We start from the raw sequence: 141,619 nt of genomic DNA on the forward strand, positions 1-141,619 counted from the left end.
GCGACGAGACGGCATACAGAGAGGAGGTCAGAGCCCTGACATCTTGGTGCCGGGACAACAACCTCCATCTCAACGTCAGCAAAACAAAGGAGCTGATTGTGGACTACAGGAAGAGGCAGAGAGAGGCACACACACCCATCACCATCGACGGGACTCCTGTGGAGAGAGTCAGCATCTTCAGAGTTCCTCGGGGTAAACATCAGTGAGGACCTGACAAGGACACATCACACCAGGGTCATATCCAAGACAGCTGGACAGCGGCTCTTCTTCCTCCGCAGGCTGCGGAAGTTCAACATGGATTCCAGGATACTCTGCAACTTCTATAGGGGCACCATTGAGAGTATCCTGACTGGCTGCATCACCGCCTGGTGTGGCAGTTGCACCGCCCTCAACCGTAAGACTACAGAGGGTGGTGAAAACTGCTCAGCACATCACCAGGACGGAGCTGCCATCCATGGAGGACCTCTACACCCAGCGGTGTAGGAAGAAGGCCGGTAGGATATTAAAGGACCCCCATCACCCCAGCAACAATCTGTTCTGTCTGCTGCCGTCTGGCAGACGGTACCGCAGCATCCGGACCATCTTCTCTCTTTTTGCACTATTTTTTAAATCTTATTTGCACCATGTATGTTGAGTTGTTGGAGGAGCATGGGACATAAGATTTTCATTGCCAACATATACGTTGTATATGCTGTGCATATGACCAATAAAACCTTGAAACCTTGAAACCTTGAAACCTTGATGCTGAGTAATTCAAGTTAACACCATATAAAGCTTGAGAGGACATAAAATACCGAGATTTAAAACAAGGTTGCAATTGTAAAGATTCAAATGAAGCATTAAGCATTAGCAAAATACCTCAAATCCGGAATAAAACCACAAAAGTTGTTAAATAAATGGACTAAAAAGAGGCCTGCATATTCTCTAATTGTAGAGTGCTCAGACCAGACTGGAATCACTAAAGCATCTTCATTAAAAACCCTTTTTTAACTCGTTAAACCTTTATATTTAGCTTCTAAATAGGAATAGCATTGCAAACTGTCACAATAGTATTTATCTACATCCCGTCTGTGTGAACAGCAGATTGTTTTGTATCCAGTCAGGATTACAAGAAGTCCTTTCGGCTTTGCAGGAAAGCACAGGTGAGATTAACGACATTACATCGTTAATGTTATTAATCACAGCTGCGCTTTCATCTGTGGAACCGTCCACTGAAGTAAATGTCTAGAATATGGGCATTAGTCATATTTAATGGCCTGATAGCTGTGTATCTTTTGTGAAATGGTTTTTCTCCGGTTGAAGAGAGCATGAATATTTTCATTTATATTTAAAATATACATATATATATATATATATATATATGTATTTCTTTTAAATAATATATAAATGAAAGGATTCATGCTCTACATTGGCCAAAATAAGTCAGCCCTCCATCAGGTTCTAGAAAGTGTAATATTACTCAAACCTCTTCTATTCAAACCCTGTAGCTTTACTTTGATTCCATCGTAAACGTGTACTTGTACAGCAGTTACACACGGGAACAGATATTTCACATTTGACTTCATATTTTTTTTAACATTAATACTGGTTGATATTTATTCAGTTTTTCTTTACCTGATTTATTGTGTTTCCTATTTCTATATTGCTACAATCTTTATACCTCCTCATAATGTTCATACTGTAAATAATACATCTGTCACATGTGTCTTTGTATGTATGTATGTATGTATGTATGTATGTATGTATGTATGTATGTATGTATGTATGTATGTATGTATGTATGTATGTATGTATGTACTGTATGTATGTATATATATATTTATATAACACTTGAACAAACTGCACTTACTGCTGTTTTCCGCTTTGGTTAGATGTTAACTACATTTCGTTTTCTTAAATACTTGTGCAATAACAATACATTTGAAACTAATCCAATCATATTGAAGTCTGATTTATGTGACTCGTGTCCAATGGTTTAAAAAAATACATAAAATAAAACAATGCTTCAGTAATGGTGTTAACAGCTGTAGATGTTGTAGATTCATGTGGAAAGTGAACGTGCCCGAGTTTCTGTGCACAATTGTCCTTATATATTTACATAAATACAGTGACACAAAGCATCAGCATGAGAAATTAGTCCTTCTTCCCATAACCTCACAACACACACAGATCCCACTGCTGCACGGAGTTACTGGACGCTCCCTGGCTGTGCTGGTGGGCGCTGGTACTTTGGCTCAATGGCTCCAGGGCTGCGGGGGGGAGTGAGGGGCTGCGCCAGGGGCCGTCAAGACCCAGATGTGTGCTGATCTGAGACGAGCGCAGACTCCTCATCTGGCCTAGCGCTCGCACCTCGTACAGCTCCACCGTTGTCTTCTTGTACCTGCAGGGACCAGACGTTAGTATATTCACCACTGGGTGCTGGACTAACCCAGTTTGTTCAAATCCACAGTATCTCATCCGCCCCCGTCATCCTCAACACCGGGACCCCCCAAGGATGTGTATCGAGCCCCCTCCTGTACACACTGCTACCGACAGCTAAGAGTCCAAGTACAGGCAGGAAGTCAACACTAAGAAAACAAAGGAGATAATTGTGGACTTCAGAAAGTCCGGCACCTGCTACTTCACCATACTGCTGCACTATTTTAGTCAAGCATTGTTTTGTCTTAGTAAGAGCTTTACAATTCAATTTTATACTTTCTTTTATATACCGACATATTTATTTATAATAGTGTTTTTTTTTTTATTGTACGCTTATTTGGACCTGCACTGGGACCTGAGTTCCCCATTCCGTTCAACCCTCATTTACAACATGTTCTGGAATGACAATAAATTGTGACTTGATCTCAGGTGAGATAAAAAAAATATGAAAAGATTGATTTAATTCTTTTGGAGAGAGGCTTTAGCAAACAAATCATTTATAGGATTTGTCAGGGAAGGAATCAAAAGGTAATGTGTATATATTGCAGTTGGATTCAATTGTGATTCAATTCAACTGTAAAAAAAACAAAAGAAGGAAAGAATGTCTACTAATTTGATTTGATGGTAAAAGTATGAATTTGTACAGAGTTTTTGTTGATAGAGTTACCTACATGCATACATTGGGGGATGTCTATAATAAGCACAATAATCACAAATTCCTCTTGACACAAACTAAAGGACTGCATAAAAGAAACAGGAGAGGTCAAAAAGCCTTTTCTACTTTAGGATAAAAACATACAACAAAACTCAGCTAACATTACTGAGAGAAAAAAAAAAGACAATAAGAAGAACATGCAACATGAAGCTCAATACAAGTACAAATAAAGAACAGATAGTAACCTATACCAACAAACAACAGTAACTACTGAAGAAATGGACTCACATTCTCAGCAGTAGAGAGGACAGCACCACAGAGACCGAGGAGGCGGCCATCGCTGCGGAGCCCATCCAGGGCTGCAGCACCAGACCCATAGGCATGAACACTCCTGAAACCCAGAAGACTGTTAACACACTGAGGGAGGACAGGCGAGGCTCACCGAGGAGCGCTCAAAGCTTTATTTATTGTGTGAATTTGGGCTGAAGTCCTGTTTTTAGGGTCCAATTTTGCAACAAGGTGCCAGTATAAACAAGATGTTTTATTTCCTGTCAATCCATGTTTGTCCAACATAACTCTTCTTTATGCTTCCTGGGTAATTTAGTAATGAATTTGACCAATTTACCAGTAAAAAAGTAACCTCCTTCTCCAACTTATGTCCAGTGGGTGACAGAACGTATGAAGTTTCTACACAAGGATAAAATAAAGAGGCCTTTGGGTGGCTCCACTTGTATATTTTATAGGAAATGGCAACAATTTTGTAACGCACATGAAAAGTTTGAATTTGTGTACTCCCTAACTGATTCATCATTTTGATTTTTAAAAGGCGAGACTTTTAGGAAAAAAGCGATAACTTTGAAGAAATAGTCAGTAATTCCAAAAAGGTGAAATCTGGAAAAAAAATCTGAAATTTGAAAAGAAAATAGAAAGGAAAAACAATTGGGAGATAAAAGGTGAGAATTTTAGAAGGAGATAATTAGGGCCCCATGAAGGAGTTACAATAATGAGAAAATATTGGGACATTTTTAAAAGTTGAAATTTAGAAAAAAAGTCAGACATTTGAAGAAAAGTCAGATCTTTTGGGGAAAAGGTGTTCATTTTGAAGAAATAGTTGGAAAATCCCCAAAAATTGAAATTACGAAAAAAAAGTGTGAGTTTGAAAAGAAAATAGAAATTTGACTGTGTGTTCAAATTAAATTAAACTGAAACAGATTCAACCAGGACTTACATTTCTCTCGACCTTTTTATCTGTTTTTGTGTTTGTTTAATTGTTTTGCTGTGATTTCATGATTTCAACCTTGTTTGTCTTTCATTTTAAATATTTTTGTACTATTAATGTTGTCTTATTCTGTTGGGGGGGGGGGGGAGTGTATTTGACACTGTATATGTTGTTAAAGAAATATTTTTGTTTACATTAGTTATCTTTATGTGTGGGCAAGCAATGACACAAATATTATATAGTATTCCTCCACTTGCGGAATAAATATAAAATGTGGAAATAAGTACTTTCTGATTTGTCTGAAGTTTGGATTCAAGACCTGTGCATTTCTGGGCTTTTGAGTTTTATTTCCTTTCCTGATTAAAGCATTTTTCTGTCCTATTGGATTGTTCCTTATCAGATATTGAAGATTTTTGAGTCCTCACCCGCAGCGATGGGTATTCCCAGCAGGTTGTAGATGAGGGCGAAGACAAAGTTGGTTCTGATCCTGCGCACGGTCTTTTTGGACAGCTCGATGCTGGCCACCACGTCCAGAAGGTCGTTCTGCAGAGAGGGAACCCTTCAGTTTACAGAAGCCGCTCCTATCTCACCCCCACCATCAGCCCCTTACCCGGATCAGGACGATGTCGGCCGCCTCTATAGCGACGTCTGTGCCGGTGCCGATGGCGATGCCGACGTCTGCCCGGGCGAGGGCGGGGGAGTCGTTGACCCCGTCCCCCACCATGGCCACGCGCTGGCCTTTTTCCTGCAGCTCCTGCACCTTTGCCACCTTATGTGATGGCAGCACCTCCGCAAACACCCTCCTGATCCCCACCTGAGACCAACCAAACAGGCATTTTATTCCATTCTGTAATATCTAGTTTTCTGTATTATAACGGGCACATTCATTAACGGGAGCACTTCAGTCCATCATATTTCAAGACAGCAATTATAGCAACTTATAGAGACACATTTTCAGAGGTGGCAGACGTACTCAGATCTTGTACTTGAGTAAAAGTAGAAGTACTCAGATTGTGTACCTAAGTAAAAGTAGAAGTACCAGAGTGTAGGAATACTCTGTTACAGTAAAAGTCCTGCATTCAAAATGTTCCCCAATTAAAAGTAGAAAAGTATTCTCATCATAATTTACTTAAAGTAGCGACAGTAAAAGTAGTCATTGTTTGATTGGTCCATTTCAGAATAATATATCTGTGTTTTATAATTATTGATCATTAAAGTGTTCTCAGAGCTTGTAAAAGTGCAGCTAGTTTTAATGGCTTTGTATACTGCAGGGTAGCTTGCGAATTTACTCCAGGTGGAACTAACGTCTGATTTAAGGGTTGATTATATTTCACATCATTAATCCAAATTTGTAAAGTAACAAAAGTTATTAAATACATGTAGTGGAGTACAAGATACAAGTACCTCTACACTGGGTGTAGTGTTTCTCTTACCTGCGCAGCGATGGCTTTGGCTGTGCGCCGGTTATCTCCAGTGATCATCACCACCTCGATGCCCATGCTATTGAGTGTGTGCACGGCTAGCGCTGACTCTGCCTTCACCGTGTCCGCGATGGCCAACATGGCACACAGCACGCCTGCACCGGACACACACCATGAGGAGAGAGAGATGGGAAGAGGGAAAGGGAATATCTTTGCATGTTTTTATCCTCACCTTCTATAGCTACCAGGATAGCGGTCTGGCCTTTGGTCTCGTGGCTGGACATGGCGGCGTCCACGTCTGCCCCGATGTGGTGACCGTTCCTCTTCATCCACTCTCTGTTCCCAATAAGGACGGGGTGAGACAGCGGCTCACCTGAGGACAAAGAAGTAAGGGGAAAAAATCAGAAGCAAACAATGAAGGTGTTTGTAAAATAATAAAAAAGTGCTTAGGATAAAAAGTGTTTTATAGAAAAATCACACTCCACATTAAATGCATAATGAATAAATACATAAACACACAATATTAAAAAACAAATTGTCATGAAATGAAGTGTAATGAAGACCAGCAGGCCCAAGGTTCATGAATTAAAGGATTCCACACAGGTCAAGTCGCAAGTATTTAAAAGGACTTTTCTCTGCCGGTGGTTTTGAGGAATCCAATTGAAAAAGGAATAAATAAAGATACAATTATTTCAAATACAATATATTAAGGATGTATATTGATACAAATTAAATTAAAAGATGTAGGAAAAGGGAGGGATGGTCTCCTCATGTGGACCCTTTTGACATTTGAAATAAAACCATGCAAATAAGTGCTAAATAGTAAATTAGAATAAATAAAGTAAACAATTATTCATTTAAATTAATTATTTCTAAATTAATTGAGGATTTAAAGGTTGAACATCTGTGGTGAAATATCACTTTTTTAATGAAGTACTGGACCTGCAGATGTGACCTCGGCGGCGGGGGGCAGGCTGCTCTCATCGGTGGTGGCTCCAGGCAGCAGGAAGTGCTCTCCGTTGGGCTGCTGCAGAAGGTGCTCCACGTTGGAAACCCGGCAGCTGATCCCACAGCCGGGCACGGCCTGGAAGTCCTTACAGTAGCCCAGAAGGTCACAGCCCAGCTCCTGCAGCACGCACACAGACGCATTAGCAAGAGTTTGACTGATACTTCCACAAAAATAGGAGCACCTCTCACCTCTTTGCAGTGCTTGGCAACGGCCATGCCCAGCGGGTGCTCGCTGCTGGCCTCTGCTGTGCCCACCAGAGCCAGAATCTTCCTGAGGGGCATCCGGGCCTGTTCCCACAGCACCAACACACGAGTGACCCGCGGCACGCCATTAGTGATCGTCCCGGTCTTATCAAACATCACCACGTTGATCTGACGGGGGCAGAAACACGGCGGAGTCAGGACAAAGGATTCATCCATGCTTGGGGGGGGGGGTCGTATTTTTTGGTGTGGTCCTTGCCTTGTGGGCCATCTCCAGTGGCTCGCCTCCTTTAATGAGGATCCCGTTCTGAGCCCCGACTCCCGTACCCACCATGACAGCAGTCGGGGTCGCCAGCCCCAGAGAGCAGGGGCAGGCGATGGACAGAACAGTGATGGAGGCCTGGAAGGCGAAGCGTACGATGACCTCCGCCTTGGAGATGTTTTGGTTGTAACCCTGTGGAGGGGCACGTGTTACTGTGCCGCACATCTAATTCTGAATCTGCTCTTGTGGAAACTCAAGTGAGCGCACCTACCGGGAAGTTCTCCTTCACTATGTCGAAGTCGACGAACCCGATGCCCAGCCAGGCCACCAGCGTCAGTAGGGAAACAATGACTATGAAGGGGACGAAGTACCCACTGAGCCGGTCTGCAAACTGCTGGATGGGGGCCTGAGCACACACAGGGGAATGCTGGTTTGAATCCTCTGGCCTCTGGGGTCAACCCTGGCGCCGCAGGCAGACATTTTTTTTTTCGCACTCTTGCGGGAATATCTCCGCAACGGAGCGAGTTTAAGTTTCACTTTCAAATGCAAGATATAGCCCAGCGCCAAACTTTCATTACATATTTTGCCGCGTGTTTGTAGCGTTTTCAGGCTATTTGTAATCTATTCTAAAAAGACAATATGGGAGACGTGTAGACTACTTTTCACTGTGGGATTTGAATAACTTTCTGAGTGATAACATTTTTTTCTTTTGGACTCATGGTCTCATTGCTATTTGTACATCCATGTGACATCCCTGTAGCCTACATATGCTGATAGTTTGGCTTGTTCTGTATTTAAACATGTATATTACTTGATATTGCAGCACAGGGTTCATGTTTTAATAACATTAAAAAAAAAGACCAGGTGAGACATACATATGAAAAAAAGGGCTCAGATCTCCAAGAGTTAAGGACTAAGTGAATGATTTATGCAGTTAAAACAACAAGTGCTTCATTTCCTGTTGACTTGAAGGAAACCTCCCTTTAAAAGCTGGAATCACTTCATTGTTAGTTGAATTTATGAACATCTGGAAACATAGTTGCCTCCAACCTTTGAGGTTTGGGCCTCCTCCACCAGTTTAACGATCTGAGACAGAGTCGTGTCCGCTCCGACGTGCGTGGCCTCCACAAGCAGGGCTCCATGAGCGTTGATGGAGCCGGCGATCACCAAACTGCCCACTTTCTTACTGACCGGCATCGGCTCCCCTGGCAGAGAGACAAGGTGCAGAAATCCTCATAACATTTTTTTAAAGTATTTTAATCACATAACATGACAAAGAGCTGATCAGAACATAAGTCTGAGGAAAACATTGCATGGAAAACCTAAACATGTTAAATACAGCAAAAACATATTTATCAGCCTTATTCTGTGAGACTGGCGAAGACGCACACAGTCTAGTATTCGACATACTCATCTCATTTTATTCTCCTTCTTCCACCACAAATTCTGTCATGCTTTTGCGTTAACACGAAAAACACAAAAAACATCAAAACTTGCGGAATGACCTGGATCTGTGTGCTATGTCTTTTATAAGAGACTCGCCTAGCCGTTTTCACACAAATCGCAGTAAACTGCGATCATTTTCCCCATAGGAATGAATGGGAATCGATTTGAACAGAGCTGAAAAACAGCCCAATTTGACCCCATACAGATTCCACTTACTTTAACACAGAACAAAAAGTACAAGTTTAAACGGTTCTCGAGACTATGGACTTTATTAAACTAATTGGATATTTTTTGATAGCTAGTACAGTTCTCACGTAGTCGCAGTTTAAGTTTTGTGAAAATGTCCCACTGTTTCACATTTTATAATGGGTGTGTATGGGAGAGCTCGTTAAGACTTAGAGTGGTGACATCACGCTCTGATCTTTGAACACACCAGTCGGTCGTTAACTGAATCCAGTGGTAATCTAAAGTAGTTCAGAAACCATGCAGGAACTAGATAATTTTCTAGTTAAAGCCATATTACCTAACTATATTCTTTGTTATAAATAAGGTTATCTTTACATTTACAGTAGAAACTTTCGCAATCAGTTTTAAAATCTTTTTTTGATGATTTGATGACAGAATATGATATTTTATTTACATGTGATTATTGCTTATTTCTATTGAATATGTATTCGGTCTCCTCTAAATAAAAAAATGTCACTTTATTATGACATCATTTTGAAAGCTATAAAATCCAACTTTAAGTCCCCAATGGCTTGGAGGTAAATGTGGTCATCCATTCAAATACCATCTATTCATTTATAAATACTTTAAAGGCAATTATTGGTTTCACAGTACATGCAAATGGACTCAGATTGCCATACACATTTATTTATAAATGGAAAAAAAGAACCAAAGACTATTAGATTTAAGTGGATTTTACTGTCCTTTTTAATCAGAAATGTTTAATTTTGCTAACATGTTTGCTGCAAGTTTTTGACATAACTTACTACCAGAAAGCTCACATAAACACTTTGGAAGGTTGTCAAACATATGTCAAAGGCATATAGATCATATAAATCCCTCATACCTGTGATCAGGGACTCATCTGCCATGGAGCTTCCCTCGATCACCTTCCCATCAACAGGGAACTTTCCTCCAGGGGCCACCTTCACGATGTCCCCCCGCTGGACCAGCTCCACCATCACCTGCTCCTCGCTGAGGCACAAACACACACTTACAGATAAAATGCATCACAAGTACATTTTTCTTTGCATTATCTGAAGGGTCCCACCTGAGGATGGAGTGGTCACGTCCCAAAGTGACCACCGTGGCGTCGGTGGCTTGAAGAGACATTAATTTGGCCAAAGCCTCGGAGGTTTTACTCTAAAAATGCAGAAACAACACATTTTAATCATGGTATGGTATTTTTAAAGTTGCAATGCTTAGAAATGTTTTCATATATAATAGATTAAGAAGCTGCATTCTTCCCAAGCAAATGTCAGATAAAACAGCAAGGGTTTGTGGGAAATGTGGTCTTAAAAACTCTTTCTGTAACTGTTTCTGGTCATTATGGTTTCAGAATTATACTGACGTTTAAAAATTTTAAACACGTAGCAGTTTTATCTAAAATAAATGACAGATTTTAAAGAATATTTTTTATGATTTACTATGAAACATTATACACTGACAAATAACATTTACATTAAATCTTTGTCCAAAGCGACAATAAATGCCTTTAAAAAATAGATTTAGGTCCAAACAGAAAGAAAAAGGGATTCATTTTTTGGGCACATTTTTAAAAACAATGACATCTGATTTTTACTTTTGCAACATGCTCTAGCCACCGGCCCAGGGCGATGAAGACAAACAGCATGGGTGGGGTGTCGAAGAATGTGACGGGGCTCTGGGCCGCTCGCTCAGCCATGGCTACGATGAGCACCACGCAGGAGTAGATGTAGGCAATGGAGGTGGCTAACACGATCAGCACGTCCATGTTGGCTGTGCGGTGTTTCAGCGAGCGGTACGCCTGCACGTAGAAGTACCGGCCCCCAAAGATCTGCAGGGAGACGAAAGCTAACGTGTTTCAGAAATCCTTTATTCGTCCCACAAGGGGAACGTTGTTACAGCAAAAGTGAAGATTTTGTGTTCTTGACTTTCAAAAACTGGTCTCTCGATATAATATTGAATACTCAGAATACAGGTATGCCTGTAGAGCCTATGGGGTTCACTGGGGGTCAGATTTGAAAGAACACCCTATTCTGAGTTGGGTGCAGAGTGCTCCCAAACAAATAGTTTAATTTATTTATAACAATCTTAACATCACACATGAAAGCATGGGATAGGGAAATCCACTTTGGGACAAGAATTGGATTGGGATGCAATTTGGGTTAATGTTACTGATGCTTTAAAAAACCCAAACCATAAGGATACACATTTGAAATTTTGCCATAGAGCATATCTAACACCAATAATTAGGCACAGGATGGGATTGGTACCTGACCCTTACTGTTCATTTAGTCCCCAGGGAACCATCGGCTCTTTCTTACATGTTGTATGGGAGTATTATACTTTTGGGGGAAGGTTATTAGTACCCTTACAGATTTAATAGGGGAAGATTTCCCAAATCTGGCTGACAGGCTTGACTGCAGCTAAAAAGATTATAGACCAACGTTGGAAACCTCCTCCTGATATTCCACTGGCTTTGGAGTTTTTGGAACATTTCTTACCTTGAACTATCTTCGGCAAGAATCAACGGTGCAAAACCTGATACAATTTTAATGTGGACAGATCTGATATCTAACTTAAAAGAGTTCCTGATCGAATAAGAATGCTATCCCTGAGGGGATATTGTTGTCCTGGTGGTTGTTGGAGGAGGGGGGTAAAGGGATTTAATTAATCCAAAATGTTGTGCAACATGGATCTGTACGGTGTTGTAATTGAAAGAATGATGATAAACTTTGTGTTTTTTTTAAGGTAAAGGGCATGCATGTGATATTTCAAATAAAAAGTTATTCTAATCACAAATTACATATTTGAGTAGAAAAGTAGCAGCAGTAGCAGCAGAAGGAGCAGTCTTTTCAAAATAAATGAAGTGTAACATGTAGGTAGTGTGGTAGAAGCTAGATATCAGAGGTAAAGTATATGGGATTATATAGGAGGACACTGAACAAACTGCTGTCCATCATTGATAACCCCTCACTCTACATTTGACATTTAATTAAATATTATAATGTAAATATTCAGTGTATTCTTGCACACTGAAAGTAAATAATATCCTACTTTTATATTGTGTTAGCTGTAATTTAGCCCTTCAGTAGTGTTTGATTTGTCAGATAGTTTACATAACTTTTATATTTCCACTCTTAGTTATGTGTTTGTCATGATCTTAGTTTTGTGTTAATAGCTTCCGGTTTTATTTTTTGTGTCTTGTCTAGTTCTACTTCCTGTCCCCCTCCACAGCTGTGTCTCCTCTTGTGATTAACCTTCAGTGTATTCATCTTTTCTTCCCTTTTGCGCTGTGTTTGGTTGTTGTCCCTGTTCCCTCTGTCTGGTCTCTGGTCCACATGTTTTTGGATTCCCCAGGTCTGCCCGTTGTCTCCTACCTCTTCCCCGGTTGTTCCTAGTTTTATTTTCTATTTGAGATGTTTGTATTGTATAATTGTATTTTTTGGAATCAATAAAGCATATCTTATCTTATTTCATTTTTATGTTATTTTTTAAATGTTTTTTTTAATTTATTTTTATGTTTTTTTTTTTTTAATGTTTATGTTTAACCATGTGTTGTTTGAAAGTGAATGCCATGTGTGGAATAGACAAATAAATAACAAATATATTGCACTTACTTACAGATTCTCGACAGAGTATTCAAATTGTCAAACTAAGAAGGCAGCCAGTATTAATAATAATTTGAACTATATTGCACTGAAGTGGTGTTGTAGACTTTGTTTAGTTTAGTTTTAGTTTTTTACTTTATTGCACTTGGGTGTAGTTATTACTGTTCTATTAATGACCTTTTAGCTTTACTAAAAATGAACCAATCACAATCTGATTATTACAGAAGGGAAACCCCTGAGAATAACTACAAAGCTCTTGAGGAGCTCTCCCTGTACCTGCACAGGTGTGCAGAGCAGGAAGAAGGCCAGGTTTAGCAGGGAGAGGCCGGGCAGCAGGTTCTGCTCCGCGGGCATGGAGCCCCCATGCTCCTGGTGCTGGCTGTCCATCACCATCATGTAGACCATCAGGCCCATCACAGGCAGGCCGAACACCAGGCTGAGCAGGAAGGAGCTCTTCCACCTGCAGAGACACGTGTCCATTATGTAGAGAACAGACGTCCTTTTCCTGGTTTATCATCTGCTACCTCTGCCAAGATTACTGTGGATTTACATGTTTGAAATTTTCTAAAAGGCAAACCCTGAATAAATTCTATGTAGATCCTGAATTAGTGTGGTTGCTACAGCTAACAGAGGAGAGACATGAGTACAAGTTACCTTAATTTATATTAGGGATTTTAGCAATGAAAAGTGGATCCTAATCAAAATGATTTGCCAACCTGAAATAATTTAAACAGCGTGATCGGAATTGGGGGGTCACTGGGGGATTCTGTTTGTTACACAGTTAGTTATGACATTAAATGTAGCTACATGTAACTTGTTAGACGGTTATATCAAAAGTGACTTACATACACTCAGTAGTGTGGACAGTAGGAGTGGGGGAAATAATCGATACAGCATAGTATGGCGATACTTGGCGTGGCGATATGGTATCGATACATGTTGCCAAGTATAGATATTTTATTATATCAACTATTCATATTGCAAATCCAAATTCAACTTTTGGTAAACAATTGTTTTTTCAATCCACTAGATGGTGCTGAGCTATGGTGACCCCAGTGGACAGTCCCCACAGGAGCAATTTCGGGGGAATTGTTTTGCCCAACGACATGCTGACTGCGGTGGGGATTGAAAGAGAGCTGACCACTTCAGTCCAGTTCTGAGGTCTTTACACTGGCTTCCTGTCTGTCAGAGAACTGCTGGTTTATAAAACGGTTTAGGCCCAAAATACATTATTGATCCCCTGCTACATTATGAACCATCCAGAACTCTCAGGTCTTCTGGGACGGGTCAGCTTTCCGTCCCCAGAGTCAGAACTAAAAAAGGAGAAGCAGCGTTCAGTGATTATGCTCCAAATATCTGGAACAAACTCCCAGAACCCTGCAGGTCCGCTGCTACTCTTACTACTTTTAAATCCAGGCTGAAAACATTTCCTTTTGCCGCTGCTTTTAATTAAACTTATCTAACATTGCACTGTAACTTTTATTCTGCATTATAACTTTTATTCATGTATATTATACCTGTTGTGATTATTTTATTATCTTTGCTTTTAAATGACTGTTTTTAAATGCCATTTTATAATGTGTTTATGCTGCACTACTACTTCTAAACTCTCTTAATGTTTTTTCATTTTTTAAAAGCACTTTGAATTGCCTTGTGTTGAAAGGTGCTATATAAATAAACTTGCCTTGTCTTGAATCTGTGCTCCCCTGATCCGAAGACCAGCACACTTACCCACCACCTCTCAAATTATCTGTTGCTTTTGTCTTGATTCCTATGGGTATACATGTTTATGTTTGTACACAAGGTGCCACTAAAATAACACGATACATTAGGGTTAGGGTTAAACAATTGGGAAAGTGTATAGCTCATAAGCAATTGACTGTGAGTTCAGGTCTTTAGGCTGGACAGTTTTGTCATGTAATAAAGCAGGGGTGTCCAAACTTTTTTCCCTGAGCACCACATACAGAAAATCATATGAAGGGCCGGGCCCCTCACTAGAGGTGAGGTATACTGCCTCATAAGTTAAGTTATAAGTTAGCGAAATTAATCAAATGTAGGTAAGTTATGATTGACACTTGAATATGCTTTAAGAAAACAGCCTATATCACAGCTCTCTGTAGGGCTTACTTTATTTTGTTGGAAGCTTGTTTCTTAAAATAGAAGCCTCAGATTGCTTATAATAAGGTGAATTATGAATATTTCAAGCTTGTTATGTAAATAATTTATTAAAAAGAAAAGGGGGCTCATGGCCCTCCTGGTCCTCAGCTACACACAGTTTTGATCGTTGTTGTTTTTCTGTTTTTTCGTGTTTGTTCGTCTGTATGCGTGATTTTTATAAATTGTTTTGTTGAAAAAAATAAGAAGTAAAATGGTTTGTAACTGTTGACTTTTTTTGCAAAGAAATAAGAAAATATGAAAAAAGGAAAAGTGGCGTCATTAAACATGAATACTGTGTAATATATTTGTACGTATATATTTTAAGAAGTACAATATAAGACAAGCACAAGTTTGTGTGGGCCAGTTCAACACCCCTGTAACAGAGGTTTGGGCATTTTCAACTTGTTATGACAATGATTTTAAACCAGATACTTGCTGTCGGATTTCTTCCGTGTGGTCGAGGTTGTTTTTGTAGCCCGCCTTCACCAAACTGGCCTCGAACCCCAGACTCTGGAATAAGAAATATAATCTGCACTGTAACATCAAACACTGACATGAGAGGAGGTTTAAACGGAAAGAGATCGTTACCTGAATGATCTTGATGATATCTCGGGCTCCGAGCACTTCCGGGTCGAACTGGATCTGAGCTTTTTTGGTTGCGAGTGCCACGGAGGCCCCGAGAATCCCTTTGGTTGAGGTGAGCTTGGACTCGATGTTGTGCACACATGACGCACATGTCATTCCTGTTATCTACGAGGAAACAAATGTGAAATAGGTGACTTTTTTGGTGATATTTGGGTAAGATGTTGATCCTATGCCGACTCACGGTGAGTTCCAGCTTCCCGTGTGTCACTGCGTTGTCCTCTATCAGCGTGCCACCAAATCCTAAGTCTTCTATGAGCTGAGTGACGGCAGCAGCATTCATGATTTCTGAATCATATTTCACCTCCGCCTTCCCCGCCATCAGTGACACCAGCACCGTGATGATTCCTACAAGTCATGCATTGCATAAGTACCATCAAAACACACGTAGCTTACCACCTGTGATGTCTTTACCCTTGTGTTTGAGCAGGTTCCTCTCTATGTTGGCCACACAGGAAGCGCAGGTCATTCCCGTTACGCAGATGAAGCATTTCTGCACTTTAACCTGGCTGCTGGGGGCCGGCTGTGATCCGGAGCCATTGCTGACTCCAGCCTCATTGGTGACCCCAGCCTCATTGATGGTTTGCGAGTCAGAGAGGTGAGAAAGTCCAGAGAAAACCGGCCTGGACGTTTCCTGACCCTGGATGCTCTTTGCAGAGGCAGGTTCTGCAGGAAAGAAATAAATCAGAGATATGTTTGAGGGTAGATAGATAGAGATTTACCGTGCAGGGGTTCTGTTTGCTAACAAATAGTTTATTTATTTGGTTTGTTGTTTTACTTTCCTTGATTACCATTTACCTCTTTTATTTGTTTTTATGTTTTTGTTTTTTAATAACAAATGTATTTTGGATGGTGGATGTAAAAAGAAAAAAGTCATACATACAACATAAAATTACAAATTATATATATATATATATATATATATATACAGTGGAGGAAATAAGTATTTGATCCCCTGCCAATTTAGTTTGTTTACCCACTTGAAATGAACAGTCTGTAATATTTATGGTAGGTTTATTTTCACAGTGAGAGACAGTATATCAAAAACAAAATCCAGAAATGTACATAAAAAAAAGATATACATTTATTTGCATTTAATTGGGGTAAATAACTATTTGACCCCCTTGCAAAACATGCCTTAGTTCTTGGTAGAGAAAGCCTTGTTGGAAGTGAACAGAGGTCAGATGTTTCTTGTAGTTGGTCACCAGGTTGGCTTACATCTCAGGAGGGATTTTGGTCCACTCCTCTCTGCAGATTCTCTCAAAATCTTAAGGTTTGGAGGCTGATGCTTGGACACTGGAAGCTTCAGCTCCCTCTACAGATTTTCTATGGGATGGAGGTCCGGAGACTGGCTAGTCCCCTCCATCACCTTAATGGGCTTCTTCGTTAGCCACTCCTTAGTTGCCTTGGCCGAATGTTTTAGGTCAACGAGGGAGTATTCTGAAAAGACGGATGCGCATCACTTCTGTTGTTTAATGTATGACATGACAATGCAGGCAATTATCCTTTCTTTTAAGTTTAATAATGATGTTTGATAGTGAATGGAAGGGAAGGAGGTTATCAGCCAATATTCTATGATACATGGCCATCATCCCCTCGATGCGGTGAATTGACCTGTCCCCTTAGCAGAGAAACCCCCCCCAAAGCATAATTTTTCCACTTCCATGCTTGACGCAAGCATGGAATCATTCAGAGGTTCATTGCCAGACTTCAGACGGCCTGTGTGTCTTCTTGAGCAGGGGCGTTGCAGGACGTCCATCCATTACAGCGTAGTGTGTTACCAATAGTTTTCTTGGTGACTGTGGTCCCAGCTCTCTTCAGATCATTAACAAGTCCCTCCTATGTAGGTCTTGGCTGATCCTTCAACTTTTTCATGATCATTGATGCCCCAAGAGGCGAGATCTTAGATCGTGGAGCCCCAGATTGATGGAGATAATTTTGTGCTTCTTCCATTTTCTAATAATCAAACCAGTTGTCTCTTTCTCACCACGCTGCTTTCTGATGATCTTGTAGCCTATTCCAGCCTTGTGCAGGTCTACAATCTTGTCCCTGATGTCCTTGGACATTAGTTCCACCATGATCACAAGACCTGTCTCTGGTCTTGCCATTTGGGAGAGGTTGAAATAGGATTTATTGACTGTGGACAGGTGTCTTTTATCCAGGTAACGGGTTGACATCAGGAGCACTTTCTTAAAGCAGGAGGACTTATTTAACAGCTCCTTGGGAGCCAGAATCCTTGTTGGTTGCAAGGGGATCAAATACTTATTTCCCCCAAATAAACGCATATCGATTTATATCGTTTTTTTAATGTATATTTCTCGATTTCTTTTTTGATATTCTGTCTCGCACTGTTAAAATAAACCTACCATAAAAATTACAGACTGTTCATTTCTTTATAAGTGGTTAAACTAATTAAATGGGCAGGGGATCATATACTTATTTCCTACGCTGTATATATTGTAGTAATAATGATATGATGTAATGAGTAATGATATACAATTTGTAATTGTAAATGTATATTGTATATAGACATATATTTAGATGTACATTTTGTTAAAAGAGAAAAAAACAAAACAAAAATAATAATTGAGTTTTTGGGAGAAGGGGTGGGATTAAATAGGTGTTAAGTTCTTCCCACCACTTTTCGGATGTGCAATCAGGTAGGTTTTTTTGTATTATTGTTTTTACACGTTCGAAATAAAGAGATACACATCATTCATTCGACAGATGCAGATACTTCCAGTGTCAGATTTAACAGTAAAATAGTTCAATAAAAGGAGAAATGTAAGAAAATGTGTTATTGTAAATAAGAATGAACAACCAAGACATCTCGGTAGTTGTACCAATGACTGATTTTGAGCTAAATCGTGTAACCTAACTCGACCTTGACAACGGGAAATGAAAAAGGAACATTAAAGAGTCGGCTTGTAATCAGCCTGAGTTAATTCCCCATCTTGGCAAGCGATTTTTGGGATTAAATCCAACAAGAAAGCCCGGGCCGGTGTAAGAGCCCTCCATGTCAAAACTCAAGAGTATACTTGTCTGGTTTCCATGGTAATCACTCGAAAACTGAGGTGAGGTGCACTTGAATATATTGGCAGGTTCTACTACTAGCTTTATACTTCCACATAAATGCTACCTTTCTCAGGTTTGATGAAGAGGTTATCATAGGTTATAAATAGGGAACATTTCCTGAATGCTTCTTAGTTTATCGTGCTCGAGACGACATGGTCTGCTGGATTAAATCTCTTCAATGACAACACAAGAGGGGTTTCAGGAATCAGAACCATAGGGGCTTTTTTGAGCTGAAAACAGTTCAATGTTACCTGTGTTCCCAAACCAACTGAAGATATATGAGATCCAAAACTGATGAACCACAAGGGAATATGGATTATATTCTGTAATGATAAAAAAAAATATCTCCTCATCTAACCCTTGCATGAAAGGAAATAACAAAAAAAAGGTCCAACTATTCCTTAAAGACTGGGTTACACAACAAATGAATATATTTGTTTCTAATAATTAAAAAAAAAAATGTTTCTGTATAAATTATTCAGGTTTGTTTTACAATTATTTGTATTATTATTTGTTTGAAATATGTTTTAAGTTTTACATTTTTGTTTTACCATTTGTAGTCTTTGAAATAGACTTTCAATTTAATAAATACTTTATCTAACTTTAAAAATATTTCTTTATTCTTTTTTCTTGCTTTCTGGAATAGTAAAATTAATATCTTATCTTTGTTTGTCCTTTCCGAGAACCAGCACCTTATCGTGGTGGAGAGGTTTGTATGCCCCGATGAACCTAGGGGCTGTGTTGTCGGGAACCTTGTGTTCCTGGTAGGGTCTCCCATGGCAAATTAGTCTCAGGTAAGTGGCCAGACAAAGATTGGTCCAAAAGACCTCATGAAAAACAAACATGAAAGCGAGGATAACCGGCCCGGAGGAAGCCTGTGCCGAGTGTCTGGTGGCCGGGCACAGCCCGAAAAAGCAACGTGGGCAACACCTCCACTTCCCCGTCCCGCGGGCCCAACACCTACGGGAAAGAGCGGTGGGGTCGGGTGCGCTGCCAGAAGGGTGGTAGTGAAAGCAGAGGGTCTCGACGGACCAGACCCAGGCGGCAGAAGCTGGCTTTGGGGACCTGGAACGTCACCTCTGTGGGGGGGAAGGAGCCGGAGCTTGTGCGGGAGGTGGAGCGTTACCAGCGTCAGCTGTGGAACCTTACTTTTTGATAGGGGTTGGACTCTACTCTTCTCCGGAGTTGCCCAAGGTATGAGGCGCCGAGCGGGTGTGGGGATACTCACAAGCCCCCGGTTCAGTGCCACTTAGTTGGAGTTTACCTAGGTGGTCGAGAGGGTCGCATCCCTACGCCTGCGCGTTATGGGGGGGAAAACTCTGACTGTTGTGTGTGCTTATGCACCAAACAGCAGTTCAGAGTATTCGGCCTTCTTGGAGACCCTAAAAGGAGTCCTGTATGGGGCTCCTGAAGGGGACTCCTTAGTCTTGCTGGGAGACTTCAACACACACGTGGGCAATGATGGAGACACTTGGAGGGGCGTGATTGGGAGGAACGGCCCCCCTGATCTGAAACGGAGTGGTGGTTTGTTACTGGACTTCTGTGCTAGTCATGGATTGGCCATTACAAACACCATGTTCCAACATAAGGATGCCCATAAGTGTACGTGGTACCAGAGCACCCTAGGTAGAAGGTCCATGATCGATTTTGTTATCGTATCATTGGACCTGAGGCCGCATGTTTTGGACACTCGAGTGAATAGAGGGGCGGAGTTGTCAACTGATCACCATCTTTTACTTCATCAGGAAGCTCAAGCGAGCAGGAGCCCCCCCCCCCCCCCCCCCCCGTCATGCTCTCATTCTACCGAGGCGCCACTGAGAGCATCCTCAGCAGCTGCATCACGCTGTGGTTTGGAAGCTGCACCGCCTCCAACCGCAAGAGCCTGCAGCGCATCGTGAACTCTGCCCAGAGGATCATCGGAGTATCGCTCCCTAGGACATCTACAACATCCGACTCACCCGCAAAGCACTCGGCACTTTGACTTTGACTTGATTGGTTGTGAGTTGGGTCGAGTGGCAGAGGAAGCATCTGGACAGACCTGGTAAGCTCAAACGTGTAGTGCGAGTGTGGCACTGAGTGTTTGCAGAGACATCAAAAGTGTCAAAACAGCTAAGGACTTTACAACAGGTTAAAATGTCTTGATTGATATTTTCTTAGTGATTTCATTAATTATCTAGCTGGTCTGGTTACATTTTACATGGTTGGAGTACCTGGTCAGCAGGAGGCGCTGTGTGCATAAGGTATCAATAGCTGACGCCAGTCACTAGTAGAGTCAGACGTCAGACGGTACGAGTAATGCAGAGCAACACAGACGCTGATGACTGATATCCATCCAAACAAAACCATAAACAGGGATGATAGTTCGAGGCTAGCTCTTGCTAATGAATGATGTGAAAAGGTTTAAAAAGCTTTATTTGTGTGTGAATAAGCGAAGGCTAATGACGCAGATGCTAACCTTAGCCAAGCCTGCCTGCATTTCGGAAGATATATTTAACATAGGTTTTCTCCGTTACGTTTCAAAATAAGAGTTGATATGGAAAAGTTGATTTCAGTATTAAAGTTTATGACTGTTTTTGGTGAACGTAGAGTGAGACGTCAGACGGTACGAGTAATGCAGAGCAACACTGACGCTGATGACTGATATCCATGTGTTTCTGTTACTGTTCCTACAGGAATAAAATTCAATGTGCTACACAAAGGATCGGCCACAGTGTCATTCTTAACACGGGTGAACTGGGCACGTCTGGAGGAATCCCAAGCCCAGGAGGCCTTCAACTCACACCTCCAGTGGAGTTTTTGAGGCATCCCTGTGGAAGCTGGGGACATTGAATCAGAGTGGGCGTTGTTCAAAGCCTCTCTACCAGGAGCTGCGGCGGGGAGCTGTGGTCTCAAGATATTAGGTGCCTCAAGGGGCGGCAACCCTCAAACCTACTGGTGGACACCGGTGGTCAGGTAAGTCGTCCGACTGAAGAAGGAGGCCTTCCGGGATATGTTATTACTGGGTACTCCTGAGGCAGTTGCAAAGTACCGACAGGCACGAAGGACAGCAGCCTTAGCCGTGGCCGAGGCAAAGCAGTGGGTGTGGGAGAAGTTCGGAGAAGCCATGGAGAAGGACATTCGGTCGGCACCAAAGTTGTTCTGGAAAACCGTCCAACACCTCAGGAGTTGGAAGCAGGGAACCGTCCAAGCTATGTACAGTAAGAATGAGACGTTGTTGACGTCAACTGATAGGGTGTTAGGGGCGGTGGAAGGAACACTTTGAGGAATTCCTGAACCCGACAACTCTGCACTCTATGTTAGAGGCGGAGATGGAGTTTGAAGGGGGATCAACTCCAATTTCACAGGGGAAGTCATTGACGTAGTCAAAAACCTGCACAGTGGCAAAGCCCCGGGGGTGGATGAGATCCGCTCAGAAATGCTAAAGGATATGGTTGTTGAGGGACTGTCATGGTTGACCGGGGTGGTGGTTCCCCTTTTTAAAAAGGGGGATCTGAGCATCATACTACTCATTCTCCCTCCTCTCACTGCGGATTTCGTCCTGGTCGTGGAACGACGGACCAGCTTTTTACTCTTGCAAGGATCCTGGAGGGGGCCTGGGAGCAGGCTTTTAGGCAGGTGGGCGCCTGGGCGTCCTCTGGATGCCCTGTACTAAAAATAATAACAAATTGGACGGCCTACTTTTAGGCAAGACGCCCTAAAGACGCCCTCATTTTTTCCTCCGCTGTTTTCCCCGGTAACTTCGCTGAATGTGATCAAAATTTGCCAATTCAAGACGAAATCGCGCTAATAACTGTCGATGAACCGGGCAAAAAACAACAACAAAAACGTCAGGACGATGCGACCGGCAAGAGGGGGACACATGACGGAGAACAAAATTTTTATGATTCCTTTGAATAATAGGGAGCCTTTACTTTTAAAAGATCGATAAATGGATGTTGTTTGTGGAGAACAGTGTACTTAATTCCCACTATTGACGTATTTACAGTTGACAATATCCTTTATAATATTTGATTGATTTGATTTGATATGAAGGCTAAATGAAAAATAAGGCTAATTGAAAAATAAGGCTAAATGAAAATTAATTCTTCAAGTTACTGTGAAAGATGAGGAAAAGAGGAAGAACACAGACCACAAAATTTGCCCTTCAAAATGCAGGAAATACTCTTTCAGAGAGTTATGAATTTCAAAACATTTCGGGGGGGGATGCCCCCGGGCCCCCCTACAATACTCACGCCTGCGGCGCTCACGCGTTGCTTGGCCATTGAAAAAAAATTGGACACCCTGTAAAAAAATCCTAGCTAAAAGCCTGCCTGGGAGTACGCTCATCCGGCATATGCCCGGGTTCCCAGGGAGATAATGTGGGAAGTGCTGCGGGAGTATGCGGTTAGGGGGTCTTTACTGAGGGCCATCCAATCTCTTTACTCCCAAAGCGAGAGCTGTGTCCGGGTCCTCGGTAGCGGCCTCTGCCAGGGCTGCGCCTTATCACCAATCCTGTTTGTGATATTCATGGACTGGATTTTAAGGCGTAGTCATGGGGCAGAGGGTCTGCAGTTCGGTGGGCTAAGGATTGCACCACTGCTTTTTGCAGATGATGTGGTCCTAATGGCTTCATCGGTCTGTGACCTTCAGCACTCACTGGATCGGTTCGCGGCCGACTGTGAAGCGGTTGGGATTAGGATCAGCACCTTCAAGTCTGAGGCCATGGTTCTCAGCAGGAAACCTATGGACTGTCCACTCCAGGTAGGGAATGAAGCCTTACCCCAAGTGAAGGAGTTCAAGTATCTCGGAGTCTTGTTCTCAAGTGAGGGAACAATGGAGCGTGAGATGGGCCGGAGAATCGGAGCAGCGGGAGCAGTACTGCAGTCGCTTTATTGCACTGTTGTGACGAAAAGAGAGCTGAGCCAGAAGGCAAAGCTCTCTGTCTACTGGGACATTTTCGTTCCTACCCTCACCTATGGTCATGAAAGATGAGTCATGACCAAAAGAACGAGATTGCGGATACAAGGGGCCAAAATGGGATTTTTCCGCAGGGGGGCTAGCATCTCCCTTAGGGATAAGGTGAGAAGTTCAGTCATCCGGGAGGGACTTGGAGTAGAACCGCTGCTCCTTGGCGTTGAAAGGAGCCAGTTGAGGTGGTTCGGGCACCTAGTAAGGATGCCACCTGGGCGCCTCCCTAGGGAGGTGTTCCAGGTACGCCCAGCTGGGAAGAGACCGAGGGGTAGACCTAGGACCAGGTGGAGGGATTATATCTCTTCGCTGGCCTGGGAGCGCCTTGGAATCTCCCAGTCAGAGCTTGTTGATGTGGCCAGGGAAAGGAAAGTTTGGGGCTCTCTGCTGGAGCTGTTACCTCCGCGACCCTGACGGATAAGCGGGAGAAGATGGATGGATGGATGGATGGATGGGGTTTGTGTAAGTTAGACAAACAAGATAAATAAAAAAAAACTGAGGCTTAATAATTAACTAACCCTAACCCTTAACAATGAATCAGTTAAAGTTGCAGATTAAAAGATTTAAAAGATTTTAACTATAATAATAATAATTAATAATAATAATAATCCATTTTACTGATGGAGCCCTTTTCCATAAACTCAAAGACACTTTACAGAGGTAAAATTCATCAAAACATAATTAAAACAACACACTTAAAATATGAATTTAACGTTGATGCCAATGTAACGGTCCTGATTTGAAAACGAGGACAGGCATTTCTTTTAAAAATCAAACCTCTGACATTAGTCAGATTTATTAAGGATTAACCCACAAAATGTAAATATAATTCAACATCTGGCCTACTTTCAAGTGACGCATCAAAGCCCATGTCCTCGATCGCGGCCCTGAGGTGCTCCGGCTCCGTCAGGCATGGGTCAAAGGTTATCGTTCCCTTTTCCTCCTTCAGTGACACGCCGATGGCGCGCACCCCGGCTATCCCAGAGATCCTCCCTTCTATGGATTGCACACACGAGTTGCAAGTCATCCCTACGATCCAAACGTCTACAGTCAGCGTGTCTCTCTGCCAGAAGCCTGCAACATACCCAGATGCATCATGGGATATTAAAGAGGCCCCAAAGCCCATCTCCTCAACGCAGTCTCTCAGCTGTTCCTGCGTAACTACAACAGGTTGATGCACAATCAGCGCTGCGGCGTCCTGAAGGGACACCTGGATGTGTGCAACCCCAGGTAGAGGACCGATACGTCCCTCAATGGCCTGCACACATGACTGGCAGTGCATACCCTCCACCCTGATCTGCACCGTCGACTCTGCGCTGAAGCCCATGCTCTGCAGCTCCAGGGCCATCTCTCTGGTGGTGATGACTGAGGCATCGTAGTCCACTGTGGCTAAGCTGCTGTGTAAAGACAAGCTGGCTGCAAGGACTCCATCCAGGCTGCAGATCCTGCTCTCGATAGTGTGGGTCTGGTGCTCCGGGGAGAGTCCCAGGAGTTTAAGGGTCGCCCTGGAGGCGGTTTTGGGCGGTTGGTAGAGCTCACTCTGACTCCCGTATTCATAGGCCAGGTTGTCAAGGCCTTGCTGCTCGATGTGAGTGCCATTCTCCTGGAGAAATGAGACACAAATTAACATTTTTCACGTCTACCATCTTATGGAGTGTGTCAAAAAACATTGTTTATCAGTGTATTGGATGGCTCTGACCTGCACACACATAAATGCCCCCCTGCCTTTGCTGTTTATTATTATTATTTTAATTGATTTGATCTTATTTTGGCTATGTTGATACAGCTGAATGAAAATCGAAAAATTGTTGACCAAAATGTGAACATGTACAATGAAACTGAATCTGAAATAAAAACTAAGTTAAGAAAAAATAAACATTGTTCAAAACCTCCAACTTCAATAAGAAAAATAATTATGACTAACAACTGATCCTTTATGGAGCTGGATGGGGATTTAGTATGTGTAAAAGTCATGTATTAAAGGAAATCAGGTTTTAGTCTGCCAGGTTTATAATTACTAATCAACTTTTTATTTTGAAATTCAAGTCTAAGATCCCATCAGACCAAATTACATATAAGGATTCATCATCTGGATTTCTTTTGTTAATTCAAATATTGAGACTAAATCATATATGACAGCCTATCGACTTGCTTTATTCCCATTCTGTTATTGTGTTCCAATTTTTAAACACATTTTAGGACTTGTCTGGAAATGATTTAATGATGCAGAAACTTTTCCAACCAAAAAAAATAGATTCTTTACTTTAACAGACATTTAGGATTCACAACAACTTGAGCCAAATGTTTAATGCCTTTATGAGTTTATGTGCCTAAGAAGTTGTAATATGTGACTTAAGCTTCGTGGGTAAAACTACAGTTTGTCATACCAAGAGTTTTAATCTCCCTGTGAACCGACGAAGCAAAGACACCCCCCATGCACTGGAATCTGTCTTTAAGGTCTCTAAGCCCAGCAGTGGCAGTCAGTATGGGCTTGGAGTGGGAATCGTAGGGTCGCCGGTTCAAGTCCCCAAACAGACTTGAAATATGGAAAGTGGACTGCTACTTGGAGAAGTCCCAGTGCAGTTCCTGGGCCCTGCTGTGGTGCCCTTGAGCAAGGCACTGGACATCTCCAATCCCCCCTCCCCATTGCTCCCCGGGCGCTGCACGGTAGCTGCCCACTGCTCCTAGTACCAGGATGGGTTAAATGCAGAGGACCAATTTCACTGTGTGTGCTCTGCTGTGTGCATGTATGTGACAATAAAGAGGGTTTCATCCTCCGATTCTTCTTCTAAGAAGCCTGAGCCGTTATACTGAAGGAGATGTTAGAAATGAACTGCAAATGAGGGGGCGCTAAATTCAAAATAAATAGTTAGAATCCCACTTGACACTTGACACCCCTCCAATAAGTTATAATCTGGAATGGGAGTCCAACAGAAAAAAGGTGCAGCATATTACATGTCACATGACCTGATTAAGCCTCCCAACGTGACTCTGCTTAAAGTCAGTATTCACCAGCAACCCCCAGGACGGAAAAGAGAACTTTTGTAACCCAGCTGTACGCAAACAGCAAATATACATTTTGTATGGAGGTTCACTCTCATGCTGCTTCAATTCTCTGAATAAATGCCTCTCATAAAGATTAGTAATGCCCTTCAGAAGTCTTGATTTGTTCGTTAAAGAATTAAATGCAAAAGATAGTTTTGTTTTAGAAAATATATTGGTGTTGTGTTTGAAAGCAATAGTTTTTTCCAGTATAATCAAAGCACGGCTCTTGAAAGTAAACGGTACATACCTCTGAGTTTATTGTCATGTTTCCTGAAAGTATACTACCTGACATGTTCCTTTAATATGTACAAGAGTATTTATTTGTTAACGTATTATGATTTAAATGACTAATTCTTGAAATATATAAAAGCACACTCAGAGTAAACTGTTTTATTTTGAAAAGAAAGCTTTTTGAAAACCAACATGACTTAGTTCAAAATGTTGTTTCAAAACATCATCTCTTCCCGACATGACATAAAGTTGATTTGCTACCCCTATTTCTCACTGTGATATTTGTTTGGATCGAGACTGAATCCATATCTGGATATAAATAAATGCCTCTGATGTAGGTATATATGCACAAAAATAAAAATAAGTGTCCAAGTCCTTAACATCTGTCATTAAAGGAATATATAAAAATAAGTCTTCTGATTATTCTAAAATCTAAATTTAACAGATCATTTTGTATCTTTGTGTAGTATATCTCATCATTTTGAGGGCGATCCTCCATTATGCCTGATTAACATGCTCTAATCTCCACTTCACTTCACCTAAAAAGCTAAAACAGTGCTGCTTTATGAGGAGTGTGTGTACTCTTTAAGTTCGTCTGATAGTCTCCCCTCAATCCCAAAATAGGACAAATAGGCCAGTTTGCACATCTGTCCACATGTTTTCCCTTCGTGTTATGGAGGCAGACACAGGCCGTGGTTAAATGGTCTAACTCCAGTGTGTCTGCAGCAGAGGGGGGATTATCTTTACCACCTCACACTGTAAATTCTGTCCTAGTGCCCTTACTATATTTTATGGTTTGTTTATTAGCCATAAATTGAAGAAGGAGCTCATTTAGCTTCAATTACAATTACGTTTTTTCACGCTAAAAAAAAGTGCAGTTTATGTTTTCAACAACAGGTGGAGTGTGGTTGGATTGTGAATAAAAAGTTCCTAAGTGCTTGTTTTTATTCTCTGGGTTTTGTTTTTTTTTTGTCTGGTGTGATTTTGGAGAAACCATGATTGTGTCTGCGTGAATCGTTCTGAGATGAGTTGCATGATATTCATCTTGGCCTTGGTCCAAAAGCACACACAAAAGGTGTATTCATCCACAGCAACCTGAGCGGGATGTTACAGATGATACATGAGCACAATCTCTGATTGCACTTCCTCACAATCAAACTTTTGTCCCGTGCAGGATGGGTGGAAGATCCCCAAACCAAACGACCAACAAGTGTTTGTAACCGATTACATTTATTTTTAGCTGTGGGCTATTTAACATTACATGGAGTGTGTAGACAAAAGGGATTTCACTTTTGAACCTAAATAAGAGGTACAACTAATAAAAAATATGGGGGGGAAAAGAAGATAGTTAGGTGAAGTAGAAATACTGTAAGTTTTCCAATGGTGGAAAGTAATTAGATTAATTAATCTAATTAATTACTGATAATACTTCAGTAAAATGTGGAGGTACTTACCTGTGGATTTCCCTGTGTTGCTAATGCCACTTTTCAGAAGGGAAATATTGTCAATTGATTGATCAAGACATTGTGAAAAAATCATTAAGATCCTTTTGTTATAATAACAATACATGGTATTTATACAGCGCTCTTCCTGATGCTCAAAGATGCTTTACATACATTACATGTTACTTAGGAGACACTTTTATCCAAAGCGACTAACACGCAACACTGTGGACAATCCACAGGAGCAATTTGGGGAGAAAGAAAGAAAGACAAATGGACTTTTATTGATCCCCGAGGGGAACATTTTAGGATTCCACGTTTTTTGTACACACACATGCATTTGATGTTATACAGTTACGTACAAATACACTCAGTTATATGTCTTGAATCTGAAGATGAGCGCACTAACCCACTGAGCCACGGTAGCCCCTTAGTAGCCGTAAGAAGCACGTACCGGAATAATACTGCATTGTAAGTAAAGCTTCAGAGAAATGACCCCATATAACAACATTTATGAAGTCACTCGATTATTACTGACGCATTCATTTGTACGTAGGATTTTAACAAGTTTAATCTAACAGAAATACGTGTTTTGATAGTTAAGATCCGTTTTTCCTGTATGCAACATCTTACTGTTTTCAGTTCCCTGTCATATAAATGAGTACACAAAAGTCACAGTCCCTTTTCTTAATAAATCTGAACACCAGTTGCAGATATCCATCAGCTCGCGGAGGCCTACCTTGCACAGGGGCGCGCAGTGTCTCGTGCTGCCCGCCGCGTGGACACTGCAGGTGCAGTCCGCTTTACACTCCACCATACAGAGCTGATCCCCCGCGCCTCGCGACTCCTTGAAGACATACTTGGAGAGGTTTTTAGGCGACTTTGGCGAAAACATGTTCGAGCAGCTTAAATTTCGTTTACCTTATCTTTACCAATCAATGTCGGAGGGCAAAAGTCCGCAATGGCCGCGCGCTCCGGGCCGTGCAGCGAGATAAGAGCGCAGCGCAGAGCCCGCGCGCACTCCTAAAAAAAAAACCTCATTTTTTTGGTGCTCAGCTTTGAGCAGGTTTCTGATCAGAGGGAGTCTCTGAGGAAGTTGTTGGAAGCACATGACTCCTGCATAAGACATACGCACGGTTTAAAACACCTTAAACTGCAATTTGTAAAAACGTTAGTAGTTCTGTGGTGTTATACTAAGTTTTAAATCCTAATAAATTCTACTTCAACATGATAAAATGGCAAAAAAATCCCAAATTTCCAAGACTTTTATTATAGGGTGATTAGGTTTCTAAATAGAAGCCAGTTTGCTTATAGGTGGATTGTTCATACAAATGACAAACATGTATTTATTTTATATTAATTTATATATTTCAAATCAGCAGACTGGTTGATTTATAATATGTTATTTAGATTAACATAGAATCAAAACACATTCAAATATAAAGTGTACTTTTTTAATCCGTAATGATTGCACAAACTGACTCCAGAGTATATATTTACAAAACACATTTATTGAGTGTACTCAAAGCCTCTAGTATCACTGTAATGATGCAACAGTAAAGGGTACCTGTGTGGGCACCAAAGGGGGCAAAAAAGATGCAAAGGAATGTAAAAAAAGGGACTTAAATCTTCATTTCTTTTGTCTGAACTAAGAATTCAAATTGTGACACGCCTGTCGTTGGTCCTTTCGTGTGGTGCCTCAAACTAAAATCTGCCAGTTGAAAGAGATGATTCCACTGGTATTGGTTAACCATTTTCAAATGAATGACACTGCATAGAAATCAAGAAGGCACATAGTTGAATATTTCACCAACATCCTAAACCTTTTTGTTTGACATCTAAAATATTCCTCTATGGTTTGGAGCAAAGTCCTTCTGTTTTATTTTACTCTGAAAAGTTTTCAGAGCAACACTGATGTTGTGCTGGATATAAAATGTTCCCTGTCCTCATCATCTCTCTGGCATGATTTATCCCCCACTCTAAAACAAATTCTTTCTGTTGAGACCACGCGTACGATGAAATGTTCAAAAGGACGCTTCCTGCAGAGTATCTGTGTACAGCAGGGCAGACGTTCAGGACGTAAGGAAGCAACAGGAACTACAGATTCTTCTTCAGGTGGAATGTGGTTAGCGCTGCCGATCCCAGCGCCAGATGGAGGCGTCGTCGCACACGGCGATCAGGATGCTGCTGTCGCGGCTGAAGCTGGTCTGCCGGATGGCCGATGTGCATTTGGGGAGGGTCAGAGTGATGCACCTGCATGCCAAAAGGGAGATGGGTTAGGGACTGGTTGTTTTAAAGCAGATGATTCCACAGATGCAGGCTGGGAAAATCCATCAGTGCGGATTTCAAGTTAGCCCAATTCCACACTGAACCTCACACACCAGCACAGCTACAATCTTAATGATTTGCAATGATTAAAATTAGGACTATGGTTATTTTAATAACAGATTTAGCCATCATTGATCCTTTCTTTCGTAACTAATCATTTGTCTATTTTATGAAATGTCCACAGGGTTTTCACGTTTATTAATATTGAAATTATTGTGTTCGGATAAAATAATACATTTATGAATCCCCAGAAAACGCCCTGGCATTAATTATTAAAAATCAATGCAACCCTTTTCCCCCTTGGAAGAGTTTTAAAAAAGAGCCAAAATGAATGAATCGTGGGACATATTCTTCAAGTGGGAACAAAACCAAAATGTAATTATAAATAATGTTCCCCTATAAAAGCTGGATGTGTAAATAACAAATATTCGCCAAAACAAAATGCTAATTATTCTAGCTTTTTCATGTAGTAGTCATGTAGATACAAAATAATAGTATGGCAGATTGCGTAAAAATGATAGAATAAATATATAATACAGTAATGACGTGTAGAAGTGGTAATACTGACACTATAGTGCCTAATTGAATAAGAATTATGGAGATAAAACAAATATAAACCTCGATTAAAAAGTGTCAACAAAAATATAAATTTTTGCCCTGTGTCCTGGCAAACAGCTGACATTTTTTAATGAAAGCTTGTGTTGCAGGAAGTTAACTCTGGCAGGAGAGAGGACATCTCGTTTGGCAGGAAACCAAAGCAGTTCCTTCACATTCCTGTGGATTAATCATCACTGACAGAGGGAGTGTCCGGGCTGTCAGTGAGGACTCAAACGTCCACCTTCCTGTACTTACTTTGCTTTGTGAGGGTCTTCCACTTCTAGGTCCCACACATACAGCTTCCCCACCTGGTTCCCCAGAGCCAGCATCTGCACAGACGGACCACAGGAGAGGACGGATCAGCAACACACTCCATCATTTCAGACAAAAAGACAAAAAAAAAGAAAAGAAATAAGTGTCTTCACCTTCTGCCAGAAGTCCATGGAGAAGCGCATGTACCAGATGTCGCACTGGCTGTAGTCAAAGCGTCCCAGGATGGTCACGTTGGACTCGTTGGGTTTGATGTGATCGATGTCTTCCTCCATCTTCCCCGGCTTCCAGCAGACGATTGCATTTTCACAGGACTGCAGAGAGACAGGAAAGAGTAAAGAGCATGCTCACAAACAGTTGCAGCTGGATAAATATGTGGCCTTAAAGTTTATATTATTGTGTAGCATCTTTTTTTTTTAATTCATTACAGATCCCTTTATTCAGAACTAAAACCAACAATGAGGTGGTATTGTGAGAAGCAATTTGTGTAACTGTTTTATGAAAAGTTTGATTGATCTGTTTTCAAAGTTCAAGGGTTTTTATTGCCATGTGCACAGTAGCTACAGTGTAGTTATGGCAATACAAATGTTAGGGCCCAAGCCCCTTCAACAATGCAACATATTATAAATAGGAAACAAGACTAAAATATTAAAATAAAAACAATAAAATTATCAAAAAGTGAAACAGTAGTTTAAAAAAAAAAAAAAAAGGTGTAATTAAACACTGAAATAAAAAAATAATTATGCAGAGTTGGGGAGGAGCAAGAGACACGGCAACCATCTTTTTTTCCATCAATTTTAGTGTTCCTGTTTTCTCTTTAAAGTCTTGAAGACATACTTGGAGAGGTTCTAACTTGCCTTGGAGAGAATGAGATCCCCGAGCCACCGCACGCAGTCCACGTAGTTCCTGTGGATGTCTCGTGTGGAGAAGTCCGGGAAGTGGATTTTCTGAGAGACGAAAGGCCTGGGGGAAATAATGAAATCATTCCTTTTTATTATTAGAGTTCAGAGGCTGTAAACCCCACTGCTCCACAGCGACAGTTAAGATGAGATGTACCTTTTTTAATCCCCGTGGGGAAATTTGAGTGTTTAAGCAGCAACAGAGAAGAGGAAAAACAGTGCAGGTTCACTGAGGGATATGAAACACAAATTTAAAATAAAAAATAAAAAATTCTAAAGAATATATATACAGATAAGTAACGAGAATATTGTTAAAAATATACACATGTATGTGTTCAGAAAGAGAGTGCAGGTCAAAGTTATTGTGCAAGAGACAGTTTCTACCTGTTGGTCTTGGACGGGTTGTACTCGTACGACCCGCGGATGGCTTTCTGCATCCTCTCTGAGTTGATCCGCCACAGCTTTAAGGAGTGGTCCATCCCACAAGACATGATCTTTTCCCCGAGGAGATCAAAATCCTGCAGAAGGAATACAACAAAACATCTTGATTGGTGTTGAATTAGATTTTATTCCCGCATGAATTCATTCGAGACTTACAGCACTCAGGACTTCGTCTCGATGCCCTTCCACTCCACCAAATATGGCCACCAGCGTGTCCGTCTGTATGTTCCAGAGACGCAGGGCATGATCTGAAGAGTACAGATTAATGCAATCAATTTCCCCCTCAGGAATTTCAATTAAAAAAGTGGGCGAATAACCAAAATCAATTCATCAGAATACTTTATTTATCCCGTTGGAGAATGGGATTATTTCTGTTGCAGCTTCTTTATAATATACAGTAATAACAGAATAGGAAGTTAGGAGTACATATATTTACAAAGCAGAAGAAGAAAATAATTGAAATGTTTTAAAGTAAATTAAAAACCTATCATTAATAAGGCTTTTGATTTGGGTTAACTTTTAATTCTCACTGGTATCATTGTCCATATTTTACTGTATTTTTCAGTTTTGCTTTTATTTCACTTTTTTTTTTAACCTATTTTAATTTCATTAGAGTCGCTGTTGATATTTTAGGTTGTTCTCTATTTTAATATTGTTATTATGCTTTCTTCTTGTTCTGTAAAGGACTTTGGGCTGCTTTGTGCGTCAAAGGTGCTATACAAATAAAGTGTATTATAACGAACATTTGACTATCATATACACATGTATTTCACTATTTATTCAGTGGTGTATTAGTAAGATATTAATGCTGAATTAAACAGCTAAAGAAGGACATGTGTTCATCAGGTGGCCACTAAAATATTAATTTTTCATAACTGTTGCATGAGGAAATAAACTAATATTAGTTGAAAAAAAAGCTTATTTTCTCAGTTCCTTCGTGCAGTAGCCGAAAGATGAACCAGTCCTTTAATATAACATAAGACAGCAGATTTTATAGGAAAGAAAATCAGTTTTGAGTCACTTTTTTAATGTCTTTTTTCAACAAAAAGGTGCTGTTGCTCTCTCACTTCTCAACGCTGACTCTGCACCGCTATCAGCCTCCAGCAGGGAAAAGGAGGCTGAATCTAACGAGTGACACCTCCTTCACACAGCCACAAACGCTTTCATGGAGGCGAGGCACAACTTTAAAGAAGAAACTGTAAGAACATGAGATGTGCCTTGTGACATTCACCTGGTGAAATGAAACAGATTGAACTCCAGATGACCCGTATAAAGCACCTGACTGTCACATTGTAATAAAGAAATAAAATCTAGTCACCTTCTTTACACATCTGCTTACGAAAAGTGAAGCAACAAATCACTGATGACTGTTTAGTGTCCAGGGTCTATAAAATGATCCAAGATGATAAAATGAGCACTTTTCTTGGAGGTTCTTTACCTTTGCTGACTGACAGGAGGAGATTTGGATCCCTCGGATGAAACTTGAGCTCGTTGATGGCATTCCCGTGACCTACATAATGCTGGATTAATAAAAATAAAAAAAAGCAGAAATTATCGTGATACAATGACAATCCATCACATCTTCAAACTGGAACGATGTGCAGGGAACTGTGACTCTGATCACTTAGAAAATACATTTTCTAACTAAATATCTCATCCTTTCTCTGTTGCTTAAATGAATCATATAGAATATAAAAACATGCCTTGATGATTGAACTGTGCAGAACAACACTTTCAGTTGTAGTTCTACAACATTATAAGCTAAGAATGAGTTAAATTAGAGACATTTATATTGAGTATGTTGTGTGCTGGGAGACTCCCAAAAGAAATCTGACACAGAGTGTTGGTGAATTTGATCAGGAAAAAACACACTACACCTACAAACGAGCTGTACCTTGATGCACTGCATGGTGATGTGGTTGATCACCCGGATGATTCCCCGGGACCCAGCCACGGCCAGCAGAGGATGGTTTGTGTTGGTGTTGTAGGTCCAGGCACACGTATAGAAGTTCTCATCTGTCTTTACATACATTTGGTCAAAGAAATCAAATTTAAAAAAAACAATTGATCAACCTGCAAAAATGCACTCATTTTGAAATTGAGAAGACAATGAGGAGGCTTAAAAGCATCTTGAAAGGATACATCTGCATCCACGTAAGACTGCAAGAGTCTTATTTCTCCCTGAGAGTGACATTCATACAGAGTGACCTGGTGAAGAAAAGACAGCACTGGTTAAGAATGACATAAAAACATGAAGTGAAATCCAAAATGTGCCACCTAGAAGTGCTAGGTAGCTTACCCTGTTGCTCCCCACTGTGGCAAACACCAACGGGTCTCCCTCCTTGCTGTGCCAGTTGAACTGGACGCCAAACAGCGGCTGTCCGTGGTCCTCCTGTGGAAACCAGTACGTCCTTATGAACAACATTCAGAGGACAGAATGAACCGAACAAGTACTGGCTATTTAGCTGATGTACTTACCCTCAGGCTGTTGACACATTTAAAAGAATATCGGCACTTCTTGGACTTCCACTTGCCCTTGCCCCAGCTCTTCCTGCCCGGGGCGTTGGCTGTGTTGGTGGGGGTGTCTGGGCGCTCTGCGTTGGTCCCGCTCTCCACACTGACCGCATCATCCTGCAAAAGCAAAGATGGTGACTCCACACTTCTCCTGCAGATATATCCGGTGTGGGTGACTACTGTGCTAGTACAGAGAATCAGCTTTTATCAGCTAAACCTTAAATAATTACCACAACATTGCAACACGTTAAATATGGTTAAGTGTGTAACTATGAATTATGTCACTATATTTAGGTGCTTCATCAAAACTGTTGTTGCATTTACATCACGTCCAGTGGAATCAGCCTGAATAACAAGTACTGTATTGCTGACAGGAAGTAAACGTTTGCAAAAGACTAGGAGGGCCCTATGCACATATGTCCTTCATCCTCCATCACCCTCAGTTCTTTCTGTCTCTCCCTGATTAACTTATATTAGCTTAACAATTGCCTTGGGTTGGCCATTGTGTAAAATATTTGTACGTCTGTAAAACGAAATGAAGCTACCCATGTGTAATATTAGTATTATTGGATTGGCACTTATTATCCTCACAGCTGAGTTGCATCTCGCCGGTGTGAAGGAACAATGCTTCTAGCTAAACATTTTAGCACGATGCTAACTTGCTACAAAGCACTCATGAATCATTGGTCGCAGAGGAAACAACAGAGTTTAACTGCTTACATTCTCGTCTCCTGATAAATCGGGGTTACTGTTCTCGTCACTGCTTAGTTTTTGTTTTTTCGCCGGTATTTCTTTTCCCGCTTGAGATGGGGACTCGGACATGTTCTTATTTTCCCTCATTTTGGCTCAAACTCCGCCTCTTCCGCTCCACTACCGGAAAAGCGTGCCGGCTTTTTTCTTCTTCCTTGGTTGTTATTGGCTGTTGGCAAACCAGCTCAGAGGCGCAATACCGCCGCCAAGTGGACTGGAGTGTAACGTCGCGATATCATGCAGAGACAAAAACATAATATTTGAGCTAAATCATGTTATTGAGAGCCCATACATTTTTTGATATGTCTTTCTCTACAAATACGTAGTCCATTGCCTAGTGTGCGCGCATTTTCTGGTTGGGGGCTTGGCTATTTCATATGAAAATACATAGTGTCATTAATTTAATGATAATTTTATTCTCTATCTGCTTGGGGGGTCGATATTGAAAAAAGTCCTATGGTATGATCTGACTCTCTTCCAGAAGTATCACTTTATTTTGTAACATAAAATTATTCATCTTTTGCTGTATGTTGAGGTCTTTATTTGGTGAATAAAAAAGGAAGCTATTATCTAGTTGAAACTGTAACACTGTAAACTAATTGATGTAATCCTAGACTTCCTGCCTCACAAATCTACCAAAAAAGCTCTTGGCAACATTTTGATCAATGAAATGATGATTAAAACATTTAATAAATACCGCTTTGAGTAGGTAGACAGCTGACATATGCAAACTTACAGCTTTTTCAAAGACATTCAAATGCATTTAATAAAAAAAACAGTTTACAATCAATTAGACAAAATCTGTTAACTCCTACAGTCCAACCATATTTTGCTCCTTTCCATGTTGGTGGAATGATATTTCCTGGCTTTAGTTCTACAGCATCAAGTCTGCATCCTCCACGGAGGCCACGCTCATCTCCTCGGACATCTCTTCTTCCTCCTCTTCCTCCTCCTCCTCCTCCTCTCCAACGACACCCTCCTCAGCGGCCCTCTTCACGCCCCTCTGCTTCGACAGGGCCTCGGCGTAGCGGATGTTATACATGTTGAAGTCACACCTGTGCAATAGGGATGAAAGTTAGGGAAAATACTTGAATAAAGCTGGATGTAAGCCGGTAGGGAATGACACTTACAGTTTGGACAGATTGTCGAAGTGTCTCTGGATGCTTTTCTGCAGCGCCTGCAGCGTGGGCAGGATGGCTCCCGACCTGCACGCCAGATAAAGAGAATCAGTCAACTATATATAGACAGAAAGGGACTGGGAGAGATGAGGGCCTGAGAGCAGACCTGTTCTTCAGTTTCTGTCCGTGCTGCATGAGCAGGCTCTGGGCCCAGGTCATGTAGAACTGCAGGTGACCCGAATTCTCCAGACTCGCCGCCACAAAGCCCAGAAGCTTCTCCACGTAAATGTCAGGGAGAGAGCTGCAAACCACCGGGACTGGAAGACAGTGTAAATAAACATCATGCATTCCTTTCAGAAGGAGAACATCATTTCAAAGCGGGACTCACTCTGCTCATACGGCACTTTCTCCAGCACTTCCTGCTTGAGGGCTTTTTCGTTGAGTCTGAATGCCAGGACAATGGCGGGGGTCCACTCCTGGAGCCGCAGCTGCTTGCGGATGCTGGCCGGCGTCACGTCCATGTCCAGGTCGTAGGGGTCGAAGACCAGAGAGCCGTCCAGAGAGTAGACCAGCAGGCCCTCGGTGGTGGTGGCCGCCCAGCTGCGACCTGAGACGACACGGAAGAACCTTTATGAGCGCAGTTTCCCATTAGATTGTCTTCTAAATGTGACAACAAATAACATTTATGTAATGCGACCAATATGACCGATAACTATTGCCAGTAGCATAATAAAGTATGACAGACATTTAATTTGATGTGATAATTGACTGACGGACTAAAAATGTGATCACTTTGGAGTGAATTTGATATTAAGTGATTATACTTCCAAAACTGTAATATCATAAGCAAGTTTTAAATCCTATTTTATCAGACATTACGACCACGTCCAATAATTAATAATGACAACATACCAGTAGGAGAAAAGCGCAGCGAGCTCACTCTGATCTCAGGCTTGAAGTGTCGAGAACTCATATCCCCTTTAAACAAAAAATGACACAAGATATGGAAAAAAAAAAATGAAAATTGAGACCACAATTTTGGATTATGTCCATTTCTTTTTGCTAACCCTTTTGTGAATCAATAAAGGATTATTATACTTAATGAGTGATGTGATACCTTTCCTGACTCCAGGCAGGCTGATGTTGACCCCGTCCCCGTCCCCAGCCCCCTCGTCCACTAGAGCCAGGCTGCCGAACTCCGTCATCTTTCGTCTGTCCAGGAACTCCTGAAAGCAGGAAGTTCAAGCTCTGTGTTAGCATCGCTTTGAGTCATTTAAGCTCCGCGACACAACTAAGTGTGTGAAGCCGTACCTCCATGGCATCGAAGGACAGGTTGCAGGAGATCTCAAACTTCTTCATGAGCATCTGCTCCTTGACGTTGTAAATGCAGACGAACTTGGACTGTCCTCCTGCCAGAACCGACTCCCCGTCCGCAGCGTAGCACAGCGACGTGAAGGACCTGGAGGAACAAAGATGATGAAACACATCCTGAATCTGAAATAAGCCTCATCCTATGAAGGAAATGAGGTCAGCTCTCTCACTCACTTCCCCTTAGCGGACTGCTTGGCTGTGATTTTATCCGTCTCCTTGCGGCCCATCTCCAGGTCGTGGCGTCCCGAGACAGAGCCGGTTTGCGTCGCCGTTTGGGGGTTCCAGAAGGAAACCTCCCCATTCAGAGTGGCTACGGCCAACTCCTGACCATCGGGGCGGTAAGTCACGGCCAGACCTGAAGGGGAAAATAGAGAAGATGGCGCCACTTAGAGCAGTGATACACCGGTGGTTTCCGCTGTTTAGGGCCTAAAATACGCTGTTATCCACTATAGCAGAATTTGATTTTGGTAATATTTTGGGATTTTAACATAATCTGATATCAAAATCGCTGCTGCTCACTTGTTATTATTCTCTCCTTTTGGGAAGCCACCAGAAAAGCCTTACTTTTTAAAGTGTTTTAAGAATTAAACAGCAAAAAATCTCTGTGCTTCAGCCTGATATCGATACTGATGCTTTCTTGTGTTGTGATTGAAGCAGGCGTGTTTCTTTGACCAATTATCCCGAGTCGGTCCTAAAAACTGGGACCATCAGTCCCCCCACACTCCAGTAATAACACACTAGGGCTGCCCTCTACTAAACATTTTTCTAGTCGACCAAAAGTCGTCAATTAGTCTACTAATCGTTGCACATTTATGATATATTACGTTTGTTTTTTTTTCTCCCAAAATGGTTTCAACAGCATTGTACACAAATCTAGCACCAGACACTTTTTTTCTACGCAATATTTACATTCTTAATACATCCGAACTGTTACCTTTTGAAGTTTGATAATAGAACTAGAAATTTGCATAATAATTTGGAACGCGGTGTATATACATATTCTACATATATATTATATTTTTAATTTATTGTATACTTCGGGACTGTGGGAAACAGTATTTTGAACTTTCTGTCTACAAACTAATGGAAGATTGATAATAAAGTTGACTTTGACTTGGTGGTACGTTGTGCTTCACATGAAATATAAAATAAAACCTTCAAAATTGAAATGAGACTCGCACGGACGGAGCGGACCAAGCAGCATTTAATAAAAGCACCCAATAAATACTACACAGGAGACGGAGACACGGACATATATGTGCATTGGCAACTAACGCTCCGCACAATACGCCCTCATCATGAAATTAAAGCTTTAATTTATTGTTTTCTGCGCTCAGAATTATTATATATTATAGGATTATATGGGGCACGTCCTTTACTCCCTCAGAAGGATCCCACACTTTCGGTTTCCTGCCCGACAAAATTACCTTAATGACTGGGCAGTGCGCAGATGGAACATTTTGTCTTTCGACTAACAAAACAATTACTTTTTCCGCTGACTAACGGTCAGTGGACTAATTAGGGGCAACACAGGTTCCTTATGTTCTGTTTGCATCATTAAATATTCCCCACAGTAAAGGAAGTGTGTGTGTGTTTACCGTCAGAGGTGAGGGGCAGCGTCTCTTTGACCTGCCAGCTGTCCAACATGTCCCACAGCCTGACAGTGCGGTCCCAGGAGGCGCTGGCCAGGATGGACTGAACCGGACTGAAGCACAGAGAGCTGACCGGGCCCTCGTGGCCCCCGAGGACCTGTCAATCGCAGGGAGGAAGAAACATTTTTGAAAAACTGACTTGCTATAGAAAGACATTTGGTATAACCCAGGTATATATACAGGTCTGGAAAAAATGAAGAGACCACTCCAAAACATCCAGCAGTGGCTCAGTCAGTAGGGGCTTGGACTGGGAACCATAGGGAGTAGCTCAAAGACATGTCTCTAAATAATAAAACAAGAGAAAATGATAATGTTGAAGTGGTCTCTTAATTTTTTCCACGGCTGTATCTGAAAATGAGCGTACCTCCAGCAGTCTGCCCGTCTGCATGGACCACAGGAAGATCTCAAATGAATCCTGAGCCCCGGCGCTCACCAGCTCCCCGCTGACGTCCACAGCAAGGGAGGAGAACTGCGCAGGCCGCGGAGACGTGAAGGTACGGAAGTTTCTGTACCTGTATCACAGAAAAAGTACGGGCAGACATTAAGAAGTCGCTCACCCTCAGAGACAGTGTTTCCAGTCTCTATTAGGGGGCTGGAAGTGGACTAGCGCGGGTCACCTGTGCAGGTCGTACGCCCGCACCGTCCCGTCCAGAGAAGCGCTGACAATGACGAAGCCGCTGGAGGTGAAGGTGACCTTGGTGACGCTGCTGGTGTGCTCTGTGAAGGTGACAAAGCAGAGTCCGCTGTTGGTGTTCCACACTTTGACCTAAGGAGGAGAGGACATGATCAGAACCCTTACGTTATCCACAGTCCAAAATTAAAACAAGGAGGAGAACTCACTTTTCCGTCGTCGCCTCCCGTAGCGATGTACTGTCCATCTGGGGAGTAGGCCAGCGAGGACATGTTGTTGAAGTGTCCCTGCTGCTTGAAGACGTACGACTCGCTCTGCCACTCCCACACCAGCAGCTGGCCCATCCCTGAAGCAACAGGACATCATTTTTTAGAAGTCAGGTGCTTTTTGAGTTCAGAAAAGAGTAAAGAAAGACTTTTTACCGGAGCACCCGAAGCTGATCCAGTCTCCAGAGCTGTTTATAGACACTGAAGCGATTCTCTGGTCGGAAATACTGCGGGAACAAGCATGTCAGTACATAACCCAATGAAAGATATTACAGAAATGTAGACATTCCGATTTGACATATTTTCTCCTGGGATTTATTGCTGCTACAGAGGCAGAAAAACTATCCTCTTACCTCAGGGAGTGAATGAGGTTGAACTCTGGGAGCTCGTGCAGGTGAAAGATCCCCGAGGCGAAACCAGTGACCAGGATGTGGGTCTGCTTGTGATAGGTGGCAGCCGTCAAGTTGTTAAAATCCCCCTCCTTGTTGAAGAAGTGCCTACAAAGGAGAAAAATTAAGTTTAATCAAGAGAAAAAAGGACTGAAATACATTTAAATCGCTGATGCTGCTGCTGTAGCTCAGAGGACAGATGCAAGAGCGAAAAGCTTAATGGAGACCGGGATGATTGGCATGGAAAGTCTCAGTGTTTTGGAAGGACGTCAACCTGATATATATTTTTTTTATTATGTAAAAAAAGAAAACCAGAAGCCTCTTACTTGCTCCTCTGCTTGTATCGCACGTTTTTCCTCTCCCCCTTCTCTTTCTGGGGTTGAGCTTTCCCTCTGATGACCTCTCCTTCCTCTCCCTCCACCTTGTCCTCCTCATCATCATCCTCCTCCTCCTCCTCTTCCTCCCCTTTCTTTGGAGGCTTGGGTTTGTCTCTATTCTTTGCCAGGACGAGGCCGTCCAGCTCCGTGTCGCTCTCCCACACGCACAGAGTCCCGTCCTGGCTCACAGTGTACAGCTGAGGACACAGGAACATCACACTGTTTAGGCTCTTTACTTCATACATGTCACAAAAGAGGGGAAATAAACTCACATCAAGGCTGTCCTTCTCAAAGAAACACCCCATGATGACGTCCTTGTGTCCCCCGAGGGAGTAGTAGATCAGGTTGGCCCAGCGCTCTGCCCCGAACACCCACGTGGACATGTCTTTGCTACCAACCACAAAACACCTAAAAAGGGAAATGTTACAACCATGAGGCAATTTTCTTTTCGCTGCTTTTTGAATTCTTTGACGGCTAATAAACTCACTTGGAGTCGTCCGTCCAGTCGATGCATGTGGTCTCATCGTAGGGACCGTAGTAACTCTTGTCCAACACAAAGGCATTGAACTCACGCTGCTTTCCAGGAGCATGGTACATCAGAGCTACGTTCTCCTTTGTGACAACAAACTTCCTGAATGTGGACAAATGCATTAAAACTCCAAAAATGTTTGCAGGAATACATTTTCAGTGACCGGTAAGTTAGTAAGGACCTAGCTAGTCCATAATGTAAGAAAGCTTTAGAAATATCTGGTATTTTTGGGAATATTTTCACCCATTCTGGCAATGATCACATATTTATACCAACATTTACTGATAATAGTCCAGAAAATAAGTCCAAACACTACTTTTACACCAATAAAACATGGGTTTTGGTGCGTAGAGGTGCAATAATTAACTAATTAAATACTGTTTTTGTAATTATATCACCAATAATAGCTGACATTTGCAGTTGCTGGCTATTTAAATGAGAGTATTTACATTTTATCTTACAATAAATTAAATATCTTTTAGATTTTGGACTGTTGGTCAAAGAAAAGTAACGTGAAGATATATTTTTTAAATATATTTCATGAATGTAGTTCGTCAGACACCCTTACCTGCCATCAGGTGAGAAGCGGACGCTGCTGACGGGCTTGTGGAAGTGAAAATGATGGAGGACGGCTCGGGTAATGAGACTGACCAGCACGGCTGCACCATCTGTGTGACACAAAAACAGAGTCCGTTGGATCTCCATCCTGCAACAGCACGGTGACTCCTGCTTTTGTTCGAACATAAGAAAGAGCCAGAAAGTCATACCTTCATCCACAACGATCGCTATGTTCCCATCAGGAGAGAGACCCACACATGTGATGTTTTTGACAGTGGAGATGGGTAATGTCTCAGATGTGTTGCTGAAGGAGAAAAAATTATTGTGACACTGGTTAGTTCATGCAGCATCTCCATTTTTCTCTCTTGTAGGGCTTCTGCATAGAATCACGGTGACATAAAATGTATAATAATGCATGAGAAATTCTGCATGTTTGTATTTTTTAAACTTCACTTACTTCTTCAAGTCGAAGACAGAGATCCTGTTTCCAACCGGACTGATCACAGCGTTGCCATCTTTAGAGAAACTTAAATTTCCCTGACGATAAACAGCTCCGAGTAGATTGGAAAACTACAATAAAAGAGACAGTGTATTTCTTTTTCAAATCACTTAAAACATTCACATTTTGCCGGTAGGGATTGTACTTAATCCCAAACACATGTTGTAATGAACCGTAAAAGAAAAGGGTTTTCAAAAACAATACAACGTAGTTTTCCATAATATACGTCAGCCGAATATAAGTGTGAACGCGAATACAATATATCGTACATTTTGTTATGTAGTTTTCAGTATTTTCCTTAACATATATACAATAATATATACAATTGGAAACTATTTTAGTGAAGTTTTGTGGGACGTTTTTCCCTTACAGTTGCAGAAAGACGTTACCAAGTTAGCTAGCTAGCAGTCGCGTACTTACCCTATAAGCAAACTTCATGTTGGTAAATGTTCACGCATTTATGTTTAATTCTTTGTATTTCTCCGTATTATGGTAAAAGTAGGGCTGCTGTTACACATGCTTCTTCTTCTATCACCTCACACGTGTGAGCATTTTGTTGACACTTGACACATCCGGTCTGAGGTGAGTTACATTTTAAAAGTTGCGCCCTCTAGCGGCAGGGAGCGGAAGCGAGTGGAAATAAACCACATCAGTTATAATACTAAACAATTGTATTATAGATATATTTCAATTAATTAAATAAACACACAAATATTAATTATGTCATACCTGTCTATAAATAGACATTACATTAAATTGTTCACACTTCATGAGAAGGGCAAGACACTATATTTAGGGTTTAACACGTTTTGTGGTGTCAAAAATACTTGCCTCAAAAATGTTAAGTATATTTAACCATCTAGCATATAATAACATAAAAAAGTTATTTCAAATGAACCACTGAACCATAAGGAAACAATTGTACATTTCCATTAGAATAAGATATATTATAAATGTTTCCCTTGCAAATAACCAGAGGTGTGGGAGAAGTACTGTCGTGTACCTAGTTAAATGTAAAAGTACCAGAGTGTAGGAAAACTCTCATACAAGTACAAGTCCTCCATTCAAAATGTTCCTCCGGTAAAAGTAGAAAAGTATTCTCATCAAAATGAACTTAAAATAGCGACAGTAAAAGTAGTCATTGTTTGATTGGTCCATTTCGTAACAATATATCTGATATGTTTTATATTAAAGTGTTATCAAAGCTGGTAAAGGTGCAGCTAGTTTTAATGACTTTGTATACTGCAGGGTAGCTTGTGAATTTACTCCAGGTGGAATTAACGTCTGATTTAAGGGTTGATTATATTTCACATCCCTAATCCAAATCTGTAAAGTAACTAAAGGTATTAAATACATGTAGTGAATAAAAATACACCATTTACCTCTGAATTGTAGTGGAGTACAAATTAGCAGAACATTTAAATACTCAAGTATCTCAAAATTGTACTTCAGTACAGTACTTGAGTAAATGTACTTAGGTACTTCCCACCTCTGGAAACAACTTCACTTCAGTGGAAAGAACAAAGTCCTCGTCAAAATAAATGACACACTTGGAACAGAACAACACCAGGCAGATGCTGGCCTTCACACGATCCCTCCAACCCATTTTAACCTGAAACTCCCACTAAATAATTTAGCATCTGGCAACAGCACACACACAGCACAGGTATAGAAATTGGTTGATGTCAATGGTACAACAAAATCCTCATACCTTATCCCTTCATCCCTTCATTCCGACATTCCTTCATCCCTTCCTTCCCATATCCCTTCATACCGACATATCCCTTCATCACTACATCCCTTCTACCTGTCTCCATTCGTACTTAACTTGTGGAATATTAAAGGGTCTTGTATTAGGAACTATCTAAACCCTGAACCCCCACTCTCTCCCTGGAACACAGAACCTCCTCCCACACCAGACCAACAGATGTCATCACCCCCTCCATATCAATTCATTGATACTTCTTTCATTACAACTACAAACACCCTACCGTTGTGGCATGGTTTTGCTAGTGAATATGTTGAAAAAGTCAAGAACAAGGCAAGTTTACGTGACTTTTATTTAAAAGTTTAGAAGAAAAAACATTTTAAAATACAGCTTTGTAAACAGTTGCGCCACCAGAAGATGAACAGTTTCTTCTTCACCTCAGCGTTTTGTGCCACAGATCGAAACAGGGCACCACGTGCAGCCGGACGTATTTCTGTCCGCCTGTCGTGCACTCCAGACAGCCGTACACAGTTTCCCGACGCTGGTGTCCCATCCCGCAGAGTGCGCAGGGCCCTTTGGGGATGTTGTGTTTGAGGAGGTTGACTCGTGTGTGGGTGCTTTCTCTCAGGTAGTTAGTGGACACGTCCGTCATACTAGCAGATTTCTCATAGTAGTCTGTAACCATGTCATCCATGTATGTGTCTGATTGGGTTAGCTCCTCAAATGTTTGGTTATCTGCACAGTGGATGGATAAAGCAAAATGGCAAACAAGCAGTAAAATATATTTTTTTAATTATGTAAAAAGGCCATAAATATACCTGCTCTAAAAGGGCTTCCATAGATTATTCCAGACAGGAAGCGGCGCAGACGACCCATCGAGAAGTGACCAATGTAACCACCAAGCTGCTCCCGGATCTGCTCCCGCTCAAACCCACCCTGAGACCCTGGGGCCACACAAATATCTGACAGGACAAAAAAAATGTTTAAAGAGTGGGGTCCGCCTTAGAATCCATGACCGTGGTGTTATTGGCCCTTCTATCACTAACCAGCCCGTTTTAACAAAATATTGACACTATTTCTTCCAGAATGAATCAGGGCGGAAGAAAAATCTTGGATCCATTTTGGATTTATACAACAATTTTTAGGTTTGCTTTTGAGGAGGGGAATTAGCTCCAATGATCAAGCAGTAAGCCTTGTTTACACTGTGCTCAACCAAAAAAAAAAAAATACAAATACAAAATATGGAAGCAACCATTTTTAGTTAAAACTTTCAACCACAAAGGGAAATTTTGACTCAAACCCTCAATTTCTAGATTCGAAGACAGACGCCTTAACCATTAGGCCCATTATCCTCTTAAACGTAATACACTATCTGCAGTACTAAGTTGTGTAAAGGGTGTAATTTCAGGTGCCACTGTTGCTTGGTCATAAGTCATAATGACACCGTAACTCTAGAGGAAGAACAGATCCTTCTCATGTTTAAGTGCACAAATTGTTATAGTTGAATAAGAATGTGAAGCAAGAAGACTGCAGAGGAGCCTCAGGTGCTGATTCTCCCATGAAGGGATTCAAACCTTCAATTTGCACACAAACTACTCCTTATCCTTTAAATGCTACGTTCATGTCAATTTCATTAGTAGATTAGAGCCAGAGACAGAGAAACACTGAAAAGAGTGGTTTCCAATTTGAGCACTGTAACAGAACTGAAGAATAGGTTTGGTACTTTTAATATTCTGCACTGTCAGTTCTCAAATTTGACAAAGAAAAATTAAAGAAGTTGTTTCAACAATCATTTTCATAAAGATAAGGAACATTTATGTGTGTTTAATGTTGAGTTAAAGTAGGTGTTAAATTAGCTTTTTTTTTTACCCAATCGCCCGTCCAGTCGGACGAACAGCTCGCAGATGCTGAAGGCGATGGTGGTGTGAGCAGGAATGACGATGGCCTTGTCTCGACCTTTAGGATTCCTGCCGTCGTCGATCTGAAACTGCACCACAACAGAGAGCAGATGACTTTTGAGAAGAAAAAGCCAAGAAGGTTTTGAAGATCTTGTAGTTTTTTTTATTTTTGTATTGGGATGTTTTGTGGCTTAGAGTTATACAATAGTTTACTAGCCATTTCATTAGTATTTATCTAACATTCTCAAAACTTGAACTTGAAATTTGACTTTGCAATACAATAAACTCAATAATTTGGACATTTTGAATACAAGATTAACAGTTAAAGTATTAGGCCATTGGTATAGTACCTATGCATTACATTTGAACAGGGATAAATTTGTTTCTGAAATTTCTTATACAGTTTTATTCACCACAATTCGTTGGTCTTGCATTCAAAAGTGCATCTAAATGAATGAGCGTTTACCCTCATGGTGGTCCCTCTCATACCGGCGTGCACAGTCAGAGAGCACTGACGGGTGGTGCGGATACTCTCCACGACGACGCAGAGGGCTGTGCGTCCGCTCTCCTTAGACTGACGGACCAGGCAATGGTCCAGGTCCACCTTCCTGACACAGAAGAATAAAACATATGATGTTCGGTTGGGTATTCATGTGGCTAAAACCAATATTTCAATAAAAATCGAAGTTTGACCACACTTTAATCGAACAACACTCTTGTGTTGTTGTATTGTCTTCTTGTATGTAGGGACTGTCATGCATGCCAGTGTAGAATAACATGATCATTTATTCATCCTTACAGGGAAGCCAGTCTTCTCATATATCTTCTGTCATAAGAGGTCAGAGATCAGCTTTTTGTTAGGGGAATCTACATATAGAGCAAAATGAAACCCTAAGCCGCCATCTCATTTAGACATTCATAATGTAATCAACTGAGTTTTAAATGTTTTGATGTGATCTGGGATTTTGCCCATTGCTGGTTAGTCAATCTGTATATTGTGGCCCCACTTCATATAAGTTATATGGAAATGTTAACCACTTAAGTTTGTTTTAAATCAAATGAAACTTATTAAGTTTTCAAAAATCATGTAGCTTATGCAAAGACATTAAAAAAAGAATGATGGTAAAAGTTACCTTTATTTTTAATTAGATCAAGCAGAATATACATTTATTCAATTTGCATGACTCTTAAGATACTTCTACCCCAGCTCTCTTTTCTAAAAGATAAACAATTAATGTAGAAAAAGATCATTTACCCCACGTATAAATAAAACATTACAGAGATGGCACTCTATGCTGATGATTTGTTGTGTTACCTGGAGTTGAGCTCTCGCAGTAGCGTGGGCACCTCCAGCTCGTGTTTGGTGACGATGCCGAACGAGGCTTTGACGGCCACAGAGTCCGACCCGCTGATGTTGAAGCCAACATCGTTGATGAGGTGGTTTCCTAACCGACCGTTGAGGGCGACATCAGATTTATCCTCATAGTTGAGGAGCTGATAAGAAGATACTCCTGTTTCAGAATAAATTAGAGATATATTGCAATTCTTTGTACTTCATTCCCACTCATGAGGACGACATTTTTGTACTTTTTACTACACTACAATAATTTAAAGGGTTATTTTCTTCATTATATAATATTTTAAAAAATCAAAGGAAATGTGCAGTATTGAGTTGAATAAACCTGAGTAGCACAACTTTGTTTACACTCATAACCATTTATTAAAATGCAGTTGATATTCCAAGATTTCCAAAGATACTGCGCACATCAGATTGTATGTGGGAAGATTAGCATAAAATTATGTTGAAGACATCTTACTTCCATTTTAAAGAATGATGCAACCACATACATTTTTATAAAGAGTATTTAAATAGTTCCCTTAAGTGTAATCCTTAAATTAAATGTAGAGATGGGATAAGATAATACAGATAGGATATTTTAACTTTGAAGTTGCTTACAGGGTCAATATATATATGGGAAATATAGGGATTTTTTCATGTTAAAAGACACATATATCATTGGTCCCAACAAATACTCAACAAAGTATCCTTGTGTTTGATCAGTGTACCTGCTGTGATCTCTTTCTCCCCAACCAGGATGTCTTTGAGTGAGAAAGCGGTGGAGGCGTGCTTGTTCTTCTTCCAGAAATGCCTCTTCCTCTTCCTGGTCACCAGGCTGAGCGGCTGGTAGCGGTCAGCCTCGCTCAGGCTGGGGACGGGGATCAGCCTCCCCGTGTCTCCCACCTGCTTCACGAAGTTCTTAGTGGCTGCTGCAAACATGTCGAGAGAAAAAAAACAGGTACGGAAAAATATTGTTCCTCGACTACTGTGTCACACACACTGCTGGGTCCATTCACCGGGGAATGTTCTCTCAGAATCGTGAGGTATTAAATAATGCAGGTAGTGTGTAAGGGAACACGGGACAATAGGCGTGTTAACTTGATAGGTCACTGTAGGCCTGCAGCTTCCTGTCATTGGACAAAACAGCACCTCATAAAGCATTTTCCACTTTACCAACACATTTGACTCTTTTGGCTGGGAACTGCCGACTAAAGCTTGTTTAAGGTCTTAGCCTAAGCAGAACAAGTTACCCGTTTGCCCTTTTTTTGGTTTGGATAATGTCCAACTCTTCAGACTGGTGGCCTCTCATTGTGTGTGTGTCCTGCATGCACGATCATGGGCCAATCTGTCCTGTGGTCACACTGCTGTCTAGTTTACACAGCCCGAAATACCCCAGATTTTTTTAGGTTTTAAACACCACATGTAAGAAGCTTTCTTCTTCCCCAAGAGCTAAGGTTACTATTAGTTTTCTATACATTCCACTCCCTGTAATTTCTTTAGGTCTAAGCAAAAAGAGGTCTTTCTTGGAAGCTATAAAAGAAATCATCACATTGTAATTTACATTCAGGCGTGCAGCCAGGAATTTCAGGATTGAATTTCAGTTTTAGCAAACCTTAGGAGATTTACCAAAGGGAATTATGAGTATCTAGTGCAGGTGATAAAAAGTGTATTTACAAGTGTGGAGAGGGAACAGAGTTATGTAAAATACATTTCGATGGGTAATATGTGTGGGAAATGGTGAATCACTGAATTGTCTGCAGTTTTAATGTGTAAAAAGAAGAGTTAAACCTGGTGCAAAATACTGTCAAACAAGGAAAATCCAAACAGCACGTAGGGGCCTACAGCTATACCACTAGCTTTATACACTACAACCCTTTAAAATCGTGGCTGTTTCAGGGGCTGCCCTCCAAAATGACAAAAAGGAAATCTCCTCTCAGCACCACTTCATCACACCATGAGAATACAATTCTGAATCTCATCTGACGGAGGAACTATCTTCCCATCTGCCTCACTTTCTGTCCCCCAGGACTCTTTAATGGGAAAGCAGTCTGTGCTCACAGCACCTCAAACACTTCCCGACTCAGTTGTAGCAGAGACAAAGTAAAGTGAGATCCTCCTCGTACACTGACAGAAATGCGACTTTAGGAAGGCTTTGATGACTCTAAATGAGAAAATACTGTGGATACGAAGGTAAAGAAGCCATGATGTTTGCACGGTTCTCCACCTCCGGGACATCACCTCCGGGACGGACAGTCTGCGTGAAGCATCGACTTGGCAGAGCCTTGCCCTGGAAAACAAATCAGATGGATGTTACATGCACATTGTAAACCGCTTAAAGTGGTGTCCACAGCTTTAGTTCAGCAAGCACTTCAGGAAGCAACACAAACAGAAAAAGGTATTCATTTATTCTTTTAAGGTTGTATTTATTTCAATATTACAGTATAAATAGAAGCAATTTATTCTACCTTGGTTCTTCTGACACGATCATCCTTTACATTAAGCATTTGTTTTTCAGAGTTTGAATTATATTATTTAGGAGGATATTGTTCGAATGTAAGGCATGAACAAAAAAACAAAACAGCTTTTGACTTTATTTCCCAAAACTATCCACATAAGTTTGTCTGAGTTCTGTTTTTTTTTTTTTTCAAATCTTTTTTTTTTGTAGACATGAAACTTAACACATTAAACAATGGACAGGACAATTTGTCTGTTAAGAGAACAATAAAAAACCTAACCCCTATCCCTATCCCCTATCCCTATCCCCTATTCCCCTCCCTTAACCCATTAGATCTTGGTCACAGTATATAGGAAGCAGAGTTCCATTTTGTTAAGCAAGATGATGTACGATGAAACATACATGAGTGAACATGGTCCAGAAATAAAAATATATAGAACAAAAAATGTAATGCTGCAGATTCCAGCACAAATGACTTATTTGATCCATTTTAAATATAATATTTTTGATTAAAACAGCTTTAATCAATGCCACCTGACAAATGAAGTCTTTAAATCACTGGTTTTGAAACACAATGCAGGTTGTACAAACTGCAAAGACTCATCTCAAGCTTCCAAAAGCATTTTTCTTGCATCATCATTCAGCCCATCTCTTTTCATCATGGTCAAATGATCATGCAGCCTTTAACTAGTTGCATCTTAGAAGGCAACTTGTGAGAGCCCGTGGAGGCTGGCCTTGAAATGAAGCAAGAGAAAATGATGATAGAGGACGAGGAGGAGGAGGAGATTGAGAGGAGGGGGGTGAAGAGGGAGCTTGTTTCAGTTCGCAGAATCGCTCATCCAGTAGCTGCTCCACTCAGGGATATTTGGATTTTCTCAGTCTGGATGCTGTAGCCCGGGGTCGGACTCTCTCTTCTCTCAGGCTTCCTTGTGTGTGTGTCGCGGCGGCTGTGTGTGAGGACGCTGCATGTCTGGTATCCAGACATGGGCCCCTCGTTTCGCTCTGGGATTACTCTCTGCCTGGCCATCACCTTGGCTCAGGTGATAACCGTCACATGCCAAGAAGCTATCAAGAATGGTGAGTGACCGCCAGCTCCTCCTGATCTGCTTTCCTCAATGACATGTAACTGATGCAAAATGAAACCAAAAAGGTCATGAAATTACTTCTGATGGTATTTGTGCTGACAATAAACATTGTTTCCATGCAAGTATAAAAAGTTTAAGGTCATAAAATCTGGTAAAGTTACTTTTGGTCTATATTTCTTCAAATGCTTCCTCCTGCTCTGCTGTCGTCAGTGATTCATGATTGTCAGACGGAGCCCTGTGAAAACATTTACCTCTGTATGTCTGATGCAAGTGACAGTTCTTTTTGCACTTCCCATCATGCTCTTGGTTTATTTTTCCGAGGTAAGGAAGTTGGATGGGAAATCATCTGTTGAAGATTTGTTTATGTTTTAGTTAGACACAAGGGTTGCTCTGCCTCCCAGAAAGCGGACCACAGTGGCCTTGTAGTTCAGAAACGTTTAAATCACACCCAAAACCCAAACCAAAATGTATTTTTATACCCTAATCAGACACCTTTTTCCGGTTAAAGTAACCACTTACTGATGATTAAAGTGGTTAACCTTTCAGAAATTCATTAAAAAAGGAGAAAGTGAAAGCAAGCTCATATCTCTGTGGCAAAAAGTGGCATCAACGTCTAATATTGAGGCTGAATCGGCTAGACAAATAAACTCCAAATCATGACTTTTAAACAAAATCTAGAATAAAATGTCCCAGTGGATGTGGATCCTGGGTCAAAAATATCTCCCCCCTACAGGCTGCAGCACTGGGCTATTTCAGTGCGAGGTGGAGGCTGAATGATGGGGTTCTGTGCGCCATGGCTATAATGATGTGGCCTCGCAGATGGGATGGACAAAAGCAGGCCACTAATTTTGGTCAGACTCCGAGCCAAAGGCAGACAGGACACACCCAGAGTGAGAGGATGCTGGGTCTGAAATATGCCTCGCTCACTTCCATCCAAGTTCACCTCTGCTGAAGCTGAGAACGTTGATAGAAAACGTAGTTGTTAGATTGAGTTTAATCCTCAAAGATATGCTATACACTTGCTTGTTTGGAGGTCTTTCAGAGCAATTAAGGCATTTTCTCCAGCTAAGGACAAGGTCAAAACCTGAAAAGCTACCAAGGTTGTTCTAAAGCTGCTACAAAAGTTTAGTTTTTGTGTTTAACTACAGTTATAGGCCACTTTCTCTAAGTTAAGCTATGGCTGCTGGCTTTATATTGACTGCACAAACATGAATGATCTTCCTATTAAGCTCTTGAAAGTTCATTAGCATTCGAAAACTATAACGCCTACTGTTACCAAAGCCTACTAGCTTTGAAGCAGGGAGTCTTGCAAGAAACATAAATATAGATAGAACAATTACAATAAAACAATTTAACATACCATAAAGTATGAAAAAAGAAGTACAATATTATTTATTATGGAATGAGGAGGGATCCAGGTCCATTCCTGTATTATGATAGCCATACTATATATACTTAAAATGTGTTTTTTGTTTTGGAAATGCTGCTATTACATACAACATGCTGCATAACATTTTCCAACATTTCAGAGTAGGAAAAAAGCTTTTTTTTCCACTTTTTGTTTCAACTCCGTGTGGGGGAATAAAAAGTTACATTAATACTGATTCCCCTTCAGCATGATACACATTTGAAAGAATTTAGAAACCAAGTGTAGCTCTATTCAGACGCTCTGGTTGTGTTACAGCCAGGCATATCAGCTGTTGTTGTTGTTTTGAGAAAATAGTTGAACAGTCTGAGATTTATGATTCTGGCAGTCTGTATGTTAAAACGTAGACTGAGTGTTTAACATTTTAGAGTGCTGCTCTTGGCCCTGTGAGTGTGTGTGTGTGTGTGTGTGTGTGTGTGTGTGTGTGTGTGTGTGTGTGTGTGTGTGTGTGCGTGTGCGTGTGCGTGTGCGTGTGCGTGTGCGTGCGTGTGTGTATGAACAGCCACCATGAGCTTCTGTTCACATATTTATTCACTGGTTTCAGTGGTTCTTCTCAATTTTCTGGCTTTTTGGTTATTTGAGATTTTTTTTATATTGAAGTAATAACGTGTGTGACCTTTTTATTTCTTGATTTAAATACGGTTGGCTTAAACAGGAGTGTCACTTTCTTCCCTCACAAACAGTTCACACCCAAAAAATATTAATATTAATCTTGTGAACCTACTGCTTCATCACGAGAGCCCTTGAGGAGTCCCAACCCCCAGCTGTGGAGCCACTGGGTTAAGGTGCAGTTTATGTGGGCTGAATATGGGTTAATAATAAACCTGTGGAGGTTTAGGCTCACCACAATGTCAGAGAGCCACACAGAGTTTCCTCTGAGAAAAGAAACCCACACTTAGTCATCATAGTTGCCCTCGTGCAGTTTGTCCACTCTATAATCACTATAAATGGCTTGAAAACATAGATTTTTTTATCACTCTTACAAAAATGTTCTAAAGCAGCACAAATGTTATATTTTATCTGCAAAACTCAATGAAGTGAACACCTTTTTTCTCCAGACTGAAGATCAATTTCCCCAAAGGGTTTGCACAAGGGTTTCTTGTATAAGACTTCTGTAGATATAGATTTTTTTGGCTGCTGTCTCGCGCATGCTGCAGCCTGTTCCGCTCCTCTGGGTGCAGCAGCAGGAGGGTCCTCCGGGTGCAGCAGCAGGAGGGTCCTCCGGGTGTGGCACCGCTCTGCTCTCCCAAATAAAGGAAAACCACAAGTTCTACCCAAGCCCAACGTATAATACAGCCGCTGTGGTTTCCCTGAAATAACTCCAGCTTTTGAAAAACAGCATCTCTCGCGGGGAGAGGCTCCACCACATAATTAGTACTTGGGACGTCCCTAAACTGGCAGGATTAAAATATGCTCACTGAGCTCGTAGCAGGTGGCCATATTCCCCTTTTCCCTCTTCTTTTAACTTCTGCTTTTTCCTTCTTTTTTAAAAACAGATGGGGATCAGGATTTTGGTCCATAACCACACAAACCTTACAAATAATCAGTTTTGCAATGCAACATAATATCTTAAAGCAGGAATAAAATGTGCAAACAAGGAATTATAAAACCCCTTTCTGGACGTGTGTCAAAAATGATGTTCACAAGAAGAAGTTGTTTAATAGTTTGATTTTTTTGTTTTTGTTTAAATGCTTTAAAGACTTTGGAATTTCCTTTCTTTTCTACATAAACTATTTGTATACATACAATTAAAGTCACATTTCACTACTTACCTTGACATAGCCTGCACACATAAAAACTAAAGGTCTCTCTTGTTTTGTGTTACAGTTGAAGACATCGCTGTTGGTGCAAAGATGATTACATACTTGCATACATACTACTACACACTCATAGACACATTTACAGCCAGGAGCTGTTACGTCCAACCACAGTCTAGTCAGAGTGGAAATCAGCGGCAATCTGCTCAAAAGTGTCTGTTCTCTAATTCATTAACTTCCTTTTTAGTTTCCATGCAGATTAATAAACTGTATTGCTTCCACTGATGTCAATCTTCATCTTTAAAAAGGTTTGACTTAACTAATTTAATTCACATCCAAACTATTTATAATTTGGGTGCACATGAGAAATTAAAACATCCTTTTCGAGGCACGTGATTTATATGCGATTGACTTGTTGCTTGGGAAAAAGGTTTCTTTTACCCCTAGGGCACGTTATAAAACTGTTTTGTTTTTTTCACCTACTGAGTAGCACTACGCATGACTATAAACTGGGTGCTACAATCAGTGGAATTTCCCTTTGAGGCTAGAGAGTTACGTTATAGTTAATTGGACTACAATGTAATTGATGTCTCTTTCTATGCCTGCGACATGAATGAATCAGTTCACATGTGGACAGATTGTTAATGCATTGCTTAGTAATGGGTGCAACCTGCTGGACAAGGGTGGAAAGTACAGTTAAAATAGCCTGTGGTTTGTGGAAACATATAAGGATTTATTGGTCCGTTCGTACTGATGAATATTTGTTCTTTAGTATTTTTGTGACTTTTTTTACAATATGAAACCATTAAAAGACAGTAAAAGACACGATTAAGGTTGTCTTTATTGGGTAACCTTTGGCAACATATACCCAACTTCTTCTGGATTTTTTGGAAAGTACTCAATGTTTCCTTGAAGATGTTTTTTAATTTATCATTTTGAGCAATGTTTGCTAAGACCTTGCTTTAGTCAAAGTTCCCTCCCACAGGGAACATTTATACTCAACACCTTACAGTTAGGGCCACACATCATTATGGGGTTTTTGACAATTATACTTTTTCTTATAAAACACAACAGAGTGTAGCTTTAATTTTAAGTATCATCACAATGTCGCCTCGTGTAATTCTAAGTTGCAGTGATAGAATGAGAGCATAAAATAGCAATTTGCAAACTACAATTACAGAAAACTGCACTGACAGTTATCACCTTAAAATCCGAGCCATAATTACATTAAAATTGTTTTAAAAATAGTTATGATTATCATGTAGTGTTTCATCTGCAAAGTTCGATAAATGAAATCCCTTTTTTTTTTACTAAGAATAGAGACGCACACGAAAACGATGTTTTTAAGGCAATTGGAAAAGGGTAAAAATATAATTTTTCATAACTCTTATAATTGCTCTTTAGTGTTTCACACCTGATTGCATCCACTATTTTGTCCCTGTCCAGATCCTGTAGAAACGGTGAAGATGTTTTTCCTGGGATCTGATTGGTCAGTATTCAGACTTTAGTTACACGTTCAATCAGCAGCAGCGCGTGTGGTGGAGATACACTTTATCTTAATATTCCATCCATCCATCCATCCATCCATCCATCCATCCATCCATCCATCCATCATCTTCTCCCGGTTATCCGTCAGGGTCACGGAGGTAACAGCTCCAGCAGAAAGCCCCAAACATCTCTTTTCCTGGCCACATCAACCAGCTCTGACTGGGGGGATTCCAAGGCGCTCCCAGGCCAGCGAGAGATATAATCCCTCCACCTGGTCCTAGGTCTACCCCTTGGTCTCTTCCCAGCCTGGAACACCTCCCTAAGGAGGTGCCCAGGTGGCATCCTTGCTAGGTGCCCGAACCACCTCAACTGGCTCCTTTCAACATGAAGGAGCAGCGGTTCTACTCTGAGTCCCTCCTGGATGACTGAACTTCTCACCTTATCCCTGAGGGAGGTGCCAACCACCCTGAGGAGAAATGCCATTTCGGCCGCTTGTATCCGCGATCTCGTTCTTTCGGTCATGACCCATCCTTCATGACCATAGGTGAGGGTAGGAACGGAGATGGCCCGTTAGACAGAGAGCTTTGCCTTCTGACTCAGCTCTCTTTTCGTCACAGCGGCGCGGTAAACGACTGCAGTAACGCTCCCGCTGCTCCGATTCTCCGGCCCATATCACGCTCCACTGTTTCCTCACTCGGTTTAAGGCCTGATTCCCTACCAGGAGTGGACAGTCCATCGGTTTCCTGCTGAGAACCATGGCCTCAGATTTGGAGGTGCTGATCCTCATCCCAGCCGCTTCACACTCGGCCGCGAACCGATCCAGTGAGTGCTGAAGGTCACAGACCGATGAAGCCATTAGGACAACATCATCTGCAAAAAGCAGTGGTGAGTCTACTCCTCAAAATCCTGTCCCTGAATATCACAAACAGGATTGGTGACAAAGCGCAGCCCTGGCGGAGGCCAACCCTCACCAGAAATCGGTCCGACGTGCTACCGAGAACACGGACACAGCTCTCGCTTTCGGAGTACAGAGATTGGATGGCCCTGAGTAGAGACACCCTCACCCCATACTCCCGCAGCACCTCCCACAGTATCTCCCTGGGAACCCGGTCATACGCCTTCTCCAAATCCACAAAGCACATGTAGACCGGATGAGCGTACTCCCAGGCCCCCTCCAGGATCCTTACGAGAGTAAAAAGCTGGTCCGTCATTCCACGATCAGGACCAAATCCCCATTGTTCCTCCTCAATCTGAGGTTCGACAATCGCCGGACCCTCCTTTCCAGCACCTTAGAGTAAACTTTCCCGGGGAGGCTGAGTAGTGTGATGCCTCTGTAATTGGCACACATCCTCTGATCCCCCTTTTTAAAAAGGGGAACCACCACTGCTACTCCTTTGGTAATGTTTCCGACTTCCACACAATGTTGATGAGACTTGTCAACCATGACAGTCCCTCAACACCCAGATCCTTCAGCATTTCTGGCCGGATCTCATCCATCCCCGGGGCTTTGCCACTGTGGAGTTGTTTGACTACCTCAGTGACTTCCCCCCATGAGATTGGAGTTGATCCTCCTTCATACTCCAGCTCCGCCTCTAATATAGAGGGCGGAGTTGTCGGGTTCAGGAGTTCCTCAAAGTGTTCTTTCAACCGCCCTAACACCCTATCAGTTGAGGTCAACAGCGTCCCATCCTTACTGTACACAGCTTGGATGGTTCCCTGCTTCCCCCTCCTGAGGTGTCTGACCGTTTTCCAGAACAACCTTGGTGCCGACCGAAAGTCCTTCTCCATGGCTTCTCCGAACTTCTCCCACACCTGCTGCTTTGCCTCGGCCACGACCGAGGCTGCTGCCCTTCAGGCCTGTCGATACCTTGCAACTGCGTCAGGAGTACCCAGGGATAACATATCCCGGAAGGCCTCCTTCTTCAGTCGGACGGCTTACCTGACCACCGGTGTCCACCAGGAGGTTTGAGGGTTACTGCCCCTTGAGGCACCTAAGACCTTGAGACCACAGCTCCAGTCCGCAGCTTCAGCAAAAGAGGCTTTGAACACCGCCCACTCTAGTTCAACGTCCCCAGCCTCCACAGGGATGCCTGAAAAGCTCCACCGGATGTGTGAGATGAAGGCCTGCTGGATTTGTGATTCCTCCAGACTTTCCCAGTTCACCCGCACTACACGTTTGGGCTTACCAGGTCTGTCCAGTGGCTTCCCCTGCCACTCGACCCAACTTACAACCAGATGGTGATCAGTTGACAACTCCGCCCCTCTCTTCACCCGAGTGTCCAAAACATGCGGCCTCAGGTCCGATGATACGATAACAAAATCGATCATGGACCTTCTGCCTAGGCTGCTCTGGTACCACGTACACTTATGAGCATCCTTATGTTCGGACATGGTGTTTGTTATGGCGTATCCATGACTAGCACAGAAGTCCAGTAACAAACCACCACTCCGGTTCAGATCAGGGGGGGCGTTCCTCCCAATCACGCCCCTCCAAGTGTCTCCATCATTGCCCACGTGTGCGTTGAAGCGACCCAGCAAGACTAAGGAGTCCCCTTCAGGAGACCCATAGAGAGCTGACCCCACCAGATCCAACTGGTAACGCTTCACCTCCCGCACAAGATCCGGCTCCTTCCCCCCCAGAGAGATGACATTCCACGTCCCCAAAGCCAGCTTCTGCCACCCGAGTCTGGTCCGTCGAGACCCTCTGCTTTCACTGCAACCCTTCTGGCAGCGCACCCGACCCCATCGCTGTTTCCCGTAGGTGGTGGGCCCGCAGGACGACACCTGCCAGTTCAAACTGCGCCACAACATACCTGTTTACTGACAGGAGGCGGGCAAATTTTTGTTTAGATACTTAGAAAAACTATATTCTTTTCTACTGAGCTTTAAGATCATTTTTGTCCCAAATATTCTACTTTAAAGTAGAAGTAAATAAAACAGTAAATAAAAGTCCTGCATTCAAAATTCTATGTAAGTAAAAGTACAAAAGTTATGGCATCACAATAAACTTCACGTACTCATTTTCCAGTAATGCCCATATCAGATTGATTTATTTTCATTTTTATTATAGTTATTAATAATGAATTAATGCCAATGTTCACTTGGTTAAAGTGGGGATTATTTAAATTACTTGCTCTTCTGCTGGGTGGCTTAATGTATTATAATACATTAATTATTCATTGGATGATTTTATATTCCGTTTTGTAACTGATACATGCAAAGTAGCTAATTTTGTCTAATGAATGTATTGGAGTAAAAAGTATGCCTCCAATATGTAGTAAAGTAAGAGAATAAAGTAGCATGACACGAAAATACTCAAGTGAAGTACAAGTACCTCAAAATTGTACTTCCAGTAGTTGCATGCGTCACTGCTCTGGATGGAAACACTGGAAACAATCTACTGCGCCATGCTGGAGGCTTCCACATGGGGTAGCCTGTTGTGGTTCAGTTCAGGGCAAGGTGACACTAGTTGTTCCTCCACCACAAGCTCCAAAATGTAGGCTGAGAAAAACCTGTTTTCCTCTCATTGTATTTACTGGTTTGAGCAATTATGAAGCCACAGGAATCCTGAGTGTTCCTCCTGCTTTAAACCTCTGGAGGAGTCTGGATGAGCTCCACTGAAGCAGGCGTTTAGACACAGCTCAAATACACCAGCTTTTACTTGGAATAGACTTTAAATATATAGTCAGTGGTGTAAAGTACATTTACTCAGGTACTGTACTTAATTACAATTGTGAGGCACTTCGAGGTAGTTTTATGCTACTTTGTGCTTTTACTCCACCACTACATTACATTACATTACAAGCTACTTTGCTGATGTGGAATAATGATAGAAAATATAACCAACCCTTAAATCAGACTTTAGTTCCACCTGGAGTAAATTCAAAGCTACCCTGCAGTATACAAAGTCATTAAAACTAGCTGCACCTTTACCAGCTTGGATAACACTGTAATGATCAATAGTTATAAAACATATCAGATATATTATTCTGAAATGGACCAATCTGCACAATGACCACTTTTACTGTCGCTACTTTAAGTACATTTAGATGAGAGTACGTTCTACTTTCACTGGAGGAACATTTAGAATACTTTTACTGAGACAGAGTATTCCTACACTCTGGTACTTCTACTTTTACTCAAGTACAAGACCTGACCACTTCTACTTTTACTTTTGTACAAGATCTGTGTACTTCTACTTTTACTCAAGTATAAGATCTGAGTACTCTGCTGACAGAGTTCTCACCCGCACCAAGCCATGGCAGCACATCACCCCCAACCTCATCCACCTTCACTGGCTCCCGATCAAGTCCCGGATCACTTTCAAAACCCTCCTCCTCATCTGCAAATCTCTCCATGGCCTCGCTCCACAGTACTTATCGGACCTCCTCCACCCCTACACCCCTTCACGGAGTCTGCGGTCCTCGGACACGGCCTTCTCACTATTCCCCACACTCGCCTCCAAACCGGTGGTGATTGTCAGCTAGTTTGCTCAGAACATTAGCTTTGTGAGGTTTTTCTTCTTTAGGAAATTTCACACATGATTCAAACCTCCTAATAATCTTCATCATGTGAAAAGGAATCCTCTGCCATACTTATTGCTGGTCTCTCTCAAAGACTCCTGTAAAAAAATGTGAAGGTGTACTCCCAGTATCAGAAATGAAACCCACAATCCTATTGGATCTGTGTGTGACAATGTGTGTATGGGGGGGCAGGTGTGTGTGAAGAGCTGAATAACTGTCCCAGAGGGTTTCCCCTTGAGCTCCACTGCAACACCATCTCCTTCCATCGTGGACGATAAAAATGGTCATAAATATTTAAAACCATTTTGATATTTGGCAAAGCAGATATAGCAGTGGGTTGCCATGTTCATAAATAACCATGTTCACTGGGTGTATTCATCTGGACTTCTACGTGGTTTTAAAAATAGAGACTTGCATTTAAAATGACCTGAGTAAGAGTTGATCTTTTTTTTACTGTAAAATGAAAAATCACAATGACATCATCTTATTTTGGGATGAGTTTTATTCTCTTTCGTATCCCTTGCCATCACTTCTCAGCCAAAAGTCAACCAATTTTTTCATGACTTCATTTGCATTTGCTTCTTACATTCCTTTATTTACTTCTCTGTGTTTAAATAACTAAGATGATATAAGTGTTTAGTGTATTTTGCACACATTTTAAGTTCTGAAATCATGCTAAACACCCATTGATAATTGTGAAATGAATTTTTTCTGTCACTTTTAGTCAGTACATTGCATGATTATGGATTATTTTAGAACGTATGGCTTGACGTTTCAGTCATTATGTCAGCCAAGTTTTCTTTACAGCTGCTCATACAAATAATACCCACAATGCTTCAATAGCATAAAGATGGCACAAAACTCTTCACAAGCTAAGTTAGCAATGCACTTGAAGTTGATTGTATTGCGTCTAATCCTTTAAGCCCTCACTGAGACGAGTTTAGTGATGGTAATGTGTGATTTTTACCTTTTTGGTTTAGCTGAAGAGGAAGGAAAAAGTCCACTACATCATTTTGAAGCTGAGTGCATGCAGACGTTGATGTTTAAAACCAAATACCAGCTGACAGAGTGATCCCTGTTACTGATGGCAGTTTTTCTCACAAAGATTCCTGTACGGAGGACGGCCGATTCTACTCCAACAATCAGATCTGGAACCGAGACCCGTGTCATGTGTGTATATGTGAAATGGGCTCTGTGTTTTGTGAGGAGCTGGTGTGTGAGGATCTAGGTGACTGTGACACCACAGCGACCCCTGAGGGCGAGTGCTGCCCCGTGTGCTTTGCTTCAGCACATACTGAGACTGGTAAACTGCACAGCTGCCTGCCAACCTGTATTCTGCAGATGCATCCTGGTTGTTCTTTTCAGCCTCCGAGCCTGAAGCGTTCTTCTTCAGACTCCATCCTGAATTGTTTTTTACAATCTAAAATATTGTTTTGGAGTTTCCCTTTTATTGTCATGTCAGTTTGAAAAAGGAATACATTGACTTTTTGCCCAATAAGATCACTTCTCAACCTTCTCTTGTGCAGCATAGGCATTCATAGCATCATTGCTACATAAAAGTTGAGCAAGGAACTTATTTACCAAATAAGGTGTATTCCTCTGGGAAATGATCACCTCCTCGCCATGTTGTTCACATGTTTATTTTAGGTGCACTTTTGATGATTTGTATTGTTTTTGGTCTTTGTGCTTGTTGTAAGATGCTTTCCATTTCAGCACCAATAAGACTGCAACTATTTAGATAACATTTAAATGAAATGTTTGTATCTTTTGAAAAGGTGCGATGTTTAAAGTCCTTCAATTTTGTTTTTTTGTGACTTCTGAGACTCCATGAAAACGTGTAAACTGAGATAAGTGGCCTGCAACAGGACTGTCCCTTTTTCAACAAATACAATCTTCTGCTATAAAAATAATTTGGAGTATAATAGTCACACAAAACAGAACAAATAGAGGCTTTAAAAACCCCTTTATAAATTGTTGGCATTAAAGTAAGCATGTTACAGTATGCTGTTACAATTTAAGATAATGAAAAAGTTCAACATATTTGAAATTAAGCGCCAAGACCTTTGTGTTAACATTTAGATGAAGAAATGCCCATTTACATGTCTGTATGCTCAATATGAAGCAACAGCCAGCAGGAGGTCCTCTTAGCCTGTAGCCTTCCTGGTGACTTCATATTGATCATACAAACGAATGTACATCTTAACTCTCGGCAAGAAAGAGTAAAATGTTGAACTTCAGTTGAATGTCATCCATCCCAGACACTAAATCAATGTTTTTGCCTCATAAAGATACCTGCACAGAAAATGGAAAGGTCCATGCCCACAATGACATGTGGAACCCGGAGCCATGTCGGATCTGTGTGTGCGACATGGGGACCGCTGTGTGTGAAAACGTGGTGTGTGAGGACCTCAACGACTGTCAGAAAGCCATGACCCCCGAGGGCGAGTGTTGCCCGGTGTGTGTGTCTGCAGCGTCGGCATCAACTCCGAGTGCAGACCCCTCCACAGGTAACCAATCTCTCCTGTCAGGATAGAGGGATGAGTAAGAGCTCCTTCCCAAACCCTCTGTTTCCCCCTCAGCTGCAGATGAGAAGGAAGGAGAGAGCTGCACGTTCGAAGAGGACGTCTACGGGCACAACGAGATCTGGAAGCCAGCGCCGTGTCGCGTGTGTGTTTGTGACAATGGCGTGGCCATCTGCGACGAGGTGCAGTGTGAGCTGCTGACCAACTGTGAGAAGGTGGTCACGCCTGAGGGGGAGTGCTGCCCGGTGTGTGAAAACTTCGCCAGTGCCGGCCGGAGGATAGGTGAGCTGAGGCAGAAACAGTTTATTGTTCTTGGTTTTGCACAACATAAACAGTGTGAAAGTATAAAGAGTTTTAGTAAAACAATATTCAGGACATTTACAATAAGACATACAATACAGAAGTTCTGTCTATAATGTGGATGTAAAAGTTCAGGTTATTGTAATTTGCCCGTTTTCCCACATTTATTTTTGTAATGCTCATAAAAGTCAGGAAAAACAAGATTCTAAGAGGGTCTGAAATAACTCTTCTTTGATTTAATGAGTTAAACGGTTTATCTTCCAAATAACGATTGCAGTTGTTAAAAGCCGTATAAAAGTGTATCAATAATTGAGACTGTTCAGATTAAGTTGAAGTTTACATTCAAATAACTTTATTTTTTTATTTTTTGCCCCTAGAAATTCTGGGCTACAAGGTAAGTCATAATTCATTCTGAAAATGATAATTGCAAATATCTTAAAATAAGTATTTCTGTTTGTAAGGTTGCAATATGTTACTGATTTCTTTATAGGGACAGAAAGGTGAACCCGGTGATATCCCATATGTAAGTGATTGCATGCAATTCTAAATATTCCTCACCAAGTGTTTTTTTATAACGTATAAAAGCTTTTTCAAATAAAACAAGGTTTTATTTTTTGTGTTACTCATAACACTTGTGTTTTTTTCGTCACAGGTGGTAGGGCTTCCTGGACATTCAGGTCCCTCGGTGGGTTTCTCCTGCTCTTACCCTCCACTAACCCATACAGTTAATTTAACTGTATGATATATTTATAATGTATAGGGTTAAATAAATGAATTGGAATAGATTACGTTTTAAAAATAGCCACACAATCATTTGCACACTAGAGGGCACCAGTCTGTCATTACAGTGCTTCTAATTGGACGAACTGAAGACTGAAAAATGTTATAGTGCAATATCTACATGATGACCTGCTTTCTAGGGAGGCCAGAAAAAATGAAAAAAAATGATATTTATAAACTGTTCAGTTGATAGACAAATGGCAGTTTAGCAACACTATGATGTATTTGCGTTACATTTTATGGCTGTTATGATTTTATAAATCACGTGTTAAATCTTTGTCTCTTTTTCTTGTGATCATGGTTCAGGGTCCTCCAGGAAGTCAGGGAGTAACTGGACCCAGAGGCTTTAAAGGCAGAAAAGTAAGAAGGAACACCTGTATAGCTTACACCTCTACAGGCATTGCTTATGGATACGGCTCTTTTTATCTTTAAAAATATATATCAGTATGTAAGTGTACTTTCCACCTTCATTTCTGTACAAAGAAACAAGGAATCCTGCCAGTACGGCTGTTTTTAAGAGCATCACGTTGCCTCTCATTAATGATATTTCACCATGCAGGGATTTGTAGGGCCGCAAGGATTTGATGGAGAGCCCGGTGTGCCAGGAAATCCAGGAGGGCCCGGACCCCCAGGCCATCCCTCCCACCTTGGGGTGAGTTTGTCTCATTAACGAATGTGCATGTTTCATAGAAATTGGGTGAAAAACGACATCAAAATCATTTTCTAAACATGATGCCTTTCCCTTTGCTCTCTAAAGGGCAACCTCGTGTCCCAGATGGCTGCAGGTTTCGGAGAGAAGTCCAGCCACGCTGGGATGGTATCAGGATCAAGGGTGAGTAGTTGAACAGTCGTGAAGGATATGTATTTTACACACGTTTAGAATTTGGAAGTATGCTATAATGTAGTATTTAACCACAGTCAGTAAAATGTTACCATTTCAGGGAGAAGCCGGACCACGAGGACCTTCTGGGATGCCGGGTCAGCAAGTAGGTTCTGGCTTCTTGGCAGAGATTCAAAGGCTTAATTCTGATGACATGTTCTCTATTATTATATAAGAAGAAGAAGAAATGATGTAGAAACATCTATTGACTATTATCCCTCCTCTGTTTAGGGCCCAACTGGAGGTCAGGGAATGCCAGGAGAGGCTGGAGATCCAGGAACAATGGTAGGGCCATCATCTAAAGGATATCTTCTATCTGATGCTCATATGCTCAGCGTCTATGAGGAGCCCTTTGAAACGTGTTTCTTTGTGTTCACAGGGAGAGTCGGGTCAGCGTGGACCAGAAGGGCCTCCCGGAAAATCTGGACCTGATGTGAGTGGAACCTACAAGCATCCTCTTATAAATCAAGAATATACTGTTCATATTATCAATATTTCTTTATTAGTTTTTCAAGAACTATAATTTCCCCTCTTTTGTTTTAGGGTGAAGCTGGACCTTCAGGTGCTACAGGAGAACCAGGATATCCAGGATCTTTGGTAACCCAGCCTCCTTCATTTCACAAACTGCATGAATTATAATATCATTCTGCAGAATCAAGCCTGGAGAGAAACAGGGGAGACGTATAAAACAAGCACAGAGTATGATCTAAAGTCTTCTTTCCTGTGCGTGTTTCCTTTGTGTCTCCATGCAGGGTGGGAGAGGATTCCCAGGACTTCCAGGTCATCCAGGACTGAAAGGGCAGAAGGTAAACTTCAAAGCTCGTGTCTCTGTTACCTGATGCAAGCTCCCTCATCACTGTCTCATGAGTCTGCACTTTTCATGCTTATTTTACATCCAGAACTCATTACATCTGTGAACTCAAATGTCTCCAACAGGGACATGTCGGCCTCCTTGGGTCGAAAGGCGAGGCTGGAGCAGTTGGAACAAAGGTGTGACTCTGATCTGTGATCATATGTGGCTCTTAAGGTGGACTATTAAAATGAAGAACATGTACTAGCTTTCGCTGCACTACTGGTTGGAAAACATCTACATAATATCAAATAAAAACCTTTTTTATATCTGATTGTTGGTGTTCTGCAGGGTAAATCTGGCACTCCCGGAGGAATGGGTGCTCCAGGCCCACAGGTAGGCAACACACACTACAACTCCTCAGCAGAGCATTGCGGACAGTCAGGTGAGTCAGGTGTCATTCAAACAGGTGCTGAGCCACTGTTCTGTTTCAGGGACCACCAGGCCTGCAGGGAGAGAGAGGCAGAGCCGGCCCACCTGGAGCTGTGGTAAGAAAAGCACAACATCTGTATTTGTTGGGGAAAATGTGAAATGGTTTTGCAGGGTTGAGACATTTTCTTTCTCTTTTAGGGAAAACGTGGAGCAGCCGGCCATGTTGGCAAGCCTGGTCCTCTGGTAAGGAGTTGTAGCTATGGTATAAATGTTTTGTAAAGCTTAACATTTTTGAAACAAAGTTAATGAGGCTTTCTCTGCGAGAAAATTAACAATAAATTCAAAACTAATTCTTTACGATTCTCCCGCACTGAAGCAACTTTAATGATTCAGTTTTTGGGACATGATAAAGAAAGATAATTCAAAGATTGCGAACAAACCAAGCTGATTTCTCTCATAACTTTGTTTAAAATATTTAATCAGATGTTCTATTAATACAGGGTCCAATGGGTATCGTTGGTGTTCAAGGATTCCCCGGAAATCCAGGAATGAAGGTAAGATTGTCAAAACCTTTTGATTCAAATATGGTATTTTAAGTTTTCTATTAGATAAATCCATTTGTATTTAACATTTTTGTTTGGCTTATTAGAAAATATTACACTGTTTAGTAGATATTGGCAAAATTGGACACACCGTTAAATAATAAAAACACACATTGACCATAAATTCAGTGCGGTAAGTCTTGTGATATCCGGTTGCTGATATAAACCTCCATCTTTCCTCTGCTGCAGGGCGAAGCAGGACCGACGGGGGTCAGAGGAAGTCAGGGACAGCAGGGTCCCAGAGGGGACGCCGGACACATCGGACCATCCGGGCCTTCAGGACAACAGGTGTGACACTTGACTTTAACCAGAGGACCACATGTTTAATAAGATAATGTCTCATTTGCACATTTTATCAAGACAATCTAGAAAACTTAAGACAGAAATAATTGTCTTAGAGATGTTTGTAATCAACTGACGAAGTTTCATAGTGATGTCTAAGTCGAAGAATAACATTTCTCCCCTTAAAACTCTAATGATGAGGTAATTGTGAGTTATTTATTGTTTTCCCAGGGTGCCGCAGGAGGTGATGGAGCTGCAGGAGGCCGCGGCCAAGCAGTAAGAGCACAATATATAGAGCAGCTAATTTAACACTAGACATCAACTGAGGCAGTCTGTTCATTTGTTCTTTCATTAAATCTAATCCTTCTCCTCCCTCAGGGTATCGGAGGTGTGCAGGGTCCACCAGGGCTGATGGGGCAGCCTGGCCCCCCCGGCCCCCAGGGAACTACAGGAGCAGAAGGACCGAAGGGCCAATTGGTATCTCACAAGCCTTTTTCTCTGTCAATTTCCATGACTGTCTGTAACTTTGTTTGAAATTAAAACACGCAGGGAGTTAGAATGTTTACTCTTCTACAGGGCGAAGGTGGATTTCCTGGATTCAAAGGAGAGGGAGGAGCCAAGGGAGAAAGGGTAACCTGAAAGACACTTTACCCACTAAGTAAAGCAATAACAGTGGGTAGAACTGACTGATTATTGGTTTCTGCGTTAGGGGGACCATGGTATTCCTGGACCAATCGGCCCGATAGGAGATGAAGGGAAGCGTGGATCCCGAGGGGACGCTGGCGACCTCGGGCCAATCGGACCTACAGGGGAAGCAGTGAGTTAACCTTTACTTTATTTTAAGATCCTTGATCAAGTTTCATGAAGTCAAGGTGTGAATTACATAACCTTGAAACCATTTGTTCTAGGGGGCTCCAGGAAATCGCGGTTTCCCAGGTTCAGATGGTTTACCTGGCCAAAAGGTGAGTTTATTTTAGATCAAAATGCAAGTAATGGTCCGATTTACTTCTGCTGTTTAATCACTGTGGATGTATGTGAACCAAACAGGGAGCAACGGGGGAGAGGGGACTGCCAGGCTCGCTCGGATCCAAAGGATTGGATGGAGATGTCGGACGCATTGGAGAGCCAGGTCTAACAGGGGCTCGGGTAAAGCAGGAATATCTCATCCAAATGTTTGTGTTATTGTATAGATGTTGGTCCAGATAGAGCAACTTCTCCCCAGAGGAACGTCTTGTGTCTGCTGGCATACGGTGCAGAGTGAATAGAAAATGTATTTTTGAGAATAAAGGCTGCATTTTAAAGAGGTTGTTTGGGTCTCTCTGTAACTGTGTCTGATTTCACAGGGTCTGACGGGACCTATTGGCGCCCAGGGTTCAGAGGGAAAACTAGGACCAATGGTTTGAATTACATATAAAAGACTCACTTCATATGGAAACAATGAGTAGAACGATGGCATGCATTAACATGTCTTCTGTTTCCCAAGGGCTCAGCAGGAGATGATGGGAAACCGGGCCCAGCTGGGTCTGTTGGAAACCGAGGTGGATCTGGACCGATGGGCCTGCCTGGACCCAAAGGCTTTGCTGTCAGTATTTGTTTATGCTCCACTTTAACACATAATCAGATATGTTGATGAGACAGAGGATGATTTCTGTTACTCCTGGCTTTAGGGGGACGCTGGGAAGATCGGTGAGGCTGGCAGCGCTGGGTCTCCAGGTCAAAGGGCAAGTTATCTTTACTTCATATAAAACCATTTGTATTAAATTAGCACAAATCCATTCATTGATACCTTTCTTCCAGGGGGTGCATGGAAAAGAGGGAGAACAAGGCGCTGCTGGTCCGGCTGGCCCTGCGGTAAGCATCCACCAACCCACCATAAGAGATTTGATATCGGATAACAAGATGTGTTATTGACGATACTTCCTACTGCTTCTCTGCAGGGTGTGGCAGGAAAGAGAGGAGAGCAGGGGCCACAGGGCCTGCATGGTTTCCAGGTACACTGCAAATAGAAATGTATTGCCATAAATTCAGATGGTAACAGTTGTTTATAATTGCATTACATCATTATTTGGTTGGTGTTTCTTAGGGTTTGCCTGGACAGCCAGGAGCACCTGGAGAGTCAGGGAAACCAGGTGATGAGGTAGGACAAAACTAAACAACCTTTTTGTAGAAATTATTTTCAATGCTAACTAAAATCTTTTTCATTTGTCCCTCAAATGATCTGATGGACATTGTCTCGGTATACAGATGTGTATTTGTTCTTTCCATATTACTCTAAACATTGAGTGTTTTCCAGGGTATGGCTGGAGAGGCAGGGGCTAGTGGAGCTACAGGTACACGGGTAAGTCCATCACTAACTGAATCAGGGCTGGACCTGTAGTCAGAACAAAGTCCTCAACGGTTGCATTCTTTCATCCCCTGGTTGTCCATGCAGGGAGAAAGAGGCCCTCCAGGAGAGAGAGGGGAAGTCGGGCCCAATGGGCTGAACGGACCTAAAGGAGGTCCAGGTGGACCGGGCACAGATGGGCCAAAGGTGAGAACCATGGAGCGACCCTGCATCTGTGTGTTCAGTTTGTGAATGGTTTAACTACAAGCATCACATGTGATACATGTCTGATCATTTTAGGGAAGCATTGGATCAAAGGGTGCTGTTGGAGAGGCAGGAGGACCAGGGCTCCAGGGCATGCCCGGAGAGAGAGGCATGAACGGACCTTCAGGCCCGAAGGGAGATGCAGTAAGTGAACTCCTGAAGTGGAGTAAAGATATTTGCTTATAACGGCACAATTTCTCTGAGCAAGCTCTTGGTGGAGATGATGTTTTGGGAAATGTGGGACTAAGAGAGGAAGCATTTTCTAAAAGAGTTTTGAATCTGAGGCACTGATGAGGCTTTCCCTACAGGGCTCTGTTGGAGAGGCAGGACTGGAAGGGAAAGCCGGAGCTGACGGTGGACGGGTGAGTCTTCTCCTGATGTCAGGATGAACAGAGGAAGACAGCACTTAGTGGTCAAATATTTAACATCAGACCTATTCCATCATCAGTTGAGTTACAGTTTGTGTAATGTGCCATGGTAAATATATGCTTTCATTTTATCCAAAGGGGCTTTCTGGTCCTGTTGGACCTCCTGGTTCCGGCGGACCCAACGGGGAGAAGGTGAACTCAAAATCCTAGATTTTCGCATTATTTAAACCCCAATTTTTGGTAGGTAATCATGTTAAAACTAAACTACAAAATCCCAAAACTGTTTAGAGTACATATTTTTAATTGAGTAGGTATCAAATCAGTATGAGGTAAAAAGTGGAACTAGTGTTTAAATTAAATTCCATTTCTGTGAGCATTTGTACATCAGCATTTCAGTTTTAGAATTCCTAAAGACAGGCTAATACACAAAGGTAAGTAGTTATAAAGAGGGACAGTAATACATGTTAGGTACAAAAGGCTAATGATACAAATCAAATGAAATAAGTGAGCACTGTGGCCTGAATATGTATTTGAAGCTCCAATGTAAAAATATATTATAGAAAAGTTCATATAGAAAAGTTTTCCTCAGTTTTTAATAACTTGTATTTGACTCGTCTTTTTTTTCAGGGGGAAACCGGCCCTTCAGGGCCTACTGGACGCAGAGGAACCAGAGGAGTCACCGTCAGTGCAACACTTTATTATTCAATTGATAAAGCATCTTCTTGAAAGGTGTGTGTATGTGTGTGTGTGTTTGGTTTTTTTCTTGACAATAAGCGTGTGTGTTATTATACTAACAGGGATCTACTGGTGAGGTTGGTCCAACTGGTGCTGTCGGCTTCCCCGGTACTTCTGTAAGTGGCCGCTAAAAGAGGGCAGATCTGTCCAACTATACCGATTGAAAAGGAAACCATAAGGATGCATTTCCTGTTTCTGTCCCAGGGTGTTGATGGTCAGCCTGGGGTCAAAGGTGAGACAGGAGAGCCTGGCCTGAAGGGAGAGGGAGGCTCACCCGGACCACAGGGGATGGCCGGGAAATCTGGAGGACAGGTACACACATTTACCTGCAGTTTAAAAAGAGGGACAGATTGAACCAGTGCCTTCAAACTGCTGCTCTGTGTGTTTCAGGGACCTGTGGGTGTGACCGGACTTAAAGGAGGCAGAGGAACGCAAGGCCAAACTGTGAGGCAGCCTCCATTTTTGTTCATCAATTTGTAGCCTTCAGTGGAAGTCTTTGTTTGGTCCAACATTGTGTCATTAAAGTCGATCTGATTTAAAGTGTTTTCCTCCCGCAGGGCTCGCCCGGTTTCCCTGGACTGCCCGGAGGAGTTGGAACAGCTGGCTCTGCTGTGAGTTAATAAGTTAAATAATATAAACAATTATCTCTTAAAATCATTATTATTGTTCAATTATGCTGCCTAAATAAAAGTATTTCAGCTGTAGTTAATAACTTCCAAACTAAAGAAAAAGGCTTTCAAATCCAAATGAGCATTGAGTGAAGAACCTGTGTGTTTCAGGGTGCTGTCGGTGCAGACGGGCCTATAGGTGCTACAGGAAAGCAGGGACCTGCCGGGATTGTCGGGGACAATGGAGCTCAAGGACGCCAAGGGGAGAGGGGGACTTCAGGGGCCCCCGGTAGCCCAGGAGAGAAGGGAGACTCTGGAGAGGACGGCCCCGGGGTGAGAGGATCTTTAAGCTTGTAGTTCAGGCTGTGCTGTACAGAAATACATCCTTAGGTGTTTCAACTGCTCTTATGTTTATCTCTCAGGGGCCGGATGGGCCTCCAGGACCTGCTGGGGCCTCAGGACAGCGAGGCATTGTGGGTCAGCCTGGAATGAGAGGAGAGGCAGGCATGCTGGGACTCCCCGGACCTGCTGTAAGTGCTCCTTCTGACAAATAAAGCATGACTGGTTTTGAAATGTTATTTTTTAACGTTATTTTTAATCAAATGCTGTACAGTGGAGTCTGTTGCTCTGTTTTCTTTGATTAATTATTATTGGTTCTGCTCAGGGTCCACCTGGAAAAGCTGGCGCTAATGGAGTTCCAGGCGGCAAAGGGCCCTCAGGTGGAGTTGGTTTGCCAGGAGCCACCGGACCGCGAGGAGACGCTGGCTCCGAGGTGTGTGACCTCCGGAAGTTCCTACATTTTAGCACCAATAAAGACTTTTTGACAACTCAGAACCCAAGCCAAAGAATCTGAATAATCACGTGTATGCAGGCAGATGATTGGATTATACAGCTGAATGAAGTCATGATGCGATGGATATGGTTGCTTCAATATTAATATGTTTTTGCTGATGATGTGGCTTTTCTGTCCCACTTCACCTAACGGTTCCCATGGAGATTTGATCCTGTGATGATCTGTGTGTTTCAGGGTGTCTCTGGAGCAGAGGGGTCCCCAGGGAGGGATGGTGTTTTAGGAGAGAGGGTAAGATGAGATGCAGAGTGTCTGTGTTGCTGGACTGGAGGAGCTAATGGCACCATACAGCTGTGTGGACTAACACTGGAGTGTGTGTGTGTGTGTGTGTGTGTGTGTGTGTGTGTGTGTGTGTGTGTGTGTGTGTGTGTGTGTGTGTGTGTGTGTGTGTGTGTGTGTGTGTGTGTGTGTGTGTGTGTGTGTGTGTGTGTGTTCAGGGAGATCGGGGTAATCCTGGTCAAGAGGGTCTGGCAGGAGTTGGTGGGTCTCCAGGAACCGAGGGGCCTGTGGGAATGACGGGCGGTCCGGGACAAAGAGGCGACAACGTGAGTTTGGAAAATGTGAACTCATCTGAATCTAAAATGCCACTGAGGGGTGTTGCGCTATACATATCATAAGGATAACCACGATATTAATAATAAATATTAAGATCATGTAATAAAACACAGATGATGATCTTACACACACGTCCTTATCTTACATACATGGTGCAATGAAAATCTGAAAGGGTGACAACCCTAATACTATGTGTGTGAAATAAATAAATAAAAACTCCATTGTTCCTCTCACATCTGTCATGTTGGTTTGCTTATTTTGAGTTCAGGGTGCCAGAGGACCCCCTGGACCCCAGGGAGCAGCTGGCATACGAGGAAAAGTGGTAAGCAAGAAATGAGAATCTACCAAAAAAACATCAATTTAACTATTTGACCTCTGTGATAAACCTTGTGTTTACTGCTGATGTATGTAATTGTCATCATGTGTCTGTTTTAAGGGCCCTCAAGGACCACAGGGGGAGAAGGGAGTTTCTGGACTTCAGGGAGAGAGGGGACAGAAGGGACACCGAGGGTTCACCGGGCTCGGTGGTTTGCCAGGAACCAGTGTAAGCAAACCTTGAATCCTGTTCTACTTTAGAAGCTTCAAACACATTCCCGAAGGAGCGTTGAGTCTCGTTAGTTTAGGGAAACTTTGCACTAAAGATTTCAGTGGGTTAAATGTCCCTTTGTTTGTTCCAGGGCGCTACAGGGGAGCCTGGAGTGACGGGCGTTGTGGGACCAGCGGGGCCCAGGGTGGGTGTTAAAGGCACCATGCAGTTCCATTTGCAGTCAAGAGCATGTGCAGCTCTCGTTTTAAAATGTACCATTCTCTCTCTAGGGGCCTCCAGGAGTATCAGGGCCTCCAGGAAAAGAGGGAAACATCGGTCAGCCTGGACCAATGGGGGCTCCTGGAAGCAGAGGCTCCAGTGGAGAACTCGGGGCCCAGGTGACACATTTTTCATATTCCTAGCATTCAGACTATTGGTGTTATCTTCAGAGAGGAACAGTGGGTACGGTGTTATGATATTAGTAAATCCTACCTGGATTCATTTGCACTCGTCCTCCCCTCTCTCCCCTTTTCCACACTGTCTCTCTCAAATAAATGCTACTCTGGCCCCCAAAATAAAATAAAATAATATAAAAGGCTGTACTTGGAGCATCACCATAAAGTCAATGATAAAACTATAGCACAGCGATAGGTTCCAGCAGTGACGACAGAGGACAGTAATGAATTCATGTTGACTTCATATCATTTTCTGTCAGGGTCCTCATGGTGATGTAGGACCTTCTGGCCCCCCAGGACCACCAGGGCCCCCCACTTCATTCGTTGACGACCTCTTCGCTGCTCCCTACGACTACGACGGGAAGGGCGGTGTTCCGGAAGCTTATGAATTTATGGAGGACGACATGGCTGACGTTGCCCGTCTCCTCCCAGAGATCAACAAAGACGAAGCCCTCCCCAATAAGAACTCGGCCCTCCTGCGTGCAGACACCGGGGTCCAGGCTTCGCTGAAGACCCTCAGCGGACACCTGCAAAACCTGCGCAGCCCTGATGGCAGCGAGGGGAACCCCGCCAAAACCTGCCAGGACCTCAAGCAGTGCTACCCCCAGAGACCCAGCGGTGAGGGGCCGGTTTACTGCTTACACCATCTTTGGGTTTTGACCTGTAGTTCTGTTATAAACACCCATAATACTCACTCTGGGACTCAAAATTGACACCCAATGTGAGTTTTGTGTCCTGAATAGAAAATATGAGTGATATTTACCCATATATGAAGTAAAGCCCATAACTGTGGCATCGTGTGTCTACAGGTGAGTACTGGATTGATCCAAATCAGGGGAGCACTAAGGATGCCATCAAGGTGTTCTGCAATATGGAAACCGGGGAAACCTGCATCTCTGCCAATCCTGCTGAAGTCCCCCGCAAAGCCTGGTGGACCAAATCCAGCCCCAGCTCCAGCAAACCCGTGTGGTTCGGAGCAGACATGAACAGTGGAACCAGAGTAAGAGATTAAGTTTTATACCAAACATTATGACCAACACTACAGAAGCCCTGGTGGTAACCATGAAATGTGCGTCTGATTTCAGTTCCGCTACGGAAATAACGAGGAGAGGCCGAACGCAGTGGCCGTTCAGATCAAGCTGCTGCAGCTTCTGTCCAAGGAGTCGCACCAGAGCCTCACCTACCACTGCAGGAACAGCGTGGCCTACAAAGATGAGAAATCCACCAACCTGAAGAAGGCTCTGGTCCTCCGAGGCTCCAATGGCCAGGAGTTGAGGGCGCAGGGCAACAACCGCCTCCGGTACACCGTGATCCAGGACGGCTGCTCGGTAAGACATGCAGTGGTCACTATTCGGTATACGGAAATGCGGCAATAGCCAAGTTACCTGAAATGACGGCGGCACTGATGGATTTTCTGACTCGTTACTGTCCAAGTCTGGTTTCTTTAACACAGCTAACGTAAATTAAAGACACTTTTAAAGTGCAGATTGATAAAACTGTCTGTTAAAAAAGAGAAGACTGTTAAATATCCAAATTGACCAATCAGAATGGCGAATCCAACTCAGCCTTGTAATAACGTAGAATAACTAGCTTCAGTGTATTATGATTACTGATATTTCCTGTCTTTCCTTTCCCACAGAAATCCGACGGACAGTGGGGAAAGACGGTGATCGAGTACAGGACGGTGACGGCTGCCCGTCTCCCTGTGGTGGACGTGGCTCCCATGGACATAGGGAAGCCTGATCAGGAGTTCGGCCTGGACATCGGCCCTGTGTGTTTCTCATAAAACCAGACGGACAGAAATAGGCTTTTCATAGAGGAGTGACATCAGCAGAACATGAAAGGATAAGGACTCGTCTTCCTGAGAGCATACGCGGCGAGGAAGGGTAGCTTCTTGTACACACTGCTGCGTCTCCCAGAAGCCATTGAAGGTCAGTGTGCTCACTCTGACCGACAGGATGCTGGAATAACTTATTCACCTTGTCAATAAATGTACTATAGAGCACCAGGAGGGGAGTGCATGTGGGAGGAAAAGTTAAGTCTAAAAGTGCTGACATGAAACCTAATTAAAAAAAGCAAGATTCTAATGAATTGTGAACTTGCATAAACTGGAAAAAAAAACAGCCAATAATATTAAAGACATGTGGTCTTTAAAACAGAGTGCATAAGAACTGTTTATAGCAAAAATAAAAGCATTCAAACCTTATTAATTTGGCTTTTTCCAGTGAGTGCACACCGATGTCCGAATAAAGAAAGGACTGTAGTTATTGATTAATAGTATAAACCATGAGCAACATGTTTGAACTAATTTATTACACTTTAAACAGAAACCCTTTCAATCTCACCTTTCAACTGTAAATGCAACATATGACTGTAAATGACATATTATTTGTTTGTTGTTAACTATGGATGTGGAATAAATGTATGTATTTGGAATGCCATGAAGACATTCCCCCAAAACCAGAAAGCCAGAGAAGTTGAATAAACATTTGTTTCCCTTAAAGAAGAGCAACTTCACTTTGAATGATTCTCACCACAATAGGGAAACAGAGCTTCATCTGCCATCCCAGGAGAGTCCTTCATCAGAGGGACTTTAAAATAACAACCATCAAGAATGGGACAGTTGACTAGTAAATGTGTCTTATGGTACACTAAAACAAATTGTAGTTTGCACATTTAAACTGCATGTTAAAATAAAAAATCCTAGATTACTGGTGGTTTAAAAAGGTGTCTTGGCAGCATGCAGATGGGAGTGTGATGAAATGAGAAGGGGAAAAAGAGCCAGAGAGAGAGAAGGCGTTCTTACAGGAAGAGTCAAAGTCAGAGTTCAGCCAGCACATGTTCCCGGGTCGCCCTCTCCTCTCTGTGCTCGCTGAAAGACGTGACACTCTCCCCGTTTCCTGCAGCTCCACATCTGTGAGCGGCTCATTTATAGCCAGGGACCACCATTTTCATCTTCAGCATGACACATTGAACGGTGCTTTTCAATAAGCCCCAGAACGGGACAGATTTACACGCAGAAAACTGTTTGAAATTCAAACCTTAACCACACTTTTTTACTGGAAGTCCATTTAAATGGTTTCAATATGTTCACAGGAAATATCCCAGGTGAGTGCAGAATGGTAAAGATAAATCCACAATCTTGATCTTAATTGAATGATTTATGTACCTATTGATGATGTCACTGGGGATTTGTCTTCCTTTTTTAAAGTTTGATTTTGTTGTGTGATAGTGAGTTCAGCTGGATGTGCCTCACACACACGCTGACCGATGGAGTCTGCGACCCTGATACCATTTGGCAGCGACGCCCAGATCATGGCTGGGGTGTCTCTTGTTCGCCGAGGAGCCTCGATGAGATTTCCCAGCTACTCCTTTCCTTCCTGTGCCCCCTCCAACCCCACCTCACTGACACTTAAAGAACACGGGGAAGGGATCATGAGAAAGGGTCCCTCTGCCGGCCTGACATATAGTGCAAGGCATCAAAACACAGTGCTAGAATGAGCGGAAAGTGTTGGGATTGTTCAGCCTGATTAAAGTACGCAGTGCATTGTGGGAGGATGTTGTCCGATTCTCAAGGATGCATATTGCACAGTTGTTTGTTATTTTTTCTACAGATTTGAAATTCCAAAAGTTAAATTAAATCAGATTCCCACACACCAAAGGGTGCTAACACACACCCCTCTTCCACCGACCCTAAGGGAAGTGGGCCGCTTTAACATCCCACCTTTCACAGATCCTGGGAGGAGCGTGCGCCTGGTGGCAGGGGGGAAGAACAATGGCAGGAAAGTGGGGGAGTAGCGAGGGAGTTCCTGTTGGCATCAGGCAGCTGAAGACGAGAGCAAGCGCCTCGTACGAGTAGATACCGTGCTGTGGACAGAAATGAGACACTTCGATATGCACGATGTATTTTAAAATCTATATTATTATAGAGATCAAATCAGTTCTTTAAATGTTAATGATTTATTCAAACTAATTGTCATTGGTACGTCACTAATAGATCTGGAAGTGTAGTGCAACCCGAACACCCGGAGTGAAAATATTAGACCCTAAAAACGTTTAATAATCAGACTGAGGCATTCAATATGAATGCAGCTGGGCTGAAAGGTGGCAGCAGCTGGGCTGAAAGGTGGCAACATCTGGCCCACAGCTGCAGGGGCCAGAAAGAAAAGAAAAGGGCACTACGCCCCTGGCCCGGGCTGTGGAAGTGAACCCTCCACACGATGAGCTCAAGACACACCGAAGCAGTGCAGCTACCCAAGTGTTGACATCACTCAGATCATTCCCGACCCTACGACGGCACTCTGAAAGGGCCGTGCAGCGAGCAGCAGACTTCCTGCAGTCCCGCCCAGACCCCGGGTCACATCACGCAGCCGGGCCACATTGCTCACCCCTGTACCGTACGCCCTCCACACCCTCCAGCACCGCCAAGAACTCCGTCCATTGTTCTCCAGAGTGAGACATCCCCACGCTCAAGTGGTCTCATCACGCTATGAGACACAGAGCTTTGTTTTCGGACTTCGCTTCGGCCAGAAATCTAAAGTTTTTAATTAAGGGGCTTTACTGGAAACGTCTGCTGCTTATTGTTCCAAGTTCAGTCATTCTTCCTCCGAAAGGATCAGCATTTCCTCAGCTTTAATGCTAATGATCTTATTTTTGTAAATCTTTCCCATAAATATCCAGTTAATCAAACCATGTCTTGAGGTATTGACATCCTCTCGCTCATGTTCTGTTTCTGAAGGGTCTACTTGTTGTTATTAGGCACTTTGCATTGCTAGCATACAACAATCTCTGTAGTTGGAAGCTGAAATGAATCATATCCCGTGCCTGGAAGTTTTTTTCCAAGGAAATGTCCCGTTTGAATGAAGTAAAAAATCACTTTGAATGTCCGATAAAACTAATCTTAACCCCATATTAATCAGAATCAGGTTTATTGCCAAGTTGGTTAACACACGAGGAATTTGACTTGGTGTTATGGTGCATACATAAACATATATAAAAATAAAAATAAAATTGGTACTGCGATAAAAAAACTATTGCCGTTTAAAAGAGAAAATATAGTCTTAATATAGACCCTTAGCCCTATAAATACATACTGGCAAGTACCTTCTGCAATCTTGGCCCGGAATTGAAAGTGTGAAACAAACTGTGTATATATTTCTGCTTTTGGGACAAACCAAGCTCCTCAGGAATGTCATATTGAGTCACTGTTTGTCAGACACTCCAGGGAAAATGACTCCCCATTCGTCAGCCAAATTAAAGCTAATTGATTTATGCGATTGTTTCCAAAAGGGTTCTGCAGCTTTGCTGTGGCTTTGCCTCCATGTTCATGTGGCTTTATTATGACTCCATTCAGCCCTTTCCTGTGGAAATGTCCCTGAGAAAATACCTAGAATTTAGCACGATGGAAATGCATCCAAAACATCGGCTGAATGCTTTAGGATTTAGTGGAAGCATGCGGAAGGGAAGGCCGTAAACACGATAAGTCGTAAGACTGAGGAAGTGTTTGCTACCAGATCAAAAGTTCAATTGCAGTTTATTCTTAGAAACAGGAAGCCTGCAATACAGCCACTGCTCCGGTTCCCACTGAGGTAAATAAAAAAAAGGGGGGGGGGGGGGGGGACTGGTGTAGGTAACAACTAAAACATCTCGAGCTGTCTTAAATGTGCTTTTTTATCTCAGTGTTTGCCTTTAGAAACCAAACAGGATACCATATTTCACATATTGGTGTTACATGATGCATGTAAAGTTGTGTTGTCACATGTTTAGTGTTCTGCACACTTCGGGACTGAGATCATGAAGAGCATGCAGACAGCTCATAAATATCCCTTACAACAACAAACCCTCACACACATGCTTCTGATCATCTTGGCTCTGCAGACAGTCAAAGGGAAAGTGGCACGCTAAGCGATTCAGCAGCTTTAGAGTTCGAGAAACGCTGCAGAGAAAGAATAGATACGGCCCTTTTCCTTTGGGACTTCCTAATCGCACCTGGTCCCGTACAGGCTTCTGGATGAGGAACAGACAGCAGCACGCCCTGCTTTGTCTGGAAACAATATTCATTTCAGTGGGAAACGTTTTCCAAGGTCACACGAGGAAATCCCGCCCTCAATTAAATGATGTGGGAAAGAAAACACAGTTAGATCTTTTATTTAATTTGTCTTTAAGGGAGGGAAAACAAATGCAGCGACTCTTTGTTTCTGAATCTCAGTTTAAAACAGCTTGTTTTTATTTACAGCATTATTCCTTCACTATTAACAAGCATTTATTGACAGAACTATGATACAAAAATGAGATTCAGAATGATTGTGTTTGACAGCACATTAAAACACACACGGCTGTGATTCAAATGATTGATTTAGAATATTTTAGATCATATATTTCCATCTCCTTTCAAAGTAGCCTGTGTTAATACAAAGCCATTTTATTATTGAGATTCTGTGTGTGGAAAAACCCAAGCTAGAATCTTTTTAAGTGTTTTCTTTGGAGAAATTGCTTTCTCTGTATGCTATGCTAAGATAATTTAGTTAGTTAAGCTAACTTTGCATACTCAACGGCAGATGTTAAATGGATGTCATTTATACAGCGCTTTTCCAGTCTTTCGAACCCATCAAAGCCAGAAAAACAATCTATTAGAACAGTGTCACACACACTACATGTCCAGTGTAACGTATAATAAATATTGACTGTGTGTTGAGCACAGGTTTGTATTTAAAGTATATTTTCTAGCTAAATACAACACACGCGACATCAAGCCGTTTAGAAGTTGTTGTAGAGATAGTGTTTTGTAAATTTAGTTATTTTTTAGCATTATAACATATTCAGTGCTGCATATTTAAAGGTTTAGTTCCTGGTCTTTATGCTAAGCTAAGCTAAGCTCATTGTTAGTAAACAGACACAAAAGTCAGGTTTTGATCCTCTCATCCAAACCTCGACAAGTGAAAACGTTTACTTCCTGTTTTGAAAGGCTGAAACCAGCAGCTCTTCAATCGAACGGAAACTTCTTTTTTTTTTTACTAGAGGAGACAAACTTTGTCTTCTCAGTCAATCCTCTTTTCAGTTCCTGCTGATTATACAGTGAGTAACCAGTTGCAGTCTGTGGACATTAAAGACGTAATATAAGTACTGTACAAAGTTCTGGAAAATATATAAAGTTCACTTAAGGCTTTATATGTCATATTCATACAAGACATTTTCTTCTGTGACTCTCCAGCATTTTGGAATATCAGATATGAGGAACAACAGTCTAGTAGTTCAGCTTATGTTTCTGAGTTTGTCATTAACCTAATTATTTTCTACCTAGATTAAGGACATAAATAGAAAACTCTGAGTATGCTTTCAATTAAAAGTAGTTAAAAAGCATGAATGAAATTTAGCAAAGCAAGGAAGCTGATTATTTGCTTTATTTGTGTGTCGTTCTGACAACAAGAAGAATGCTTCTTCTTTTATGTTCTTGACCGATTGGCATAAAGTTTTACTTTTCATCTTATGTTTGTTATTTCAAGTTCGCCAGCTAACTCCTGCTAACTGACGACAAGTGATGTGCTGATAACTAACACCTGACATGCTTTTTCACATCTGGAAACTTGGTTCAACAGGGTTTTCGTGCATAACCTTTCCATGGAACCAACCACCCATGTTAAAATAGTATCTTCAAGTTAATCCACACGATGGGAAAAAAGCATTAAATCCTTTTTAATGTTGATGCTTCAGTGACACCGTTATATTCTTCCCTTCGTCCAAAAATAGTCCTTTTAATATTTGTAGGGTGTCAAGCTCCTTCTGTTTTGGTAATATTTGTGAAAAAGGGTAAAAACGGTTAGTTTTTTTGGCTGAGAGATAATAATAAAAAAAAACACCGATAAGTTTGTATTCTTTTCCCATGAACGGTAGTACTCCCAAAAAGACGTCGTTCTTGGTGATGTCTTGGTAGAGGTCGGAGAAACGGTGAGTCTCACGCACGTCCTTCACACGAAGGGGCTGTCCGATCTGAAGATGTCGGAGTAGCTCTTGCCGTTCATGTGCTCGGTGTGGCTCTCAATGCTGTAGCAGCGGTGGACCTCGGTGAGCGACGACGCCACGTAGGAGGCAGAGCGGAAGAACTCGGCGTTGGCGAATGTGCCGGCAAACTGCATCCGCTGCTGGTTCCAGTTCCTTCGCAGGACGCTCTGAACCTGCAGGGAGAGACAGGCTGATGCAAATACTGTTTCATCTTTTGGAAGCTACAAACAAAGATATTTTATGCGTCATTATGCACCATCATTGAAGCGTCCAAGTCATTGCTGAATCAAGCTCAATACTCACCTCTCCGTTGAAGAAGCAGAATATTGTGGAAACCAAGAGACCCTGTAAAAATACCCAAGATAGGAGGCTCAAACAGGTGCCTCCTGGGCCACTTATTCAATAAATGTCACTTTAAGCAACACTTTTATTCAGGATATTGCCGTTAAGAGCACAGATTTTAATATCAAGGCACAATTACCTGGTAATGCATGAGGATCTCCGTGACGTACAGGTAGACCTCAGAGACCCAGTGGTCTTGGGGCTTGTAGGGGAGCAGCACAAACTGGATGCCCAGCAGGGGGATGAGGATAAGTGTGGCCCTCACCGCACGCATGTAGAGGCTGGACTCGGCCTGATGCGTCACTCTCAGCTTCGTGATGAGAACCCGCACGATGTTCAGCAGGAAGAAGAGATTCACCTGGAAACCAAAGAGAATGTGTTAGGCTAAAGTTTGGCACGGTGATAACCATTTTTATCACTTTCATGGATGGCAAAAAAATGTCTTGGCAGGAGTCTTTAGAGGCTCAGTAAATCTTACCACCAAAGCTGCGCAGGTGGGGCCATGGACAATGTACAGCAAGGAAGTATCTGAGCTGACCCAACATCTGCACAAAATCACATCATCATTTATGAAAACACACGACTTTATGATGTGTTTAGAGATGGTCATCATGATTTCAAAGACTCACTTGTCGTTGTAGAAGGAGTAGCGCGCTATGGAATGAATCACTGCTGGCACCAGAGGAAAACCTGCAGAACGCAATGACAACATTTACTGCCATCCTCCGGACCGCCTGGACTGTCAGTCAGGTACAGACCACTCCCTTAACCAAAGCCAATACAATACAGCAGACAGAACAAAGAACCCAATGTGAATTTGACCACTACGTTTCTTTTTAATGAACTTTATGCTAGATGTCTTATGTTGTGAGGAAAAGGGGGGACATGTAATATTGTGGATTTGTGTTGTACTCATGACCAGCTTTACCGAGACCAAGTCATGACCAAGACCAAGTCAAGACCAAGACCAAGACAAGACCAAGACAAGACCAAGACAAGACCAAGACAAGACCAAGACTGGAGTGTACCAAGACCAAGACTGGAGTGTACCAAGACCAAGACCAAGACCGGAGTGTACCAAGACCAAGACAAGACCAAGACCGGAGTGTACCAAGACCAAGACAAGACCAAGACTTTAATAAGCCAAGATTATGTCAAGACCAAGGCAGGTTGAGACCGAATCAAGACCGGACATAATACACTTACAATAAAATGTGGAAGATTCCATGGTGAATTTGATCTGAAAGATCCACATCATCACAAAAACACCCAGGTTCAAACATTGAGATATACATTTGGCTTCATCATATTTATTCAAGAAGTGATTATTTTTCATTTTAAAAATCACAGATTTAATTTTTGTGATTTGCGAACCCAAATTGAATTATTGTTGAATTTTCCGACATCTTCACTTCACGGCCGAGTGTGTGTGGATGGGGTGGGGAGAGGTCAGGTGGGAGCAGCCATCATAGACCACCCCATGTTAACAAACATTGTGGCACATGAGTAAAAGATCCAGTCTCATGATTGCTTCAAAGTCTGTGAAGTCACGTTATTGGTTGCATTTGAAACGTTTTACGTCCAATCACATCCTCAGCCACAGCCGGGGTCTTGACCGGTCTTGACACAAAATCTTGAGTCCTATAGAACAGAGACCGAGACAAGACCGAGTATAAATGCAGTCGATTCTGAGACAAGACCAAGACCGGTCTCGAGTACTACAACACTACTTTGGATGAAGTACAGATCTTAAAAGTAGAAGTACCAGAGTGTAGGAATACTCTGTTACAGTAAAAGTCCTGCATTCAAAATGTTCCTCAAGTAAAGGTAGCATCAAAATGTATTTAAAGTAGCGACAGTAAAAGTAGTCATTGTGCAGATTGGTCCATTTCAGAATAATATATCTGATACATTTTATAATTATTGATCATTAAAGTGTTATCACAGCTGGCAAAGGTGCTGCTAGTTCTAATGACTTTGTATACTGCAGGGTAGCTTGTGAATTTACTCCAGATGGTTTCTCCCCCTAAGTACTGTATCTCAAAACTGTACTTGAGTACTTGAGTAAATCTATTTTTCCACCTCTGTCTTGACGTACCCCAGCCCAGCAGGTAGTACCACATGAGGTGTTGTTTTTCTGCAAACACAGCCACCACGATCAGGGTGTGCAGGTAGATGCCCTCGCACAGCATCCAGAAGTAGTTGCAGCTCAGCAGGTACAGGTGGATGAACATGAGCAGCTTGCAGCTGGCCTGGAAGGGAAGATACAAATCAGTATTCATGTTTTTAAGGAAAATTAAAACACTAATCAACTAGAAAGAGGGATGACTTACAGAATCGTTGTACGTGTGACCCTGTTTCTTCACCACGGTTGTAAGCCAGACAACAGTGATGATGGAGTTCAGCACGAAGGAGAGGAAGAGGTTTTTGTGGAGCGTTATCCTCTGGCAGCTCAGACTCCTGGATAAATGATCCATACATATTTGTAAGAAATAATAACATTTAGGAGCATGTAAAAGCTAACTACACATTTGATGCTTACTTAAAATGGAAGAATATTGCTAACGATATGAGCAGGGACACCAGCGACAGGCCGTGACCAATCATGACCAGGTAGAAGTGAGTCATTGCCGCCTGCAAGAAAAACAAAAAAATGAATACCTCTTCAGAGTAAAAGCTGCTTTATATAAGGTTAATATCTTTACTCCTCCTTACCTTCCCGTGATGCGTTGTGTTGGCTTGGCAGTTTGTGAAGTTGGTCCACGTCCGGTTGCTCTCGGGGTGGCGTCCCCACTCGCCTGTTTCTGAGCACACCTTTGAGGCCATTGCTGTCAACACATTTGCAAAATTACATTTCCGTTTGGGTTTGGATTCTCCCACAGAGACACAGATGTTCCAGGACATTTAAATGTTCTGAAAAGTTCCTCATACAGCTTCCCCCTTGATTTTAACTCATGAAGTTCCTAAGTGACACATACTGAGCATCATGACGGGTTTGTGTTGCCTTAACAACATGTCCAAGATGTCCATGTGCCAGGCTAACACATGGGACTGATTTAACTCATTTTTAAAGCTTGTTTTTTTTGTTGCTAAAGGTAAGATTCAAGCCATTTATGAATTATAATGCTAACATAATAAGTTCTTATTTATTTAACCTAACCTTAAAAAGATATATAAAAAATTACTTTACCATTAACGCCAAATGTGACATATATGTAACTTTTCAGAGATCTGACACTAGGGGAAAAACTATTTCAGAAATGTGTTCTAAGTAGTATATTTAGTCTTTCCCTTAATTTTTAAGTAGAAATGGGTTAAGCATATATGATGCAGCATGTATAAAAGAATGAGATGAGATGTAAAGAGGCTGTTTCCCCCTGCCATCCTGTGTGTTTTATGCGATTGATATTTATCTTTGAAAGGAGTAAAGGTTTCCCAACCAAAATCAGAAGGCTAGCTGAGGAGCTTCAACATCTAAAGACTATAGAAATTATTCTTATCGTGGTTATTGTTTTGCCATTAATTGGTAAATGACAGTCTCAACTTAAGAATACTAAAATATTAAAGGTTTTAAAGTTAGCAAAGGTTCATATATGTTCACAGAAATCACAGTGGGCCCAGGACTGTACCATGAGGATCAAAATCTTTATAGTAGTCTGGACAGCTCTGCTCTGTTGGTCCAGCTTCAGTTTCATCCCAGCAAAGCCACCCGTCCCACGTGGTGTTGCACACTGGCCCTGCTCACAGCAGAACACACACGGATATGTTAGAGTGACTTCATATGGGAAATATCAGAATCAGTCCCAGGGTCTTGGGAATCACTCTCTCACCGATAGCTTTGGTTCGGCGGTGGGAATCTTGTAGCATCCTCTGGAAACACTCGTACTGGGCCGTGGTGATTTGATTCTGTGTCGCCCGATGCTCGCCACGATGGTTCAGATGCTCCTGCAAGTCGTCTTCAGGGGTCGCCACTACAAGCAGCTTGCGACAAAACATAGGAATGCAAACACACACATGTATAGAGATTAGTGATAATAAAAAATGAGAATTTATGTGGATAAAATACACAATTAAGATCATTTCATTGCAAGTCCACATTTTCAAGCAGGAGAAAATGTGTTCTGGGCCACTTGGGAAAATAACAACCCTAACCCTAACCCTAACCCTAACCCAACTTTATCGAAATGACACTGGAGTGTCCCTTTAATGACAGTTGGAGGATTTAAATATTCATGAAGGGGAGATTTCTGGAAGCAGTTAACTTGGTCAAATCATTTTCTGTAGATTATCCACAGGGGACCGTCTTTTCTCTAATGCCTACAATACATAAAATACAAACACAAAAATATGTATACAACCTCTTTTAAAACTGAATGAATTATCTAAAAATCAACAGTGAAGCTTGCAAAGTTCACATATTAAACCAGAACCACAGATTTCTGTCAGACGACGGTACAGTTAGGATACCTCATTGAGGGTGCAAAAGACCAGAAGAGACATGGCGCAGTTTAGATCCATCTGCGCTCTGATCATCGGGGATGTTCTGAGGAACGCAGACGGTAGTTTGTAGCTCAGAAAACCACACTTGATCTGTACAGGAAAACAATATTTATTTTAAACATTGTGACCTTTGCCCTATTCAAAAGTCAGACTGTGAGTACAACTATGTCTCCAAACCCGTGTTTTCAGTTTGTAAAGGCAGGTCACCCCTTTTTAGATGTTAGGGGTTACAGATGTGACCTTTAGCTTCCTCTGTTCCCCTCAGCTTCCTTCCTGCATGCTTATTGTGCACGTTGAGCAAGTTTAACCAAGGTTTAGCCAAGAGACATCACTATGGCAATTGCAGTCAACGCATGCCCTGTAGTAGAGTGAAACATCTGTCTAAATGATACAGATGTTAAGCAGTGATGTGTTGAAGAGGTGAGACAGTCATGGAAATGATGACGAATGTTGGTTACAAAAATAAAAACATTGAAAGCTGTAACAATTGACAGGTTGTGTTGTAAGTCAGGAATATGGTTTGAATGTTATTATATTCAATATCTTACGGAATAAAAGTCCCTCTCAATCGCACTCTATGGGTGTATTTTGGGATGTTTTCATTATGAACTGCACCCTTGCCAACCGCTTTTAATACAAGGGGATCTGCCATGTGATTACATGTGTTGCATTTATTGCATGCAAAGCATTAAATACAATAAAAAGCAATAAATCATTTGACTTTGTTACATAGCGATGGTAAGCAGGAGTTTTTGGTTGTACTGTAGGCCTACCTGGTTGTTTAATTTGTTTGAAGTGGTATCATTACAATGTAATTTTTGTTCATGTTTTTTTATAGACCTATGTCCACATAAGCAGGAAAACTTCAAAAAGACATGAATAAATCAACGCTTCCCCTTTCCTGAGTACCAGTGTGTTCGAACAGCAAACAGTCTAAATCCTGAGAACAGTAACAAACGTACCTTCACAGGAGCAAAACCACAACGCTTCCACTTCTTCAAGATTATTCCTTTAGTCTGAGAGTTCAGAGAATAGAGAATATCTGTTTTGAAGGCTTCCTTTGGAGTAATCCTGAAGTGTGAGTGTTTCACAACAGAGTCCGAGCGACACTGAGCAGCGGAGAGCTGACTGCTGCTCAGGATGACATCACAGAGGGGATATCCCTTCAGAAGAATGCCCATTACACCATCTCATTTATATTATTTATGATATATGATGAACTTTAGTGTCCTGGCTGTTGATGTTTCGTCTTTGAATCATGACAAATGAATGAATTTCCTTTTTGCATATACAAAGTTTCTGCACAGGACTTTTTAAATCTAAAGCTGCTGTGGTCAAGGATATTGTTGCGCAATGGGGATATTCATTAAACGGAAATGATTTACATGGCAGAAAGAAATACTAAAAATATGATTCAAGTAATTTATTATGATACGGTCAATAAATACTGAGAAGCAGTCTTCGGCCATGAATCATATGCTCCAGCAATGCTGATCAAATGAGAAAACAAAGGAAATGACCAAAGTAAAAGTGACACGAGAATCTCAAAAATTAGACAAACATTGGCCTAAAATATAAACAGAAATACATTTTTAGAATAAAGTAATAAATATATACAGAGGTGCAAAGAGGAATGCAGAAAATGTATAAAAATAAGTTATATTCGTACGTACAAAGCTGTGAACAGATTGTAAAACAGTAAATAATTTAAATGTAAAAATAAAGCGAATATTAAAGAAATAATCGTAATATTCCCGTTGCAAAAAAGGGTACCAATCCTAAAATATTACAGACCGGCTATTAATTATTATTGTTATTATTATTATTATTATTATTATTATTATTATTATTATTATTATTATAAACAAAGTACATATGATCAAAAAAGGGTCATTTTTATTTAATAACTGATGTAAAATTATAAATTGAAGACCAATCGGCAACAGAGTTTCTATTCCTTAGCAACGGCTCTCTCTGCTGGTAAAGCTCAACAGCAGCAGCATCCAGGTTACAATGGCCACGGCGTTTCTTGATATATTAAAGTATCATATCAAAAGTCTTGTAAAAGTTACCAATACTGTTTAAGCTGATCATCAAAATCATAGACTGTATTTTAGTTTGATAAATCAGGTGTCCAAGTACTGCATTAAAAAAATTAATGTATTTAAAATAAAGAAGAATTCAATATAAACCATAAAGAAAATTCATGAGCGTTGTTTCCTTGTTTCTGCTTTAGGTGTTGATCCTGAAAAGTTTTTGCTTAAATAATTTAAGTAACTTCATGTAAGGAGGGATGAAGATAGACAGTATTATAAAATATATATCTAATAGTACCAAGCTAGATTCAGTCTGAACTTGACTACATTTGAATAATAGTTCTATCCAAAGCACCATCTATTTTCATTGCACCCTGTTTGCTGATCTAATTATCATTAACCCTTAATTCCCACAGGGTCATTGACTGATGCATATCTTTATTCTGCAGTGGCAGGATGTTCAGGAAAAGTGATTCAGTGAGTTTACATCAGGCTCCCAACACACCTATATGCCTCCTGAAATCCTTTGGTCCAACAGCATTTGTGCTTAGAGAGGAGGGGCCAGAAACTTTAAGGTGATTCTCTCTCTAACTCAGGATGCATCGGGCGCAAACTAAAAAAACAGACAGGTAAAGAAGGCCAGCTCTGTCCTGTGGAGCCACACATATTACTATAGGAGTTACAGGTAACTTTTTGTATCTTCAGCCGTCATTTCCACATTTAGTTTTAGGTTGCGTAGTCTTGATGTGATTCAGAGAACGTCCCAGTATGGCAACGAGTGTAGAGTGTGTGTTGCATCATCCTCATATTGTTGGGTAGCACATTTTGTTTTAGGTTGTGTCATCCTGATGCATGATTGAACATGCAGGCATTTTGCAATGCAATGCTGTTGCAGAGTCTGCCAAGCAGTTTGCCATTTTGTATGAAAACAGAGTCAATTTCAGGCGCTGCATTGGGTACACTTCAACAGGCAAAATGGAATAAACCACAGGTTTGACCCTTTACAAGCGATGTTTGTCTGCTGCACAAGTTTCTCTCTAAGTGCATGAAGGACCTTGCAGAAGATCCCAATAACCAGAGCTTTGAAATCTTGTTGAAGTGACTTTGACGCAGATAGTACTATGGTACTTAACCTCAAAGAGAACAAAATGGATCAACTTGCTACCTTTCTAAGATATGTACGGAACCCGTAAAGGGACATGATAAAAATAAAAACATAAACGTTTCTTGTGCGCACATGTTATTGTATGCTAGTGAAAGACGCACAACTGTGGCTGCGAAGACCGGCTCATTCGAGAGCTAGGCTACAATGATTTTATTTAGGACATGTGTAAATAGGCTAATCATACATACCCAAGCAGAAATACCAGGTAGGCCTACATTGTCTCATTTAGGCACACAATGGAGCTCTGTATGAATGCCTGCAGGTGTTGCATGGACCACATTATAGGCGGATAGGTTGTGCCATGCGCACCTTTTGAAGGTTTCAAGGTTTTATTGGTCATATGCACAGCATATACAACGTATATGTTGGCAATGAAAATCTTATATCCCATGCTCCTCCAAAAACTCAACATACATGCAAATAAGATAAATAAAATAGTGCAAAAAGAGAGAAGAATATTTACAATAACAACAATAAAGATTTAAGGATGTGAAATATATGTGGAATACATTGAAAGTATTTAAATACTTTACACTGTTGAATGAGGTGGTATGGACAGATGCATAAATTACGTATAAACAGATGTATATGGCAGGTATATATAATATATAGATATGTGTACTATAAACAGATATGTATGGCAGATGTGTATATATGTATATGTGTACTATAGACAGATGTGAGTAGACATTCACAGAGCTCAGGAGTTCAGCAGTCTTATAGCCTGTGGTATAAAACTGTCCCTGAGTCTGGTGGTCTTGGTCCGGATGCTGCGGTACCGTCTGCCAGACAGCAGCAGACAGAACAGATTGTTGCTGGGGTAATGGGGGTCCTTTAATATCCTACCGGCCTTCTTCCTACACCGCTGGGTGTGGAGGTCCTCCATGGATGACAGCTCCGTCTTGGTGATGATGTGCAATTCAAGGTCTCGTTTTGTCAGACAGTGTCAAAACACGGCCGAAAGCTGATTACCGATGGAAACCCCAGACTTGTGAATGTCATTGAAATCCATGAAAAAACTTCAACCACACTTTAATTCACTCTGAAGGAGAGCGTGTTGTAATGCTAAATGCATTAAATAAAATAATAATTAAACCAGGAACACTGCCTATGACATCGCCGAGGAAATCTATCGAAGTCGTGCATGTTTATAAATTCACCTCGTGCGTATAGCTTATTGGAAATTAGTAGCCCCAGTCAGTAATTATAATTCCCCAACAGTAGAGTTAGTTAAACTGATTGGAAAATGGGTAATGCAGATGAAATTGCTGTATGCATTCCCCGTTGGTGACCTCGGGATGTCCATAGGCGATCGATGCGCTGTCCCAAGGCAAGGCAAATGTATTTACATAGCATATAATAAACAATTGTATGTATCATACACAGTGGTAATACCTTGTGCTTCACATAAATAAAAGCAAATGTTAGAAAACAAAAGCATGGGATAAAATCAGAATAGCATTGCATTCTCGCAGAACCACAGCTGTACAAGATAGGCATTTATACTCATCCCATGTTTCCATGAAGTGATCGGATAACAGACGCTTTCATAATATCGTCATTAGCCTAAACCATTTAGGCTATGTTTGTTAATTTCAGATAAGAAAATGTTTAGAAAGGCCAGTTTAGAAAAGGAACGCCCAGACTTTTGGCAAACTTAAGACAAGGGTATAATGCGTGCGGCCAGAACTGCGAGTCTTTTCTCACTTAAACGCATGGGAGAAATGGGCCTTAAAATGAAGCCTACTGTTAGGCTATGTCATGGTATGGATGAACATTGTCTCCATTTTTGCGTTCACTACTTCCATCGATCATCAGCTTTTGGCCATGTTAACCCTGTCTGATGAAACAAGACCTTAAATTAAACCTGACAGGAGCGAGATGTGCTACTGTTTTGAACAACCAATATGTATAGGTTGCTTATCTATTGTTCTACTAACTTCAATTTCTAAACGTGCATCTGGCACGACCTCTCCACGTAATGTGGTACAAGTAACACCTGCGGACAGTTATGCAGAGCACCGCCGTATGCCTAAATGAAACAAGTAAAAAACTACTCAATAGTCTATGGTGTTCACATCCAAATGCTGAAATTGCCCCGTTTTTCGTGTGTAGATTTTTGTTTCAGTGTCGGAATTCAATCGTCTCCTCTGGGCTAGCTGTTTTGGTCTGTTTTATACGTTTGCCTTTCAGATTGACATAGAAGTCATGGTGTTATGACTGAAGAGCAGCAGTATATAGAACAATATGGGGACAGACTTGCAATCCATGCATTTCGTTGCCAAAAAACTGTGAAGTCAGGAGGAGTGGAGACCGAGTCTTATCTCATGCCGAAAGTAAGAGAGAGGCTAGAGGGAAACCATAAGAAAACTCCTGCCAACCCAGATAAAGGCCCCGGTATTGGAAATCTACATGCCGTCAAAGACACCTGGCTGGTTGAGATGGGATGCTCCACTCTGAGGACGGCACTTTGACCAAGTTAAAACAAAAAGGGAAGGTGGAACACGGCACCTTTCGGTCCAGAAATCTATAACTATGAGAGAACTGCTGGAGACAGGCATAGTCTTGTTTTTTCCAAATGGACATTCGTCCAAAGGGCCGATGGCAAACTTCCAATTTGACATTCATGATTACAGTCACAACGCAGTATGCCCTGAAGCCACAGTGGGCCAGCTGTACAAGCAGACCAAACTACGGATGTTGCGCGTCTACACAACCACACAGTCTAAAGACGTAACACCGGTAGGCTACCAGTCTCTGATGCATCATCGGACTTCGAGCCCCCCAGAGGAGAGTCCAATGAAGGTAATGTATCTTCTGCCACGTATCAATACTGTATATTGAATTTATACTGAGCTATTAATGGTGAAATCTGGGGCGGCGGTTGGTCATCAAGTGGTAGACCATTGTGGACAAACATGTATTTCAGATACTAAAATAAAAATAACTGAGTAATTGCTGAAAAGTAATGAGCCTCAGAATTAGTCTAAAGGCACATGAATGTACGCAGCCAGAGAGGCGCGTAGCTGCGCCCCTTTTCCACTTAAAGTGTAATTCCAGAGGACAACAGTGAATATGCTGTTGGTCTTATTAAATGAGCACTCTACATTCACTGTTAGCCTCAGTGATTTGTGAGGATAAATTGTCTTTATTCAATGTCAAATCTATTAGGAACAAGAAGCCTGCAAATAAAACTGAATCATGGGTGATAGTTGAGTTGTAAGAGGTAACATATTTGCTCCACTTCTCCCTGCACTTATCACAAATTCAGAAATTTTGGACAATACGTGGCTGTATAAGCTTATAATTTGCTGATCATCTGAATTCTTTGTAGACCAGGACAAGGCTGAGACGATCCTTGAGGAACAAAACCAGGAGAAGACATCACTGGAGGACTAACACTCATTATCAAGTGGATCATCCAGAGAGCTCCGCCGATTTAGGTGCAGCACCCAGTGGTTCCCTTTCCGAGAACCAGCGCCTTATCGTGGTGGAGAGGTTTGTGTCCCCCGATGAATCTGGGGGCTGTGTTGTCTGGAACCTTGTGTTCCAGGTAGGTTCTCCCATGGCAAATTGGTCTCAGGTAAGGGGCCAGACTAAGATTGGTTCAAAAGACCTCATGAAAAACAAACATAAAAGCAAAAATACCCGGCCCGGAGGAAGCCCGGGGTCCCCTTCTGTAGCCAGGCCCAGAAGGAGGACACGTCGGACTGGTATCCGGGCTTGCCACGGAGCCCAGGCGGGCACAGCCAAAAGAAGCATTGTGCGCAACACCTCCGCTTCACTGTCCCGTGGGCCCACCACCTACGGGAAACAGCGATGGGGTTGGGTGCGCTGCCAGAAGAGTGGCAGTGAAAGCATAGGGTCTCGACGGACTAGAACCGGGTGGCAGAAGCTGGCTTTAGGGACGTGGAACGTCACCTCTCTGGGGGGGAAGGAGCCAGAGCTTGTGCAGGAGATGGAGCGTTACCAGTTGGATCTGGTGGGGCCCACCCCTACGCACAGCATTGGCTCTGGAACCTTACTTCTTGAAAAGGGTTGGACTCTATTCTTCTCCGGAATAGCCCAAGGTCGAGCGGGTGTGGGGATACTCACAAGCCCCCGGTTGAGTGCCGCTTTGTTGGAGTTTACCCCAGTGGACGAGAGGGTCACCTCCCTACGCCTGCGGGTTATGGGGGGTGGGGGGGGGAACTCTGACTGTTGTGTGTGCTTATGCGCCAAACAGCTGTTCAGAGTATTCGGCCTTCTTGGAGACCCTGAAAAGAGACCTGTAAGGGGCTCCCGAAGGGGACTCCTTAGTCTTGCTGGGAGACTTCAACGCACAAGTTGGCAATGATGAGACACTTGGAGGGGCATGATTGGGAGGAACGGCCCCCCTGATCTGAACCGGAGTGGTGGTTTGTTACTGGACTTCTGTGCTCGTCATGGCCATAACAAACACCATGTTCGAACATAAGGATGCCCATTAGTGTACGTGGTACCAGAGCACCCTAGGCAGAAAGTCCATGATCGATTTTGTTATCGTATCATCGGACCTGAGGGCGCATGTTTTGGTCACTCGGGTGAAGAGAGGGGCGGAGTTGTCAACTGATCACCATCTGGTGGTGAGTTGGGTCGAGTAGCAGTGGAAGCCTCTGGACAGACCTGGTAAGTCCAAATGTGTAGTGCGGGTGAACTGGGAACATCTGGAGGAATCACAAGTCCAGGAGGTCTTCAACTCACACCTCTGGCGGAGCTTTTCAGGCATCCCTGTGGAGGCTGGGGAGATTGAACCACAGTGGGCGGTGTTCAAAACCTCTATTACCAAAGCTGCGGCGGGGAGCTGTGGTCTCAAGGTCTTAGGTGCCTCAAGGGGCGGTAACCCTCAAACCTCCTGGTGGACACCGGTGGTCAGGGAAGGCGTCCGACTGAAGAAGGAGGCCTTCCGGGATATGTTATCCCTGGGTACTCCTGACGCAGTTGCAAAGTATCAACAGGCCCGAAGGGCAGTAACCTCAGCCGTGGCCGAGGCAAAGCAGCGGGTGTGGGAGAAGGTCGGAGAAGGACTTTCGGTCGGCACCATGGTTTTTCTGGAAAACCGTCCGACACCTCAGGAGGGGGAAGGAGGGAACCATCCAAGCTGTGTAGTAAGGATGGGATGCTGTTAACTTCAACTGATAGGGTGTTAGGTCGGTGGAAAGAACACTTTGAGGAACTCCTGAACCCAACAACTCCGCCCTCTATGTTAGAGGCGGAGCTGGAGTATAAAGGGGGATCAACTCCAATCTCACGAGGGGGAACTCACTGAGGTAGTCAAACAACTCCACAGTGGCAAGGCCCCGGGGGTGGATGAGATCCACCCAGAATGCTGAAGGCTCTGGGTTTTGAGGGACTGTCATGGTTGACACATCTCATCAACATTGCCTGGAAGTCGGAAACAGTACCGAAGGAGTGGCAGACCGGGGTGGTGGTTCGCCTTTTTAAAAAGGGGGATCAGAGGGTGTGTGCCAATAACAAAGGTATCACATTACCCAGCCTCCCCGGGAAAATGTACTTTAAGGTGCTGGAAAGGAGGGTTCGGCCGATTGTCGAACCTCAGATTGAAGAGGAACACTGCGGATTTGGTCCTGGTCCAAGCTTGTTACTCTCGCAAGGATCCTGGAGGGGGCCTGGGAGTACGCTCATCCGGTCTACATGTGCTTTGTGGATTTGGAGAAGGCGTATGACCGGGTTCCCAGGGAGATACTGTGAGAGGTGCTGCGGGAGTATGGGGTGAGGGGGTCTCTACTCAGGGCCATCCAATCTCTGTACTCTCAAAGCGAGAGCTGTGTCCGGGTCCTCGGCAGCACGTCGGACCGATTTCCGGTGAGGGTTGGCCTCCGCCAGGGTTGCGCTTTGTCACCAATCCTGTTTGTGATATTCAGGGTCAGGATTTTGAGGCGTAGTCGTGGGGGAGGGGGTCTGCAGTTCGGTGGGCTAAGGATTGCACCACTGCTTTTTGCAGATGATGTGGTCCTAGTGGCTTCATCGATCTGTGACCTTCAGCACTCACTGGACGTCGCGGCCGAGTGTGAAGCGGCTGGGATGAGGATCAGCACCTCCAAATCTGAGGCCATGGTTCTCAGCAGGAAACCGATGGACTGTCCACTCCAGGTAGGGAATGAAGCCTTACCCCAAGTGAAGGAGTTCAAGTATCTCGGGGTCTTGTTCTCGAGTGAGGGAACAAGGGAGCGTGAGATGGGCCGGAAAATCGGAGCAGCGTTGTGACGAAAAGAGAGCTGAGCCAGAAGGCAAAGCTCTCTGTCTACCGAGCCATCTTTGTTCCTACCCTCACCTATGGTCATGAAGGATGGGTCATGACCAAAAGAACGAGATCGCGGATACAAGCGGCCGAAATGGGATTTCTCCGCAGGGTGGCTGGCATCTCCCTTAGGGATAAGGTGAGAAGTTCAGTCATCCAGGAGGGACTCGGAGTAGAACCGCTGCTCCTTCGCGTTGAAAGGAGCCAGTTGAGGTGGTTCGGGCACCTAGTGAGGATGCCACCTGGGCGCCTCCCTAGGGAGGTGTTCCAGGCACGTCCAGCTGGGAAGAGACCGAGGGGTAGACCAAGGACCAGGTGGAGGAATTATATCGCTTTGCTGGCCTGGGAGCGCCTTGGAATCCCCCAGTCAGAGCTGGTTGATGTGGCCAGGGAAAGGAAAGTTTGGGGCTCTCTGCTGGAGCTGTTACCGCCGCGACCCTGACGGAAAAGCGGGAGATGGATGGATGGATGGATGGATGGATGGATAGATGGCTAAATAAATAAAAATGCCCCACGTCTATGCCAAACTGAAAAAGGTAAATTATACTACAATTATTACAAAATATCATCTTGAATTGCAAATGTTGTCGTAAAATGAATCATTTTCATGTTTAAAAAAATAAATAATCTGCTATAGCCAAGGGGACTGACAATCTTACAATTTTAATACAAAAAATGTTAACTTCATTATACATATTGGAAAGCACTTTTTTCATCATCAATTTCTTTAGTGTTTTTCCCAACACATTCGGGATCGTCACATAAGTATTACGCTACTTTATTTATTATTTTTTAATTATATGTATTACAACTGAATTTCTTTTCTCTTTTAATACATTGCACATTATGTTGGACTACTGCATTGAAGAAATCAAACGGAACAGGATCAAACCAGAACAAAAAATACAAAATGAAGCCCTATTAATGAGACTAGTTACTCATATGTTGTATTTGTACCAACACTGTCAATAGGTTAATTCCTCAGTGACGGAGGATTCTCTTGAAAGAGCAACAGTCATCTCTTCCCAACAGCTAAAGACATCCGTGCAGGGGGACCATGTGGAGATTTTGGAAGCACAGGCTTGAGAACGTGGGGCCATCGCTGAAAATTAGGACGGTCAGAAGAGTGTTTTAAAAGGAAGTTTGCAGACTCCTGAAGAACAGGTAAGATTAACTGTCATTTACAATTCTTGTGTTATTCACAACAGAATTCAATAACAATTTAAGCTGATACTAATAACTTCCAAAGTATATTAGATGGAAGAAAAACACAAGATTAACATATAAAAACAATCATAATAATAAAAGAGAGAAAAAGAAGAGAAAATTAATTTAAACATAAAATTGTGTATGCTTAACCGTTTATGTATTGTGTTCTTTTTTTATATATAGGACCTGCAGCTCACCTCCTGCTCGCTTGAGCTTCCTGATGAAGTAGAGGCATTGCCGAGCCTTCTTTTCCAGTGCAGTGGTGTTGTTGTTCCAGGTGAGGTCGTCTGTGATGGTCACACCCAGGAATTTGGTGCTGCTCACCTGCTCCACAGCAGCACCATTGATGGTCAGAGGGGGGGGGGGTTTGGAGTGGGTTCTCCTGAAGTCAACAACAATCTCCTTTGTTTTCCCCACATTGAGGAAGAGATTGTTATTTTGGCACCAACGGGCCAGCTGGTTCACTTCCTTCCTGTAGTTAGTGTCATCGTTGTGGCGGATGAGACCCACCACGGTAGTGTCGTTAGCGAACTTCACGATGTGGCTGGAGCTGTAGTTGGGTTTGCAGTCATGGGTCAGCAGGGTGAAGAGAAGGGGGCTGAGCACACAGCCTTGGGGGGCCCCCGTGCTCAGTGTTAGTGTGTTCGACGTGTTGTTGTTGACCCGGACAGCTTCTCTCTGTGACGAAGTCCAGCAACCAGTTGCAGAGAGAGGGGCTGAGGCCCAGGTCTGTAAGTTTACGCACAAGCTGCTGGGGGATGATGGTGTTGAATGCTGAGCTGAAGTCTATGAATAGCATTCTGACGTAGGAGTTCTTAGTGTCCAGGTGTATGAGGGCTGGGTGTAGAGCAGAGGTGATTGCATCCTCTGTGGACCGTTTAGCTCGGTAGGCAAACTAGAGAGATGGTCATTGACTTCAGGATGAAGAGGACGTCTTCACTGCCCCTGTGCATTCTGGGAGAGGATGTGGCTGTGGTGGAGAATTACAAGTACCTTGGAGTGCACCTGCACAACGGACTGAATTAGAGGGCCGACATGGACGAGGCAAGGGAACAAGCCGACGCTATTTCCTGAGGAGGCTGAGATCCTTCAACGTGTGCAGCAACATGTTGGAGATCTTCTACCAGTCTGTTGTTGCTAGTGCTCTCTTCTTTGCTGCCATCTGCTGGTGGGGGGGGGGGCCTCTCTGTGAACTTGACATTTGTATATTTCTCATTTTTATTTATTAGTTCTAATTATTTGTAATTTGTTATGCTTCTTCTTTTTGTATTTGGCTGTTAACCATTATAACCATTTTATTGTTTACTATGCCTTTGTTACTACTCCTTAGTGCATTGCTCTTTGTCCAGAGGTCGCCTCTTCCTATTGGTCGCCTCAAGTCGAATTCTGCAGTCTGATTGGAGCCACGGTCAGCCTCACATCTGGTTACCATCCACAGGCTAATGGTCAATCAGAGAGGATCAACCAGGTATTGGAAACATGTTTAAGGTGTTTGGTGTCCCAGAATCCCACAACATGGAGCAAGCAGCTCATATGGGTGGAGTATGCTCACAACATCCAACCTACATCTGCCACGGGTCTCTCTCCTTTCCACTGCGCCTATGGTTATCAACCTCCACTTTTTCCAGACGTAGAGAAGGAAGTGATGGTACCATCAGCTCATGCCCTGGTGAGGCGGTGTTGCAGAGTCTGGGCGGGAGCTTGCCAGGTTCTCCTGAGGAGTGCTGCTCGCATGAAGAAGGCAGCAGATCGACATCGTCCTCCTGCACCTGTCTACAGACCCGGGCAGAAGGTTTGGCTTTCTACAAGAGATTTACCCCTACAGGTGACCTCCAGGAAGCTGGCTCCGAGGTTCGTGGGTCCATTTCCCATAGCAAAAGTGGTTAACCCGGTGGCTGTTCGACTGCGTCTGCCCAGATCCTTGAGAGTGCATCCTACCTTTCACGTTACCAAAGTCAAACCGGTTCATGAGAGTCGTCTGGTTCCCCCTCCTCCCCCCCCGGATGTTAGATGGAGGTCTGACCTACACCGTCAAGAAACTGCTAGCAGTAAGAGAGGACGTGGCCGACAGTTCCTGGTAGACTGGAAAGGATACGGTCCAGAACATCGGTCATGGATACCCGCAAGTTTTGTTGTGGATCAGGGACTAATTAAGGATTTTCAGGTTAAATCCACAGGACTCTGGGCCGTCCGGAGTCGGCCGTAGAGGGGGGGGGGTACTGTTGTGTCTCGGCAAATATGCTGAATTATGGTTATGGTTTTTTGACCTTAGTTTATGTATATGTATTGTCTAGTCTGTGTCCAATAATCCTTTTTATTGTCTGCCATTTCCTGTGTGTCATTTCCGGTTTTATTTGATCACTAACATCCTTTCTCATTTCAGGTAGCTTGATTTCCCCTCCTTGGTTGTCCCTCCCCTTGACCTGATTAACTGCCCCGCCCTTATTGTTTACTCCTGTGTTCACCTTGTATATTTAAGCTGTGATTGTCTCTGTGCCCAGTGCCAGATCGTTTTGAGTTATCACCACGCTAGTGTGCGTTATGCTTAGACTTTTGTGACTATGGAATATTACCTCTAGTAAAAAAACTTTTTTTGGAAACTCCTTTTGTGTCGAGTCGTGCATTTGGGTTTTATCATTTTATTGTGCCTCAGACGTAACATCAGGGACCTCAACACCGAGTACTACGCCTCTCTTGGCCGAGTGGTCTTCCTTTTAATATCAACGCTATCACCAACTATGATTGTTCAATAAGGCAACACGCTAATCAGAGACTATTGAAATGTCGTCACAACTCTCAACGTAATTCTTTCGCAAAGATTACGTTCACTGACTCAATCACTGATCACTCTATGGACCAGGCCTTAACACACAATAGGAGTTTTTGAACTTACTTTCTCATCAAAATTGTAATATCAATGTCGCTACGCTGCCGAACTTTAATCGGCATTTACGTATTAATTAACCTAAAAGCTCTTTACTATTTCCGGCTTAAAAAGGACAAACACTTCACCAGCTTTCACTGGTAAAAACACTAAACAAACAAAACAAACAAACAAACAAACTTTGCAAAACCCAGGACCTCACCACAGCTATTTTTAATATATATTAACTTCTTAACTTTAAATAGACAGTTCTGTCAGGATAATCGACCCACCTCCAGGCACTCACATCTAAAACTGCTATAGCCTATAAGCTATGCAGATTTTGAAATTAACTGGCTCTTCTTACCGTGTTTAATGGCGCCTGTGAGTGCCTTAAGGATGCCTCGCCTCTCCCTCCAATCCCCGTCTGTCCTGGCACTTCAAATCACGTCGGGGTCACCAAGTTGTAGGAAATGTTCTTTTATTCGAAGCCCAGGAGTCGATTCAAAAGAAAACTAAGTGAAGCTCCTCTTGTAAGTTTTAAAAGGAGTGTTTAATAAATGGATGCAGCGGTAGGTTTTACAAAAGTTTCACAGCTGTGGCCCAGTAGCTCAGAACACACTTGAACAGGCCCAAAACATGAATACAGTTCACGAGGTGTTCACTGTCCGAGGGTCCGAGAAAAGAGATTGATCCTTAGTGCATTGCTCTTTGTCCAGAGGTCGCCTCTTCCTGTTGGTCGCCTCAAGTCGTAACAGTACTTCCGGTCAGTCTAGTTAATACGTGGCATAGGGTCATCTCCCTCCTTAGGGTATTACAGCGTCAATAAGGAGAATTAATCATTGTGTGTTTAATGTATAACACCACAAGTAATTCCCCTATTCACTCTTTATCCAGATTCTGTCCGCTAAGGAAACCAACGCTCAAACCCGCAGTTTTCTTCCGTCCGGCATCAAGCGTCATCAGTGTTGTATATATCCGGTTACAATAATAAACAATTTCAAAATATGATTGTATTTCAAAATAAGACAGTGTTGTGGTTACTCGTAATATTGATTATCATTTTTTACAGTTTACATTCATGTTTGATTAATAGCTCATAAGTGATCCGTTGTGATCGTAAAGGAGACGCCGCAAGCGGTGTGAGAGGAAACAGGAAAGGGGGAAGCGCGGTGGTATCCGGGCGAGGCTAGCGGCTAGCCCACACAAGCCGGCAATTCCAACACTACTCATGGCAAATGTCCGTTTACTGGACAACAAGATGGACAACATACGGTTACTTAGAACAACCCGGCGTGAGATAAGGGACAGCTGTGCTTACGTGTTCACGGAAACATGGCTCCACAACAACCTCCCGGACTCCGCTATTCAACTAGACAAGCTAACATGCTACCGAGCAGACAGAAACGTAGTTAGCAGGGGGAAGACCCGCGGCGGCGGTGTGTGTGTTTACATCAGTGATGCTTGGTGTCGAGATGCTATTGTTGTTAACCAACACTGTTCCCCGCTGGTGGAGTTTATGGTTCTAAGGTGCCGTCCTTTTTACCTGCCGAGGGAGGTTTCCGCCATTCTACTGGTGGCAGTTTATATTCCTCCAAGCCCCAACAACAAGGACAGAGAGGAGGCACTCAGGGAACTTTACAAAGCCATCAGTGAGCAACAGACGGCACACCCAGACGGCCTTCTCATCGCAGCTGGAGACTTCAAGCACGCTAACTTAAAAACTGCTCTGCCTAAAATATACCAGCATGTTGATTTTCCAACCAGGGAAAACAACACATTAGACCTAGTCTACACGACCATCAAGGGAGCATACAAGGCGTTTGAGAAGATAATTTGGGTGCATTTGAAATATCAATCATAATATTTGAATATGTAATGCTTGTAGAATATGTTTTGGATCCAGTTTCAATTCTGATCATATGTAGCAAAGTTTCCCTGCTTTGTTCCAACTTTAAATAACTGCAATCATACATGACATACAGTGAGTGCCTGAAAATGTGAAGAACATGCCACAGCAAAACTGAGCGGGTGGACATAAAATTTAAAGGAGGAGTTCTGACCCATCCAACTCAGCGGGATGGCAGTAGCTGCGGGGTCATTGTCATCATGGTAAGTGCTCTCTAATGTAATTCAATAACTTCAAATTTAATGTTGTTCGCACGTGTGTTTAGCACACAGTTGTTTTTTGTAATTAAAGTCCATGTCTACTCCTAAGTCATTTTTACCTGTGCAGTTTCATTTAGATATATACAAATAGAATACAGGGTGCACAGCGTCACAAGACAACTCTACCTTAATGAGTTTAGAGGTGGACAACCAGACTTGAGTTAAAGTATGATAATAGCTGCATATCATATTACTTCCATTGACTTTAAACTCTGCGATAGTCACATTCGGTATGACTTTTGCAGGGCTTTGAAAGCATATTTCTTTACATGAATAGCGTTATGAATTGGAAACTGAAGCTGAGATGCACAGACATTTTGACAGTAAAGTAAATCTCTTCATTGTTAATATTCACGAGAAATACATGAAAAATTAAATAACCTGACAGGTCAAAATGTGTGACAATACCCGAAGAACCGTCTATGACAGTTCCCCCTTGTCATTGTATAGATCCAATGTGACACATGCAAAAGATGGTTCCATGAGCAGTACCTGAACATGGACACAGATGACCTGGAACAAAACAGGGAACCCAGCTGGAATTGCTGCTTGTGCCCTTAAATGTGTTGTTTAAAAATACAACCATTCTTTTCCTCATCTCTGCTGTGTTTTATTTATTCATCCTCCCCCGCATTCATTTTCTCTCCATCTGACTCCATCCATCGGTTTGTCCATTTACATGACTCTTCACCTGTCTATTTGCATGTCTAATTGTTTGATATGTTGTGATTGTTGTTATCACTGTTTTGAAATAAAAACAATTAAATGTCCCAGTCTGCATTTGTCTGTTCTCGCATTTGTACCCACACGCATTAAGACGATACAGACCATCTAAAAAGAAATGTATCAGAAAAAGTATACATGTTAAAAAGGAAATAAAGGTTTAGTGGATGATTTCAACTATGGACATTTATTGAATAAATATATATTGGTGTTCACAAGGAAGCAGAGTGATTCAAAGTTAATACACCTACATGAAATGTATAATAATAAAAAAATTCACTCACAACTTTCAATATTATCTGCTTATGTGTAAGAAAATAATCTTCCTGTAAATGAAAATTACACTTTGAAGTTATTTTGAAATCCTACATCAGAATGTCCTGATATGTTCTGAGTGACACCCTGAGGTGGTCTTTTATCACTGTGAAGTGAAATGAGTTCCTGACACCAGACCGTTTCCTTTTAATCCTAATCTGAAACTGAGTAATAAATATGATTTAAGAAAATGTAAATGTCCCAGTCTGCAACTGATGCAGTGAGTAGCTTCTCATTTTTAAACAGTCATGTCGAAAGACATATCCTGTGCTCGTGGAAAACATGTTATCTGTTTCAGAAGGGTCAAATTATTGGCATGCATCAAGCAGAGAAATCATCTAAGGAGATTGCTGAAACTACTACAATCGGGTCAGGAACTGTCCAATGCATTATTGAAAACTGGAAGGACAGGGGGGAAACATCATCTTCGAAGAGAGAATGTGGTCGGAAAGAAATCTTGAATGATCGTGATCGCCATCACTTAAACGTTTGGTGAAATCAAATCGTAGAAAAACAACAGTAGAACTCACGGCTATGTTTAATAGTGAAAGTAAGAGCATTTCCACACACACAATGCGAAGGGAACTCAAGGGATTGGGACTAAACAGCTGTGTAGCCGTAAGAAAACCACTTGTCAGTGAGGCTAATCGGGGAAAAAAAACAGCTTAAATTTCCTAGGGAGCACAAAGATTGGACTCTGGAGCAATGGAAGAAGGTCATTTGGTCAGATGAGTCCAGATTTACCCTGTTCCAGAGTGATGGGCGCATCAGGGTAAGAAGAGGGGCGGCTGAAGTGATGCACCCATCATGCCTAGTGCCTACTGTACAGGCCTGTGGGGGCAGTGCTATGATCTGGGGTTGCTGCAGTTGGTCTGGTCTAGGTTCAGCAACGTTATGTGCCCAAAGTATGAGGTCAGCTGACTACCTGAATATACTGAATGACTAGGTTATTCCATCAATGGATTTTTTTCTTACCTGATGGCACGGGCATGTTCCAAGAGGACAATGCCAGGATCCATCAGGCTCAAATGTTAAAGAGTGGTTCAGGGAGCATGAGACATAATTTCAAACATGGATTGGCCACCACAAAGTCCAGACCTGAACCCGATTGAGAATCTTTGGGATGTGCTGGAGAAGACTTTGCACAGTGGTCCGAATCTCCCGTCATCAATACACGATCTTGGCGTAAAATTAATGCAACTCTGGAAAGAAACAAATGTTGTGACATTGCAGAAGCTTGTGGAGACGATGCCATAGCGAATCATGCAATAATCAAGGCTAAAGGCGGTCCAACGAAATATTAGTGTGACCTTTTTTTTGGCCATATACACTGTGTACAGTATGCATACAGGATATGTCACATTTGGTTTAATATGTTTTTTGTAGAGTGGGTATTATATGTAGCTCCTGGCAATAGCTGATGGCAATAGCTTGTTGAGAGACATCATCTGTGAGCTTCCAGGCGCAACCTGTGAGGGTCCAGCCGCTTGAGGACAATGCACAGATGGTACCATGTAGTTAATAGAGGAGGGTGTTGCTGGTGCAAGGGAGGGAAGTGGATATTATGGAGGTGAAGGTGGAATCTGTGAGATGGCCAGTGGTTTGGATCTCTTCTGGAGCTTTGCTTCAACAGCAGTGTTTTGTGTCAGGACAAAAGTGTGAGGCTCAGCCAAACTGCCGAGAGACAGAGATGTCACTTTCAGCATGACCACAAACGGCTTAACATTTACTGATAAAATGTGCCCTTTTACTCAACCTCACACATTAATGAAACAGCAAAAACCCCTCAGATTCAATTAAAAATGATACAGTTGCCTGTCAACAAAAAGGACCAAGACAAGGATTTACTGCCAAGAGTATGCTATTTAATTTTAAAATCAGAAGAATTTAATACATGTGCAATCAGTATTTTAACCAGTAAAAAAACAACAATTTATTATAAATTAATTGACTACAAGAATACAATTAAAATGGTATCCAGCCTATAAAAAGTGCAGACCGTTATTGTTGGGAAGGGGAAACAAGCAGGTCAAATCTAAAGATTACTCAACGCCATACACAGCAAACTGAAAAGAAAGTGGGAATTTAACAAATGTGCCAAAATGACTAAACACACACACACACACACACACACACACACACACACACACACACACACACACACACACACACACACACATACACACACGATGAGAAGGCCGTCTGGGTGTGCTGTCTGTTGCTCAGTGATGGCTTTGTTCACTGAGTGCCTCCTCTCTGTCCTTGTTGTTGGTGCTCGGAGGGATATAAACTGCCACCAGTAGAATGGCGGAAACCTCCCTCGGCAGGTAAAAAGGACGGCACCTTAGAACCATAAACTCCACCAGCGGGGAACAGTGTTGGTTAACAACCAGTGACGCTGGAAGTCATTCAGAGTTGGGGGTGCTGAGTGACGTCACCCGGTGACGATGACGTCACACCAAACGCAGCGCAACGGAGCAAAAAATGAGCTAGATTCAATATTATGCTACAACTTACAATAAGGCTACTTAAATTAGCTCTATCTAAAGCTAACCACCTCATAAGCCATATTTGTGAACATAACATCATTTTTTTAATGACACAGGAAACAAAAACATCACGATTATGTAAAAGTAGAAAAATTAATGTTTTTATTTTGAAAACTAAAAAGTTGAAAATTATTATTTTTAATTTACCATGTCAGTGTTGCAGTGTTGCAATAGTCCTTCACCAGGGGGTGCTGCAGTACCCTCAGCACCCCTACTTCCAGCATCCCTGTTAACAACAATAGCATCTCGACACCAAACATCACTGATGTAAACACACACACCGCTGCTGCGGGTCTTCCCCCCACTAACTACGTTTCTGTCTGCTCGGTAGCATGTTAGCTTGTCTAGTTGAATAGCGGAGTCCGGGATGTTGTTGTGGAGCCATGTTTCCGTGAACACGTAAGCACAGCAGTTCCTTTCCTCACGCCAGGTTGTTCTGAGTAACCGTATGTTGTCCATCTTGTTGTCCAGTAAACGGACATTTGCCATGAGTAGTGTTGGAATTGCCGGCTTGTGTGGGCTAGCCGTTAGCCTCGCCCGGATACCTCCGCGCTTCCCCCTTTTCTGTGTCCTCTCACACAGCTTGCGGCGTCTCCTTCACAACGGATCACATATGAGCTATTAATCAAACATGAATGTAAACAAATGCATTTATTTAGGCTACGATACAAAGTATTTGTCAAACTTGTAATGACTGCTTTAATTGTGAATTAATAAAGGCAAAAATCAAGCATATGGGTAGGCTACTTGATTTGTCGATGAGCTAATGGGCTGCTACGGGATTTAACCCGCAAGTGCATGCTCACCATAGAAAACCTTTCTTTAACACCAGAAAATGAGGAGTGCCCCACCTAGGTCAACACCTTGCACATGCAAGCCAATACAGTTCTGCCACCCAAAGCAAAGCTCGTATTTCAACGGGACAGGGAACAGGTGGAAGGACGTAACCATAGAATTAGTATAAGAGTAGAACAGTCAATCCCATTCAAATCTACATAGCAGGGTGGTCAGAGCTGTGGCCATTTTTATGTGTACAGTTGCCATTCCAAAAAACTGTTGTAGCGGACCAACTCATTATCATTCTGTGGTCGATGCGCTGTCCTTAGCGCCTTTTTTTGATGACCACTGCAAACAGTCAATTGTCCATAATACTCTCATTTTATTTTTATGGATGTAATGCTGATTGATTAACCGTAATGAATGAATACCTGAATCTTTTGGCTGCAAGGTTGGAATCAGCTTTCTCAGTGGAACTTGCAGCAGGATCCACCAGAAATAGAAAATGGTTGACTGCATTAATGTACTGAAAATTATAAAGAAGTAATTCAATGAGAAAAATATTGATTATACGTTTTGAAAATAACGGACATTAGGAGTGTATAAACAGGAATAGTTCAGCTACTAGTCAGAAACTTCCAGTGGACATTGTAACCTTGACAAAGGAAATAGCCTGGTATTTGTCTGTCTGTTAAAAAACATGTAAATATTATTAATATTTGCAGAGTAAAACATCATTAAATATGTTTACATTTTACACCCACACACACCTAAAGGGGCAGTGAAGAGTGGGCCTAACACCACTGAATCCCCACTCCCAGGACGGCCGCTCACGTCAGGGGTGTAATTCATTGGTTTCTTTATACAGATAATAAAAAAACCACCAATACAATTGGAAGATTGCAAATTTAACCAAACAACAATGTAAAGAAAAGCAACAAAATAAACCACACAACTACGAATGGTAACTAACAACTAATGCCACCACAAACTTTGTAAAAACTATGATCGCTCGTACCTTATGTTTCTCGGACAGGCCCTCACACACAATACCCTGACATGCTGGTTGATGTCAAATTAGTTTATTGTATTACAATTAGTTGTGAGAAACATTAAGTAGACAAGATATGACCCAGTTGAGTTGTTGCAATACGATATATTGCGATATGGCGCATTTCTGATTCCTTTGTCCTCTGTTTTGACTAACTTCCTGTCAATCCCACTGACTTTACCCGTGGCCATGACCGCAGAAGAACAAGCTCAGCACCATCTAGTGGATTGAAAAGCAATTGTTACCAAAAACTTTAATTTGGATTTGCAATATGAATAGTTTATATAATAAAATATCGATACTTGCCGTCCGTGTATCGATAAAATATCGCCACGCAAAGTATCGCCATACTATGCTGTATCGATTATTTCCCCCAACCCTAGTTACTAGTACACACTGTGGATGGTTAGTAGTATTTGGATATGGTATCATGGCATTTACCACTATGTCCTCCACATGACACATGTTGCATCTGGCTCCTGATCTTGTCAGCCTACCCTCCAGTAAAGGTAGTGCTGCCTCATCTCCCTCACCACTATGGCCCTCTCCTCTTCAAGTCTCCTTTTGCCCAAGTAGACATCTGACACTTTCCTTTTTAGCCAAAATGGACACTGATTCTGAAGAGAGAGGAATCAGGCATACCATTACAGACCAAGACATGCACCAGTAGGAGAAGTGACCAGCCATAGTCCATTGACTGTCATTTTTTAACAATTCCGTCACATAGACAGCAATAAGATTTGACGTTTGTGTCATAAGAAGTTAAGGGAGGAAAAGGCCCATCTTTTAGTGGCAATACGCCAGTACAACACCGGACAGCCCGCTGAAGGGAAAATCCAGGAAGAAGAGCTGGAGAGTAGACTGAACAGCAAACTACAACAGAGTCTAATATGGCTATTTGAAGTGCACAGTAAGGGTGAGAGCTTCTCTTGTTTGTGTTTATATAATAATACCTGTATTTTGATGATTTAAAAAAAATCTAAAAATAATCTGCCACTGAGCAAGACCTATCCCTAGCCTCCCAACTGTTGCCCACTCTTTAACATCATTTACCCATTGTTGGACTTTCTCCTCAGGGCATCTAAGCTCTTGGCATGTGTCATTCATTTTTTTTGGTCTCACCCTCCATCCTTTTGATAGTCTGTTGTACCAAAGATATTACAGATACAGTTGTCTTTTCACCTACATTCCCATACTTTTTCATGTCAGGAAAACAGTCATTCATAATTCCAAACTTTTCCATACCTGCACAAGCACTCTGTATCCACCACTTTAGCATCTTGAACATTTATTTTGTTTGTAACAGGTTTGCATGTTAGCCTTACAAGTCTAATCTTGCCATGCCTATGCTTACATGGCCAATTACCTTGACATATCTGTTGGCCAACATGACATGAAGTGTTTCATGTTTCAGTCTGTTCCACTCCTTGGCAGGGACAGTCAACATGTCATTGCGAGCTGTTTTTAAAAGTAAAATTGACAGGCAGACAATACAATCACAATAATTTAAGAGTGGGCCTACCTCAAACTTTGTGGAATGGGCCTCAGCATGTATGACGGAGAGAAACGGTTGCATGTCTTAGCAAAGGTCGCAGTTCTGGCATTGTCTTTCCCGAGATAGGGCCAGTATTTGCAAGCAATATCTGTGCAATAAAAATCCAGGTTTGTAGCTTGAAACTGCATTTCAAGGAACAACGCAAATATCTCTCCTCTGAACATGTTGAGAGCTTTCACTAGAACTCCATGTCTGCATACAGCCACTTCTCACCCCTCTTCATCAAGCCTGCGGGCTCTTCCTGCTGTCTCTCGAGGAACTGACCACTGGCTGGTTACACATTCACCTTTTCCTGGGGTCTACATTTAAATTCTGCTTACACTTTTTACATTGCTTCTGACTTTGTCAACAAAGACTGTGGACAGTCCTCCATGAGACATGGCCCTTAAAAAAGTGGTTAATCGATCCTAAATTCAAAAATAAATATTAAATTCATTATTATCATCATTGATAGGCTACTCCTTAAATACACTTGACATTAAAAAAAAAGATTTACCTCTGTCCCGCTGGGAGTAGAGGGCCTCCATGGAGGGCAGTTCCGTCCTGGTGATGTGCTGTGCAGCTTTTACCACCCTCTGTAGAGTCTTATGGAGCATGGTTTCTGGGTCGGGAACTAGAGCCGGAAGCATGGATGCCGGGGCACGGGCAGGTAGCCTGGCCTTTCAACTCTCTTTGGAGACTCTGCCAAACTGCCGGCACTCTGGGCTGCTTGAAAAAAGTCTTAGCCATTCTGGCAACAAGCTCCTTACTGAAGGATATTATTGAATTGTTATTGCTTGCTCATAAAGAAATGTTTATGTATAAATGCTACCAAAGAGGGTTCCAAACTATGAAGAGAAATGAGCTTCATGACAGAGTTAAAGGTGAGCTAAAAACATAACAAAGGAACTGCATTCTGCTTCTCTGTTCACAGAAAATATTTACTGCACATTCCTTTGTGAGAGGAGGAAGAGAGGCCAGAGAGAAATTAATGAAGAGAGGTCCCTGGGTGATTCACAAATGATAGGAGAGTTATGGCAAAAGAAGAGAAGGATTAGATAACAGGCTGCAGACCCGGAACTCGTGGATCCAAGAGTGAAAGACTGGCTGTCCTCCAACAACAACCCAAGACGCACCACACTCAAAAATATACATTTAAAATGTCATAAGGGACTGCCCGTTTTCTCTTTCAAAAAGTATAAATATTGTGTGATGTCACATGTCCAGGCTCTGGGTGGAAATGAAAGACAGTATCTGCTTGCAGTCTGTGGCTCACTAAACACAGAGACCTCCATATTGAGTATGTATATCTTTATCATAACTGAAAATAAATCAGCTTTATTATAACCGTACTACTTTGTTTGGACTCCTTGCCTCGTAGAGAAATTTTAGAACACAAATTAGTCTGAGCTTGTTGGCCACCTCTAGACGTGCCTCCTTGATGGCAGTCTGTTTGGCCCCTCTAGAAGAGGCTGTCCTCCAGTCACCAAAACTACATTCCAGAGTGTACATTCATTCGTACAGCTCTAGGTCAAAGCACAACACTGCTGTGTCCATACTGGTTGTGTCGTTCTGTCCGGGTTTGGTAGTAACAGGACCCATAAGCAGTGAAAACAGGCGAGGCAGGAAAAGCAAGCTTTATTTAACAAAAGCTGTTGCAACAAAACATAAAAAATACTCAAGGGCAGGCTAGGTGAAACAAAAGAAAAGTAACAAATAAACTGAAAACAAACCGAGAAGACAGGAGGGTAGCTGAGAGGAATCCAGACAGGCAGACAGGACCCGGAAACAAACAGACTGGACCACGAGTCACAGGGACAAACATGGGAATGGTGACGACCCAACAAGGAACACAAAGGGAAGACAGGACTAAATACAGAGAAGGGTAATCACAAGACAAGACACAGCTGGGGAGGGGGGGAACACAGGGGCAGCGGGTGAACACATCAGGGAAACTAAAGACAGGAAGTAAACTAGACAAGACACAAAGAGTCTACAGAGAATACATTTCAAAATAAAACAGTAAATACAAAACTAAGATCATAACAAGAATGGCTTTTATATATTTTTTTATGAGTTTCTTATTTCATTTAATTTATTGCGGACTACAATACATTACGGGGGGGGGGGTGTTTGTGTTAATAAAGGGGACAGAGTTGGATGCTGTTGCTCTTAAAACTAATTTCCTTGCATCCTCTCTCTTTGCGTGGTTTCCTTGCGTCTCTCCATGCATCACTGGTCGAACGGACTAAGACGTAAGGAAAAGACGCAAGTGAGGGATGCAGGGATGCAATTTAAGAGACTTGGCATGTAACCCCTGTCTACCAGGCGAACTGGACCAGAATTCTTAAATACACTCGGCAACTTCATGAATGACAATAAAAATGTCTGAACAATGTTTGGTATCAAGTAAGTTTATTAATTTAGTGCACAAAAAAGGCAAGACTAATAACACTACCATAATCACAGAGGTAAACACAAGAGGTGGCCATTTTGGAAGAAACAAAAGCCCATGAGGTTCGATGGGTAGACACAAGGGGAGCACACTAGAGAACACATCAAAATCAATACAAATACATTCAGAGAGATCACTTTAAAACGGGAGTGGCAGTACATCAGCACCAAGTGTTCACAAACTACTGTGTGCTGTGTTTTCAAGCTGATGGCTACCAGGAGAACACATCTTCATTTGTAAGCATACCGAATGATTAAGTGATCAACTTGTTGCTACATTTAAAAATGACAAAGCTCAGGCTTGTTGTACACTCCCTGTTAAAAAAAAACTCAACTCTTTAGGCTAACCTTATGGATAACATCTCATATGACTGGTTCAAAAACCTTCGAACATTCACCGAAACACACTGACGCACCTCTCAGACTTTTAGATGGAAGAAAACGGCACAAAACAAGTGAAATCACAGCCACGTAATATATGAAATGTTGCCTTACTATATACAAAAGAACACATGAATGTAGCTACAGAATCGAGCCGAATACACAACGTGAACTCATCAGGGAACATTTTTACAGTTAGAAGGAAGACTGAATATGGCAAAAATTAGATTTTCCATTTTAGATTTCCAATGATGATAAATATTGCTCGCTTTGTGGTGATCGTGGTGAAGGTTTTGCCAAACGTCATGGATGACCAGTGTCAGTGTTCAGAAATTGTGCTGTTGCCGTAATAGTTTCTCAAAATGTAACACGTTTTTAACAAAAGGGCAGGTATTAAAGTGTAGTGTGCTTTATTGGAGTCAAAACAAAAGCTGCCGTGTCAGTTAGAGGACAGGGTTAGGGTTAGCAAACATTTGACTCTTTTTATAAAGTAAAATCCTTCTTTATACAAATTGACAACGTTGTTCTGTTAGAATTGTATTTTTACCAAAGCCTGTTTGATTAATGTTAATGTTAATGTTATTAACTGTACAAAATATTATTTCAGACAATTACAAATTCATTTAAAAAACATTTTTCTTTCTACGGTCATACCCATAACATTTTAATCCCATGGTCAGGATGTAAATATCTTTGGGACAAAGTAAAAAGAGGTTTGGGAATACATGCTGGAAACTCCAAGGCACCAAATTAATTAAATAAAGTGTAGAGGGATAATACAGTTCTTCTGGATATTTAGTTGTGATTGATAAATCCTAGTCCTGGGGTATTTTTGTTTTAATAATCCCCTACAGTCGGCAGCACAACACTGAGTGTCTTTCCAAGACAATGAAAAGTAACATTCAATCCCCAAGTAATCAAACAGCTACGATGACTGAGTTACTTACAAAATATTTTCATACACGCGAGGAAACATTCTTTTTCATGCATTCTAAAATAATCCTAGGCCTAAAACCTTAACTATCAGGTGTTTAACTTCAAAATGGCAGCTTAGCGTCACAATGAACATCTGTGTTTTTGTCCGAAATCCAGTGAGAGGTGGAAAGTTGTAGTTCTTAAGAAATCCAATATAATGTTGTGACAGAGCTTATTGAATCTTTCCCTAGAGTTTCAGAAAATCAGGCCGAATGATGACAACATAATGTCAGTAAGCTACTGTATCTTATTTATTAACAACAGGCATTTATGGTGAGGATAAGTGCACTGTGTCCATCCTGCAAACTCATCGGATTTGACTAGATCTAGACAAATACTGTGCCCTATGTGATCATATTCAATGATGACAGGCAGCAAGAAGGCAACCTCTTTAATGCCGGTACTGGGGACGGTGGGATGTGGTGTTCTCATGGACATTTAGCTGTGAAGAATCTCGCTGGTGATGTTCAGATTCAGAGAATGGTGGTGCACACACGCGTCTAACAGCAGTTACATCATGATTGGACGTGACATAGATCCTGCTTGATATCTTGAGCAAGCGTATGCATTCTTTGGCAAAGTTGTACAATCACGTAACTCGACACCAACAATGCCTGCGTGAGCAAAAACTCATTTTAAAGACGCCATGTGATGAATACAGCTCAGTGTGGCTTCAATGAGACATATTAGTTAAGCACTAATGGAAAAAAAAGTTTGCAACAAGTCATGCTCTAACTTCTCTTGGTCAGAGGTCTCCCCTCGCGGACGTGCTTGGCGCTCCTCTTTTCTGTCTTCCCCTTCTCCCTCACCTTCCTCAGGCGGCGTGGGGGCGGCGTTCCTCTGGACTCGCTGTCCTCCTGAGCGCTGGAGGTATCCATCCCGTCTCGCTCCTCAGGGATATTAGGAATAGCCCCGCTGCTCCCGTCTAAAATGTTCCTGAGGTATGGGTCCTCAGGCGTGCAGGTGGCTGTGGTCCCGCTCTCACTGCTGCTCAGGTCCTGCTCTTCACCATAACGCCCCGCACGGCTGTGGAACGGCAGGGAGGAGGCCCTGATGGATCTCCTCTCTCGCTCCGTCTCGCGGATGTTCTGGAGCGGCTCGTTCATGTCCACCCCCGAGTCCAGGCTGGTGTCGTTGCTGCTGTGCGGGCGGTGGCGATTCTGCAACTCAATGATGGAGTGGCGAACCGAGGCAGCCGGCTTCCCCTCTAAGGAGACGAACCAGGCCCGGGGAGACTTCCCTCGGGTCAGCTCCAGCAAGGTGCGCTCTGAAATCCCCTGCAGCTCGCTGGGTCCTCCGCGGCCCCCGCCGAAGGCCCCCATACCAGCTGCCTCGTTCAGAGTCCCAGGCACGGAGACGGAGGACTCCAGCAGGTTATTGTAGCGGCCCCACAAGGCATTAGGGCCTTGGCCTGCAGGAGGGGTCTCCAGAGGCTGGGGCTCATCTTGGCTGCTCTGCTGTGGGCTGCTTCCACCTTTGGGTAGTGTCTGGGTGTAGTGGTCTTTATTCGCTGGATCTGAGTGAGCATCATACTCCCCCTTGCGGGGGAAAGTAGCCGACTTGCAGGCGGAAAGGTCCTGAGCTGTGAACAGCTCTGGAGCCTGGATGATGGCCACTGGCTGGTTATAAATGTGGACCAGCTTATCTTGAAAGAAGTTGTCAGAGTTCATGTTGGCCCGGTTCAGCTCTGCCTTCTCCCGTATCCGAGCCACCTCCTCACTGTTGATGTAGTGAGAGGGCTGCTGGGAGCCTTTGATCCGATCCAGAGCGATGTTCTCGTATAGAGCGGCCCCTGGGCGGCTCCCTGGATCCTCCACATAGATGTTGTAGTTGGCTTTGTGCCTCGGCGTGTTGGAGGGTTCGCACTGGACACTACAGGAAGCGCGGCTGTTGTCTCCAGAACGGAACAGCAAGCCCTCCTCCATGTGGGTGGAGGTGGTTTGGTCTTTTTTCACCACTGTGAGTTTGGAAAAGCGTGCTCTCCTCCTGGGCTCTCGATAAGAGTCTCTCCTACAGGGAGGAAACAGGAATGAATCAGGATGGAGTATAGGATGTTTCCACACGTTCGGACAAACTAAGGGCATGTTCAAGTGTTGATTGAACCCCTTGTAACATTTCTGAGCAGATTTCTCACCCGCAGTGACACAGCAACAAGGAGAGACATCCAATGACAAGAGCCAGCGATGCTCCCATAACTCCCATGATCAAATAGGCGTGGTACGAGATGAAATCTAAGGATCTTCCATGCCAAAGGTAACCTGAATGCATGATAAAAACAAAGATATGAGATATCTACTAAGACAAATGTCTCATTCTGCATAAGGAGTTAGTGAAGGTAGAGGAGTACCGTGTGATGTGGGGATCGGGGCGGCGATCCAGTATCCCAGATGGGAAGCAGTGTAGGTCCAAACCAGCTCATCCCCAGCTGCTTTCACTATTCCAAGACCCTGATTCTCCCAGGCACCTGGCGGTATTGAACATACAGGATCAGGGAATCAATCAAATCATGAAATAGGTAGTTTGGATGTTTTAGGTGTTTACAGAGAAACGGAGAGGAGTACCAGCAGGGAAATGATCCAAACCTTCCTTTTTAAACTCCAAAGTCACACAAGGCAAGGTAAAATGACGGGTTGCTTTGAAGAGAGCAATATAAAAGCTTTTTAAGGTGGCTAAAACCTTTTTTATTTTGCAGGTGTTTTATCTTCGGCATCGTAGCTTCTTTGCTGTTTTTCCAAACTGAGGACGAGACTAATCTTACTGATTTTGCTTATCGATCAAGGTACTTCAATGCGATTTTTATTGGTTATTCTTGTTATTTTTTAGGGGAAGGACTAAACAAATTGGAAAAACATTGTAAACATTGCTCTATTTTATGTAAAATAAATTACAAAATCCTTATATGATGTGATGAAGGAAATGCAGAACAAAATTAAATCTATTTCATATATTTTTATTTATTTCTCCAGTACCGATAATGATACCAGTCTTTAAAATTGTAGCCACGGGGGCCGATTTAATACCGGATTCTGGTACCCATCGCCATTTGTACACCTGTACTGAACATATACTGACTATGCATAAGTACCCCATATAAAAATTGTGGTGGCTATTTTTCTTTTTTTTTTTTGTACAATTTTATTTTTCACAGGTTGAGTGGGGTAAACACAAATGTATTGGCACAAAAAATTACTTCAATGAGATCAATAAATGGGAAACATTTTAAAGGATATATGCAGAAAAATATAAATATATAAGAGAACAACAGAGTTAATGAAATGGTTGTCATTAAGTTATATTTCATCTTTTTATCCTCACCTGTCTTTACGTTGAAGGCCCAGGCTGGCACGGTGTCAGAGGCCCTTAGGCGGGTGCTGTGTCCCAGGGGCAGGCTAATATGAATGGGCCCTCGGACCTGGAGCTCCTGCCCAGCAGAGTACAGCAGGATATCCACCGCTGCCACCGCCTTCAGCTCGATGCCTCTCAACACTTCAAACACAGGGAGCAGTAATCCAGTCAGAGGACGTTTAAACGGTTGCAGTCTATTTAAACAATACTGAGGTCTTATTCAATGCTCACAGGATTTTTGGCTGATGATGCCTGGGGTGCAGTTGGCACAGTCCTTCGCCAGGTGATGCTGTGGTATGGTCAGGTAAGCCGTCACAGAGGAGACGTTGCTGTTATCAGACATGGTGAGGAGGTTCTTCGGGAACTGGACCTTGGGCTGGGATGAGCTGTCTGTAAAACAATGAAGGCATTTGATTGGTCTAAATCTGGACACAGTATGTTTAGAAGGTGTGATACAAGTGATTCTGATTTTGTGAGACCATAAAGATGAAGTGATAATAACTCTTATGAAAAAAAAAACACCTAACAGGTTAGTGGCTTCTATTTGAATTTATCTGAGAACAAAAACAGTATCATAGTGTAGCTCTATAGTCATATTAGTGGTCCTATTCATATTTAAAATGTTGTATTACAGTAGATATGTGTGCAGTCACTGTTGTTTTTTTATCTAGACGTCCATCCCTTCTTATTTCTCGAAATTAATTTGTACAACTTTAATTTCAACTTGTTTAAGCTTAGTCAATTCACAAAAAAAAGAAAATACATTTAAATATTTTACCTCACTGTATAATGAAACCTAAAAATGAACTGGTGGAGACTGAAGGGGTTAATTCAAACTGAAGGTGATTTGTTTTCTGAACACCAACAGAGTGTAAACTCACCCGGTAACTTCCCGGTGATGAGGACCGAGTCTTGATACAGCCAGATGTTTCCCTGAATGTGAGGCAGCAGCAGCAGCGTCACAGCAGAGAAAACTGCAGCACAACAAACAGAACACACATTCTTCATTAAAAAACATACTAATGACACCATTAAAGAACTGACAGAAATCTAAAGTGGCAACTTAATCTATGAATAATGATGTAATTTGTATTTTAGAAGTGATTTACTGAGTGAGTAGAGAAGTATTTCTGTCTTTCTCCTGTTTTTTTTTTTTATTCCTAACACTTTTCATGACAACTTGTAGAGCTGTAACACCTCCAGCAGGGGGCAATGCTACCTCCATGCTCTTTTGAGGGTTCAGCAGATGGGAGCACAAAAGGGAGGCGCCTTTGATGATGCAGAGCAGCACTCGACAGATGAGACTCTTTCATCATCCCCTTGATTCCCTCCCTCCCTCCATCTTTGATGTAAACACACATCCCTGATTTTTTTCCCCGTCCAATTCAGACCGGTACAAGGACAATAGAGTCAGACCCTGGCCCCTTTTTTTTTCTTTTACACCAACATGAGATCAGTGTGGCTGTAGAGCCCCTACCCCGCCGCCGACCCCCCCCCCCCCCCCCCCCCCCCCCCCGTGATTGGGTACGGGACAAAGACAGTTCGCTGAAGCACGGATATGTAACCCCCCACGCTGGAGTCAGACACAGCCACTCTACATGCTGCTGTAAAGAAAATCAATCCAGTGATGGCGTCCAGGGAACATGAATCGCTCCATCGCGAACAAACCTTTGTGACACGTTGTCGCATCATCTGTGATGAACATAAAACATAACATAAATAATGCAGGTGTGGGAACAGCGGGGCTGGCATAAATCACAAATGGCTGCACAGTCTATTTTGAAACCAACAGCTATAGTATTATTCAAACTTTAGACAATAATATAAAATAGAATAGAGAAATGGGTCCTTGAGCAAAACCTTTTAAACTGAGTGAGAGCACGAGCTAAATGCCTTAATTACGTTTTTGTTGGCTCGATTGATCCTTGTTGGAAAATCCTCTTCACCGGCAAGGGAAGGTCAGGGTCAGCTGTGACCTTGGGGCTTGTCTGGATTCAGGGTTAAGCATTTTAGCACAAGCTGCTCTGATGTCAGAGACTCAAACGTAGAAAAAGGACAACTTTTGGGCCAATTTTCCCCTCAAAAATCTAAATCCGTGATTATGTGGATGTGTGAAAAGACAGATTCTTTGGAAGTTGTTGTGGGGTGACTCACTCGGCCTCTTGGTGGAGCTCCAGGGCAGAGGGCTGGGGACGTAGCCCTCCATGTTGCCCAGCAGAGTAAGGCTGAGTCCCGGGCTGTACGACACCCACAGCAGAACTTCACCCCTCTCCCCTGTTCGGACGGAGTTCCTCAGGGTGTGGTTTACATAAACATCCACGGAAGCACCCGGCAGCGCCTGACGGGTCACCAGGTCCCTCACCAGAACCCTCAGGGCAAACTCGGGCTCTGTGGAGAGAATGCCAGGTGTTATTAAACCGACCAAATGTCCCTTTGCTGGACAAATGAGGAACAAAAAGTGCTGCAACGTACAAGCATCTTGAGCCAAAGTACTTAGTTATTTAACACCACTGATATTTATCGGTAGGTGGTGGAAGTATTTGGTTGTGATGGTACATGTGTCTCTGCATGTGTCCTATCTGTATGCAGAGCAGCCTCAGCCACTTCCTCTCAGCAGTAGCGCTAACCTTTCTCTCACCATGAAAAAGTGATGAGGCAGGCTCTGCTGCATCTGTGGCAGGATGAAAAATACATCACAAGTGCCATGTTGGACCTCTCTACGTTTGCAAGTTTCATCCTTTTTTTGCCTTTTTTTTTAATCTCTATCAGAATGCACTTTGCCCTCTTATTGTAGTAAATTATTTGGGAGAAGAAGCTTGATTAGAAAGGTTTATACATTAAATCTTCCTGCTGTTGTTTTTAATAGGATTTTTCTTGCAATGCAGTGTAATCTTTATCAGTATGGTTATATTAAGCTTCATTATTGCTCATGTTGGCTGTTGTTGTATATTGTGTACTGTTACATTGATATTCATACTTTTATATCCATCCATTGTGATTCCATATAGATTTACACACCATACTCTACCCTGCTGTTTATATATCCTATTTATTTATCCGTGCAGCACTTTGAATCAGCTTACAGTTTCCAAAGAAATATTTATGCTAGTTTGTATCTTATATGTTTCTTTGTTTGTATAGATTTTTAATATTTCAGGTGTGTCGAGCTGAGCGTAAGCATTTTACTGACTCCTTTATTTGATATTTTAACCTTTTATGTTCTTAACTTCTTTTTAAAATATCTTTTCAAAACTAGGCTCCCAATTTTTTTTAATGTACTTTATTAAATATGTTTCTTAGTTAACTTTTTTTTAATGAAGCACCTTGAGATTACAGTGTATATATATGCATTACAAATACAATTTATTTGCATTATTATTGTAAAGTGCAACTGCCTATTTTACTATATATATATATATATATATATATGAATCTTGTTGTGGTGTGTACATCTGACACTAATAAGTAACACCAGAGTGCCTGGACAGAACAAGTGTACTTTGTTGTTGTTTATGATGTAAATCCACCATCCATGCTGAGACCAGTTGTAAACAGCGGTCATCAGTGACCAGGTATCAGCAGGACAGCCAGGATTATTACTTCACCTTCTCCGGACAGAAAGATAAAAACCCTAATCCTCCAAACCTCCACATTATACATCATAATCCTATTGGCATGTTGGCCACACTGACACAGTATTATTGTCCATCCATATTATTTTGCCACTGGAGTACATTAAAAGTAATTATAAGGCACATTTGCAGAATTTATGATGTATTTTATCGACACAATTACAGCATGTGCCTCAAAAACAACGCACCAACCCTAACTTTGATGGACAAATCCCCTAAACAACAAGGCAATGACACAATATGATGTAGAAAGCCAGTTTACCAACAACAAACAGCATGCTCTGCTACATGATCCAACATGAGTCACACTGTTTCCTGTGTGCAGCTCATTTCCATTTCCCCGAACAATGCCGGAGTCACGGACAGCTGTGTTGTTTTTGTTTACCTTCTATCACAGCGGTGGTGCTGGGAAACCTCCCCAGGGCCGTCGGTTCGGTGGCGGACTGCTCTCCGACTGCGACGGTGAGGCCATTGTCCCCGGGTGAGGAGGAGGGCAGGCCACCGCCCTCCTCCGCTGCTCCCACCACCTCATCCAGGCAGCAAATCAGGAGCAGCGACGGCAGAATGAGCAGCAGCGGCAGCACGGAGCGATCAGCAGCGGGCATGGCGAGAGCAGGCTCGCAGACATACCGGACCGAGAGACTCGAGCTCGGGAGGAGAAGAGGGTCCAGCAGTGTTTGCTTATCCTGTAGGCCTCACCCCTCTCATGGCTCCTTTGAATGTTGGTGTGCACTGAGGGGGGAAAGCCCCATGGAGAAAGGATGCGCTGGTGCTGAGGCTGGGCGTGTGAACCCCAAGATTGTTTATATTGGGACGATGTGTCACGCGTTAAGGAAATACAGTATAGGTTCGGTTTTTACAGAATGTACTCACACTACCTCATTGCATTTAAACGTGTAGTGTTAGAAAACTGCTGCTACTTTGCACACTTGAATAATGTATAGACCATATACACATTTTTTAGTAGTAAAATACTGTAAAGTGTTCTTACTTATTGTTTTCTATAGTGTGCATTGTTTATATACTGTATATACATATACTGTTATGTATAGATTTACCATTCATATTTTATTTTTGTAATGTATTATATTTTAACTCGTGCTTTGATTTGTTAACATATTTATCCACACAATTGGGATAAATAAAGTACTAAGAATAACTAAGAGCCACTTAATTGTATACTCCTGGATGTTAATTATATAGCTTGTATGTCTTTTTTTCCAAAAATGCATACAAATACCCCTTATGTGTGGAAACAAACTGTAATATCATTATCTAACTTAAACAGCCCGGGCAACAACAGACATTGTTCAGTCACATTGTTCAAATACTCTTTTTCTTTTTTTATAATGATTGTATTCCATCATTTATTTTGTAGATTTTTATCTTTGACGACTATTTCTGTACCAAGAACAGTGAACAGAGTGAGAGGTCTTTTTATATAGATGATCTTCGGTAGGACGCTATTACCTCGTCGGGCTCTGCGGCCCTCTGTCGGTCGCCTCAGATCCCTGCATCCTAGTTTTATCTCCAGACAAAATATGAAGATCCTCCAATCATATCACAAGACTGATTAGGCCAGACAATTTGAAAAAGTAATGATAATTTGTCAAGTCACATTAAAATATTCAGTAAAGAAGTAATAATCAGCAATTATACTTAATATAAAAATATTAAGTATAATTTATGCTAAGTTCCAGCAGAGGCAAGTCCATACAGATTTATTGAAACATGAGTTGACCAAAAATAGATACAAACAAGCAACACAGTAGGTGTTTTTTTGCTAGAAAAACATTTATTTAAGCATGCGCCATATGATAGAAATGTTAATGGTCTTTGGCGATTAGACCCCAATCCTGATCTTAAGGGGGAAATGCAGCCATGAGTAAAATAAGAAAAAACCCTGTGATCTAGACACCGATGTTGATGTGGAAGATTTGGATTGATGAGGAGATGGGATGGAGAGGAGATGTGAGGAGGTCTTTGGATTAGCCCTCCTATGCGCTGGTTATGATCAATGGAGCTGGATGGGGGGAGGCAGGCCGCAGCATGAACATCTGAAATCAAAGTTGACTGCAGGACAGAGGAGAACCATTTTAAAGTTGACGGTAGCACGATGATTGGCTGCTGGAGATTGAGGTGAAATGTGATTGGTTATAAAGAACGCCCATGATGAGCTGATTATATGCAACTGTGGGGTGAATGAAGGAGTACTATGCGTTCTTTAAGTTGTGGTGTCATTAAGTCATACTTTAGAACACTAAGACAAATGTAATATGGTAGTTTGTCATTAAAAAAAAACATGTTTATGTTTCTTGAAAAGAGAAATAAGTTTATTTTTCTGATTAAACATATCTTTTTCAAGAAACATAAACATGTTTTTTTTTTAATGTCAAACTACCATATTACATTTGTCTTAGTGTTCTAAGCTATGACTTAATATGACACCACATTGTGCCATTCTACACCAGGTAACCTTTTCTATGCAGGACTTTTACTCGTAGAGAGTGGTATTAGTAAAGATCTGAATATCCTTCACGAATAATAATACATTTTAAAAAAGAAATACACACTTAAGAGTTTGACATATGCAGCAGCACTTACACTGGTATGGCTTGTTTGAAGTAAACATGCAGCACTGTGCTTGTTGTTCTTAGTTTGAATGTTTATGGTTTATTGCATTCATTTTTTATTTTTTTAAATTAAAACATGTTTACATTTGACAAGTCCCGAGCTCCTAGAACAATGTAACATAGTTATATAAGACATACAACTTACAAAGAAATTAAAATTAAAAAACAAGATACCAAATTAAATAAAAATAATTCAAATAGTACAAGCAGAAGTCTATACAAACGTAAATAGAATGTTATATCAGAATGTAAAGATAAATATTGTACAGTGAAAGGAAATACTTTTTTTTAACAGTGATAGCTATTTAAAAAAAGTCAGTAAAATGATGTGTTGACCATACACGGGAATGTAAATGATTTTAGTAGGAAACCGTCAAAAGAAACATAGACACTATATATATGGAGGGAAAATAAACTGAAGTTGTAATGTTCTGGTGACGGTACGTCCTCGTGACGTAGGTTGTAAACACGGAAGTGGATTGTGAACGTGCTGTGACTAACACATTCTAGCTAGCTGCACTTCGTTTGCCGCTTCCGTGATACATATGAGCGGTGCAGTGAGTAAACCTGGCTCGTGAACACAGCATCTCTTAATAATATTAACTTACCAATGGTGACGAGGTAGGAGCATGCGCAGGCTGTTAGCAGTGAAGCTAACATGTCTACGAGTTATCCCACACCAGTTTACAGCCATGCTGCACGAGGAGACTTCCGGGATGTTTACGATCCGGCGGAGGACTCTTTCCTCCTGATTGACGCCCTGGAGAAGGACGCAGAGAGGCTGCACCTGATGAGGTCAGACACAGCGCACCTGAACGCATCACGTGTGCAGTGCAGACTGTGGTGCAGGGGTGGAAAGCCACTAAGGAATGGATTAGGGAATACATCCTTGTTTTAGAGTTTTGCATCTGATTGAATATATAATAGTTGTCAAAGAGGACATTTCCCTGCAGAATCACTTCTTTAAAAAACAATACTATTATTAGTATTGTTTTTGAGGTGGGAAGTAACAAAGTACATTAACTCAAGAAATCTACTTAAGTACAATGTTGAGGATCTTTCCATTAGTATTTCCATTTGATTTTACATCTACTCCACTACATTTAAAAGGGAAATAATGTAATTTTACATTTACTGTAACATTTATTAAACAGCATTAGCTACTTTAACAAAATGCAGCTCTTAAAAGTAAACTAGTGGACTAGCTCTAAGTCACAAAAGAGCCAAGTTATTTAAATATCTGACAAAGTCCAACAGTAAAATACACAACATCATCTAGAAGTGTCTATATAAACATATTATTATATACACATAAAGGCACATTTTCTGCATGATTACTTGTTATACCTTAAGCACATTTAGCTGATAATACTATAGTATAAGTAAGATTTTGAATGCACAGGTTTTTTTTTGTTGTATATTTAGTATAGCTGGATCTGAACACTCACTCCACCTTTGGTTTAATTAGTGTATCTCCCTGCTGTCTCCAGCCCGTGTGTGTGTGTGGAGGTGGGCAGCGGCTCGGGAGTGGTGTCAGCTTTTCTGGCGTCAGTAGTCGGACCTTCAGCTCTATATCTGTGAGTTTAAAGGAAAAATAGACTCCTCATATCCAGGCGATAATTACCGGGCATAAACATATGCAATCGTCTCTCTCCAGTTGCACTGATGTGAATCCTGCAGCAGCACAGTGCACCGCGAAGACCGCGTCCTGCAACAACATCTCCCTGCAGCCTGTCCTCACATCCCTGGTGAGACGTCACAGTTCAGGAATCAACCTCCTTTTAATGCAAGAATTGTATTTTTTACGGCTGTTTCCTGTTCTTTGTAGGTGGACAGTCTTCTTCCCCGCTTAAGTGGGAAGGTGGATGTCCTCCTCTTCAACCCTCCATATGTGGTGACCCCTTCAGAGGAGGTTTGTACAGCAGGTTGTCTTCAGCCCCCAGATGAGGAGCATTTCATCAGTGTCACTTTTCTTCCAGGTTGGTGGCACAGGTATAGAGGCTTCCTGGGCCGGGGGGGAACGAGGACGGGAGGTGACCGACAGATTCCTGCCCGTGGTGGCACAGCTGCTCTCCAGTGAAGGGTTATTCTACCTCATCACTATTGCTGAGAACGACCCAGGTGAGTTAGCCGAGGTTTCTGAAGGAAAGGAATGAAACATTCTGGATAAAATATCATTTCTTTTTCTCACCAGAGGAGATCATCCGTTTGCTGGACAAATGTGGTTTGAAGGGAGAGGCATGCTTGTCTACAAGAGCTGGAAATGAGAGGCTATCTGTGCTGCGCTTCCAGAAGAGCTAGACCTGTCACGAATATATCGGAAGATTACAGGAACTGCAACACAGTATGGCCTGCAAGGACAGATCTTTAAAAGATTCATGGGCTGAGGGGGAAAGACTAAGGTGCCTCAGATGCAAAAGGGAAATTAAACAATTGTTTCACAAAGACGACTCCTTGTATTAACTTTTTTTAGCCACATAGACATTGAAGAAAAATCATAATTTTATGACATACTTCATATAGTTTTACAATTTGGATCCCCACCACTTTTTTAAAAGGTCTCTTTATTTAGAGATTTATACACTGCCTGGCCAAAACACATATTTCGTTGGACTGCCTTTAGCTTTGATTACGGCACGCATTCGCTGTGGCATCGTTTCCTCAAGCTTCTTCAATGTCACAACATTCATTTCTGACCAGAGTTGCATACATTTTTCGCCAAGATCTTCGGACCACTGCGCAAAATCTTCTCCAGCACCACCCAAAGATTCTCAATCGGGTACAGGTCTGGACTCTGTGGTGGCCAATCCATGTGTGAAGTTATGTCTCATCCTCCCTGAACCACTGCTTCAGAATTTGAGCCCGATGGATCCTGGCATTGTCATCTTGGAACATGCCCGTGCCATCGGGGAAGAAAAAATACATTGATGGAATAACCTGGTCATTCAGTATATTCAGGGAGTCAGCTGACCTCATTCTTTGGGCACATAACGTTGCTGAACCTAGACCAGACCAACTGCTGCAACCCCAGATCATAGCACTGCCCCCACAGGCTTGTACAGTAGGCACTAGGCATGATGGGTGCATCACTTCAGCCGCCCCTCTTCTTACACTGATGCGCCCATCACTCTGGAACAGGATAAATCTGGTCTCATCTGACGATATGACCTGCTTCCGTTGCTCCAGAGTCCAATCTTTGTGCTCCTTAGCAAATTGAAGTCGTTTTTTTTCCGATTAGCCTCACTGACAAGTGTTTTTTCTTACGGCTACACAGCTGTTTAGTTCCAGTCCCTTGAGTTCCCTTCACATTGTGTGTGTGGAAACGCTCTTACTTTCACTATTAAACATAGCCATGAGTTCTATTGTTGTTTTACTACGATTTGATTTCACCAAACATTTAAGTGATCGCCTGATCACGATCATTCAAGACTTTTTTCCGACCACATTCCCTCCTCGAAGATGATGTTTCCCCACTGTCCTTCCAGTTTTGATGCATGCCAATAATTTGACCCTTCTGAAACAGATTAACATCTTTTCCACGACCATAGGATATGTATTTCGACATGACTGTTGAACAAATGAGAAGCTACTCACTGCATCAGTTAGGGTTAAATAACTTGTTGCCAGCTGAAACATAATCACCCATGCAGTAATTATCCAATGGGAGGCTCTTACCTATTTGCTTAGTTAAATCCAGGTGGTGATCTTTTTTTTTGGCTGGGCAGTGTATTTGGTACCACTGCATTTTAATTGACTTTTAAGTATGATTCTTCTGGCACAATAAGTTAAAAAAGCTAATGTTGAATGAATATATGTTGCAAGCTTTAAGCAAGAAAATATCTATTGAGCTCATCTGAGTATGACAACCCCCCCCCAAAAAAGAGGACAGTTTGCATGTATTAGAACAGTAAAGAGGCCCAGTTACTTTCTTTTTAGTTGTATAAAACCAGTTTTTAGTAACAGAGGTAATCTTGTGTAGCCTGCAGTATTGTAAAGTGGGGTTGGATGCGTGTTCTTTATATGTGAATTTTAGGTTATTTTGTGCATCATCATGTATTTTTGCAGGTGGACTGGTGTGGTCAATGTGCAGACCCGTGCAAAGTTGTTCCTCAGTGGGGGGAGCAGCCCAGTCCACCTGCAAACAGCCCTCATCAAAGTAGCTGCTGCAGCCTGAGCAGGTCCATTCATCTCACATCCGGCACGTTGTCAAAACCAAATTTTACCACCTGCGAAATATTGCAAAGATCCCGAGTTATTTATCCAGCTGCAGGAAAAGCTCACCAACATAAGATTCCACCATGACTCACAGGTGACATCCAGAAGTGTAGGGATCTAATCCCATTTCTCTTCTTCATTTTCCTTTAGTATGGTGAACAAGAAACACAGAGAAGTTTAAGCTGCTGAGAGCTGTTGACCTAAAATGGAAAAATAAGACGCCCAAGCGTATGTATAACAATTTTTCTCCTTGGAAAATATACAGAAAACCGACAACTACTTGGAACACTTACTGTATGTTTCCATAAACAAAAGTAGACATCTACGTTTTCTATGTTGCGATGAGTGGGGGAATTAATACTAAAGACTTGGTCTCAAAGATATCTTTTTGCAACCATATCAAACATTTAATAATTGCTCATAAATATCCATATATGTTGACATTAAATAACCAGAATTAATGTACATTCATTTGTATTCATCTGAATATATTTGAGTTTTTTGGTCTTCATTTTACATCTGGTTCAAATTGTTGACGTCTGTTTGTGCGCTGTCCATACATGTTATAAACCACTAGGTGGCAGCATCTGTGTTAGACTAATATCACAGCTTGTTTGCATGACTCAAATAACCTTCAAATATAAAACTAGTTGAGTAATCCAGTTAAAAGTTGCAGATTTATATCTCAACACAGCGTACTGAGAAAGGGGTATTTTGTAATTCATTGTGTTTTATTAAAATGTTTCATTCAGTTCAGTTCACAGTAACAAAAGTTTCAGGTTTTTGTGGAATGTGCCATGGTGACGGTCATTTAAAAACACATTACAAACAAAAAAAAGGTGCTACATTACGCCGTGTATAACTGTGAAAGCCCAAAAAAAACCACATTTAATTAACAGTTTGTCCTATAAATTCAGAATATCAAATGCAAAAGAAAGTGCAATTATTAGTAAAGAGAAAATTTAGTAGAAAGTGCAACAAGAACAAATCCCTTTAAAGGGCGTTAAAATGATTTAAAGTGTTATGCACCGATTTGTGATTCTATTGTGAGACAATTATTGTAAACACATTCTTTCCTTTTGGTCACATTTAAATATTGCATCAATATATATTTATATAATTAGCACACTTAATAGTTAGATTTGTACATGAATACATACTTTAATAAAAATTCGACCAAATGTGCCCAAACCAAGATTCATTTTTAGCAGCATCTTTGGCGCATGTTGCCAGAGGGAAAGCACCTGATTAGTCAGAAATGTCCTTCAAAATAAATATAGAAATAAATACAGTATTGTAAGGATCACTTCATAAGAACTGGCAGCCCTCTTCAGCGGTTAGTACCCCACAGCCAGGGGTTTATTGCACAAGAGCGTCAGGGAACAACTTGGCACACACCGACAAAAATCAGACCCGACATTTATTCAGTCAGATCCAGAAAACCGGCCTTCCCCTAAGGAATTCTGCATAGAATTCAAATGGATGACAGGAGAGATAGCTTTGGTCACTTCTCTATGCAGGATTTATGCAGAATTCAAGGTTACTTTTTGGTCAAACCCGTTCAAATGGAAGAATGGTTAAGCGAGTGACCCCAGCCAGCGGGGCCTCCACTGCACGGCGGCTCCTCTTCCTCAGTAGCAGCCGTCTCTCCAGTTGCTATCGCGGAGGGCACTGAAGGTGGACAAGCTCTTTGGAGGTGTCAGTAAACTGGAGGAAGATTTGCACATTTGTGTACCAGTCAGAAATAATTCAAATACATTTGTTTTTCAAAATTGTGCAGCCTTTAGAGAATAAAAAGGGACTTACCTTCGTGCTGATTGGGCCGCCTTGCTGCGAGGGGTGGAGCTTGATGTGCTGACAAAGGAGGCAGGCCGAGGCAGGCTGCTGCGGGGCGTGTGCGAGGTGGAAGGGGCTGCCCCCCCTCCACTTTGAGCTTTACAGCTTATAGGGATGCCAGTCCCCACCCCGCCACTTCCTCCGCTGCTGTTCAGAGAGTGGAGGCTGGTAGAGGCCGGCATGGAGCCCTTGATGGTGGGACTGACGTAGGCGGTGGCCTTTAGAGTCTGCCGGGACATGGAGGAGAAGTTCCCGACGCTCTGGACTCGGTTCTGCAGCTGGCCTGGGGAGGGGACTGGAGAGAAAGATTCAATTAGCATGTTTGTTTCATGATTAAATAAATACGACTCTGGAAATGAGAGGAAGAGCATCTTACTGGAGGACTGCAGGCGAGCTAGCCCGCTGGACGAATCAAAACTCTGGCTGTTTCGAAGCAAGCAAAGGGAAGCGCTAGGATTGGTTGGAATGGGCACACTGGGCATGCTGGGAGCTCGGACGAGGTTAGGCATGCTCCTGCGCAGAAAATCTGACAAACACAAAAAAAGGCAGATTTGAATGACTTTCTAAGGCTCAAATACAAATAAATAAACATTACACTGCTCAGTGCGAGCTGCAGGCCTAGAATTTGTTGTGGATTAAATGTAACTATTCTATGCAGGATTAAGTTTTTGATCAAACCCATATCAGACAGAGACTGACATACATATTTAAAATCACTCACTAAGGCTCTAGGTGGAAATAAATAAACATTAAACTGTTGAGTGTGCCTGTTGCTTTACAGCGAGCCCTTAAGGCGGGACATAAAGCTGGCTGTAACAACCTCAAATCAGACAGTCCTAACCCTAATCCCTCCAGACTCTCTCAGCAGAAACACACGCCAGTCTGAGGCTTTGAGGCTGGACGTACAAGAGGCTTACGCTGAGTTATTATTAAGTTGTAAGACATCAGTGAGGGTCAGTCCTCAGCGGCTGATTAAAGAGCAGAGGCGGGACACATGTCAAAGAGAGGGAAAAGCATATTCACTAGTAATGAATTAATGGGTTTAACAGAGTTGGATTGACACATACGCTTTTTATTTATTTATATGAAGTTAAAAGACTTTAATTTAATTTGGGATTAAGAGGAAAACATGTGGACTTACTCTCATATTCGGCTGGACAGCGAGATGAAGTTTCGCCAATACGAATAAACAAATACACACAGAAATATTTCACGTACAAAACATATACACAGAGATAACTGATTAGTACTTCGGACAGCAACAGCGGTATATTTCAGAGAATGCAAGATGAGCTAGCTTCCCACTTTTCTGGAACAAAATTCAGATAGGTATCTGAAAGACTTATTTCAAGTTGCATTATGGGAATTTCCGCCCTGATTTCTACGACTGTTTTAAAGGTCTTTTTTAAAATCCAAACTTTATGGAAGTGCAATACTCGAAATCCTGAGAACATTCATTAGGTTTTGGCCACTTATATTACCACTATATTATACAGACTTTCATAAATGAAGCTCGCTCATTGGTGGTTGTGTCTCCTGCAAAAACAAATGAATGCAAGTCAAATAAATCTCCTCCGTCTCATAAAACGGGAAATGTCGAAGACTAAATGCTACACCAGCTGGTTTGCGGCCGCTTTAAAAAAAAAAGGGAAGTACGTGAGAGATTGACCTTTGGTTAATGTAGTTATTACTTCAGCTTAAAAGCTTCTCTGGAGTCTTGGCTTTTTTTCAAGTCTACTGTACGTGTTTCCTTCAATCCAATTTCAAATAGCTATCACTGGAATAAACCGTTTTAATTTCAGTTCACTGTACAATATTACATTTTAAATTCTGTTCTTGTATATATATCTTAATCTATTTACATGTATATACTCTCCTGATTTGACTAACAACATTCTCTGCATTATTTAGCTTATTGTATTCATTGTTTTACTGATATGTATATAATTTCATCTGTATACTTGCACATTATTCTGCAACATAACCTGCACTCTTCATGCACTTTTTTGTTTGATTTATTGTTTTATATCAGAGGTATAGAGTGGTGCAGGGATGACATATTTTTGTAGGCCGAGCCGGAAGTCAACTGCGCATGGGTTCCCTCGACAAAAAAGCAATGGGATTTCGACATAGGATTTTTGTAAAAAATAAGATCTGTGGAAAACGAACCTGTTGGATAAATGCACGTTTTGTTCAGCCGGATAATCTCCACATGTGTACCTTCCTTTTATCATTTTCGAATCATAAATCTAATCGCCAGAAGCAAAATGCTAACGTCATGCTATAAAAAACTACAGAGGAGTACAGCAGGGTCGCAGGACTTCAACGTCACGCCAACTTAAGATCCTTTCAACTGACTTTCGCGCACTTGTATATTGGAACAAAGCTTTTCCTTTTAGCCAGACTGAGTTTAACTAGAAGTCCTGGCTGTTTCAATCACCAGTCTGATATCGTTTTACAAAAGTGAGCTAACAAATCGAGCGGGAGTGTTTAAGTGTTTGGTGTAATGACGTACAACGTCCTCGACAACTTCTGTAGTCCTACTTAGCCACTTGTTAACAACCATCGTTTTTCAGACACACAAACTCTTCAAAAATCACCAGTGGGTTGTAGAACAAAACGTGATCCGTCTCCTAAATTTGTGTCAACCACAGACCTTATTTCGAGCTATTTTTTTAAATCCTACGGAGAAATCCTACTGACTCTGAGACGAGGGAACCGGAAGTGGTAAAATGCTAACTCACTTCCGGGTTTTAGGACTCGTTCCTGCACCACTCTATTCAACAGGGGGTACAGCAAAACCTTTGGTTGATTAGACAATTTTTCAACACATTTTTCTCCACAAATTCAAATGTCTTTAAATACACATTAACATGGATCCGACATAGTGTAGCGAACGGATACATGGAGGCAGAATATGTTATCTTTCAGTCAGCAATGCACAGTTTTTTGAGAAGAAATTGATCGTTTTAGTAGAATGAAAAATACTGAAAGCTCTGGACTTAAGATTTTCATTTACATTTCTACGGTGTAGCTACTGTGCATATGACATTAAAACCGTTGCATGTTGAATCTTGTATCTTTGAATGCAAGTCCAACATCTTTTTCGCTCTGATTTGGTCTCCACCATCTCCTAAAAAGTTAAATATCTGGCTCTCCTACTAAATGCTACCCCAGTGGGTATTTAAGCTTCTTCCCCCTTTTACTCTTCTTCTTCTCGGACTTATGAATCCCTATTGGAGGATAGGCTAGGATGTGTAGGAAGGATTTTTCCTCACCTGATCCGGGCCGGAAGCCGTGCAGCTCGGGCTGGGTGTGGAGCTGAGGCTGGAAGGCGAACCCTGCGGAGAGGTGAGGAGGGGTGGAGGGGGTGGAAGGCGGGGTGGACAGGGAGCTGGTACTTCTTCGCCAGTCTCGGATGCTGGAAAAAGTGTGCGAGTGCGGCAGGCGGGTGAGGCGCGGCTGCGGCGGGGGCAGGAGGCCGTAGTCTTCGTCGTCCTCCTCCTCGTCTTCCTCCTCCAGGCCGAGCCCGGCGCTGAGCTGGCTGAGCTGGAAGGTGAAGCTCTGGCTGCGGCGGGGGCCCAGGATGGACGACGTGCTGGCGTAGTCCTGTCTTAGACCTGGGGGAGCGAGACATGAGGATCAGCGTGTCACACACACACACACACACACACACACATACACATACACACACATACACACACACACACACACACCTCCTGGGGTTAATGAAGCTGAAGTAGCGATGAGCTCTGAGATCTGGAGCCATGTGTTAAAATATTAGAGGGTGGGGGGCAATAGAGACAGATGGTCAGCAGAAGTCAGCTGGTACAGTGACACAGAAACCACTAAACAAATATTGGAAAACTGACAAACTTAAACATGAAAATATTTTATAATAAAGTTCAGAAATGATTGTTCACTTCAAATGCTGTTAAGTGTTACGGATCAACTTGTTGGAGGACTGATGGACAACAAAAACATTTTACTGTGCTGGGTTTGAGAGGTTTGGCTATTGTATTGGCACTGGTATCAATACCCAGCATTTTTAGAAACATCTATTCCATTTTAACGTAATATCATTTGACTTGCCATTATATGTCACAGTTTTTGTTTTTGCGAGTTAAAACACTTTAAAAAAGACAATAGCAACACATTTTGTTACATTTAGGTGCTTTTTGGCTTTAAAACACATCTAAAAACATATATTTAAGAGTCAATTTTCAAAGTATTAACCATGTGTACATAATTAAAAATGCACTTTGAAAAAGAAATTAAAATAGGTTGAATTTGACAAATGCAATCTTATATTTCACAGCTGTCTGTTTCTATAAAAGAAAACCTTTTCATCTTTTTTCTCATTACCTTTATCACATTTGACTTTTTTTAACTCATCAAGATTTCTCCCCCAATTATGAGACTTTTTAGGTCATCTTAAACTCACATTTTACATATTTTTCTCTTACTCTAATGCAGTTCACTACTAAAATAGTCTTGACAGTAATAAAACTAAAGCTCCGGATTATTCTGAAATATATTTTCTGGAATTAAAATGGTATTATTAAATGAACCAGTTTTTGTAGTATTATTTCAGAGAAACACTTGTAAGGGGGAGACGGAGGATGACCAGCCGGATTTGAAACTGGGTTCTCCAGACGGGAACTGAGCCCCAAAACATGGGGCCCTAGCTCTACCAGGTGAGCTATACAGAGGCCCCTAGCCTGGAAAGCAGCAGAGTATTCTGGTTTATCATGATTGATATTCACACACTTGTTTCACACAACAAAAACATGTGCAACTAATAATTATTAAATTTGTTGTAGTTATTGTAACGCAGTAAATAATGTAATCCATGTGCAAGTCAAATCCTAAATATCCTTCAACGCGATCAGCCCCCCACTTTGGGAACCACTGACCTTATATAAAGAATAGAGCCAGCATGCAATGGGACAATCTGTCATTTGGAGTTTAAATGACACACGTCTCCAGAGGCAGAGCAAGAGAGCTCCACTGCAGAGCGTAGTGCGTCTGCTTTGGATCAATAACTTACTCTCCTCCTGCAGGCGGGCCATAACCTGGACGTCGGTGAGGTCTTGCAGTTTGTATCCCAGAGAGATGGAGTCGTCCTCCAACTCTGAAGAGCCAAGGTCACTGTCCATGGATGACTGCGGGCTGAGAGCACAGCGCCGGAGGCTGCGGCCTTCTGACAGAAAGGAAAGCAGCGTAAGAACACACGTTGAGAAAAGCCCTCGAAAAGCCCACTTTAGAGTGTATTAAGCACCGGTGAGTTAATGATATCCCCGATATCTGAACACATAAATAACCATGACACTCATCTGTATTATTGTAATTACCTTTATCACATTTTGCTTTCATGTGGTCAAGATTTCTTCACCCATTAAGAGGCTTTTTGGGTCATCTTACACCCACATTTTAAATAGTTTTCTCTAACTCTAATGGCAGTTCACTGCTGAAATAACCTCGACAGTAATAAAACTAAAGCTCCGGATTATTCTGACATTTTCTGGAATGCCCTGCTGCTGCTGATTGTCTTTGAAATTGTATATTTCTTAAATGAGCACCTTCATTTTCTGTTGTTATACACTGTGACCAAGACCTAATGGGGGGATAGGGGTAGGGTTCTTTATATTCTCTTAGCAGAAAAACTGTTCTGTACTTTGTTTAATGTGCTGAAAGTGCCATGTCTCCAAAAAAAAGGCACCTTTAATTTAAATGTGTTCACCTTTTGACATGAATTGGGTAAGAGACAGAATAGTTAGCATTTCCAGAAAATATAACTCTTAATTAAACTCTTTTTTTATTAAAAAAAAAATTTATTAAAAAGGGTCTGGATTTGGACACAGTATTTTTTTTTAATCAATGCTCTGTCCCTGGATAACAGAAAATCATATCTGTGACACACAAATGTGGTCGACTACCGCCGTCATGGAAATGAGCCTCGGGATAAAATGCCTCCGTTGAGCCCCTGAGGCCCGAAAACACTGAACTGTACTCCCCCGCTGAGCCTGGAACATTATTTCTTTCCGTCACAAATAATGCACAAAAGGCCGTGGCACGGTTTTTATGTCTGAGACTGAAATATATTCTCCTTCCATGGCTCGAAGTGATATGGCGCCTACCATATTACAAAAGCATAAATCTAAATGGAACTCTAGTGTCATATCACAATTTAAATATAAAAGGGATGTATTGCTGAGCCCTAGAAGGAATTAGATGGTATTTTAAAAGGTCAAAAAACGAATTGAAAAAACTCAACTCTTCTGTCTTTTCCTAGGAATCATGACTGGGATACTCGACATAATCCACAGATCTGGTTGGGAGCAGTTTCATACTTTCTCCACCATATCACCGTGCACAGGAAGCATGCATCTGCTCCTGGAGAAGATGCTAGCTGATGTTAGAGTAAAAGACTCCGTCACAAGCACAAGCCAGGAGTAATCACACGGACTTATATAAAGGTCTATAAAAATAGGATTTCTCTAGTTTTTTGGGTAAGTTATAATGCTGCTGCTTATTTTATATAAATTATTATTCAAAATGCAATTTTTTATGTGTTTAATACATATACATGTCTCCCCTGTTGTTGTGGCACACCCGCGAGAACAAAAATATGATGTTAGTGCTATACTTTATTCAGAATCAACGCTTGATATGATTTAGAACAGTGTGGCTTTTGTTTCAGTTAGCATGCATCGCTAACACGCGGACCAGGCGCTCTACGGGCCAATGTAAATGCCCTCGGTTTGGGGCAAATAAAGGATTTCTGATCCTTAAGAACTGGATTTTCCTGCACACAGTTTTTATTTCTGCGACTGAAGCTGCATATATTCTCCCACGACTTGAAGTGATATCTAAAAAGCTTGTTGCTGACCCAGTTCTACACTCGCGTCCACACCTGCACTCTGAACACTGTAAGCATATTCAGTTTGATGTTCTATACTGTCTGACGCAGGAAGTAGGAATATATAAAATGTACAAGATGCAGCACTGAGGCTTACTGCGCTGCGTGGGGAGGAACGTGGGAGTCCTCTCAGAAACGGGGGAAAAATCCTTCCCTACAGGACTCAGCGTCCGGTGGAGTAGCGGGGAAGAGAGGGAGGAAACTGAGGGAGGGAGAGCAACGAGAGAAATTAAACTTTAATAACAGGAATAGTGGATTGAACACGTTTCGAATGCACATTACCGTGTCTTTCAGACGACTGGAAGGTGGAGCAGGGTTTGGCACAAGGGGAGGACGTGAGGGGGGACACGCCGGCTACTCGATTCAGAGGAAGGCCGGGGGAGGAGGTGGGAGAGGGGCTGGATAGGGAGCTACGCCACCTGGAGACTGAGGAGGAGAAACAAGGAGAAGGGACGATTTTAGTGTAATACATGCTACTATGTTTAATTCCATTGTACCCAGAGGAATCCAATAGAAATTCAATTCAAATTGAAAGTCACAATGAGTCAAAAATCTGGATTTTATTTAGATAAGACGAGATGGATCTTTATCAGAATACCTTTACCCGTCCCACAGAGGTGACATTTACTACAGCAACAACAAGAGCCAAAGACAGCTTTAAAAAAAGTATGCATTAAAAAAAAAATTAATTAATAAATAAAAACATTAAAAGACAAAAAGAAAAAACAGTATTTGATACACTGCCGATTTTGCAGGTTATCCCATTTACTAAGCATGTAGAAGTCTGTAATTTTTTATCATAGGTACTCTTCAACTGTGAGTGACGGAATCTAAAACAAAAATCCAGAACATCACATTGTATGATTTTTAAGTAATTAATTTGAATTGTATTGCATGACATAAGTATTTGATACATCAGAAAAACAAAACTTAATATTTGGTACAGAAACCTTTGTTTGCAATTACAGAGAGCAGACGTTTCCTGTAGTTCTTGACCAGGTTTGCACACACTGCAGCAGGGATTTTGGCCCACGCCTCCATATAGGTCTTCTCCAGATCCTTCAGGTTTCGGGGCTGTCGCTGGGCAATACGGACTTTCAGCTCCCTCCAAAGATTTTCTATTGGGTTCAGGTCTGGAGACTGGCTAGGCCACTCCAGGACTTTGATATGCCTCTTACGGAGCCACTCCTTAGTTTCCCTGTTGTGTTTTTTGGGTCGTTGTCATGCTGGAAGACCCAGCCACGACCCATCTTCAATGCTCTTACTGAGGGAAGGAGGTTGTTGGCCCAGATCTCGCGATACATGGCCCCATCCATCCTCCCCTGAATATGGTGCAGTCGTCCTGTCCCCTTTGCAGAAAAGCATTCCCAAAGAATGATGTTTCCACCTCCATGCTTCACGGTTGGGATGGTGTTCTTGGGGCTGTACTCATCCGTGTTCTTCCTCCAAACACGGCAAGTGGAGTTTAGACCAAAAAGCTCTATTTTTGTCTCATCAGACCACATGACCTTCTCCCATTCCTCCTCTGGATCATCCAGATAGTCATTGGCAAACTTCAGACGGGCCAGGACATGCGCTGGCTTGAGCAAGGGGACCTTGCGTGCGCTGCAGGATTTTAATCCATGACGGCGTAGTGTGTTACTAATTCGTTCTGGGCTGATCCCTCACCTTCGTCATGATCATTGATGCCCCACAAGGTGAGATCTTGCATGGTGCCCCAGACCGAGGGAGATTGACCGTCATCTTGAACTTCTTCCATTTTCTAATAATTGCGCCAACAGTTGTTGCCTTCTCACCGAGCTGCTTGCCTATTGTCCTGTAGCCCATCCCAGCCTTGTGCAAGTCTACAATTTTATCCCTGATGTCCTTACACAGCTCTCTGGACTTGGCACTTGTGGAGAGGTTGGAGTCTGTTTGATTGAGTGTGTGGACAGGTCTCTTTTATACAGGTAACGAGTTCAAACAGGTGCAGTTAATACAGGTAATGAGTGGAGAACAGGAGGGCTTCTTAAAGAAAAACAAACAGGTCTGTGAGAGCCGGAATTCTTACTGGTTGGTAGGTGATCAAATACTTATGTCATGCAATAAAATGCAAATTAATTATTTAAAAATCATACAATGTGATTTTCGGAAATTTTAGTTTTAGATTCCGTCACTCACAGTTGAAGTGTACCTATGATAAAAATTACAGACCTCTACATGCTTTGTAAGTGGGAAAACCCGCAAAATCGGCAGTGTATCAAATACTTGTTCTCCCCACTGTATAACAGCCAGGTATATATTGCACTTGATCACTGTAGGGAAATTTAGTGTAACAGTAGCAACAGAATAAGAGTGAAACAGCGGGGATATTAACAATCATTTTGTTCTGTTTCTCTCCCTTAACTGTCTTGTGGGAACTAAGTATTTGTTGTGTTTCTATTATTTTCCTACGACTGTAATGATTGGCTATGAATAAGAAGACAAGAACGAAAGACCATCTATTTCCATTTTTTATTATTTGAAGAAAGGGACAGATTGTTTTCTTCTCCCTGCTCCTTTTCGGGTATGGTGTGTTTACAGAGACATGTTTTGTAAATAATTGTTATACGTTGAGTTAAATAAAAGGAAATATGTGCATACAGTGCTAATATGAATTCAATTAATTGAGATGCTTTTTTATAATTAAAGTATGGGACTGGTACTGACCTGTCTTGTTTCACATTGTGTTACCTCTCAGTTTATCATCATTTAAATACAACATAGCTCAGAAAAATCACCATTACATTTTATCCTCCATTTGTAAATCACTAAAAGAGTCCTAAGAAGAGTGTAGAAAGGTCTCCACCACAAAGAGCTGTTTATGCACGGAAAAGCGACCATCTTCAAAATCATGTTTTGGGGGGATTTTGTTGACACTTTTAGGTTTCTCTGCTCATGTATCCAGTTTTTATTTCTGCATCGCCAGTGTGCCTCTCCCAGTCATAAGACTACACTTCCCACACATCCCCTTTGCCTCTCGTCTCAAAGCAACTGCGTCTCCAAGTGTGTGGTTGAAGCAGTGCAGCAGATATAAAAACAAATGCACACACATCTTTGAAGAAGGGCAGTACTGTGCAGCCGTTACCTCACCAGCGCTGCGACTGCCACTCGCTGCTCTATTCAACAAAGAGCACAAAGGGACAAAGCTAGATTCAACACAACAAAGCCACACACACACACACACGTTACTATTCATAGCGGTAGAGAAGAAACTTGGGTTGGATTCGAGCAGCTGTTATAAGAATATACTGGGAATAAAGATGAATAAGTGTGTGTGTGTGTGTGTGTAACATCCTTCCTAGAGACACAGGAAGAGGATTTCACTCGATCACCTGTCAGTGAGAATATAAGCCACTTAAAAGCTATGAGATGAGGGGGGCTTGCATTCCCTTTCATATAAACTGTTTCCATGGCAACGGCTCTACATTTCCACTGTACTGGTGGGAGGCTTCCGGAGCCTGCTAACAGCGGTGCATGCAGAGTGCTTGCTGCAGTCTCAGAGCCGGGGGTCCAGCACTCTGACCCACATATTAAAGAGACCATCCCCCCCAGAACCAAAATTAAATGTGTGTTACATGCACTGCCTATTATTCAAAATGCACTTTTTAATGTCTTTTATACATAACTATGTGTCCCCGGTGTGTAAGGAGACTCAAAGTGTCAGGAAATACAACCCTCTCTCCTTACCCACATCTCTAAAAACGGGGGTACAAACGAGCTGATCCAGATCTGCTGCGGACTTGACGTCATATCTGAAATGTGGGCTGGCTTTACATTGAACTCCTGGCATGCCCCACCCACGTCCCAACCTATTGTTCTGAAAGTTATATGGTCTGTGTTTACATTAGGAAGCATCGCTAACACTCAGAGCTAACGCTGTACAGGAGAGACTACGTGTAATATAAAAGCTCCTTTCCTTTTGGTAAACCCGAGAGAGAGAAACATTTGAGCGCCATACTGTTCCAGGAATAATGCTTGATGTGGTTTGGAACATAACATGGCGTTTAATCACGGCAGCGTTTAGCTGAGTTTCTCCCAGTAGAAAACTCTCTTCAGAGGAGAGATCATGACGCCAAAGGGACTTGGCCATTAGCAGCTAGTTCATTTAAAGTGACAGTCACAGACTCAGCACTTCAGGAACAGGGCTGAAATAGAGGGGGATGAGGCATGCTACAATGGGGGATTTGTTTGGTATTTTGAGCAAAACACTTCACAGACATGTTTTGTATAGATATAATATATTGTTCAAATATAGTATTAGAGCGAGACACTCATCAGTGCTGGATCCTAACAGTAAGTGTATAAGCTGTCATGAACTGACCACTGTCAAAAGAGCAGTCCAGCAAAAACATGGCTTTGAAATCGCTGCAGAGTGCAGACAATGATTTTTTGTAAGTGTGGCGAAGCAGTTTCACACAGAAGCGCCCACGCAGGTGAGCGGCGCTCAGTCTCTTCTCATTAAAGGCTTCAGGGCGCTAAGCTGCTGCTCGGAGAGGCCGTGGGAGCTGTCGCCTCCACACTAACACACTGAAGCCTGCATCATCTATCAGGAGAGGATTTCTTCCACAGGATGAAATCTGGATTGATAACCCTGATCTGATTTTTCAAGTACCATGGCGACAAATGCAAACCAACCACAGGCCTCCACTTTCCAGACATCAGTCGGTTGATGGCTGGTATATTTTAAAGGAAGCTCAGCAGCCACACATACAGGTCAGCTGACCCTGCCTGATCTGCTTAATGCTGCTGGGCAGGACTGATTAAAGTCTGTGAGGTGGACCATACCACTGATGACAGCAGAGGGGTTGAAGGGGATCTAACTACAAGCTTGGAGCCTTTACATCTAGTAACTTTTTCATAAATGTTTGACTTTCTGTTACATTTCAAAGCTTGAAGAGTTCATCAAGACAATATAATTAGCAGATATGGAGCTAATTTTCTGCCAAAACTCCACAAAGAAGAAGAAGACAACACATTAAATGTTTCAAATAAATCATGTTAGTAAATCATAGGGCATTCGTAAAACATGTTTAGTTTGTTTGTGGAGTTTTGGCAGGAAATTAACTCCATAGGAACACTAATTTGCATAATAGATAAGTGTAAGTGGCGGACATAAAGTATGGAGAAGCACAGAGTGAAATACTCTAAATGTCTAGAAATAGTAAAAAAGTTGGAAATAACATAACTTTGTCTCTGCTGGAGCCTTCACTAGTATAAACTGCATTTAAACTGCAAGTGATCGAGTTGCATTGTGGGTAATGTAGATGCTTGTGGTTTGGCAAGGAAGGCCTCCAATAAAAAGATTTTACCTAATTTTTTCTATTTTGCTGCTCAAAATTCTATCCTTCCATTAAAAGTGAATCGTCCAGCAGGGGTAAGGCTTTCTCATTTACTGTACACTAATACAATTCAATGCCTACAGCTTCTTCCAGCATGTATGCATGCATGTAAATAATTGCAAAAGCCTTCCAAAGAGTCACTTAACTTGTTACATTTGATGAAATAAAGCCAAGTTCAACAAGGAGCAGTACATAAACCAGAAATAGTGTTAAATAAACATTCTTCTG

General features: G+C 42.2%; 9 protein-coding genes and 1 long non-coding RNA gene across 14 annotated transcripts in view; 2 read left to right on the top strand and 8 right to left on the bottom strand.

The window, feature by feature from the left end:
* Nucleotides 1-1,468: 1,468 nt before the first annotated feature.
* On the bottom strand, nt 1,469-28,973 carry atp7b (ATPase copper transporting beta). 2 transcript variants are annotated; one of them, XM_063878104.1, is made up of 22 exons: nt 28,909-28,973; nt 28,727-28,834; nt 24,116-24,872; nt 15,662-15,913; nt 15,432-15,595; nt 15,194-15,355; nt 15,042-15,115; nt 12,725-12,908; nt 10,438-10,671; nt 9,907-9,998; nt 9,703-9,830; nt 8,235-8,389; nt 7,456-7,590; nt 7,182-7,376; nt 6,911-7,093; nt 6,656-6,839; nt 5,946-6,086; nt 5,726-5,868; nt 4,903-5,106; nt 4,718-4,835; nt 3,362-3,464; nt 1,469-2,380 (listed from the first exon to the last, which is right to left on the bottom strand). In XM_063878104.1, exons 2-22 carry the CDS (start codon nt 28,802-28,804, stop codon nt 2,155-2,157), a joined length of 3,912 nt encoding a protein of 1,303 aa, XP_063734174.1. In that variant the 5' UTR covers nt 28,805-28,834; nt 28,909-28,973; the 3' UTR covers nt 1,469-2,154. The 2 variants fall into 2 exon arrangements, with proteins under 2 accessions (XP_063734174.1, XP_063734173.1); XM_063878103.1 differs by having other exon boundaries at nt 28,727-28,971.
* A 505-nt stretch (nt 28,974-29,478) lies between these two features.
* On the bottom strand, nt 29,479-35,951 carry eed (embryonic ectoderm development). Its single transcript, XM_063878163.1, has 12 exons — nt 35,757-35,951; nt 35,001-35,153; nt 34,822-34,914; nt 34,665-34,730; nt 34,417-34,542; nt 33,961-34,042; nt 32,679-32,770; nt 32,466-32,599; nt 32,040-32,145; nt 31,338-31,496; nt 31,168-31,241; nt 29,479-30,240 (listed from the first exon to the last, which is right to left on the bottom strand). The coding sequence occupies exons 1-12, from the start codon at nt 35,874-35,876 to the stop codon at nt 30,114-30,116; spliced, it is 1,332 nt and encodes a 443-aa protein (XP_063734233.1). The 5' UTR covers nt 35,877-35,951; the 3' UTR covers nt 29,479-30,113.
* A 355-nt stretch (nt 35,952-36,306) lies between these two features.
* On the bottom strand, nt 36,307-43,756 carry pwp2h (PWP2 small subunit processome component). Its single transcript, XM_063877420.1, has 21 exons — nt 43,597-43,756; nt 43,135-43,247; nt 42,887-42,981; nt 42,688-42,787; nt 42,078-42,221; nt 41,863-41,998; nt 41,540-41,787; nt 41,178-41,321; nt 40,981-41,051; nt 40,768-40,904; nt 40,545-40,693; nt 40,292-40,439; nt 39,874-40,024; nt 38,450-38,630; nt 38,216-38,363; nt 38,022-38,130; nt 37,817-37,882; nt 37,293-37,511; nt 37,071-37,221; nt 36,917-36,991; nt 36,307-36,841 (listed from the first exon to the last, which is right to left on the bottom strand). The coding sequence occupies exons 1-21, from the start codon at nt 43,612-43,614 to the stop codon at nt 36,661-36,663; spliced, it is 2,784 nt and encodes a 927-aa protein (XP_063733490.1). The 5' UTR covers nt 43,615-43,756; the 3' UTR covers nt 36,307-36,660.
* A 1,561-nt stretch (nt 43,757-45,317) lies between these two features.
* Nucleotides 45,318-49,060, bottom strand: pjvk (pejvakin). Its single transcript, XM_063878173.1, has 6 exons — nt 48,850-49,060; nt 48,098-48,293; nt 47,249-47,390; nt 46,754-46,871; nt 45,703-45,846; nt 45,318-45,619 (listed from the first exon to the last, which is right to left on the bottom strand). Exons 1-6 carry the CDS (start codon nt 49,058-49,060, stop codon nt 45,318-45,320), a joined length of 1,113 nt encoding a protein of 370 aa, XP_063734243.1.
* A 2,371-nt stretch (nt 49,061-51,431) lies between these two features.
* LOC134860607 (collagen alpha-2(V) chain-like) lies at nt 51,432-76,633 on the top strand. The gene is made up of 55 exons (XM_063877365.1): nt 51,432-51,653; nt 63,144-63,362; nt 63,435-63,659; nt 64,055-64,071; nt 64,168-64,200; nt 64,330-64,362; nt 64,764-64,817; nt 65,017-65,109; nt 65,215-65,289; nt 65,399-65,443; nt 65,569-65,622; nt 65,717-65,770; nt 65,881-65,934; nt 66,090-66,143; nt 66,274-66,327; nt 66,479-66,523; nt 66,622-66,675; nt 66,758-66,802; nt 67,060-67,113; nt 67,351-67,449; nt 67,675-67,719; nt 67,822-67,920; nt 68,020-68,073; nt 68,153-68,260; nt 68,352-68,405; nt 68,491-68,589; nt 68,787-68,840; nt 68,927-69,025; nt 69,111-69,164; nt 69,241-69,294; nt 69,381-69,434; nt 69,527-69,580; nt 69,737-69,781; nt 69,875-69,973; nt 70,067-70,174; nt 70,339-70,392; nt 70,537-70,590; nt 71,026-71,079; nt 71,196-71,249; nt 71,338-71,445; nt 71,524-71,577; nt 71,691-71,744; nt 71,913-72,074; nt 72,164-72,271; nt 72,406-72,513; nt 72,769-72,822; nt 73,029-73,136; nt 73,415-73,468; nt 73,583-73,690; nt 73,824-73,877; nt 73,963-74,070; nt 74,388-74,745; nt 74,937-75,127; nt 75,213-75,455; nt 75,767-76,633. The coding sequence occupies exons 1-55, from the start codon at nt 51,560-51,562 to the stop codon at nt 75,911-75,913; spliced, it is 4,770 nt and encodes a 1,589-aa protein (XP_063733435.1). The 5' UTR covers nt 51,432-51,559; the 3' UTR covers nt 75,914-76,633.
* Nucleotides 76,634-80,331: 3,698 nt separating this feature from the next.
* LOC134861080 (calcitonin gene-related peptide type 1 receptor-like) lies at nt 80,332-88,096 on the bottom strand. The gene is made up of 13 exons (XM_063878085.1): nt 87,930-88,096; nt 86,935-87,057; nt 86,298-86,448; nt 86,097-86,204; nt 85,183-85,295; nt 85,010-85,101; nt 84,801-84,927; nt 84,566-84,719; nt 83,097-83,157; nt 82,946-83,012; nt 82,607-82,825; nt 82,429-82,470; nt 80,332-82,298 (listed from the first exon to the last, which is right to left on the bottom strand). Exons 2-13 carry the CDS (start codon nt 86,998-87,000, stop codon nt 82,092-82,094), a joined length of 1,407 nt encoding a protein of 468 aa, XP_063734155.1. The 5' UTR covers nt 87,001-87,057; nt 87,930-88,096; the 3' UTR covers nt 80,332-82,091.
* Nucleotides 88,097-112,036: 23,940 nt separating this feature from the next.
* Nucleotides 112,037-121,197, bottom strand: fam171b (family with sequence similarity 171 member B). Its single transcript, XM_063877506.1, has 8 exons — nt 120,811-121,197; nt 118,948-119,181; nt 117,675-117,767; nt 117,025-117,183; nt 116,764-116,934; nt 115,796-115,912; nt 115,583-115,706; nt 112,037-115,458 (listed from the first exon to the last, which is right to left on the bottom strand). The coding sequence occupies exons 1-8, from the start codon at nt 121,028-121,030 to the stop codon at nt 114,180-114,182; spliced, it is 2,397 nt and encodes a 798-aa protein (XP_063733576.1). The 5' UTR covers nt 121,031-121,197; the 3' UTR covers nt 112,037-114,179.
* A 992-nt stretch (nt 121,198-122,189) lies between these two features.
* Nucleotides 122,190-123,914, bottom strand: LOC134860675 (uncharacterized). Its single transcript, XR_010165275.1, has 2 exons — nt 123,667-123,914; nt 122,190-122,498 (listed from the first exon to the last, which is right to left on the bottom strand). It is a non-coding gene; the product is annotated as an uncharacterized LOC134860675 (long non-coding RNA).
* n6amt1 (N-6 adenine-specific DNA methyltransferase 1) lies at nt 123,506-125,503 on the top strand. The gene is made up of 6 exons (XM_063877443.1): nt 123,506-123,853; nt 124,549-124,635; nt 124,716-124,806; nt 124,887-124,970; nt 125,038-125,179; nt 125,253-125,503. Exons 1-6 carry the CDS (start codon nt 123,717-123,719, stop codon nt 125,357-125,359), a joined length of 648 nt encoding a protein of 215 aa, XP_063733513.1. The 5' UTR covers nt 123,506-123,716; the 3' UTR covers nt 125,360-125,503.
* A 2,498-nt stretch (nt 125,504-128,001) lies between these two features.
* The window catches only part of LOC134860644 (SLAIN motif-containing protein 1-like), a 17,246-nt gene continuing 3,628 nt past the window's right edge, over nt 128,002-141,619 (bottom strand). The window contains exons 3-10 of one of the 4 annotated variants that reach the window (XM_063877413.1): nt 136,314-136,457; nt 136,129-136,233; nt 134,160-134,312; nt 132,388-132,729; nt 130,251-130,262; nt 129,486-129,635; nt 129,080-129,404; nt 128,002-128,980 (exon numbers count right to left, since the gene is read on the bottom strand). In XM_063877413.1, coding sequence (XP_063733483.1) covers nt 128,905-128,980; nt 129,080-129,404; nt 129,486-129,635; nt 130,251-130,262; nt 132,388-132,729; nt 134,160-134,312; nt 136,129-136,233; nt 136,314-136,457 — 1,307 coding nt within the window. In that variant the 3' untranslated portion in view covers nt 128,002-128,904. The remainder of the gene's footprint in view (nt 128,981-129,079; nt 129,405-129,485; nt 129,636-130,250; nt 130,263-132,387; nt 132,730-134,159; nt 134,313-136,128; nt 136,234-136,313; nt 136,458-141,619) is intronic. The other 3 variants (XM_063877414.1, XM_063877416.1, XM_063877415.1) reach the window with 3 other exon arrangements.

Source organism: Eleginops maclovinus, chromosome 24, assembly GCF_036324505.1.
Source record: "Eleginops maclovinus isolate JMC-PN-2008 ecotype Puerto Natales chromosome 24, JC_Emac_rtc_rv5, whole genome shotgun sequence".
Taxonomy (NCBI): domain Eukaryota; kingdom Metazoa; phylum Chordata; class Actinopteri; order Perciformes; family Eleginopidae; genus Eleginops; species Eleginops maclovinus.

Excerpts from the sequence above, each read along its gene's own strand:
- atp7b (XM_063878103.1), bottom strand. The coding sequence starts at position 28,882 with ATGTTTTCGCCAAAGTCGCCTAAAAACCTCTCCAAGTATGTCTTCAAG. Across the intron at positions 15,596-15,661 it reads GAACCTGCTCAAACACAAGG|GAATCATCACGGTGCTGGTG; the intron begins GTAAAGACATCA and ends CATGACTTGTAG. Across the intron at positions 2,381-3,361 it reads TCCTCTCTACTGCTGAGAAT|GTACAAGAAGACAACGGTGG; the intron begins GTGAGTCCATTT and ends TGGTCCCTGCAG.
- eed (XM_063878163.1), bottom strand. The coding sequence starts at position 35,876 with ATGAGGGAAAATAAGAACATGTCCGAGTCCCCATCTCAAGCGGGAAAA. Across the intron at positions 35,154-35,756 it reads ATTTATCAGGAGACGAGAAT|GATGATGCGGTCAGTGTGGA; the intron begins GTAAGCAGTTAA and ends TTGCTTTTGCAG. Across the intron at positions 34,543-34,664 it reads AGTCTTACGTGGATGCAGAT|ACAGATGAGAACTTCTATAC; the intron begins GTATCCTTTCAA and ends ATGTATGTAAAG.
- pwp2h (XM_063877420.1), bottom strand. Across the intron at positions 41,999-42,077 it reads GACTGGACGGACGACTCCAA|GTGTTTTGTGGTTGGTAGCA; the intron begins GTGAGTTTATTA and ends TTCCCTTTTTAG. Across the intron at positions 41,052-41,177 it reads AACCTCATTCACTCCCTGAG|TATTTCCGACCAGAGAATCG; the intron begins GTAAGAGGATAG and ends TTGTTCCCGCAG.
- pjvk (XM_063878173.1), bottom strand. The coding sequence starts at position 49,060 with ATGTTTGCAGCAGCCACTAAGAACTTCGTGAAGCAGGTGGGAGACACG. Across the intron at positions 48,294-48,849 it reads GGAGAAAGAGATCACAGCAG|GAGTATCTTCTTATCAGCTC; the intron begins GTACACTGATCA and ends ATTCTGAAACAG. Across the intron at positions 47,391-48,097 it reads CTGCGAGAGCTCAACTCCAG|GAAGGTGGACCTGGACCATT; the intron begins GTAACACAACAA and ends CTTCTGTGTCAG.
- LOC134860607 (XM_063877365.1), top strand. The coding sequence starts at position 51,560 with ATGGGCCCCTCGTTTCGCTCTGGGATTACTCTCTGCCTGGCCATCACC. Across the intron at positions 70,175-70,338 it reads CAGGCCCGAAGGGAGATGCA|GGCTCTGTTGGAGAGGCAGG; the intron begins GTAAGTGAACTC and ends CTTTCCCTACAG. Across the intron at positions 71,080-71,195 it reads GAGGAACCAGAGGAGTCACC|GGATCTACTGGTGAGGTTGG; the intron begins GTCAGTGCAACA and ends TTATACTAACAG.
- LOC134861080 (XM_063878085.1), bottom strand. The coding sequence starts at position 87,000 with ATGATCAGAGCGCAGATGGATCTAAACTGCGCCATGTCTCTTCTGGTC. Across the intron at positions 84,928-85,009 it reads GCAATATTCTTCCATTTTAA|GAGTCTGAGCTGCCAGAGGA; the intron begins GTAAGCATCAAA and ends TCATTTATCCAG. Across the intron at positions 83,013-83,096 it reads TACTCCTTCTACAACGACAA|ATGTTGGGTCAGCTCAGATA; the intron begins GTGAGTCTTTGA and ends GATTTTGTGCAG.
- fam171b (XM_063877506.1), bottom strand. The coding sequence starts at position 121,030 with ATGCCCGCTGCTGATCGCTCCGTGCTGCCGCTGCTGCTCATTCTGCCG. Across the intron at positions 119,182-120,810 it reads CACCACCGCTGTGATAGAAG|AGCCCGAGTTTGCCCTGAGG; the intron begins GTAAACAAAAAC and ends TTCTCTCCACAG. Across the intron at positions 115,459-115,582 it reads TTGTTGCTGTGTCACTGCGG|GAGAGACTCTTATCGAGAGC; the intron begins GTGAGAAATCTG and ends TCCTCCCTGTAG.
- n6amt1 (XM_063877443.1), top strand. The coding sequence starts at position 123,717 with ATGTCTACGAGTTATCCCACACCAGTTTACAGCCATGCTGCACGAGGA. Across the intron at positions 123,854-124,548 it reads GAGAGGCTGCACCTGATGAG|CCCGTGTGTGTGTGTGGAGG; the intron begins GTCAGACACAGC and ends TGCTGTCTCCAG. Across the intron at positions 124,636-124,715 it reads GGACCTTCAGCTCTATATCT|TTGCACTGATGTGAATCCTG; the intron begins GTGAGTTTAAAG and ends GTCTCTCTCCAG.